Here is a 144,179-nt window from a genome sequence, read left to right on the forward strand (position 1 = left end):
TTGGATAAAGATGACTGCATCCCTCGTTTATAACCGAATTCACGGTGATACGTGGCTAAACTCGGTTTTCTCATTATTGTTTTATTGCATGAATGAGTGAAGTAAAGGGGTGGTTCCTAAAATACTTCAATTCTTCACTTCAACCCCCTTATCTCGATTTTTTTTGTTTTGTGGAGATCCATGGTGGTTCATGGACAACCCAACATTTTGATTATTATTTTGAAATTCTATTATTTTATTGGATAAACAAGGTGGTTCATGAAAAATCCAATCATATATTTTAACAATTTTAAATTTTATTTGTTAATGGAAACGTTAAAATCCATGGTGGTTCATGGGTGTTTCAATTATCCGATAAAAATTATTCAAAATTTTAACATTTTTTTTATTATTTAAGAATGTTTTAAATCTTCAATCGTCAACCTCAATCACGATCTCAACCTAAAAATAATGACCAAACTTGATCTATTTTAATATTTTACTTTCATAACAACCTCACGAATTTCCTCTCCTCATAACTTTCATATTTTGTCCTCATAGAATGTCTTCCGGTTGCTATGTTCGCTCCGCAAGAAACAAGAACTCCAAGAAGAAGATGGCCTCATACTTTTTCAAGGAGATGGCTACTATGCTCTCTGAACTCATGATCCAAATGCAAAATATTAATGTTCCCACCACAACCGCAAACCCTGTTGCTTTTTCCTACAAGCAATTCACCTATGCTAATCCTCCCCAATTTGTTGGAGATAAGGATGCTACTATCCTCCTCCAATGGTTTGAGCGCATGGAGAGCGTTTTCCTCCATTGTCAATGTCCCGAGAACAAGAAGATCACTTATGCTTCAAGGGTCTTCGAGTCGAGAGCTCTTACTTGGTGGAACAATGAAAAATACTCCCGTGGAGCCGAAGTCGCCATGGCTATGTCGTAGGATGCCCTCAAGGAAATCATGCTCACGGAGTTCTACCCAAAACACAAGATACAAAGATTGGAAGCTGAGTTTTGGATGCTTAAACAAGAAGGTGGTGATAGTGACACGACAACTGATTCCATTAGCTTAGTTTGTTAATTCCCCATTTGGTTACTCCCCTTTCCCGAGCCATTGATAAATACATAGGCGGGCTACCTCTACAAATTCAAGACTCTGTCTTAAGTAGCAACCCGCAAAGCCTTCATGATGCCATCTCTCTTGCTTCTACCTTAACCTAAAACCACGTTAAAGTCGGGACCTTGACGAGGAAGAACACCATGAAATCCGCTGAGAAAGCCGCAACCAAAACCGCAAAGGAGGTTAAGGCCGAATCTTCTTCCAAACCCAATAATCATGCTAACCACTACTCCATTAACAAGAACAAACGCAAGGGCGAACACCGAAACAATGCTTTAACCCAATTCAATACACCACCTCAAGCCCAGCAAGCCTATCCCAACAAGAAACCCTACACCGGGCCTCACTCGTTGTGTACCACTTGCCACCGTCCTCATCCCGCTTACTCTTCATACCGGTTGTGCACCAATTGCAACCGTTATGGTCATCTTACACTTGCCGCAAGGTTATGTGTGGACAAACCGCTCCACAACTGTTCGTTCCTCAAAACTCTCAACCTCGTATCGGACCATTTGCTCAACTCACTCCTTTTAGGGCTTGCTATAATTGTGGAGACCCCAATCATCTTCACAATGCTTGTCCTCGACTTGCCTATGCTCACCAAGCCCAAGTTATACCCGTTCCTTACTACACCACCCAAGCCTACCAAGTCCAAACCTACCAACCCCAAGTCCCACAACTCGTTGCCTCTCAAGTTCCCCAAATCATGGCTCCAATGCAACCGGTTCAAGTCCCCGCTTTTCAAGCTCCACCACAGAACCAAGCCGACCAAGCAACCCAAGATGCTCGTGGGCATGCTTTCACGCTCAATGTGTATCAAGCTCAAAACTCCAATGATGTGGTGAACGGTACGTTTCTCATGAATAATCATTCTGCTCGGTTTTATTTGATACGGGTGCTAATAGGAGTTTCTTTTCATTTGATTTTGAGTACATACTTGCCAAGCCTCGTGTTAAGTTATTTAAGCCTTTATCGTTAGAAGTTGCTAATGGTAGTTCGATTGTGATTGATTCCATCATCCGTAATTTCACTCTCACCCACAATAAACATAGATTTTCTATTGACCTCATACCGATGAGGATGGTAACCTTTGATGTCATAGTAGGTAAGGATTGGTTATCTTTCCACCATGCCGAAATCTTGTGCTTCGAGAAGTATATTCGAATTCCTCTCCCAAATTGTGTGGTCTTAAACGTTTATGGAGAAAGACCTTTCCCGAAACTTCACATCATGTCTTGTTTTAAAGCCCAACGTTATTTACGCAAGAAATATGTGGTTTTTCTAGCCCATGTAACCGAGAAGAAACCCAAAGAGAAGAAGAAACTTTCCGATATCCCGATCGTTCGTGATTTTCCTAACGTTTTCCCCCAATACGTTTCCTGACTTCCTCCCGCTCGACAAGTTGAGTTTCGTATCGATCTTGTACCCAGAGCTAATCCCGTTGCCAAATCACCTTACCGTCTTGCACCCCCGAAATGCAAGAACTTTCTAAACAGCTTCTAGAACTTTTGAACAAGGGCTTTATTCGTGCTAGTTCTTCTCCTTGGGGCGCACCAGTTTTATTCGTGAAGAAGAAAGACGGAGCCTTCCGTATGTGCATTGATTATCGTGAACTCAGCAAACTCACCATCAAGAACTGTTACCTTTACCTCGTATCGATGACCTTTTTGATCAACTTTAAGGAGCCGCTTGTTTCTCAAAAATTGATCTTCGTTCGGGTTATCATCAACTACGTGTTAATGAAGAAGATATACCCAAAACCGCATTCCAAACTCGATATGGGCATTATGAATTTTGTGTTATGCCGTTTGGGCTAACAAATGCACCCCGCGGTTTTCATGGATCTTATCAACTATGTTTGCAACCCTAATTGGATAAATTTGTAATTGTTTTCATTGATGATATTCTAATCTATTCCAAAACCGAAACCGAGTACAAGAAGCATTTGCATGTTATTCTCAATCTCTTGAGAAAAGAATAACTTTATGCCAAGTTCTCTAAGTGCGAATTTTGGCTAAAGGAATTTCAATTCTTGGGACATGTTGTAAAAAACAAAGGTATTCACATTGATCCCACCAAAATTGAAGACTGATTCGTTAATCAGTTTGAAGACTGATTCGTTAAGGACGAACTGATCATTCGTTCAAATTTCATTTGCGCATTCGCTTTGTTCAAATCTCATTTGCTAATCATATTCGTTTCATCATTCGTTGATCCTCATTCGTATAAACAATATTACATTCGTTCTTCACATTCGCTTCACCATTCGTTAAACACATTCGTTCTCCAATTACATTCGTTAACCTTTCAACTATCTCATTCGTAATCAGTTTGAAGACTGATTCGTTAAGGATGAACTGATCATTCATTCAAATTTCATTTGCACATTTTCTTCGTTCAAATCTCATTCACTAATCATATTCGTTTCATCATTCGTTGATCCTCATTCGTATAAACAGTATTACATTCGCTCTTCACATTCGCTTCACCATTCGTTAAACACATTCTTTCTCCAATTACATTTGTTAACCTTTCAACTATCTCATTCGTTACAGTGTACATTCGTTGATATGTATTTGTGACTTCATTCATTTGACAAGTTTAATCCTTTGACTATTCAAACTTGTGATAACATGGCTTCTCAAAATGCCACGTATTATGCGTTAGCATCTCAAAATGCGTTAATGCAACAGATGTTAACAATGGACAACGAAATTGGTACCCACAATAAATTTCCAAAACTTTTGAAATTATCTAAATTTGCTCGTTGGGAACCAAGGTTTCGTGCTCATCTGGGTTCGGTACATCCATGTAGTCTACACAACACCTCTTGTAGGAAGTGACACACTTGGTTGGACTGCGAAGGATCATGAACATTATGAAGCCCAGGAGATTAAGGATTATGAGAGTGAGACCAAAGCTTATTCTACTCTCACGATGGCATTGCCTGAGCAAATTTTCATCAATATAGCACTATAAAGACCTGTGCTTCTTTATTTGCTACTTTGAAGACTAGAAGCTTGGAAAACACACTCTAGTAAAAAGACTCTAGTCAAATTTCAGTTTCGAAATTTTACTTTGTTGAAAAACAAGACTGTGGAAGAGATGATAAGTCGGTTCTGTCATCTTGTTGTGGAAATGACTACTGTGAATCTTGAACCAAATGAGGTGGACAAGATTGATATCTTGAAGAATTCATCACCACTTTCTTATTCTACTTTCTTACTGGTGTTAAAGGAAAATGGTTATATTCGTAACGACCAACTCACTGCTGATCAATTCATCAACAAGCTTGAAGAAAGAGAATATGCTTTGAAATGCCAAACATCATTGAAGGATAATAAGAATCAAAATCCTTCTCTTTATGGTGGTTCATTACCTGCTAATAATAATTCAAGCTCTGTCCCAATCACAGCATTCTTCACACAGACAACACAAGAAGAGTCTGCTAATAGTAATAGTTCCCCTAATGTATGTTTCATGGCGTCTTGTGCTAATTCAGGGTCAAATAAAAGTTCCTCAAGCTCTTTGCCTTACGTAAATCTTAAGGAAGCAGAGCAGCAATTTGCTTTTGTTTGTGCATTCATGACATCTTACGAACAACTTGTTGGGAGTAAGATTGCTACTAGTGAATTGATTGACGAGGAATATGATCAGATCGACCCTGATGATCTTGAGTTGATGGATCTTAAGTGGAATGTGGCTATGATTGTCAGGAAAGTGAAAAGATTTATGCAACAAACGGGAAAAGATCTACCAACTCTAAACAAGAGAGTTGGGTTTGACAAACTGAAAGTCAAATGTTATAATTGTGGAGATTTTGGTCATTTCGCCAAAGAATGTGATAAGCCAAGAAAAGAATATTCGGATCCTTGTAGTGCTGAGATCTTCGGGAAAGAGTTCATCTGGAACTGATCAGAATAAGAAGAGTTCTTCAGAAGGGGATCAAAGTAAGCCGGCTAATTCACAAGCTCTTGTTGCAAATGAAGGTCAAGATTGGTCTCAACGACTATTGGTAAATCAATCCAACCTCACTTTGGTTGACCCGGTTAAACATTTTGAAGATGCAAGCGGTGATAACTTATCAGAAGAAAGTGATACGTCTGATTCTGAAACTGATTCGGAGCATTCAGCATCTGAGCAAACTGAATCATTTGCTTGTATGGCAAAGATTGAAGAGGTAAGCACCAAATCTTCATTTAATGTATCTATTAATGAATCAAATGAGACAGTAACTTCTCAAGTTGTTACTGAGTGTACTGATTGTGTTGAACTAAAAGTCAAACTTGACTCAGCATTACAACAGAACACTAATCTCACAAAAGAGCTTTTCATGGTAAATGAATGTTACAGACAAAAATCCAAATTATTGGAGCAATCGACCCTGAAAATTAAAAATTTGTCTGTTAGCAATCATGACCTAAAAGCTGAAGTTAATTGCAAAATTGTGGTGGTTGAACAACATTTCAAGGAGATTCTCAGACTCTAAACCTGCATTACCAACTTAGAAAATGAAATTTTGGAATTAAAAAATAAACTTGGAAAATTCCGTGATTCTTCATTTCTCCTAAACAAGATTATTGAAGTCAATAATAATCACAAGAAAAATGGTAAAGCAGGATTAGGTTAAGTTGAGATTCCCCCTCCTTTCAAAGGAGATTACAGCAGCATTCCTATTGTAGAGCAATCTATAATTCCAGAAATGCCTGTTGTTGATTCAGTTTAATCTGAAAATGTTGAAACAACTAAATAAACAATTCAAGAACCGATTCATATTGAGAGTAAATTAGTTTTTACTAAAAATGAATTGGATGGTTCAATTGAAGAATTAACAGAGCCAGAGGTGATTGTTAAAAATGATGATATACCTTCTGACAATCGCATTCTATGTGAACCCGAGGAGTTTGAACAAGCTGTATATGGTTCAAAGCCCTCGGGTGATTCATTGGAAAATTCTAAGGTATCTTCAAAAGTCAAGAAATTAGACAAGCCTTCAGTGTCTGATGAGGATTTGATGAAGTTTATCAATCCTCAACCTGAATCTTCAAATGGAAAGGTCTTTAAGTTAAAAGGGTTGTCTAAAGTATTTTCGGATAAGGAAGTTCCGTTGAATCTTGTAAAACCTGAAATGATTGAAAGTGTCTTTCAAGATGATACTTCAAAAGTTACTTAACTCGAACGAAAATTTTACCAATCTAAATCAAATAATGTTCAAAAGGAACCAATCGCCAATGTGTTTAAACCTATTAAGTTTGTGAAATCTTCAGGTTTGGAGGATTCAGCGAATTCCACCAATTTGGAATTTTATAAAAATAAGAAAGGGTTAATTCCAATGTTGCAAAAGTCGCTAGGCGGGGTCCCTATGCGGCCGACCCCCTCGGAGGGAGTACTCGGAGTACTCGGGGAGTACTCGGAATTGCTAAATATAAGAGAAATTAATTATTGGACGATATATATATGTCAAAAAACAAACACGGTTCACATCAAACACATCAAAATAAGCATAATTCAAGTCTAAATAAGCATAATCAAAGGATACATGTTTAAAGTTAAAGCTTAAAGTGCCAAAATGGTTCAAAATAAACATAATTCATTCAAAAAGACATACGAAACATTTAAATCTCGCCTTCTTCGAAGGCTTCCAAGGTATCTCCATGTTGTTCATTGATGTTAACCCCATCTGATTCATAATCAACCTCCTTATTCAATTCTTCTTCATCCTCGGACTCAAATTCTTCCTCTTCAAGTTCTCTTTATCTTGAACTTCTTTGGTTTTCTAAAGACACGTCATCACCCATGGTTTCACCCGTAGCTTCACCCGTTTCTTCACTAGCCGCCTCTGAATGTACTTCGAGCTTCATTTCTTCCACATCATCATCAACAATCCAATCTTGAGCCTCACTTGCGTCATTGGCTAATAATACTTCCCTACCCTCCGTCTTCCTTTTCTTGTTACTTTCCATCAAATTTGCATTAAATTGAACATAAATAAGATTATTTAATTTGGTTGTCTCTAGTCTGTTTCTTTTCTTTGTATGAACCTACAAAAATACAAAATTAAAATTAAGCATAACATGATTTAGTATATAATAAACATACTTATTTTAACAAATATTCTCAAAACTTGAAAAGTTACTAACCCCCTCAAAAGTGCTCCAGTTTCTTTCACAACCTAACGAACTAGTTGTTAAAGAAAGTATTCTCATAGCAATCTTTCTTAATTCAGGAGTTGAAGCACCATAAGTTCCCCACCAGTTTGCTACAAGTTCACTCAAACAAATTAATAAATTGATGAAAGTTCAAATTTATATGATATAAATAAAAAATAAAATATTAAAACGTACCCGGATCAAACTTGTCATCATTCACCAAGCACCCTTTAATTGCCATTTCTCGACTAAACTTTTTTTGTTTACCCTTGTAAATCGGCAACTCAACCGTCATGATATGGTTTTGCAAAGTGAGGTCATTCGGATATATTGTGTCAAAAAAATCAATAAAAGCATCAGACACATCCAGATCATCTTGGATATCCGGATTGTTATAAAGATAGTAGGGGTTTAGAAGATAGGCTGTCAAATGGAGGTTCGTATCAAGCCGACTTTCATTTTTTTTTGGATGATATCCAAAACCGGTTGATACTCCTTTTGATTATTTCCCAACGCATTCTTTATTTCTTTTTTTGCATTTTCAATCTCACCGTAGAGAAACCCCATTGAAGGCTTTCGATCCACATCAACCATTCGGAGAACTTTGACCAAAGGAGTAAAAAATTTTAAACATAAAGCTATACCGGTCCAAAATGCGGTATTCACCACCACTGTCTTATATGCAGCTTTCCCTTTTGTCGTTTTTCTAAACTTTCACTTTTCCATGCATCACTTGTAAACAGTTGTTTTAGTTGGGCTTTCTTGTCGGCCAAACTTTGTAACGTGAGGAATGCGGAAGCAAATCTCATGACTCCCGGTCTCACAATATCTCTTTTCTTTGTGAAGTGTCTCATCAAAGCCAAAGTTTTGTGATGAGCATAAATGAATTTTGTTAGTTCTTTTGTTCTAGTGATAATTTTGTTATACCTAGGCAGCCCATCAATACCTTTTAGGTAAAAATAAACGAGTTAACAATAATACAATATTATATTAAATAAAAAATAATATACTCTAATTTTTTAAACGATCTAAGGAAGCATGGTTAAAAATTATGATGCATACCTTCAAGCATGAGATTGAGGGTAGGATGTGTAGCACATGAAGTCCAAAAAATAGTTGCTCTTTTTTCTTTTAACAACTTTGCCGCTCCCATATTGTTTGATGCATTGTCGGTCAAAACTTGAACAATATTTCCGGGCCCAACTTCCTCAATGCAAGCTTCTACATACTCAAAAATGTGTTCACTTGTGTGAGATTCATCCGAAGATTCTTTAGAGGACAAAAAAGTTGTTTCTAATTTCGAATTCACCCACAAATTCATAATGCTCCTTCTCTTTCTATCGGACCATGCGTCCGTCATAATTGAGCATCCATTAGATTTCCATTCTTCTTTGTATGGTGTTAACAATTTTTTTGTTCTTTCAACTTCTTTTTTGAGGAATGTTTCCCCCATTTCATACCTAGTTGGAGGTTGGGTCCAAATTGGCCAACCGCTTCAACATCGCTTTGAAGCTATCTTTTTCAAATGCATGAAAAGGAATTGCACATTCGTTTGCCCATTTACAAATGTACTCTTTTACAACGATTAATGTGTTCTTTACGGATAACATTTGAAATATCATCATTTTTGCTTTTCCCCTTGTTCGATACATTTTCAGGAGCATTTGTAAAACCTGGATAACGATCAAAAGCACCAAAAGATCGTTTAGGCTTTAAAGGACCAATGGAATCTTCCAATTCATCATCATCAATGGTAATGCTTTCTTGATCGCTTTTAATATTCACCTCAGCTCTTAAACATCATCATGTTGTTTTCGTTTCTTCTTTTTTTTTGTTGTCGAGAATCGCATCTCTACATTTTATTTGGTCTTCTTTTGTAGAATACGGACATGGAGCAAGATTTCCTGTTATTTGTGCAATGTGATATTTTAGTCTATTGATTCCTCCGGACATTTCTTTTTTGCACAAAACACATCTCACTATATCTTTGTTATTAGGATCCATCGACTCCATATTCCCATCCAGGATCATTTGATTTTCTTTTTAGTTGCTCTTGAGTTGCGCTTGAATCAGTAGATGGGGTAGTTGATGACATAGCTAGCAAACCAACATACAAGTGTAGTTACAAAATTGAATTGTAGGAACAAAATCGCACAAAAATTAATAAATATCCAGTAACACTAACAGGAACGAAATCGAAAAAAATAAAAATAATAAATATTAAATACTTAGTGTCAGTAATTGGAACAAAATATAACTGAATCTAACTGAATGATAAATGAATCTAAGCAGCTAAATCTAGCAAAACTAAGCAGCTAAATCAACTAAGTGAAAAAAAAAACTAAAATTCAACTAAGTTAACAAATAACATTAACTGAAGTCTGAAACTGAAATTAAATATAATCACCATCGAAGTCAAAACAAAACCTAAACAGTTACTCAATTAATCCGAATGTCCGATTACTCGATTATAATTTATAACCCAAGCAGACTGTCCGATTAGGCAGCGATTATAAGCCAAAAAAGATGGTTTACGAACCTGGTAAGCAGCAATGGTGATTTAGGCTGGACCCGACTATCCGATTAGGCAGCGATGATGTTCGGATTTAAGTAGCGATGAATGATGTTGGAGTTTGGTGGCTGAATAATAAGCATCGATGGTGATTTAGGGTTTTTTGGTTTGTTACTTTGTTTAAAGGTTTTAAATTGTTTTTAATATTTTGTTAAAAAAAAGTCAAACTTGCTATTGACCGCGTAGACCTTGTAGGCCAAGTATGTCTGAGTACACCGAGGTTTGACCGAGTTTGACCTTGCCGAGTTATATTGGCCGACTTAGGAAAAGGCGACAAGGTCGGGTTCCGAGGACCTTAAATCGGCAATTCCAAGGCCTTGAAATCCGCCTTTTACAACATTGGTTAATTCATGAGGTTCCAAAGTCAGTAACTATTGAAAAACCAAAAATTGATACTCCTCAACCTTTGCACAAAATCAAGACAAGTGTTTCACCAAAAAAGTCCTTAGACACTCGTTTGTGTTTTAAGTGTGCTGAACCTGGTCATATATCGAGGAAATGCAAAGCCAAGGTTGACAATATCAAGTCATCATCGAAGCCACAAATTCAAATGACTAAAATGAATCATAATTTGAAAGAAATTCAAGTTGATGATTCATTTATAATGTATTCAAACGTCAACCCGAGAAAAGTGGTTCGGGTTAAAGTTCCAAATGAAATAAACAAATTCGTTGACCGTGCTCAACCAATTTGTAAGAATACAGACTCGGGAAAAATTTGTGATGGCTATCTAAAAAAAACCAAAAAACCGGTCACATATTCCCAAGTACCAAACAAAGGTGTTAACTTAAATTTTTCTTTGAAAATCTCAAAAGGAGAGCCCAAGACTGAGGCTTGGGCTGCCTTTTTGAACTAATCATTTTACATTTTGTGCAGAGTTCATCCAGGTCTGTATCAGATCACAAGTGGATATTGGATAGTGGATGTTCTCAGCATATCACCAGCAACCTTGATCTTCTCAATAACGTCAAAGATGTTCAGGGAGGTTATTTGGCTTTTGCTGGTAATAACGGTGGGATGATTACTAAAGAATGAGAAGTCTCAAACGAAACAGTTACGTTTGAGAAGGTTAATTATTGTGAAAAAGTGGATCATAATCTGTTGAGTGTCTCACAGATATGTGACAAGAAATATACCACAATTTTCACAGACAAGGAATGTGTCATCCTTCAACCGGGATACTCAATTTCTGAAGAAATAGTTGTCATGTGATCACCTCGATCAAATGATATTTATGTCCTCGACATGAGTATTAATGTAAACGTTTCACCCTCAGAAACTTGTTTTGTCTCTAAAGCCACAGAGAAAGACTCGATTCTATGGCATCGACGCATGGAGCACATCCACATACGCAAAATGAATTTTCTTATTTCAAATGATTTGATGGATGGTGTGACCCTTAAGAACTTCAAGTAAAATGATCATTGTGTTGCGTGCAAGAAGGGGAAACAGAAAAAGAACTCACACCCGTGCAAATCGATCAACTCGATTATCACGCCACTAGAACGACTTCATATGGATTTATTTGGTCCAGTGAATCGTGCCAGTATTGAGGGTGATTTATACTATTTGGTCATAACCGATGACTTCCCAAGATATTCATGGGTGTTATTTGTGGGTTCGAAAGATCAGACGACTATTTTAATTCAGAACCTTATTACAAAGATCGAATCACTTTACAAACTGAAAGTGAGACGAATTCGGAGTGATAATTCGGAATTTAAAAACAATTTATTGGATTTATTTTGTATTCAAAGTGGAATACATCGGGAATTCAGTGCACCATATGTTCCTCAAGAGAATGGTGTGTCTGAACGGAAGAATCGGACGTTGATAGAGACCGCTACAACAATGCTTGCAGATTCTAAGCTTCCTGTTCAATTTTGGAATGAAGCCGTGAATACTGCTTGTTACACATTGAATCATGTCAAGTTGAAGAAAACAAGCTATGAACTTCTAAATCATCATAAGCCGAACTTAAAGTATTTGGAACCATTTGGGTGTCCATGTACTATATTGAAGAGAGATGCCGGAAAGTTTGACGAAAAGGCATTTGAGGGTTACTTTTGGGTTATACTTCTCCTAAAAAGCAAATTTTCAGTATTTCTTCAGGTTGTGTAGAAGAATGGTATCACGTAGATGGTCAAAGCTACACTATACCTCCTGCTGGTACAGGTCCCTATTGGATGTTCGACTACGATGGGTTATTTAATTCGTTTACACCAACAATTGAAGAAATACCTGAAGACTTGGTTCGATCATATTTGGAAGAACAATGTCTACATATTCCAAGTTCTTCATCTATTGATGTGATAGTATCTCCTAATGTAACTGAGGCATCTAATGATGTTTCTGAATCTTCTGATGATGCTGAGTTTGTTGATTCGTCTTCAATTCAGTTGAATGAAGCTCAAGAAACAAATGAGCCAATTTTAGTTAAAGATTTATCATCAAGTGTCTCGTTAGACACAGCGGAGGAAAATATCACCAATCATGGTGATAATGTATATGTGCCTGCGAATCCTTCTTTAAGGATTCACACAAATCATCCGTAGGAATAGATAATTGGATGTGAACGATGGTGTTCATAGTAAATACCAAATGGCTAATGTATGCGACTATGTGGTTGAATGTAACTTATCTCCTACAGATGATCCGATTTTGTATGCTTATGCGGATTTGCACTCATAGGGGATTCTTAATATTGCACGATACACCTGCTTCTTATCACAGATTGAACCGACAAGTGTCACGATGGCACTCAAGGAACCATCTTGGGTTGAGGCTATGTAGGAGGAGCTGCAACAGTTTGTAAGCCTGGCTGTATGGACCCGATTAACAAACCTGATGGAGTCAAAAGAGCTATACCGAAGAAATAGGTTTTTAAGAGAAAAAAGGATGACCGTGGGGTAATCGTGAGAAATAAGGCACGATTGGTCGTATTGGGTTACAATCAACAAGAAGGCATTAACTACACCGAAGTATATGCTCCTGTGGCACGACTGGAAGCTATGCGCATCTTTCTTGCCTATGCAGCCTTCAAGAACTTTAAAGTTTATCAGATGGATGTTAAATCGGCATTCTTAAATGGAGAGATTCATGAAGAAGTGTACGTGAAATAGCCTCCCGGCTTTGAGGATCCAGACTATCCAGAGCGTGTTTACCGATTAAACAAAGCTCTTTATGGTTTACACCAAGCCCGAAAGCCTGGTACATCACGTTGGCTGACCATTTACTTGATAATGGCTTTAAGAGGGGAACTGTGGATTGTACTCTATTCTACAAGAATGTTGGTGAAGATCTGCTCCTCGTCCAAATTTACGTGGACAACATTATTTTCGGTTCGACAAACGACAGCTTATGCAAAGACTTTGAAGCGATGATGCAAACCAAATTCGAGATGAGTTAGATGGGGGGAGATGAGCTTCTTCTTGGGATTGCAAGTTCACCAGTCTGATTCCGGGATCTTTATCCATCAGACTAAATATGTGAACAATGTCTTGAGCCGATTCAAGATATCTGATGGCAAAATCCCTTCGACACCTCTTCCAGTGGGTCACAATTTATCACCGGATGAATTGGAGGATACCGTTGATCCAACCCTATATCGATCTATGATCGGATCTCTTATGTATTTAACTGCATCGCGTCCTGATATAATGTTTGCTGTTTGTTTATGTTCCAGGTACCAATCGAGTCCCCGAGTGACTCATCTAGCTACAGTTAAGCATATATTACATTAGCAGAGGGGAAATTCCGATATCGGGTTGTGGTAACCCATGGACGATAAGTTTGATCTCACGGCTTATACTGATTCGGACTACGAAGGATGCAAGATCATTTCAAGTCTACAACGGTGGGTTGTCAATTCTTAGGAAACCGACTTGTTTCCTAGCAGTGTAAAAAGCAGACAACGGTCTCAACTTCAACAGCCGAAGCGTAGTATGTGGCGGCCTCGATTTGCTGTTCATAGGTTCTCTGGCTCCAGCAGCATCTGCGGGATTACGGTTTGAAGTTTCTTACTACTCCTATTTACATTGACAATTCGGCCACTATCTCTATCACCAAAAATCCGGTTCAACATTCAAAAACTAAACATATTGAAATCCGTTATCACTTTATACGTGATTGCTTTGAAAAGAATCTTAATGATATTGAAAAGGCTAACCTTTATACCAAGGCATTTGATAAAACACGTTTTCAATACTTGCTGGGTATAAACGGTTTAAAAACTTTAACCGACGTTCAAAAGTTTGGTTGAATCATTTTATTTTCATTTTTCTTGTTTTTATTTTAATTTTTGTTGTTTTTAGGGGGGGAAAATGAAAAATTCAAAAATATTGTGGTTTCTGTTTGTACAAAGAAAATTAAAAACTCCAAAAACATTCAAATATCGAAAAATACAAAAACATTGAAAAATGCTCCTCAAAATGAATTCTCGAGCAAAAAGAAAAAATGATAGTACATTGGTCATTTGTTCCCAAGTCTAGTAAAAAGTAAGTAATAAAAGACTGTATGCTTAATTGCATTGATGTATTGGTAGGTCTTTTAACAAACAAGTAAGTTCAAGTAAGTGATATAAATCGAAGTTGTCGAATAACTTAGACTATTGGTTCTAGAAAAGGTCTTGATAAGGATGGCAGAAATGTAATAATCCGGTCATACTCAAGCCTTCTAATCAATTTGAAAAACATTTTTAAAGGAAAAGCTTCTAGTTGGTGGTTAATGCTTCAATGATTTATGGTCTTAGTGACCTTAAAACCTGTATTGATGGCATGCTTTAAGGTTCCTGACTCCATTGGGTCTTTATGCGCTTTTACATCTGGTATTCATTTCGATGAATATTAAAAATGATTGAAAAAGCGAACCCGCAGTATAACTGCTTAAGTCTCTAAACTTGATTGCAAAATGTACTTCGTGTATAAAATGAATTACACGCTTGATCAAACCATGCTGTGAGTCATACAGTGTCCCCTTGCTCGCGTCTTATAACCATTAAGAAACGGACCACAAGGGACACAATGTGTGAAAACCGACAGATGAAATCGTGCATACTCATCCATGGTGTGAGAGCATGTGACGGATCTAGATCTTGTGAATACGACGATGATCTCGTTGATTATCCATACGATTAGGCTAGTATTACTTTAGTGTGTGTACTGTGTGTTTTGAGAGAACGAATGGACAGAGTAACGAGAGGATTCAAGGAATAATCAGAACTGTTATAAATAAAATAGATTACAGGGGTATATATAGGAAGATGACCCTATTCGTTAAACTTTACTTAACGAATAGGTCATTCGTTACAAATACCTTAACGAATAAACATGCTTATTCGTTAATACATTAAATGATAGCGAATGGCCCACATTCGTTATCTCATTCGTTAAACAGGGTTAACGAATGAGCTTACATTTAGACGAATGTGTTACATTCGTTACGGGGTAACGAATGTAACTTACAATAGAGCGAATGGCCTTTTAAACCATATTTACATTATAACCCCTATACATTAAACTATTACATTAATAACCCTGATAAAGATCGAGACGTACAAAATAAATATTAACACATGGGGAAGGACCTTAGGGTATTGCTTGATAACGGGGGTATATCTTGTAGTGGGGATTACGGACTATGTTTGCTAAAATCATTCAACTTTAAATCAAATTGATTCTTAGGTTTAAGTCAAGTTGGGGTGATTTGGAGTAAATCAAATTAAGCTTGAATCAAGATTGGAACTGATAATTTCTTATATTTGTGCCTAATTGAACCAATTAAACATATCACTGAAAGTTCTGAAACACTTGTTAAAAGATTTAAGTGGACAACAATACCAATAATCGACTTAACATTAGTCATAATAAAAACCGAAAATAAAACTGTGATGGAAGGAAAACTTGATCAATATGATTCCCTACTCGAACTCACAAAAATATGTACTGCATTGATAGTTTAATTGTTTACTACTTTACATTTTCTGTATTTTGAAAGTTTCAAAAATCTAAAAAGATTTTATTTTTCTGCTTTATTTTCGATTTACCGAGCTGGCGAATAATCAAAAACAAAAGAAAAAGGTTTTTACCCCAAAAAGTTATTAAGTTATTTCGTGCTTAATGTATTCTCAACTGGTAACAGTTGGCTTTTAATATTAAAATTCGTTTAAGTTAAACTTTACCGATCCTTGGTTGATCGGGAATTTTTAATGTATTCAATTGGAACTTTAATTGGGCTAATTGATTATTTAATTCATGTTTTAAAATCCTAATTGGGTTTTAAATGTTTATTTAAATTATTAATGAGATTTTATCTCATTCGCTAAGGGTATTTGGTGATTCGTTAACATTGTTTAACGAATGTCATGACAGTCGTCATCTATAAGTAACGAATGAACTCATTCGTTATTTAAGACATTCTCTTCCACTGAGCATAACGAATAGAAGACATTCGTATAAATAATTAACGAATGAAAGTTATTCATTTAAACAGTTGGCGAACGAAAAGTTAATATATCATTCGTTAACATTTTAACGAATGAGAGTCAGATTCGTTACTTGTTTAACAAATCAGATTCTTTAATTTAGCGAATAAGGCCATTCGTTAGTTCAAATTTGAACAAATGACCTCGATTCGCGTGAAATTATTGAGGGTTCATAATTCCTAGGCAGACGAATGAATCGTCATTCGCCTAATTACTATTTCATCGTCTTCCTAAGGAAACTCTCGCAATTTTTTTCCAAAAATCCTTACCTTTGATTCAGATAGATTGATTAACATTTCTATATTCATCAGGTATTGGCGAGCACAAGGATATCAAATATGGATGTTTCAGTGGGTTTTTAGGGGTTAATTAATTGATTTGATAATCAGTTATAAACCGAACTGTTAACAAATTAAAAACCCAAATTTTGATGAAAGTTATGACAGTTAATCAATGATTAAATGTATTAACCGAGTTTCCAATTAGATTCATAGAGTTTGATTGTGAAATTGGTATGGATTCAATGCGTTTATTGACGATGTTCTTCGTCATTAACTGAACTGACTCAAAATTGATTGTATTTTTTTACTTTTTATAGTCAAATGTTAAGTTTAAAACAGATTCGTTATTCAGTTAACGAATGGTCAATCAAATTCGTTATGAGTTAACGAATGATTACCTTATTTGCCAAGATAGCGAATGGGTTATCTAATTCATAACGAATAAGTGTTTAATGTAATAAATACTTAACGAATATGATAATTCGTTATAACTAATGAATGTGACTAATTCGTTATACATAAATTTTAAACGAATGTGACATTCGTATGGTTTTGATTATAACGATTGAGGTACTCATTCGTTAATCAGTATGAAATTCTTGAATATTTTACTAATAGTTTATTCGTGTTAAACAGAATGGCTGACTAGATCATTCAAAATCCAGCTCCCGAGCAACATTCAGAGGTTAATCCTAAACAACAACCTGAGGCTCAGGCCCAAGAACAAGTTGATGAACCCGAGCAAGCTCCTGTTCTGTTATCGTGGAATAAAAGTCACAATATCTATGCCTTTTTAAACAATAATTTTGAAGATTCACCTATTTTCAGAGGGGATTAACTTCTTGATACTTTCCAGGATCTACAAGGCTATATCGACATACACTTTGGTTTACCAAAGCATTATACGTGCCTTTTGGGATACTGCAAGGTTCAATTAAGCCGAGAAACAGATAGAAGCTGCCATTCAAGAGAAACATGTGGTGATTGATATGGGGGTAATTAGATATGTTTTGGGATTTGTTGATACTGTGGATTACCGATGTGAATTCGATAAGAGTTTGATACGTGGGTTGTTCGGAAGGGTGGGATATAATGGAGATTTGGGCAAGTCTATGTATAACAAAGCGAATTTGTGTGAGCAGTACAAGTATTTGCTGCATGTACTGATACATTGTCTTGGTGGACGAAAAGGAGGTTTTGATGAATGCCGAGTCATGCTGCAATCCGCTTTTGTCGCCTTAGTGCTAAACAAACCATGTAATTTCTCTGAATTGGTTTTTTTATCACTTAAAAGAGAATCTCACAAGTCGTCACAAGTTTTTAATGTATCCGAGATTCTTGCAGCTGATGTTAATGATCTACAACCTACTTTAGTTAAATTTCCAGATGATATATTGAAGTTGGAAAATATGAATGCTGAGACCATGAGACGTTTACGATCATACAGTGGTCAAAGTATTCAGGATCGACCAAGGTTTAAGTGTTTGATTGGCCATCTTGCCAATATTAATTATGAAGTGCCACCTAATGATCGATGGGCTCATGATGATTTTGATTCTGAGCTTCAAGGTGGTGAAGGTGGTGATGATGGTGGTGATGGTGGTCAAGGGCCAAGCGTTGAATTAACTTATGCACAAAAGGCGCAAACGTAAAGGTAAAGAACCGATGGTGGATAAGGGGGAGAAACCGAAGAAGCAACGTGTCAGACGGGGTTCGGATATTGAGATACCAAGCCAACCGTTCGAAAGACCGACTCCTCCAGTATGTATTCCAGTTTCTATTCCTACTTCTCCTATTCCTCAGAGTATTCCGAGATCTCCTGTTCCTGTTGTTACTAGATCTCCAACTCAAGTTCACATGCCAATATCTCCAGTACCTCCGACCATGACTTTGATGACTACATCTTTGTCAGATCCGTACTTTGGGGATGTTTTGCAAACTGTATTGGCGCGATTGCCTATTCCTCAACCGACTACTCCTGCTACTCCAGTCACTCCTACTACGTTGCAACGACCTGAGCACTCATTTATGGCGTTTAATCGTCCTCAGGGTCCTATGCAACCTATCCATTCAAACTTTTGTGGATTGTCTCCTCAGGCTCAATGGTTTCACATGATGAATCTATTGCATCTTAAACAAACACAGATGCTAGCAGACCGGGCAGCTCATGAGCTAGCGTAGTGGAATATGTTTAGGCATATTCAGTTTATTCAGAGAGAAAATAGGGAGTTAAAACCCCTAGTTGCTGCTCAGGGGGGGGGGGGGATTAGATAAACAAGACGAGATCATCCTCCAACTTACTTGTAAAGATGATGAGTTGAAAAGGTTGAGGAATGATGAAGATGATCCGGATGAAGGGGGTGTTGGTGACCAGCAACCGGGAGGTAGTACATCGTCGGCAGGTGATCAAGCTGGTGGAACGAGTACTGGTGGTGATAGTGAGGGAAATAAGTTGCAGATTGTGCTGTACAGGGATTATACTCGAGCTAAACCGATTGATGTTATGCCGGAAAATTTGAGGAATGATGAAGATGATCCGGATGAAGGGGGTGTTGGTGACCAGCAACCGGGTGGTAGTACACCGTCGACAGGTGAGCAAGCTGGTGGAACGAGTACTGGTGGTGGTAGTGAGGGAAATAAGTTCTAGATTGTGCCGTACAGGGATTATACTCGAGCTAAACCAATTGATGTAATACCGGCAAATATGATTTTGTTTATGGGTATGAACGGGATTGTATATAGTATGGTAAATGATGATGAGATCGAAGAGGGTGAGTTTGTTGATCATTCGCTGACTAAGGAACAAATTGCCCTGCTTTTGGATCTAAATGAGGACGAGGTTGCGGAAATGGGAAAGACAGTAGAGGTGGAAATAGATTTGAAGAAAGTACAAATTCAGGTATTCCGCAAGGGAATGTGAATGAGTATGAAGAGGTAGAAGTGGAAGATGTGACTGCTGAGGAGTATCCTGATCTTTATGCTGACAACAACATTCAGGTATTCCATTCTTCACAACAGAACATTTTGATACAACAGAACAGCGTCTTCGTGAAGAAATAGAGAAGTGGAATAAAGCCGCTGAAACCAGTCACTTATCTACGAAAGAAAAGAAACGTAAACGTGCTTTGGATGGTATGTTTGGACAGGATGTGAAACGTACGAATAAGATGATCGAGACCTTCAGATATCATGAACAGGAGGAAGTCATATTAGCGAAGGTCCGAGCATCTGCATACCAGATGAAGAAGTACAAAAATGCTAAAGACGTGAGAGGTGATTTGGTAGCATGGTAGTATGACGCAGAACTTAAGGTATATATCGTTAAGTGGGAACATGGTATTTCTTATTTCAAGCACCCACACGATATTTTATCTATGCCGAGATGGGATGTGAGAACACTAGCCAACCGACCATTTGTGAATCGGGGAAAAGATAAATGGGCTGAGTGGTTCTATGATCATCTGCAAAATGAGACCAGATATGGTTTCAAATTCTTCAAGCCACAGGTGCCGGCACACAAATACATTGATGAGATCGATCCTTGCACTGGCTGGAGAAAAAAGATCTTGCAGGTCAAGCCGCCGAAGACTATGAAGAGGGCTCCAATGAAGATATTTCCTCAGATTCTGTTCACCATGTTCAACAGATGGTATTATGATAACAGGACGGGTGAAGTGGTAATTGTATTGGGTAGCGGATCAAACACGAGCATTATTCGTGTAATCGATCCGATGTGGCTCGTTAACTTATCTGAGTCTGATAACGACGCTTTATTTCAGGTTCAGATCAGATTTGCTAACGTAAGCGACTATGATCTTGCTATGAAGTTTCAGCGAGTTGTTCAAGTTTGTTATGCATTCAAGATACATAGCTGCACCGACTGGAAGACGGAGATGTTCCAGAAATAAAGTATAAAGAGCTCGAGACGAAGGGGAGTTTGTTGATACACGAATCTACGTCTCAGTCTTTATTATATGATTATTATATAAATTGATAATGTAAGGGGTATTTTGTTAAATATCCCCATTCGCTCTAATGTAAAGCTATTCGTTACCCCATAACGAATAAGCTACATTCGTTATTTTGTAAGCCACATTCGTTAACCCTAATTAACGAATGTGACAACGACTGAAGAGCATTCGTTAGTCTTTAATTTAAACGAATGAGGATGTTCATTCGTTAGTGTTTATGTAACGAATGACACATTCGTTAAGGTTAAGTTAACAAATGTGTCATCGTCTATATATACCTATAATGTTATCATTAATGTAAGCAGTTCCTTATTTTTATCCATTCTGTCTCGTTACTCTGCCCAAATACTCTCTCAACACACACAATTCATACACTAACCGTATTCAACCTAACAGTATCAATCAATCAATGAAAAACATTATGTCATCGTAGATCTAGATCCTTCTGTGCTCAAACAATCATAATGAGGCATAAACAAGTATTCGAGCAATTATTCGTATAAACACATAAATTGATGAATTGTGGATTTAGTATTTAGGTTATAAAACATGTAGTTGAATACGGATACGCATGCTGCCCCCAAAAGTATAAAATGTAAAAGGGGAGTGTGATTACTCACTTGGAAATGAAGCAAGTGATGAAAAGACGAGCCGGCCCTTAAGTGGGAAAACCGAAAGGTTCGGTTTTTAACAAGCAAGTCCGAGAAATAAATGAGTTTAGGATTGGAGATGTGTCTGAAAGTAAACCTTAAATAAAAGTAAATAAATCATACTTGAATTCAAATTTGGGATTGTAAGATGAGAAAATATAAGTATATGAAAAATCATAAAAACGAATGATTAGGAAAAACGGGGTCAACTATGTAGTTTAGATTGTTTTATTAAATATTTGTAACTCTAACTGAGTATTGTGTTCAGTTCGTTGCATGGCGCATGAATCCGAAAAGGAAACCACTAACTTTATAAGTTAAGCGAGTGTTCAGTTATAATCAATCCGACACCCAAAATTTGTTTTGGTTAGGTTTCGACTTCACCCAATGTGAAAATAAAAATAAAATTTAAATAATTCAGTTTCTAAGTGAAACCCATGTCTTAATCGAATATAACTTAGTGTAAACGTCAAAACCGGGTTTAGCTGGGTGTACGATTTAGTCAGTTCGGGGCTTGATAAAATATCAAATCCGAACTTGAATTTCTTTGATGATAGAATTTATGAGATAACTCATAAAAATCAGAACTTAAACAAGTTTCGGGGTTCTCTCAATTAAAAACGCCAAAACTCGAGTTTAAGCGAGTGTTCGATTTAGTCAGCTCAAAACTTGATATCAAACCAAGCTTGGTTCCAATATGCCAAAAGCATGTGAAATATTATATATATCAAAATTAAATAGTATCTATAATAAAATGCATGTTTTGATTGCTTAAAACATCCATTTGTGTGTTTAATCAAAAGTTTGGTTTCGGTTCGGTCTATGACTCGGTGTGAGACCGAGATTGGTTGCCATATACCAAAAACATAATCTATAATATATATAAACGAAACACTTAAAATCCTATGTGTCGCGATGTGGTCGCTCCCCCCCCCCCCCCCCCTTTACGGAAGCCATCAGATTGCTTAATTTTTAAATGGAGACATCTCATTGATTTAACCCAAATTCATAGGTATGGGTCTTACCAAAACCAGATAGCTCTTAAATGGGTTATAAAATCTCATTAAATTAAAAATTAATCTTACCAATTATTTGATATGAAAATCCTATAAAATAGGGATATACTAAAATTTAATATCTAATTTAAAAAGAAAAGATATTATTTATAATTAATAAACAATTTTATAGTAAAAAACATAAGCGGGTCATAGATCACTAAATCTAGATGGCTTTCATCATCAAACCCTATATATATTATTAGCTTTCTTACAATAAAGAAAATTAAAATCCAAAAATAAATATTAAAAAAAACGAAAAATGTAAAACAACCATTTTCTCAAACCATCAGATTGCTTTATTTGTAAATGAAGGTTTCTCACGCATTTGACCCGAATTCACGGGTAAACGTCTCAACAAACCTAGATAACTCTTAAACGAGTATATTAATTATTAACATTCTTACAATAAATAAAATTAAAATCCAAATATAAGTATATAAATATTAAAAACGAATAATGTAAAACAACCCCCGTAATACGGGGAATAAAATCTAGTAACTAGTAATAAACTAAAATAAAATGGAAACTTTAAAGAAAATAAGAGAATCGGTGGCTCGAAACAAACTAGCGCGTTTAAGCGAGTGAATTCAGTTTAGTTCGATTTGTTTGATTTGGTTGGCCCAAGACTTAGTATACGACCATGTTTGGTGCCAACACTTCCATGTTAAAATAATAAGTAGAAAACATTAAAAATTCGGATTCAAAACTGAACCAGAAAGTTATGAACAACCCCAAAATGGACCACGGTTGAAGAAGGGAAACGAGGGAACAATGTAATATAACATAAATAAACAGAAAAACATAAGTTTTAAATCACCCAAATCGGATAAAAAGCAAGTTAAGCTTCTGTTTGACTTTAAAAAGTCAAACTATCAAGAACAATGGGAAGAAGCCTTGCAAATTCGAATTTAGAGAGAGTAGAAGAGATGTTCAGCTAGAAAAGGGTGAGGGAGGGTTGTATTTATCCACCAAACATGCATTGATAAGTCTAAGAGAGTGACAAGGGTTAACCAAAAGAATCTCGTACAAAGAGATTTATTGAGTGCTTTTGAATTTAATTAGAGTTTTATAATATAAATAATATATTTTGAGATGAAATATTGTTTAGAGGCTGATAATATAGTTGTGGGTCAGTTCTTGATTAATTTAGATGGAAGAAACACAAGTCTGGGTGGTTAAACGATCAAAAACAACCAAAAAAGGAAAATATGCTGATATGCAGTTGGTAGAGCATCGCTCTCAACATCGTGGCATGCCCATCGTGCTACGTTGTTGGTGTGCTCCCCCATACTTTTGTTTTTGACAGTTTCAGCCCCTAGACTTTCCGGAATGCGATTTCGAGCAAGATTTAAGTGAGATAAGGCACGGTTTGGATATTATAAAATCAAAGCAATATGATAAGATAAAATTAACATGATTCCATTATTTTATTAATAAAAGGGATCCGATTACAAAACAAATGTTTAAAATGGGTTGGGTTTTCGGGTTTGGAAAATGACGAACGTCATAGATACAAAAAAGGTTAATTTGATTTAGGTCGGGTTGGGGCCGGTTACACGTTCAAGGGAACGTTAAGTGTACGATGTCGTGTTTGTGTTCTTACCCCACTGCATTATGCGGGCACCCTTCTAGTATCTTTAAATGCGTGAATCAGGATAAAGAGGTGGTATTGTGGTGACACATATAGTAATTTTATTATTTTCATGATTTGCTGTGGAATCACTTAATATTTTCTCCTATCAAACTTTTGCTTTCATTAAAACTACTTTCGAGCAACAAGAAAAGTGAAATACTTTGGTGTCCTATAATACATATTTAATCAATGAATGATATATTGTTGGCAACTTTTATTTACTTAAAATATATATTCAATCAATAAATTAATAACGGCCAAGTTAAAATAAAAAGGTATGTAATTCTAACTAGTTATTTTAATTTTAATTTTTTTAATTTTTAAATTTAGTTAGACACAATAGCTTAAATGGATATGGATTAAAAAAAAAATTCGGCCCAATATATTTATGACAAGATTCACACTTATTTTATATGTTTTTTTAAATACATATAAAAAAATTTGGCCCCCAAAAATTACAAGTCTCGACGGGTTATCCAGCTTATCCTACCCATGGGCCGGCCCTGAGTTCTTGTTAAATTGAGTAGATTTTTTATGCTAAGCTGAATGTTTACCTTAAAAAAATCTTTTTGAAAATAGTATATGTGTTAATTTCTGTAGTTTATCAAACATTGGATTGTTTTTATAGAAACATTTTAATGATGAATTTTATTTTACTATTAGTGTGGCAAAGAAGTTTACATAGGAAAAATAGATAGTTGTCCTACATAACTATTTAATTAGCAATTTCACATGTAGTGTCTTATATGTTTTATAAAATACGTATAAATATAAAACTAAATAAAAATTACACAATATGAAAATTTTAAAGCTACTACTCACGCCATTTTTAAATTACATCTAATTATAAATCTATTACCATTAAACTTCATTAATTAATCATTTATTAAAAAACCTTTAATTATTATATATGCATAAACTTAAATTCTTCATACTTTTCTATAAAAGTTAATATATAATGCTTACTTTATTTTTATAATAACATGTTATATTATTAAATTGCTATAAATATAATGACTTATCTATAATCAGCTGGTCATATAATTTCACCAATGAAATAAATTTAATTCAAGCTCCAAATAGTAATTCAAAACAAAACTTTATTTTATTTAAGTTAAATAAATTTTAAAAATTAAATCTTCATCATGTAAAGGTAATATAAATGATGTTATGATGTCTACACTCCATGCGATATATATATATATCTATAAATACCCTTACCCTTACCCTTACCCTTACCCTTACCCTTACCCTTACCCTTACCCTTACCCTCTCGCTCTTTTCTTCTTCAAACTCAAACTCTCTCTACACATTCACAACTCTAACTCTGGTACTCTCTCTCTCTCTCATACATACTCATATATACACACGCATTCTTCAATTTTCATTCAAAGTTCTATTATGCATTCAATGATTGATCACCATTAAAAGTTAATCCATGTGGTTTGGTAATATGTTCATCGGGGTGGTTTTCCGATCGGTGGAGATAGAGTTTCCGGTAACGCCGCCGTCAATTTCGCCGAACACAAAACCAACAAAAGCAGTTGGTGTTCGTTTTTTGTTTTGTTCTTCCGTGTTGAATCCCAGTTTTCTACCAGCCGTCAATTTTCATTCAAAGTTTTTTGTTTGGTCGTTATTGATTAGAAGTGCAACACGACTTTGCGTCCTCATTTGGCTTCTTTTGTCATGCACTTTTATATTTACATTGTGTTACTCATTGTTGTTTTTAAATAATAGTGTCTTAGTTTGGATTTGGAAATTTTGGATTGTATAATTTTATATTATTTATTTTCAAGTCTTTAAATTTAAAGTTTTTAAAAAAATCATTGCTCTAGATATTATAATATTATATAACTCCGTATATATAAGGTTTTGAAAATAGTATTAGAACAAATAGTATTACTGGTTCTGTATTTATGAAAATGGTGTGATGCCAAAACGATCGGATCGGATCAGGTTGGTATCAGGTCGTGTTGGGTTCGGGTTATAACGGTTTTGAGTGAAAATAGGTATGAGTTAGAAGGGTACAATCGATTTAGAGAAGTATAACTTTGGTTTAGATCAAATTGGTCAGACTAAAATTAACTTGGGTTTAAACGTATCATTTTAGAAATGAAAAGAATGTATTAAGATAAGTTCACCCGTTATATTTATTTTTAATGACGGCTAGTGGCGGTAGGTATTGGCCGACCACGTTTGCGCAAACTTAGCAAAGGAGGCGATCGCTACCGAAGTAGTGGTGTCAGAATCGATGGTGGTATCAGAGAATGCAAAAGTGGTGACGGTGGAAGTCCGTCGCCCTTACATGACGGGGTTGTTTTGTGGCTGCATGAGTGGCGGCGGTTGTGCGTGCCAATGGTGGCAGTGGCGTTGGTTGTTGCATCAGTGGGTCAGCGTTAGGTGGCGGAGGCGATGAACCATATACAGGTGGTGACAACAAACAATGAACATGAGTGTTGCTTGGGCATTTGAATAAGTTAACAGTATTTTAAGAGTAACGGATCCATATGCGGTTGAGTGTAATATTTTTCACTCAAGTTAACCTGTGTTTTGGTTAGCATGTCACTTAGCTATAAGTAATCGATATAGGGTGTTTTATATATGTTTGTTTCTAACTTGAAGTGGCCCATAGATTCACTTTAGGTGGCTCAACCAAACTTTGTTTAAATAATTATAACGTGATGGTGAATAGTTTGTGTTGCAAAGCCTCCACTTATTATAAAATTAGAAATAATCTGTAAGGTAAAGAATTTATATTAAGTGTAGGGAACAAGGGCTACTACCTAAAAGGATCTTGAAGACCACCGACTTCGATTTGATTGATGTTTTAATTGATTACTAAGCGTACCTTTTTCGAATTTCCTTCCTGGTCCCATGATCCGTGTCAGTCACTTTCCACGCGCCTCCTCTCACCCTCCTCTTCTTGAAAATTGTATATATGCATTTTCTATATGTTTCTCCCTTTTTACTTATATAGGATTTATAATCATATAAATAGAGTCGTTAATCAGGGCCGGTGATAGGAGAGGGCAAGGAGATCCTCAAAGAGGCCCATGGTTTTCTTAATAAAAGTTTTTTTATATATATGTATTTTTGGGTCATACAGTTTGCTTATTGATTACATAAGACGAGAAACAAAAAATTTTGAGTTTCTGGAATTTTTTCCGGCGAGGACAAGGACTGTAAGGCGGCGGCAGCATGGTTCATTGAGAAATGAAGAAGACGACCTTAAACTAAAATACAACTTTTATTTTAATGTTTTTATGATTTTTAATTTGACGGGTGGGAATTACAAAGCATCATTTTGTTACATTAATTAACAGATGACAAACTTTATTATTTATTTATTTCTCCTTTTTTAGTTGGTAAAATTTGGTAGACTTATTTTTACATTTTATTTTTTTTATCCGTAGTTCGAAATTATTTTTTAACCTTTTATATGTATTAATTTATCCTTCAAATATCAAATAAAGTATTATTATACGAAGACGGCAAGTATTCAAAAAAATAACCGACATACACCTGAGAGTCTAAAAATAAAGTTTTATTCCTTAGTTAAAATTTCTTAGTTTAACCACTGCAACACATGACGAAGAATGATAAAAGATTACCCTATTTGCTTCTTATTAGTACCAAAGTATGCAATATCGTAATCTCTGAACACCGATCACATACCTTCAATTGCTGAATTAGCAAATATTATTATAGGATTTATCCTCCCCCCCACCAAAAAAAATATATAATGTTTAGTAAATTTTTGCATTAATATGTTAGTAAACTATTGATGTTTAATTACTATACTTAAATAAAATAAAAACAAACACATAAAAACAGAAACAATAGAAAAAAAGTTAAGGCACAAATTGTTTAAGAATTTTAGTTAGATTAATTTGCTAAAAAACTTTTGTTTTTTATATTATTATCATATTCGCTTAAATTATATAAGAGTGTACGTTTATATTTTAGGGCATTTTGTTTTTCATGTACGTTCCACACCCTGAGTTCTTTTTTTTCGTATTCTCGGGAATGGCCTTGCGCTTACTGTATGCGTTTATCGACGTATTATTGGTTTTAAACAGGGCCGGCCCAAGGTAAGGACGAGCCGAACTCCCAGCCAGGACATGTTTTTTTCATGGCAATAAATTTAGATGTATTTTTTGTATAGATATAAAACCAAAGAACTAATTACTAATTACAAGGGAGAATATTTTTTGAAAAAAAGTTTTATCTTTTATATGTTAAGAATGATAGAAAATAAAACTATGGGTTTCTTAGTGCACAATCCATGTTGAAACAAATTTGTCTTTACCTCACGTGGAAGAATCTATGTAAGTACTTTTTGTACCTTTGATTAGTTATTGCTTGTTCCTTCTCCTACGACTCCTCTGGGTTCGATGGATCTGTGGGCAATAATACTGTTCACAATTCACAGTATCTATCTTGAAAGTTATAAATTTTATTCTTAGATAATATATAAGAGTTGAGTTGTATAATTCTCCAAGTATCTTAATGTTTGAATATTGTTTTATACTTTTAAATTATTGAACATAATGTTTCTTTTTTAATTTTTTGAATAGTAAACATTTTTATCATATATATGCATGTTATAATGCAAACTGTCTCACATTTTAAAAATGGATTCCACCATGTCTTTGTCATTTTGACTTGGTCGACTTGTTACTTTTATATGCTTGTAATGTAATGTCACTTTGTTAAATATATTGGAGTATTAACTTTTAACTATTTGTATGTTTCCTTTAGATTTTGAATAAACCAGCAGCAAAAAATCTCAAAAGGAAGAACAATGGCTGACTCTGAGGTACGATTACATCTCAATTTTATACGAGCTCAAACACGAATAGCACGTTATTTTGTTTAGCTCTTTCCCATTATCCCTAATAAAGATGCAGCTTGACCTTAAAACTTAATGGTTTCATTTTATAAACTCACATTCATTTTGACAAATCCACCACTTTATGAGATTTTTACATATTATTAACTGACGCGCTCACAAAATGTTTTAACAGATGGGACGCGTAGCTATAACCGTTGATAAAAGTTATAGTTTATGGTTGGTAAGTGACTTCACATTGTTAGCTATCACTTTCACATATAACTTATAGCCAAGTTTTGCATGCATGCATGATTGTATTCCATGATTAATTAAAGATTGTAATTTTGATTCTATTAAGAGAGAACACCCTTCTGCTCTTAGCTCTTTCGGTCAAATGATCAATGTGGCAAACGGGAAGCAGATAGTCGTCTTCTTAGATTATGATGGCACGCTATCACCCATCGTGAGTGATCCCGAGTGTGCCTTCATGTCTAATCAGGTACTTTAAAATTCTGATTTTTCGGTTCTTCAATATCGAAGCTATTGTTACTTTAAAATTCTGATTTTTCGGTTCTTCAATATCGAAGCTATTGATTTAAAATATCTTTTGTCTGCAGATGCGTGCAGCAGTACATAACGTCTCTAATTGCTTTCACACTGCTATAATCAGTGGCAGGAGTCGCAAGAAGGTCGATAATAACTTATATAATTGTATTGCAATACCGTCACCAGAATGTTACGCTAATTATATTGCAACAGGTTTTTGATTTTGTTCAGTTAAAAGGGGTATTCTACTCAGGGAGTCATGGGATGGATACTATGGGACCAGCCTTACGGAATAACAATTATGATGCAAATTTTCAAACAATAACCTTTGATACTGAGGTAATATGCAAAGATTTTCATTATTTTTATCTACTAAATCATTTTATATAACAAGCATATCATATCAAATTTCTCAGGGGAATGAATATATCATCTTCCAACCAGCTCAACATTTTCTGCCTGAGATTAAGGAGGTATTAAAATGCATTGTGTAAACTCGACACTTTCGCATGTTTACGAACAAGCTGATTTGATTGTAATGTAACACAGATGTTAACTGAAGTTAAGGAAAGGACAAAAAACATACCAGGTGTGAAAATTGAAGATAACATGTTTTGTCTTTCTGTTCATTATCGCCATGTTAAGGACGAGGTATACTGACTGTTCTACGTAATCTTGAACATAAGATATCTGCTTGTGTTTATAGGAATTTATTTATGATCAATGCTATAAATGATATATTCAGGATCATGAAAGACTTGAAAATCAAGTGAAGTTGATGCTTGCAAACCATCCAGATTTTCACTTTACGATTGGGAAGAAAGTGTTTGAAATCCGTCCATCTATTGAATGGAACAAAGGGGATGCTCTCAATTATTTACTGGAGGCTTTCGGTTTTCACAACACCAGCAAGGTCTTCCCGATTTACATTGGAGATGATAAGACCGACGAAGATGCATTTAAGGTACGTATTGTTTAAATGGATCGATTAACCGTTAACTATTGCAATAATATTATTTTTATAATCATAAACTAAATGCCAGTCTGTGAATTATATATACGATTCAGAAGTTGACGATGGGTTATTTCAGGTTATAAGGGAAAGAGGCCAAGGATATCCGATAATAGTGTCATCAAAACCAAGAGACACAACGGCTTTGTACTCGCTCAAGAACCCATCGGAGGTGCAATCGTTCTTGGCCTGCTTAGGCAGATGGGGTTATGACAATGGCGCCACTACCCACCATCAGTAATCAGTTGTGTGTTGGCTTCTTGTAAGTTGTAAATCTATATATATATATATATATATATAGGCTGCTATGCCAACAGAAAGATCCTCAAGTTAAAGTTAGTGATGGCACAAGCAGGTATAGTTGATCAAATCGGGTTGGTCAAAGGAACCGGAACCGGTTCAGAACCGGTTCCATTAGTCAACATCACTGTTTAAACCGGTTAGGGAACCGAACCGGTTCCCCAACCCTCGGACCCGGAACCGGTGGAACCGGTTCTGACCGGTTCCTAAACCGGTTCTTACACTGTAACCGGTTCCAACCGGTTACAGTGTAAAATATTATTTTTTTTTTCGTTTTTCGTTTCCGCTGCTTGTGTAGGTGATGATTTGTGTTCTTCTGATTTCTGAAGAGGCTCATGCTACTTTTGTTGTTCACCCACAGAGCAATGGTAAACAACATATTGAACTTAGTGCTATGAGTGTCAGCGTGTTTGAATTGATTAGTCTGTATCGTGTATCGTGTAATGGTGAACTTAAATCTGTATCGTGTTACATTTGTTGAGTTTGCTATGTATTATAGTCTTTTGGCTTACGCAAGTCAAATGCTGAATTATAATCAAGAGCGGTGTTATACGATTCGTATTTGTATAACATGTTAAATAAAAAAAACAATTAACATAAAATTCATTTTATTTACTTTAAGAAGTTCAAAAAAAAAAGGTTACATGTTTTAAAATATTCAAAAACAAACTAACAAAACATTAAACTTATAAATATAAAGTTGTGACATATTATTTCTAGAAAAGCCTTCTTGTTCGTCGTAATTATTGAGTGGCGACTTGTTCATCAGAATTACTTGTAGAAACGCCTTCTTGTTCGTCGTGCACTCGAACATCAAGTGGTGTTTCGTCTTCCAGAGTGGTTACGTGTTGAACACGATCGATTGAGTCCAAGTGATCCTTCAAGCAAATGCACATCTCCACCGACTCCGAATTCAGTCTTGTTCTTCTCACCGATATTATCCTGCCACTAAGAGAAAAAGCAGATTCCGAAGCTACCGTAGAAGCTTGGGCGGTTAGTAAATCACGGGCCATGGTGACAAGAATCGGAAACTCGGTTTCCTTTACCTTCCACCAAGCCAAAACATCAAAAGTGCCATATTCCTCTTCGGATAAACCGGTAGAGAAATCATATGCACTATACCTTCCTAGTTCGCTTGAAGAGGTGTTACCCCTTTGTTTTTTAGCCGTTACGTTGCGAACGGTGTTCATAAGGCTAATCATGGGGTCTCGTACTCTAGGAGCACTTGAACTTGATGAAGACCCCCCCGGCGTAGGCATGTGTATGTTTGACCCATATTTATTTATATAAAAGTCATACATAAATTTAAAATTTAAGTTAAAATCATTTTGTGCCTCTGTTGAAAAGTTTGGGTCAACTTCATGCATATCTAAGGCTAAAAAAATTTCGTCTATCACACATTCAACCCCCGTAACATTTAACATTGGGTTTAAAGCGGCGGCGCAAGTAAAAATCGGTGGCAATTCAAGAAAGTATTTTTTTAATTTAAACTTCATTGGTAATATGATGTTTGAAAACATTGGACTTTTATTTTCAAATTCTTTAAGATTGTTAACGATTAAAAATAACTCCGAAAGAACCAAGGGACTTGTCGGATAATACGTTCCCGATAGTTTCGTAGTTGATGTTTTAAAAACTTCAAGAAAAGTCGATAAGTCATTGATAATTTCCCATTTCTCATTTGAAAAGGGGATTGCCAAATCATTCTCGGCAAGACTAGAATGAAACATTTGTAAAGTGTCTCTTTGTTTCAAAGCACTTTGAAACATTATGCAAGTGGAATTCCATCGATGAGGTACATCCCAATTAGCTCCCAAAGCTTTTCTTCCCGTATCTTTACAAAATTTTCTATAATCCATTTGTCTTTTTTTACTTTTCTTAAAAACTTCATGTAGCATTACTCTAAAATCGTTTATAACCGATGTAACCTCATCCGAAGCAAGTCCGTCTTGCACGATTAAATTAATGATATGTGCAACACACCTTGAGTGAAAAAATACACCATTGCAAATCGGCGTATATTTTAATTTTAATTTATCAATCGCCGATGTATTATTCGACGCGTTATCAAATGCAATTGAAAATATTTTATTTTATAGTTTATAAGTTTTTATAACATAATCTAAAATTTCAAACAAATTATCTCCCGTATATGGATACTCAAAGAGTTCGAAAGCAATGGTGCGTTTCATCATTTCCCACGATGACGGGTCTACCCAATGAGCGGTGACACAAAGATAAGATTCGGATAGACCATGTGGAGCCGACCAAACATCAGTAGTTAAGTTTATTTCCGTATTTATATTTTCAAAATATGCAATTAGTACCTCTTTGGCCTTCTTCCACAATTTTAAACAATAACGTTTAAGAGTATGACGACTTACGTGAGTGTATTGTGGTTGAAGCGTATCTCGAATCATGGCGGTTAAGCGAGGGTTGTCGAAGTGGCTAAACGGCAAAGCTTCTTGAATCACAAACTTCGCCATACGATCTTGAACTCGATCAATTTGGTATGTAAATATTCCGCCTTCACTATCCATTTGCGTTTGTTGCGACTCGACGTTCTGTTTCAACGCCCTGCAATACGGTTTTTCGATGTGTTTCTTCAAATTTGAATTCGAAAGTGGGTTTAAATAAATCACACAAAACTTGCACCGAGCCTTCAATGAATGGTCACTCAATTCAACCAAATCCCAATTGCACCAAATCTCTTGATTACGATTATGAGGTACAATACGAACGAAACTTGGTCCGGCGGTGGAACCTTGACCAACCGATGATTGTGAGGCAACCATAACAACAAATATGAATATAGAAGAAGAGAAAACAAGAGATTAGAGAACTCAGAACGTTGTAATAGCGTTTTTTTGTATTTTTTTGCGTTCGGGTTTGCGTTTTGAGTGTTGTGATGAACCCATTACACCAAATACCTATTTATACTAGTAGTGGGGTGTTTGGGGAGCCAAAAAAACGGCCATTTTTGACCCCAACGGTCAAAAAACGGCCATAAAACCGTTTCCCAACGGCTAGAACCACTCCAACGGCTATAACCGGTTCCGAACCGGTTCCGGTCGAACAGGTTCCAGAACCGGTTCCGGTTCGGTTCCGGTTCCTACCCGGTCCACCTCCAAACATGTCAAACCGGTCCCGGATCGTCGGGTTGAAACGGAACCGAACCGGTTCCTACGAAAAACGGGTAGGAACCGGTTCGGTTCCACCGAACCGGTTCCAGAAACCGGTTTTGTTGTCCACCTCTACCAGCAGGACCCTCTTTTTATGGTCTTCACTTGTGTGCTGCTTCTCCTTAGTTTCTTAAGCTTATGTTATTGTCTTTTAAGAAAAATTCTTTAGTCTTAACTATACGATTATCATGGTCATGGCTTTGAATAAAGTTGTGATGTGTATTGGGTAGATATGTTCTTCTCTACAACTTTTATAACATTGTTTTATACCGGTTGTTGCCTCGTACCAATGAGAACGTCTGTCTTGAATGTTTTGGATTTCGGCTTTCTCTATCGGGTCTTTTGGGCTCTGGTTGTCATGTTCAAGATTAAAAGAAAATCAAGCTTAACATGTCTACAATTAAATGAAAGCAACAATTGAACATAATCAACTGGGTATCCATAATTGTGTCAACAATAATCGTACGGACAATTGCGATCTTGTGAATCACTCGTTTGTATAGTTCTAGCGCTAAATATCATAAAACTAATAATTAAAAACATAAAAAAAGGTAGAAAATCTATTCTAACAGAGACCAGAATTACGAGTACACAACACAGGGGTCTCTGCTCCTAAAATCTTTCTTTAGGCTAATACAAGTTCTCCTTCCTCTTGCTCTTGTAACATTTCTTGATCTTGTTCTTGTAACATTTCTTGCTCCTAAACTTTTGCTTTCATTAAAACTACTTTCGAGCAACAAGAAAAGTGAAATACTTTGGTGTCCTATAATACATATTTAATCAATGAATGATATATTGTTGGCAACTTTTATTTACTTAAAATATATATTCAATCAATAAATTAATAACGGCCAAGTTAAAATAAAAAGGTATGTAATTCTAACTAGTTATTTTAATTTTAATTTTTTTTAATTTTTAAATTTAGTTAGACACAATAGCTTAAATGGATATGGATTAAAAAAAAATTTCGGCCCAATATATTTATGATAAGATTCACACTTATTTTATATGTTTTTTTAAATACATATAAAAAAATTTGGCCCCCAAAAATTACAAGTCTCGACGGGTTATCCAGCTTATCCTACCTATGGGCCGGCCCTGAGTTCTTGTTAAATTGAGTAGATTTTTTATGCTAAGCTGAATGTTTACCTTAAAAGAATCTTTTTGAAAATAGTATATGTGTTAATTTCTGTAGTTTATCAAACATTGGATTGTTTTTATAGAAACATTTTAATGATGAATTTTATTTTACTATTAGTGTGGCAAAGAAGTTTACATAGGAAAAATAGATAGTTGTCCTACATAACTATTTAATTAGCAATTTCACATGTAGTGTCTTATATTTTTTATAAAATACGTATAAATATAAAACTAAATAAAAATTACACAATATGAAAATTTTAAAGCTACTACTCACGCCATTTTTAAATTACATCTAATTATAAATCTATTACCATTAAACTTCATTAATTAATCATTTATTAAAAAACCTTTAATTATTATATATGCATAAACTTAAATTCTTCATACTTTTCTATAAAAGTTAATATATAATGCTTACTTTATTTTTATAATAACATGTTATATTATTAAATTGCTATAAATATAATGACTTATCTATAATCAGCTGGTCATATAATTTCACCAATGAAATAAATTTAATTCAAGCTCCAAATAGTAATTCAAAACAAAACTTTATTTTATTTAAGTTAAATAAATTTTAAAAATTAAATCTTCATCATGTAAAGGTAATATAAATGATGTTATGATGTCTACACTCCATGCGATATATATATATATCTATAAATACCCTTACCCTTACCCTTACCCTTACCCTTACCCTTACCCTCTCGCTCTTTTCTTCTTCAAACTCAAACTCTCTCTACACATTCACAACTCTAACTCTGGTACTCTCTCTCTCTCTCATACATACTCATATATACACACGCATTCTTCAATTTTCATTCAAAGTTCTATTATGCATTCAATGATTGATCACCATTAAAAGTTAATCCATGTGGTTTGGTAATATGTTCATCGGGGTGGTTTTCCGATCGGTGGAGATAGAGTTTCCGGTAACGCCGCCGTCAATTTCGCCGAACACAAAACCAACAAAAGCAGTTGGTGTTCGTTTTTTGTTTTGTTCTTCCGTGTTGAATCCCAGTTTTCTACCAGCCGTCAATTTTCATTCAAAGTTTTTTGTTTGGTCGTTATTGATTAGAAGTGCAACACGACTTTGCGTCCTCATTTGGCTTCTTTTGTCATGCACTTTTATATTTACATTGTGTTACTCATTGTTGTTTTTAAATAATAGTGTCTTAGTTTGGATTTGGAAATTTTGGATTGTATAATTTTATATTATTTATTTTCAAGTCTTTAAATTTAAAGTTTTTAAAAAAATCATTGCTCTAGATATTATAATATTATATAACTCCGTATATATAAGGTTTTGAAAATAGTATTAGAACAAATAGTATTACTGGTTCTGTATTTATGAAAATGGTGTGATGCCAAAACGATCGGATCGGATCAGGTTGGTATCAGGTCGTGTTGGGTTCGGGTTATAACGGTTTTGAGTGAAAATAGGTATGAGTTAGAAGGGTACAATCGATTTAGAGAAGTATAACTTTGGTTTAGATCAAATTGGTCAGACTAAAATTAACTTGGGTTTAAACGTATCATTTTAGAAATGAAAAGAATGTATTAAGATAAGTTCACCCGTTATATTTATTTTTAATGACGGCTAGTGGCGGTAGGTATTGGCCGACCACGTTTGCGCAAACTTAGCAAAGGAGGCGATCGCTACCGAAGTAGTGGTGTCAGAATCGATGGTGGTATCAGAGAATGCAAAAGTGGTGACGGTGGAAGTCCGTCGCCCTTACATGACGGGGTTGTTTTGTGGCTGCATGAGTGGCGGCGGTTGTGCGTGCCAATGGTGGCAGTGGCGTTGGTTGTTGCATCAGTGGGTCAGCGTTAGGTGGCGGAGGCGATGAACCATATACAGGTGGTGACAACAAACAATGAACATGAGTGTTGCTTGGGCATTTGAATAAGTTAACAGTATTTTAAGAGTAACGGATCCATATGCGGTTGAGTGTAATATTTTTCACTCAAGTTAACCTGTGTTTTGGTTAGCATGTCACTTAGCTATAAGTAATCGATATAGGGTGTTTTATATATGTTTGTTTCTAACTTGAAGTGGCCCATAGATTCACTTTAGGTGGCTCAACCAAACTTTGTTTAAATAATTATAACGTGATGGTGAATAGTTTGTGTTGCAAAGCCTCCACTTATTATAAAATTAGAAATAATCTGTAAGGTAAAGAATTTATATTAAGTGTAGGGAACAAGGGCTACTACCTAAAAGGATCTTGAAGACCACCGACTTCGATTTGATTGATGTTTTAATTGATTACTAAGCGTACCTTTTTCGAATTTCCTTCCTGGTCCCATGATCCGTGTCAGTCACTTTCCACGCGCCTCCTCTCACCCTCCTCTTCTTGAAAATTGTATATATGCATTTTCTATATGTTTCTCCCTTTTTACTTATATAGGATTTATAATCATATAAATAGAGTCGTTAATCAGGGCCGGTGATAGGAGAGGGCAAGGAGATCCTCAAAGAGGCCCATGGTTTTCTTAATAAAAGTTTTTTTATATATATGTATTTTTGGGTCATACAGTTTGCTTATTGATTACATAAGACGAGAAACAAAAAATTTTGAGTTTCTGGAATTTTTTCCGGCGAGGACAAGGACTGTAAGGCGGCGGCAGCATGGTTCATTGAGAAATGAAGAAGACGACCTTAAACTAAAATACAACTTTTATTTTAATGTTTTTATGATTTTTAATTTGACGGGTGGGAATTACAAAGCATCATTTTGTTACATTAATTAACAGATGACAAACTTTATTATTTATTTATTTCTCCTTTTTTAGTTGGTAAAATTTGGTAGACTTATTTTTACATTTTATTTTTTTTATCCGTAGTTCGAAATTATTTTTTAACCTTTTATATGTATTAATTTATCCTTCAAATATCAAATAAAGTATTATTATACGAAGACGGCAAGTATTCAAAAAAATAACCGACATACACCTGAGAGTCTAAAAATAAAGTTTTATTCCTTAGTTAAAATTTCTTAGTTTAACCACTGCAACACATGACGAAGAATGATAAAAGATTACCCTATTTGCTTCTTATTAGTACCAAAGTATGCAATATCGTAATCTCTGAACACCGATCACATACCTTCAATTGCTGAATTAGCAAATATTATTATAGGATTTATCCTCCCCCCCACCAAAAAAAATATATAATGTTTAGTAAATTTTTGCATTAATATGTTAGTAAACTATTGATGTTTAATTACTATACTTAAATAAAATAAAAACAAACACATAAAAACAGAAACAATAGAAAAAAAGTTAAGGCACAAATTGTTTAAGAATTTTAGTTAGATTAATTTGCTAAAAAACTTTTGTTTTTTATATTATTATCATATTCGCTTAAATTATATAAAAGTGTACGTTTATATTTTAGGGCATTTTGTTTTTCATGTACGTTCCACACCCTGAGTTCTTTTTTTTCGTATTCTCGGGAATGGCCTTGCGCTTACTGTATGCGTTTATCGACGTATTATTGGTTTTAAACAGGGCCGGCCCAAGGTAAGGACGAGCCGAACTCCCAGACGAGCCGAACTCCCAGCCAGGACATGTTTTTTTCATGGCAATAAATTTAGATGTATTTTTTGTATAGATATAAAACCAAAGAACTAATTACTAATTACAAGGGAGAATATTTTTTGAAAAAAAGTTTTATCTTTTATATGTTAAGAATGATAGAAAATAAAACTATGGGTTTCTTAGTGCACAATCCATGTTGAAACAAATTTGTCTTTACCTCACGTGGAAGAATCTATGTAAGTACTTTTTGTACCTTTGATTAGTTATTGCTTGTTCCTTCTCCTACGACTCCTCTGGGTTCGATGGATCTGTGGGCAATAATACTGTTCACAATTCACAGTATCTATCTTGAAAGTTATAAATTTTATTCTTAGATAATATATAAGAGTTGAGTTGTATAATTCTCCAAGTATCTTAATGTTTGAATATTGTTTTATACTTTTAAATTATTGAACATAATGTTTCTTTTTTAATTTTTTGAATAGTAAACATTTTTATCATATATATGCATGTTATAATGCAAACTGTCTCACATTTTAAAAATGGATTCCACCATGTCTTTGTCATTTTGACTTGGTCGACTTGTTACTTTTATATGCTTGTAATGTAATGTCACTTTGTTAAATATATTGGAGTATTAACTTTTAACTATTTGTATGTTTCCTTTAGATTTTGAATAAACCAGCAGCAAAAAATCTCAAAAGGAAGAACAATGGCTGACTCTGAGGTACGATTACATCTCAATTTTATACGAGCTCAAACACGAATAGCACGTTATTTTGTTTAGCTCTTTCCCATTATCCCTAATAAAGATGCAGCTTGACCTTAAAACTTAATGGTTTCATTTTATAAACTCACATTCATTTTGACAAATCCACCACTTTATGAGATTTTTACATATTATTAACTGACGCGCTCACAAAATGTTTTAACAGATGGGACGCGTAGCTATAACCGTTGATAAAAGTTATAGTTTATGGTTGGTAAGTGACTTCACATTGTTAGCTATCACTTTCACATATAACTTATAGCCAAGTTTTGCATGCATGCATGATTGTATTCCATGATTAATTAAAGATTGTAATTTTGATTCTATTAAGAGAGAACACCCTTCTGCTCTTAGCTCTTTCGGTCAAATGATCAATGTGGCAAACGGGAAGCAGATAGTCGTCTTCTTAGATTATGATGGCACGCTATCACCCATCGTGAGTGATCCCGAGTGTGCCTTCATGTCTAATCAGGTACTTTAAAATTCTGATTTTTCGGTTCTTCAATATCGAAGCTATTGTTACTTTAAAATTCTGATTTTTCGGTTCTTCAATATCGAAGCTATTGATTTAAAATATCTTTTGTCTGCAGATGCGTGCAGCAGTACATAACGTCTCTAATTGCTTTCACACTGCTATAATCAGTGGCAGGAGTCGCAAGAAGGTCGATAATAACTTATATAATTGTATTGCAATACCGTCACCAGAATGTTACGCTAATTATATTGCAACAGGTTTTTGATTTTGTTCAGTTAAAAGGGGTATTCTACTCAGGGAGTCATGGGATGGATACTATGGGACCAGCCTTACGGAATAACAATTATGATGCAAATTTTCAAACAATAACCTTTGATACTGAGGTAATATGCAAAGATTTTCATTATTTTTATCTACTAAATCATTTTATATAACAAGCATATCATATCAAATTTCTCAGGGGAATGAATATATCATCTTCCAACCAGCTCAACATTTTCTGCCTGAGATTAAGGAGGTATTAAAATGCATTGTGTAAACTCGACACTTTCGCATGTTTACGAACAAGCTGATTTGATTGTAATGTAACACAGATGTTAACTGAAGTTAAGGAAAGGACAAAAAACATACCAGGTGTGAAAATTGAAGATAACATGTTTTGTCTTTCTGTTCATTATCGCCATGTTAAGGACGAGGTATACTGACTGTTCTACGTAATCTTGAACATAAGATATCTGCTTGTGTTTATAGGAATTTATTTATGATCAATGCTATAAATGATATATTCAGGATCATGAAAGACTTGAAAATCAAGTGAAGTTGATGCTTGCAAACCATCCAGATTTTCACTTTACGATTGGGAAGAAAGTGTTTGAAATCCGTCCATCTATTGAATGGAACAAAGGGGATGCTCTCAATTATTTACTGGAGGCTTTCGGTTTTCACAACACCAGCAAGGTCTTCCCGATTTACATTGGAGATGATAAGACCGACGAAGATGCATTTAAGGTACATATTGTTTAAATGGATCGATTAACCGTTAACTATTGCAATAATATTATTTTTATAATCATAAACTAAATGCCAGTCTGTGAATTATATATACGATTCAGAAGTTGACGATGGGTTATTTCAGGTTATAAGGGAAAGAGGCCAAGGATATCCGATAATAGTGTCATCAAAACCAAGAGACACAACGGCTTTGTACTCGCTCAAGAACCCATCGGAGGTGCAATCGTTCTTGGCCTGCTTAGGCAGATGGGGTTATGACAATGGCGCCACTACCCACCATCAGTAATCAGTTGTGTGTTGGCTTCTTGTAAGTTGTAAATCTATATATATATATATATATATATATATATATAGGCTGCTATGCCAACAGAAAGATCCTCAAGTTAAAGTTAGTGATGGCACCAGCAGGTATAGGTGATCAAATCGGGTTGGTCAAAGGAACCGGAACCGGTTCAGAACCGGTTCCATTAGTCAACATCACTGTTTAAACCGGTTCCATGGTCGAACCGGTTAGGGAACCGAACCGGTTCCCCAACCCTCGGACCCGGAACCGGTGGAACCGGTTCTGACCGGTTCCTAAACCGGTTCTTACACGGTTACAGTGTAAAATATTATTTTTTTTTTTCGTTTTTCGTTTCCGCTGCTTGTGTAGGTGATGATTTGTGTTCTTCTGATTTCTGAAGAGGCTCATGCTACTTTTGTTGTTCACCCACAGAGCAATGGTAAACAACATATTGAACTTAATGCTATGAGTGTCAGCGTGTTTGAATTGATTAGTCTGTATCGTGTATCGTGTAATGGTGAACTTAAATCTGTATCGTGTTACATTTGTTGAGTTTGCTATGTATTATAGTCTTTTGGCTTACGCAAGTCAAATGCTGAATTATAATCAAGAGCGGTGTTATACGATTCGTATTTGTATAACATGTTAAATAAAAAAAACAATTAACATAAAATTCATTTTATTTACTTTAAGAAGTTCAAAAAAAAAAGGTTACATGTTTTAAAATATTCAAAAACAAACTAACAAAACATTAAACTTATAAATATAAAGTTGTGACATATTATTTCTAGAAAAGCCTTCTTGTTCGTCGTAATTATTGAGTGGCGACTTGTTCATCAGAATTACTTGTAGAAACGCCTTCTTGTTCGTCGCGCACTCGAACATCAAGTGGTGTTTCGTCTTCCAGAGTGGTTACGTGTTGAACACGATCGATTGAGTCCAAGTGATCCTTCAAGCAAATGCACATCTCCACCGACTCCGAATTCAGTCTTGTTCTTCTCACCGATATTATCCTGCCACTAAGAGAAAAAGCAGATTCCGAAGCTACCGTAGAAGCTTGGGCGGTTAGTAAATCACGGGCCATGGTGACAAGAATCGGAAACTCGGTTTCCTTTACCTTCCACCAAGCCAAAACATCAAAAGTGCCATATTCCTCTTCGGATAAACCGGTAGAGAAATCATATGCACTATACCTTCCTAGTTCGCTTGAAGGGGTGTTACCCCTTTGTTTTTTAGCCGTTACGTTTCGAACGGTATTCATAAGGCTAATCATGGGGTCTCGTACTCTAGGAGCACTTGAACTTGATGAAGACCCCCCCGGCGTAGGCATGTGTATGTTTGACCCATATTTATTTATATAAAAGTCATACATAAATTTAAAATTCAAGTTAAAATCATTTTGTGCCTCTGTTGAAAAGTTTGGGTCAACTTCATGCATATCTAAGGCTGAAAAAATTTCGTCTATCACACATTCAACCCCCGTAACATTTAACATTGGGTTTAAAGCGGCGGCGCAAGTAAAAATCGGTGGCAATTCAAGAAAGTATTTTTTTAATTTAAACTTCATTGGTAATATGATGTTTGAAAACATTGGACTTTTATTTTCAAATTCTTTAAGATTGTTAACGATTAAAAATAACTCCGAAAGAACCAAGGGACTTGTCGGATAATACGTTCCCGATAGTTTCGTAGTTGATGTTTTAAAAACTTCAAGAAAAGTCGATAAGTCATTGATAATTTCCCATTTCTCATTTGAAAAGGGGATTGCCAAATCATTCTCGGCAAGACTAGAATGAAACATTTGTAAAGTGTCTCTTTGTTTCAAAGCACTTTGAAACATTATGCAAGTGGAATTCCATCGATGAGGTACATCCCAATTAGCTCCCAAAGCTTTTCTTCCCGTATCTTTACAAAATTTTCTATAATCCATTTGTCTTTTTTTACTTTTCTTAAAAACTTCATGTAGCATTACTCTAAAATCGTTTATAACCGATGTAACCTCATCCGAAGCAAGTCCGTCTTGCACGATTAAATTAATGATATGTGCAACACACCTTGAGTGAAAAAATACACCATTGCAAATCGGCGTATATTTTAATTTTAATTTATCAACCGCCGATGTATTATTCGACGCGTTATCAAATGCAATTGAAAATATTTTATTTTCTAGTTTATAAGTTTTTATAACATAATCTAAAATTTCAAACAAATTATCTCCCGTATGTGGATACTCAAAGAGTTCGAAAGCAATGGTGCGTTTCATCATTTCCCACGATGACGGGTCTACCCAATGAGCGGTGACACAAAGATAAGATTCGGGTAGACCATGTGGAGCCGACCAAACATCAGTAGTTAAGTTTATTCCCGTATTTATATTTTCAAAATATGCAATTAGTACCTCTTTGTCCTTCTTCCACAATTTTAAACAATAACGTTTAAGAGTATGACGACTTACGTGAGTGTATTGTGGTTGAAGCGTATCTCGAATCATGGCGGTTAAGCGAGGGTTGTCGAAGTGGCTAAACGGCAAAGCTTCTTGAATCACAAACTTCGCCATACGATCTTGAACTCGATCAATTTGGTATGTAAATATTCCGCCTTCACTATCCATTTGCGTTTGTTGCGACTCGACGTTCTGTTTCAACGCCCTGCAATACGGTCTTTCGATGTGTTTCTTCAAATTTGAATTCGAAAGTGGGTTTAAATAAATCCCACAAAACTTGCACCGAGCCTTCAATGAATGGTCACTCAATTCAACCAAATCCCAATTGCACCAAATCTCTTGATTACGATTATGAGGTACAATACGAACGAAACTTGGTCCGGCGGTGGAACCTTGACCAACCGATGATTGTGAGGCAGCCATAACAACAAATATGAATATAGAAGAAGAGAAAACAAGAGATTAGAGAACTCAGAACGTTGTAATAGCGTTTTTTTGTATTTTTTTGCGTTCGGGTTTGCGTTTTGAGTGTTGTGATGAACCCATTACACCAAATACCTATTTATACTAGTAGTGGGGTGTTTGGGGAGCCAAAAAACGGCCATTTTTGACCCCAACGGTCAAAAAACGGCCATAAAACCGTTTCCCAACGGCTAGAACCACTCAAACGGCTATAACCGGTTCTGAACCGGTTCCAGAACCGGTTCCGGTTCGGTTCCGGTTCCTACCCGGTCCACCTCCAAACATGTCAAACCGGTCCCGGATCGTCGGGTTGAAACGGAACCGAACCGGTTCCTACGAAAAACGGGTAGGAACCGGTTCGGTTCCGGTTCGGTTCCACCGAACCGGTTCCAGGAACCGGTTTTGTTGTCCACCTCTACCAGCAGGACCCTCTTTTTATGGTCTTCACTTGTGTGCTGCTTCTCCTTAGTTTCTTAAGCTTATGTTATTGTCTTTTAAGAAAAATTCTTTAGTCTTAACTATACGATTATCATGGTCATGGCTTTGAATAAAGTTGTGATGTATATTGGGTAGATATGTTCTTCTCTACAACTTTTATAACATTGTTTTATACCGGTTGTTGCCTCGTACCAATGAGAACGTCTGTCTTGAATGTTTTGGATTTCGGCTTTCTCTATCGGGTCTTTTGGGCTCTGGTTGTCATGTTCAAGATTAAAAGAAAATCAAGCTTAACATGTCTACAATTAAATGAAAGCAACAATTGAACATAATCAACTGGGTATCCATAATTGTGTCAACAATAATCGTACGGACAATTGCGATCTTGTGAATCACTCGTTTGTATAGTTCTAGCGCTAAATATCATAAAACTAATAATTAAAAACATAAAAAAAGGTAGAAAATCTATTCTAACAGAGACCAGAATTATGAGTACACAACACAGGGGTCTCTGCTCCTAAAATCTTTCTTTAGGCTAATACAAGTTCTCCTTCCTCTTGCTCTTGTAACATTTCTTGATCTGGTAACACCGATTTTCCTTCACAATACGGACCAAGAACTCGTTTTATTTCTTCAGCGTTTAATGTCTCGTGTTCCAGCAGCGCGTTTGCCAACACATGCAGTGATTTCTCATGCTGCAGAAATTAAAAAAAAAATTAATAATGTGGCAATTTCATACTGAAAATTTGCATATCATATTTACCTGACTGAAAAATACAATTTCAAATATACCCATTTAAAATTTTTAAGTTTCATATTTACTGTATTTTGAATGGATAAATATTATTTACCCATTTATTTAATTATATATAGTTTATAATATGACCATTCTACCCTTCACTTTCTCTTTATACAAGTTTTAAGAAAATGGTACAGACGTCATAAATTTGAAAATGAGTGTATTTGATGTTTTTAACTTTCTATCGGATAAATACGATATTATATCTAACAAATTCGAGTCACATGATTTAATAATATATATTTCAAAAACCTTCTTGAGCAGAGATTTTACACGCGCGTAAGCCTCTTTAAGAAGCTTAACCACCTGAAATACAAAGAAAAAACTATATAAACACCTCAACTACATGTAAACAAAAAGCTTTAAAAGGGTATAAACATACTTCGGCATCAATACGCGTTTGCATCTCCGAGCCGGGCCGCTCTTTCAAATAAACAGGCCCAATTGCATCACTCATACCATAAGATGACACCTTTCACGCAATAAAAACTTTTGCATGTAAGCAACCGAGCAACACAATATATAAACTAAAATATTTTAGGTGATTACCATATATTGGGCAATTTCTGTAGCCGATTGAAGATCGCTACTAGCACCGGTTGTAACATAATCGGGACCAAAAATAATCTCTTCAGCTAAGCGTCCTCCCATACAAACATCAAGGCGTGCAAGTAACTGTTTCTTGCTTACAGATGTCTCATCATTTGAAGGTAACTGTGTAACCATACCCAAAGCAGATCCACGTGGCATAATTGTTGCCTTGTGGATAGGATGTGCGCCATCTGTATTCAACGCAACTATTGCGTGACCACTCTCATGATATGCTGTCAGCTGAAATATAAACATTACTAGTTCAGTGAGTTGACTTGTTAGAAACATATAATAAAAGGAATGTATTTAAAATAAAGCATACACCTTTTTTGAATCTTCAGATAAAAACATGGTTTTACGCTCTGTACCCATGATTATTCTATCCTTTGCGAATTCCAACTGTGCTGCGGTTAACTTGTCGGAACCTTCAACAGCAGCTTTAATGGCTGCAACATTCACCAGATTCGCCAAGTCTGTTGCAAATATTAGTTAACAAACAGGGTCAACAGTTAACCTCAAATTAGTTGATACTAGAAAGTTATGTTTCTTCCCCAGTGGGATAACAGTGGGTTAATTTTGACTGTCTTTGTTAAGCTATGGGTTTATTAAGATAAGATATTGGACGGTATGATGATAATAGAAATAATTTCATATGCTCCCTTCAAAACTGAGTAATGTTATCATATATACCCAACAAAAAATCATAATATCAACGATAGGAGATGACTTTGGAGTGTAAAGAGAAGAAAAGGGTACAATAGTCATAAATATCATATTACAATATGATATTTTAAGTATTTTGAAGTGGTGTATTTAATAATAACTTTTTTGGTTGGGTATATTATGCGAGTTTTCAGGAATATATTTGAATTTTCCCCATAAAAAATTAAAAAATAACCGAATTTTTTGGATCGAAGTGATTTAGGGGAGGCTTCAGGCTTATACGAGATCTCTGACTTAAAACATTACCACAATAATTAGTTAAATACTTTCAAGGCTATGATTTATTATTTCACTATTAAAGATATTAACTTTAAAACAATTTAAATCGACATGGCACGAGTCCATCCTTTGACAAAATTTGAAAAAACTAACAGGCCAACTTTGACCGAACCAAATTCGTTTGACCGGTTATCAAAAATAACCAACCCAGCACCCAATCCATCTGTATGGCTGCCTAAGAAAATCATTTATTGTAGAATGAACCTACCTGCACCATTGAACCCGGGTGTACCTCGTGCAACAGCATGCACATCAACATCTTCAGCTAGTGGTTTGTCATGCAAATACAAATCAAGAATCTCTTGACGACCCTTTACATCTGGATTTGTAACAACAATCTACCAAAAAATTCATCATTAATTAGATTTATAAACATATGGAAGCAAATGCATTAAAAGAAATCTTTGTTCATTAGCAAGGTACTTACATGCCTATCAAATCTACCAGGCCTCGTCAAAGCCGGATCAAGTATATCAGGCAAATTTGTTGCAGCCATCAAAATTATTCCCTGAATTAAACTTACCACAAATTAAATTTATAAGGCAACAAATAATAAAACAATGGTTTCTAAAATGTACCTCATTTTGCTCAAAACCGTCCATTTCCACAAGCAGTTGATGTAAAGTTTTCTTTGTATGACCTTCCCATTGCTTTCTAGTCGAACCAACCGCGTCAATTTCATCAATAAATATTATGCATGGAGCCTAAAAATTCAAACAAATAATTTTAACAGCATTTAAATCTACAATCAAAAGAATAAACGCAGTGGGTAAAACAATAAACCTTCTTCTTTGCTGCTTGAAATAAGGATCTCACTCTTCGAGCACCAACACCAACAAACCTTAAAAAGGCCAAAATAAACCATGGTAAACGATTTTGAAATATTTGCTACTTAAAAATCATATTATTTTAGTAATTACCAATGTGGTAAATATACACTTTTGAGTGACTTTTCGACTGGTTTGACCCCGTTGACCAATTCTAGCTCTAAAACATACATATAATTAGTGTTGAAATGCTACTATAAAAGTCATACTATTTTAGTAATAACCAATGCTTTAAATATGCACTTTGGGTGACTTTTTGACCAATTTGACCCCTTTGACCAATTCTAGCTCTAAAACTTACATTTCTTCAAACTCGGAACCTGCTCTGTAGAAAAAAGGAACTCCAGCCTCCCCAGCAATAGCCTTCAAATTTACCAATCCAAATATTATGCATTTGTTAACAAAATAAACCGAATGTAAAATAATTTATTGGAACTTGAAACCTATGTTCAAAACACACTAGGAAGTAGTAGCAAATGCATACAAGCACTTGTGATAATTTCATAAATCCACCTTAAAACTTATAATAATATCAAATTTACCCAACAAAAAATCAAATTTTCAAATATACACATTCAAATTTGTGACATTTATACCCTTCCAGTAAAACCTGTACTAGGATATGAGAGTTTGGAGTGTAAGGAGGAAGAAAAGGTATTATGGTCATACTCGAATGCGTATATTTGATATTAATTTTTCGAATGGGTGAACGGATAATATGCAAGTTTTCAGGATATATATGACTTTGACCCTACATTCTTTTACGCCTTACCTTGGCAAGTAGAGTTTTTCCTGTCCCAGGTGCCCCAGTTAAAAGTATTCCCTGTAAAGTAATCACATTGCTTTATTGTTACCAATGACACATGCAAAGTAAAAAACAAAAGTAGCAAATAAAGCAAGTAACTATTATTATACTTAATTTATGTTATGATTAAAATGCAAACCTTGGGTAACTTTCCACCAAGGCGAGTAAATTTTCCTGGATTTTTGAGGTATTCCACCACTTCTTCAAGCTCTTGTTTAGCATCATCACAACCTTTAACATCCTTAAACGTCTTTATATTCTGCACATAATCATATAAATCGTTCCAAGAGATCATTATGCTTCATATAATGAGATTCTTTTCATACTATTCTTCAAGTATCATGTTTTACTTAAATAAAAATTTACCTTTTCTGGCATTATTTCTTTGTTTAAATCTTTAGAGGAATATGAAGAAGTTGAGCCGACACCTGGACTCCCCATCCCACCTAGCCCACTGATATACCTCTGAAGTGCAGCAGCTCCCATCACCCTGAAAAACGAAAAAAAAAATCATTTTGAAACTGATTGTTTAAAAAAATAACCAAAAAACTTATTATCTAAAGGTAAATTATAATTACCTATTTTCCAAATTTTTGACCTAAACTGAGAAACTTTTACTCTTGAAACAAAATGTCTTATCTTTTCCAACAATAATGTCCTTTTTGGTCATTTTATCAGTTAATCCCTTAAATAATCACATTTTTCAACCACTTGAATATCTTAGTATCAACTTATTACAACTTCCAATAGTAGAAGCACAATGGAATATCCGTCTACAGTCTGCATCCCGTCTTATCACAGTTGATTATCTCATTTTCATTACTAAATATAATATAATATAATATGATCACTTTCAAACTTCACATATATAGTTGAAATAGAGAAACTTATACCACATTAAACCAACAGCAACAGTGAACAAGATTGTTGAGATGAGCTCTTGTGCAAAATGTGATGATCGGTTTGATGCTTTTTGGTCAACCTATAGATTACAAGAAATATCGAAGTCAATTTCACAATGATTCTCAAATCACCTTTATGGAGTAGAGATAGATGCGACCCATTTACTCATGAAAGGGTCGATCCGAATTATGTTTTCACCTCTAATGGGTCATGCGGATAAACAAAATAAACAAAATTAGCTAAAAATGAAACAGGTCAAACTGGTAGAAAGTACCCAAAATGTTTAAAAAACATTAAGTATTATTACTGCAATTATATGATCTTAGTAACCTACTCATAAAATGATAAAAAAAACTGCTTGCGGGTCAACCATGTGCTGGTAAAAAATACACCAGAAAGTTACCTATTACCAAACCCGCCTACTTTTCCACCCCTAATACAGAGAATCGGGGGGGGGGGGGGGGGGGGGGGGGAGCAATAACAGTTCAAAACACGTGGTCAAAATCTTCAAGAAATACCACAATGAATGCACAAATACACATTAAAAAGGCTCTGCACAAATATTTGAAGTCAACTCTTACCATCATCACATGCAATGGCTGCCTCTCCGATATACCAGGGCTTAATAAAGATTCATCCAAGTTCCCGGATGCCCGTTCCTTCAACTCTTGCAACTGAAAGTAGAATACGAAACACATAATAAACTAGTAGTAAAAGTACAAGATTTTTATATCAGTACCATCATAATGAGTTTAGTTACCAGTGCAGAAAGACTAGAAGGCTTTCCAGATTGTTCATCAGGAAGATAGTCAGCAATCGCGTCGGTGGCAACAAGAGCCCTAATATACTCCACAACACCTTTACCATCTACTGCATATTCCCTTTGATCAAACCTCTTGATCACAGACTCAGGACTGTGCAATTGCAAAAACGAATAAATAAACAAATAAAACATAAAATCATCTAACAACTTCAAGCATTATAAACATAAAGATTAAAACTTTATTATATTGAACCAGCCAACCTGTGTTTATTAAGCTCAAGCAATAAAGCAGTCTGCTTTGGTGCATCTTGAGGCTCAGCATCTGCTTGTGCCAACAACATTTCCAAGCGTTTCTGTCGCCGCCACCAACCGAACCACTCGGACAACAATATCTTGTCAAACCCACTTCTAATTCGTGCTAAAAACCCTAATAAGAACACCACAATCGGTAGCTGACTCTTACCATTACCACCGTCGTTGTCCGGCACCAAATTAGTATCGTCATGGTTAGTGAGAACAGATGAGGTTGAATTTGTGCAGAAAGCTGGTTGAATGTGGCGGGAAATTGAAGGGGTGTAATTGAAGGTGCGAAGGTGGAATTGAAGGCGAATAGAGTGAGGGGAAATTGGGGGTTTAGAGATGAGGAAGGATAATTGAAGTGAATTCATATTCGGTCAGCAGCAGCAGCTACCTCATTAGGGTTTATTATTATTAGAAAAAGAATTGAAGAAATGGGTGGTGGTGTTATTATTATTATTATTATGTATGTAATTGTTATTGTTGGTGTGAACCACACAAAATTCAAAGAGATGAACAAGATTAGGCTTCTTATCTATCTGTAAAACAAAAACAAAAGCAAATCACTTGATGATTGAAATTGGCGCCTTGTTTTGAGTTAGGGTGTATTTCTTGTCAATGTAGGTAAAATAATTGTGGATATTTGTGTTAATTCTTATAATATATCTTTCAAAACTAATATCTTAATTAATTTTAATATATGTAATAGATCAATAAATATATGATTTTCTTTTATGCTCAATTTATATTATATTTATACATTTTATAAAAATAAATATTAACATATTATTTACTATGTATTAAAAAATACATGGTGAAATCCAAAAATCAACAATAAATCATGTTTGACAAAGATTGAAAACAATACAATTTTAAATGTTATCATTAACATATTGTACTATGTATATTATAGAAGATTGTAAAGAAAAACAAAACTCGAATATGCTTTCATTTTACAAAGTAATTTTTTAATCATTAAATTATAAATATATGCTTAAGAACGTTGTATGGGAAGCATGTCATGCAAAACTATGCTCAAATGAAGCAAAATATTCACAAAATAGAATGAGTTAACATGTTATTTTTTATGTTGTCATTATGATAAAGTCGAGACGCTCCCTGAAATTTATCAAAATCTTTTTCATGATGTAGCTCAGAAAAACATAGTTTTTGAAGAAACATCTGTTGTCACAATTTAATGCTCTACTTTCCTTCGATGGGTGGTAAATTGATAAATATATCAACAAATGTACCACTTATTCTGTATTTAGGCTGACTGGTTAGAACTACTATTGTCTGAGAAGTCTTATTCCCGAAATTGGTTAATAACCAAAATTCTTTCAACTATACACATATGACACTGAGAATGAAATTTTCAATAGAAAGAGCGTTATTGGGTACGTTTTTACACTCGCATTTTTTTTATTAAGTTCATTTAAAAAAAATCATTTTGTGATATATATAAAATTAATTTATGTACTCATAGTATAGATGCAATACATTTTTTCATATACGTTATGTAATTATTTGTTTTATTTGTAATTTTATAATTTAAATCATCCCGTGTGTGACATGGACTCTAAAACTAGTTATGTATAATTCATGTATATTGTGCCCCAGGGTAGGAGTGACCAATTCATGTGTTTTCTAACAGCTCGATTTGTATTTCAGGTCCGGGTCCCGTTGTTTTATTTGGGTGAAAATGGTTAAAGAATCACTAGAACTGGATTAGGTTTAAACTTTAAAGATGATATTTAAAACCTATTTATTTATATAGTGGCCCTTCGAACTTCCATGTGCAGGCAATCATTCGCATTCTCATTTTCCCGGTTATGTACAATCATCTTACAATATTATAAACGATAATCATCTTCCACTACCCTAAATTTGTTTTAAGACATAGTTGTATCCTTTAATATCTTGAGCTATTTTAATCCATTCCCAGTCTCCTCCACTAAAGTATAATAATATATTTATATGATAATATTTTATTTTACGAATTTCTCTTGTTTTTTGCACCTTCTAATAGTTCATATTTAGAATTTAATTGAAAACCGGTTTCGAAACCGTTAAAATACGGTCTAGTCTAGTTCGGTTATGAAGTCTTGCATAGCCCTACCCTAGTGTCTCAAGTAATCTCTTTGGAATAGCATGGAATGTCAGGCTATATGGTATGGGCACCACTCAACATCAAGGTCATGTGATCCTTACCACAACACCCACCAGTATAGATGTTAACCATGATTGTCTTACTTTGCCGCTCACTTCATTGTGTGCTTTTTTCCTCTTTAAGACTAAGACTTCCGCGGACATCCCGACGCAAATCATCTTCCTCACCATAGTGTGGCCATCTTGGTAGCCACGTCATCTCCAGTGGCCAACAATACAACGCCTCAATGGCGGACGGACTTGATAGGCAGGAGGTATAGACCCACTCAGTTTTTAATATTATTGTAGTTTACTATAAAAATAGTTTCTAAACTTAATACACCTACTATCCACATTAATCTTTTTACCATGCCCCCAAATTCCTGTGCTTTCCTTCCGACCAATTCAACTTCAACTACCAGTAATTTATTCCACTATCAGATTAACATCTTATCATCTTTTTAGTTTATTCTGAGTCGACATAATGAGTATGTTGGGAATTATTGAACCGGTTTCGGTGTTTTGGAGAGTTTGAAGTCAATTACACTTGGTCTAATAATGTAAGGCCCCGATCCCAGTAGTCTTACATTCGGTGTTGGATTTACTCATAAACTCAGTTTGATACAGCGGAAGTCTATACACATCGCAGCGGAAATTTAAAACTTTTTATATAATGACTTCCTTCTCTATATATTCTTCAATATGGATAGCCTCGTACGCGCATCGAGCTTGCCACGTCATCACAATACCTGCATGCATACTAAAAGTTAGCTATACGCTGAGTGAGTTCTAACGTTTCTTTACTTTTCATAACATACGAGTTGTAAATAGTATCACATCTTTCATACATTCATACATAGCATAACGTTTATAATCTTTATTTACTTTCTCTATGTCTATCTATCAATCATTTCATAACTATATTCTTATGCACTTGCTCATAACCGAGCCTCCTACTCTTGCTCATAACCAAGCCATCTTTCCTTGGTCATAACCGAGCCATATAAAGTTAGAGGGATTTGTCATCCTAACTTATTGTACATGCACGAGGTCCAAAGGCTCTACGCATGAACGTATACACATTCTTCTATATTTAGCATTCATACACATTGACATTCATATAACATTCTATGCAAGCATTAGTAGGGTTTGTTTCCTAACTCTCTCTGTTCTATTAACTAACATTCAAACATTCAAATATATATTAATAAATTAATATATAAACACGTTCTAACAAGATATATGTCATTAACTAAAGTTACATGTATCTATTCTTTCACATACGAGTATGCATACAGCCCCAAAAACATTTAAAGGTAAAAAGGGGGCTAGAACTCACCTGTTGTCGGTTCCGCTCGGAATTAATCGTGATTCCTTGCTTCACTGAGCTCGACTAACTGTTAATAACGTACATGTATTAATTATATATTTTTAAGCTTCTTTATTTTCCTAAGTTAACGGGGTTCTCTCTTTAACTTAACCGAGCCGAACGTATAACCTTATCAACCGATTGCATTAGTTTAAGGAAACTTAACTTTGTTTTATTAATTTATTAAATCTTAACTTTATTATTGTTAAGAAACTAATCCTTATAAGTTATGAACCGGGTTAAGGATTCTCAACGAACTCTACAAGTTAATGGTTTCTTAACGGGTGGGTCTCGGTTTAAGTTCTCGCATCATTATTAGTTAACACTTTTCCTTTTAACTAGCTTATGTATTTTTAGTTTCCTTAACCAACATACGGGTTATGGGTTCTAAACGAGTCGGGCCTCGGGTTCGGTCCATTCCACTCTAGTTCACTAGAGCTAAATCCATTCCACTCTAGTTCACTATTCCACTCTAGTTCACTAGAGCCGAATTCCAATCCACTCTAGTTCACTATTCCACTCTAGTTCACTAGAGCCGAATTCCAATCCACTCTAGTTCACTAGAGCCAAATCCATTCCACTCTAGTTCACTAGAGCCGAATTCCAATCCACTCTAGTTCACTAGAGTCGATCCCTTTTATGTTCCAGACGAGTTGCATGTTTCCAGTTGAGCCAAACTTTCTGCTCGAGTATCTAACTATATTTAAGTCGACTGAACTTTTGAATCGAGTCTCTAGTTTCACTCGACTCACCTTTGCCGAATCCAATTTATATACGTATATATGATGTCCAATCATTTAAATCTAGATCCAACTTTCTTACTTGGTTCAATTAGAGTTCATTTATGTCGGTTTGGGTTCGGTTCGGTTCGTTTCACTTCCAACTTTTAAGATTTACTTACTTTATCTTTAGATCTTGAACAAAAATAGAAACAAGATGAAATGAAAAGGATAAAATTTTGATCTAAATACATACCTTAAAGATGAGACACTACAAATAAAAAGCCATTTAATGGCATACAAAAAGTGTCACAAGAAACCAAAGAAGTGCCACTAAAGAACCTTGTTGGAATGAGTGACACACAAAAAAAGTGTCACTAGAAGCACTACCACTAAAGCCTTTTAGTGGCACTTTTGTTGTCTGCCACTACAAACTTTTGGGCTTTAATGCCACTTTGTCTCGTATGCCATTAAAAACATTTTGGACTTTTAGTGGCATTTATTCGTATGCCATTAAAAACATTTTGGACTTTCAGTGGCACTTTTTTCCGTATGCCATTAAAAACATTTTGGACTTTCAGTGGCACTTTTTTCCGTATGCCATTAAAAACATTTTGGACTTTTAGTGACACTTTTTTCGTATGTCATTAAAAACATTTTGGGCTTTCAGTGGAATGTTTATCTGAACGCCATTAAAAACGCTTTGAACTTTTAGTGGCATTTTTTCCATATGCCATCAAAATCATTTGGACTTTTACTGGCATTTTTTTCGGATGCCATTAAAAACATTTTGGACTGTCAGTGGCATTTTTTTCATATGCCATTAAAAATATTTGGACTTTCAGTGGCATTTTTGTTCGTATGCCATTAAAAAAATTTTGAAATTTTAGTGGTATTTTTTTCGTGTGCCATTAAAAACATTTTGGACTTTCGATGGCATTTTTTGTATGCCATTACAAACTTTTGGGTATTAGTGACACTTTTTTGTCCGCCACTAAACCTTGAACTCTTAGTGACACTATTTTGGTCTACCACAACAAATATTTGGTATCTTAATGGCACCTTTTAACAACATAAAATAAAAATAAAACCATCAAATATAGAAATCATAATATCTTTACCACAATTAAAAGTTCAATCACATTCTAAGTACATATTAAATGTCTAATAGCTCTCAAGTTAAATCAAAATATCAATCATATAAAAAGTAAAGTAACAAATACTTGAATAAAAACTAAAAACTTCACCACTTGTTAGCCCCTTTCACCATCTTCAATCTTCATACAAGGTACCTAATAAAAAAAATAAAAACTTTTCAATATGTAAATATATGGACACTAAATTGTGTAGCCGACTTAATTATTAATCTAAAATCGATAATAACCTATTAAAATCAACCATATCAACGCTTGCGAGCTAGTCAAGATTGGCTTGTGAAAAAGCTAAGCTAGCCCGAGCCCGAGCCTAAAAATAAGCTTGTTCTATAAACGAGCCCAAGCTTCATTGTTGAGCTCGAGCCGACTCTCGAGCCAAGTATTTATATATATATATATATATATATATATATATATATATATATATATATATATATATGGGTGTGTATGTGTATTAGTACTCTAAATGGTTACTATGTGAAAATCCCTAACCTGTTCCTTTCATTACAATTGGAAAGTAACCGATTTCTCCAACATCGGTTATTAACCGGTTAGGTTCGGTTAACTGGTTAGGATTTGCACCTCGAGTTACAAACAAATCGTATAAAACAAATTACCATTGTTATTTCGTGAAGATGATACTTGGTTAACCGAAGAAATTGTTCCCGGTACCTAAAACATATAAATGAGAAAATGTTAATACATAGATATGTAACCATAAAAAGAATAAACAATAGTTTATGAATGTGAGTACCTTTACGTTCATATCGCTAAGAACCGAAGACAAGTTTGCATTGGGAATGTGTTCTTGAATGATGTTCAACATAACATTGACAACATTCATTAGTTGATCAATTGTTTGTGAATTTGTTGAAGAATCACCTTTACTTTTTGCGGTCGGCATCCTTCCAACTAATCAAACGTATCCCCTTTTCTCCGGGCCTTTAACTTTTGAGTAGTCATCATTTGAAAAATCACCAAGATCTCCGGTTATGCTTGTAGAGTCACTTGCAATAGCTTTTAATGATGCCTAAACACAAAATAATAATGGTAAGTAATTTTGAAAAGACCGAAGCACAAATAATGTTAATAAACTGATGGTTTTCCCAAGTTAATAATTTAATGCATCAAAGAACTATAAGATTTCTAGACTCTAGTAAATAAGCTTTCAAAGTTCGAGAAAGCAAGCATATACTTCATTCTAGGTGATCTTATAAAGTAAGAGTAAAATAGACTATGAAAATCATTTATTTCCGAATGGATACATTATCACAACTTCAGCGGCTTCCCTATCAACAATTGTTCCATTTTTACGAGTGTGAGTTTTTATATATAGTTCTCCTCGTGTTGAGTGTACTCTATTATTCTTTATAGCCTGTAATTTATGTTTGATGTTTAGCAAGGGACAAGAAATAAAAAAGAAGATAATAATTTAATTCAAAATAGCTAAAATAATACCTCTTCATGAGAAATTCTAGCAAACGACTTTGTCCCGGTAACATGAGCCTCCTTTATCTTTGACCGGCTCGATCTTTTAGCTTCACATGTACTCTATGGTAAATAGTAAATTAATACATGAAAGTGAATGATTAGTATGAAAATAGACAATTGTACAAAAGATTTCAATTAAATATGTGAATATACTATAAGTTTTAGAAGATGATTTGTATGAAGATTTACATATATATATTGTATAAGACATCAAAGTTATAGATCATTCTTACTTGAAATTCCGGAGTGAACCAACGAGTAACAAGTTTTTTAAATTGAGTTGGATCTAGTCTATTGTCATTCTTAGTTTGTTGTGCCATAATTTCATCAACAGACCGGCTTGAATCATATGCGCGTGTCTTCAAAGAAAGTTTCCACGTTCTCCATTTTTTCTCCATGCTATAAAAGATCCATTTCTTAATCTCTTTTGTTTCTTTCGGATGAATAACAAATTTGGACTACAAATAAAAACTATATATATTAGCATATACCTCTTACTTAACGAGTTACTACATATAAATCTTGATAAAAAACTATACCTTAACGAGTGAACACATATCTTCTTTCTTTTGCTTGGGAACCTTTCTCCAATCAGAATATTCTATCGATACATGATCGGACATCCTCACAAGTGTCCCAAGGTACTGAACAAGTTCGTTACCTTCATCCCCCACGGGTTGTCCAAACTGGTTAAAGGTGACAACTATTCTTTGACCACTAATCATTTTCCATGTTTCAGCCTTTTGGGTATAACCTCTAACATTTTTGAGAGCACCTAAACAAGTTTTAATTATTAAAAAAATGATACAACTTACTGTTTTTAAGTTATATGTACTGTTAGTAGAGATTAATGTTGTTCGTTACGTTAATTTTTAAGTAAGGTGATAGACATAAAAAAATAATAAAAAATAAAAAATTCAAAAAATAGTTAAAAACGCTAAACCGTTAGCAAATCCAGCTGGTTTAATTTAGCTGTTCGACAAATTTTTTTTGTCAAAACCCGTAGAATTGAACCTATTGTTCTAAAATCGTGATTAGTCATCGATTGAACTCTAATCGACATGCTACTGACTCTATTCACCCGATCGGTAGTTAGTCAAACTGGGTCCAAATCAGTCGATTTTTTGTCAAAATTTTTAAGTGTTTGAAAATTACATATAAAACTCCAATCAAATTAATTCGTATTAATCACTAGTTGGTAACCGACCAACGCATACAGAACTTTACAAACGGTGAATACTTTATACTTATACTAGTTGGTTGAATGTGACCCAAAACCCAACCCGTTTTAACCCGATCAATTCTACCTGAAACTCGAACAACTCACTTATAAACGGATTGGTCTTTGGGTTAATTTCTATTACGCCCCAACTCGACCCAAACAACCCGAACCCCAAAGAGTACCCCTAAACCAACTTTTTGCTTAGAATTACATGAAATGGAGGTTTAAAGGTGCATGTATGATTGTACTCCTAAACAAAACCGTAACCGCTTTTAGGTTAATTTGGTTTGTTTTTCGCGGTTTTCAGTTCGGTTATTGCTCACCTCTAATTATGCAATTGCCCCTTTTTAATGCTTTTTAAAACCAAGGTGTGTTTTATGGTTTAACAAAATGAAGTGTGTTTTATAGCAAAGAGGTTCAAAGAAACAGGAACAGGGAAGACTGTGATACAATATAAAAACCTGAAACACATAGTAATTCACAAGATCAAATAGCACGAGCATCATTAGGTTAACCGATACCTTGTTCATTTGTAGACCGACATTCTTCAGAATCTGATTGATCACCTTGCATTTCATTGGGATGATCGACCTGCTTATTATCTACAACATTTTCTTCAATAGTCTCTTCCAAGTTGCTAGAAATTATATGTAGCCTCTTGCGTTTACCCATACTATCCATTCAAAAAAGCATATTAATTATTAAACAACATATTGACCATATCTACATTTAACAAATTGATTCATTACAGCTCAATAATAAACAAATATCTATAAACGATAACCTAACAGCTCAGTCACAAACAAATCTCTCTAAACGATACCCTAACAGCTCAGTCGTAAACAAATCTCTATAAACGATAACCTAATAGCTCAGTCGTAAACATATCTCTATAAACGATAACCTAACAGCTCAGTCATAAAACAAATCTATATAAACGATAACCTAACAGCTCAAACATACACAAATCTCTATAAACGATAACCTAACAGCTTAGTCGTAAACAAATCTCTATAAACGATAACCTAACAGCTCAGTCGTAAACAAATCTCTATAAACGATAACCTAACAGCTCAGTCGTAAACATATCTCTATAAACGATAACCTAACAGCTCAGTCGTAAACAAATCTATATAAACGATAACCTAACAGCTCAAACATACACAAATCTCTATAAACAATAACCTAACAGCTCAAACATACACAAATCTCTATAAACGATAACCTAACAGCTCAAATCATAAACAAATCTCTGTTATCACAAATCGAACATTCAGATCCGCGACTTGAAACAACAAATCAAGATAATAAACGAAATCGAACATTCAGAACCGTTTAGAAAGTGAATCTGAATAGCAATTACCTAATGAGATAAGTGAATCTGAGGTTTAGAAACGAAATAGCAATTCCATAAGGTGTTGCCTGGTGATCTTTGCTGTCATCTCAGCTCTCTGTGTCTCTGGACATGAAGTTTGTATTAATATGAAGAGAGAAAACGGTTAACGAAATAGATATTTTTAATTAGGAGTTTAAGTTTGTAAGAGGAAATGAAGTGTAATGTATGTGTTAATTTCTGGATATTTCTAACGGACTAACATTAGATATTAATTATTAACTTAGTTTAGATTATAGTCTACCATAATATTATTGTAGTTGCTTAATTGATATAAGTTACATAACACCGTTAGCCAAATCAAACCCTTGTTTATGAGATAATAAAAATAACATAACATCCATGTCGCTGTTTTCAGATATAAAAAAAATTGACATAAATATCAAATTTTGATGTAATATGATTTGTAGCTTTATTTGATGATGTTTGTAATTCGTGGTGCTAGTTAGGGATGAGCAAAAATCGGTATGTTGCCGATTGGTACCGGTACCGGTACCGAAATTGGTACCGATTTGGTACCGTCGGTACCGAATCAGTACCAAGGTTTCGAGTTTTTGGAACCGGTACCTGTACCGAACCGAACATTTCGGTGCCAGCACCAAAAATTTACGATTTTCGGTACCGGTACCGTACCGATACCGAGCTCATCCATTTTATTTTGTCAACCGCTCTATTTTATGAAGGAAAACATGTGGAGAGATCAGAAAGTTGGTTCAACTCCTTGTTTGGATCTTCCTTTAACAATAAATAAAAACTATTTAATCGACATATATTTCAAATTACTCAAAATAAATTATGAAGGTCAAGTTAAAAAGTAAATCATTAACACTGTAATACTCTCTGATTCCCGGTATCCATGACTGTATTGTGTTGAGCACATTCAAGATCCAGATGTCAATATGAGTTTGAAAATGAAATTAAATGGGCCGAGCAGTGGTGAATCAAGGGACTTGACTGCTAATGCACATAGTCTTAACATCTGGACCCGAAGAAAGCCGCTTGACAATACCCCGGGCTTGTTTAACTGGTAAATCAGTCAACGGGCTGACAACTTCTTTCAACTTTTCAACTATTTCATTCACAACTTTATGAAGATTTTCATAATATGTTAACGGGCCAAAAATCTGTATATAAACAAGAAGTACCAATAACTCTTGTTAACGGGCCAAAAATCCCGTAAAGGCTGCTGCAGCTACTGCGGGCCTACATTGCTACCCCATCAGCTGCTGCAGCTATATTGAAGCAGCAGATAAAGTCTGCCATTAATTCCAGTTAGCACTGCTAGCCAAGAAACAAATGCTGTTACAGTTTCCAGCTCAGCAAACAAGATACATCAGAAAACACATCGATCAACAACATAAACCGGTCTAAAGACTTATCGATCAAGATCCATTTTAAAAGAAACAATCTACCACAATCAAAATGTGCACACACGAAAACATATCGATAATGTGAACTTAAATATGCTCAAAAGAAAACTCCAGGTCAAAAGTCCAAACTCTCAGTTTTGGATTAAAAAATAAAAACTTATGTTCATCTACAAACGATCACGCTTTTCCAGGCCCGCCTTTGCTCAAACTGTTCCTAAATGCATCATCACCTGCAGACATAAGTATGATAATATGAAAATAATAATAATAATAAAAATTAAGTATCCCAAAGAATACTTACAAATTTATAATATTAATGAGTAATCAAAAAAGAAAGGAATCATCATTGTTTTCTTCATCATCTACTTCACGTTCTATATCAGATGTGATGTCCTTGCCATCTTCACCATCATCCCCAACCAGATGCAAGTTAGGGACATCAAATGTGCAATCATTTGAATAAGGACCAACTTGATTATCAACAATTCCTATGTCAAATGCATCTCTTACTTTTACATATCTGACGACCTCCGAATCTTTATTCATAGGATCGGTGACATAGAACACCTTATCAGTTATTATATTTACTTTAAATCCCGTGTGGTTGGTTTTTTCATTTGACACGTTTGTGATAAAAACGAAACCCAATATATGGGAAAAGATAAATATCAAGAAATTATGAATACAATATTAAAACTAAATGCCACTAAAAATGTGCCATAAGCAAAGATGGCATACGCAAAGTGCCATTAAAAACTTAAATTAGTGGCACAAGAGCTAAATGCCATTAAAAACGCATGACACTAGATTTTTAGTGACATACACAAAGTGACACTAAAACCATAAATTAGTGACATTAAAACTAAATGCCACTAAAAATGTGTCATAAGCAAAGATGGCATACATAAAGTGTCATTAAAAACCTAAATTAGTGGCACAAGAGCTAAATGCCATTAAAAACGCATGACACTAGATTTTCAGTGGCATACACAAAGTGACACTAAAACCATAAATTAGTGGCATTAAAACTAAATGCCACTAAAAAGGTGTCATAAGCAAAGATGGTATACACAAAGTGCCATTAAAAACCTAAATTAGTGACACAAGAGCTAAATGCCATTAAAAACGCATGACACTAGATTTTCAGTGGCATACACAAAGTGACACTAAAACCATAAATTAGTGGCATTAAAACTAAATGCCACTAAAAAGGTGTCATAAGCAAAGATGGTATACACAAAGTGCCATTAAAAACCTAAATTAGTTGCACAAGAGCTAAATGCCATTAAAAACGCATGACACTAGATTTTCAGTGGCATACACAAAGTGACACTAAAACCATAAATTAGTGGCATTAAAACTAAATGCCACTAAAAAGGTGTTATAAGCAAAGATGGCATACACAAAGTGCCATTAAAAACCTAAATTAGTGGCACAAGAGCTAAATGCCATTAAAAACGCACGACACTAGATTTTCAGTGGCATACGTAAAGTGCCACTAAAATCATAAATTAGTGGCATTAAAACTAAATGCTACTAAAAATGTGTTATAAGCAAAGATGGCATACGCAAAATGCCATTAAAAACCTAAATTAGTGGCACAAGAGCTAAATGCCATTAAAAACGCATGACACTAGATTTTCAGTGGCATGCACAAAGTGACACTAAAACCATAAATTAGTGGCATTAAAACTAAATGCCACTAAAAATGTGTTATAAGCAAAGATGGCATACACAAAGTGCCATTAAGAAACCTAAATTAGTGGCACAAGAGCAAAATGCCATTAAAAACGTATGCACTAAATGGCATTTTATTTGTAGTGAGACAAGGCTAGATCTTGGTTACTTGGAATCCTAACTTGAGCTCCTTCTCAGATGAGCAGGATATCAACTTTTAACCCTAGATCTTGGATTGAATGGAAAGATTAAATGTTTGAGTGCTCATGGGGTTTATGTTGTGAGTGTGTGTGTCTGATGATTGAAAGGATGATGGTGAGATATTTAGGGTTTTAGGGGATGTTTAAATAGGCTAGGCCCAAGGTTTAGGCCTGTGATCCTTTTCAAGCCCATAGTCCCTTCATTACTTATCCTATCATCTTACTACTTAGTCAAATTAAATCACTTTAACTAACGACACGCGATAAAATAGGCTCTTATTATTTTATTTAAATAAATTTCAAAACGAGGATGTTACAAATAATAAGATAATAGTTTAAACAAGTTTGGTTTATCTACTAATGTTTATTAGATAAAGATAGTGTATTTGAAGTCGATTAAAACTAGGAGTTAGCTAGTTATTATAAATACTCTCCTATGTAATCAGTTTTTTTATGTAGATTTTCCGATTAATAATATTTGCAAGTTGGCAATACATTCTGTGTTTTTTGCTGTGTTTTTGATTACCGAGTCACCACTTGAATTAGGGGTGTGTTTTTTAACCGTACCCGAATAACAAACCCGAATCGAAGCGACCCGAGACCCAAATAACCCAACCCGAATTCACCCGAACCGATTAAACTCCTAACCCGAACCCGAAATAAAATATTCGGGTCGGTATTTGGGTTGAAATACCCTGATTCGGGTTGACCCGAATAACCCAAAGTATAATAAATCGATGCATGTATCCCTAATTTTATAGGATATTTTAGCCCAAATAACCCAACCCGAATTCACCCGAACCGATTAAACTCCTAACCCGAACCCGAAATAAAATATTCGGGTCGGTATTTGGGTTGAAATACCTTGATTCGGGTTGACCCGAATAACCCGAAGTATAATAAATCGATGCATGTATCCCTAATTTTATAGGATAGTTTAGCGATAAAGTAGCACAGTGACCTTATGTATTGTTCGGTTGTTCTAAAGACTCCAATTAATATTGGATCTATCACATCCCAATGTATTAGTGACCATAAAGCATGCGGAGAATGTATCTTCAATTCAACAACCTAAACAGTGTAGTATTTAAACCAATATTAATTGAGCATGTTTCTTCAATCTACACAAGTATTAATCCACATGCTACAACACTCCTTCATCCAGTCTAATGCATTCTTGTATGATAAATTTCATGTTTTGCTAAATAATATATGCTATCGTTGAACATGGTTGTATCTTATGGTTTTATAACGGCTTGGAATATGGTTTTTTAATTTATAATATTGTTAAAGGTGGAATTTTTTTTTAATTTGTTAAACCCGAAACCCAACCCGAATTTACCCGACCCGTATAACCCGAAACCCAAACAAACCAAACTTATTTGGGTCAGTTCTTGGGTCAATTTTTTTTTAGCTCAAACCCAAACAACCCGACCCAAACAACCTGAAACCCGAATAAATAACATGAAGAACACCCCTAACTTGAATTGATATCAGAGCTTAGTTCTGATCAAGACCTGCTGCTGTGGAGATTCAACAAAGGAGACGTTCTAAGTTGGGTTAAGAGAATAGCTGCAATGTGACTAGGGTTTATAGTCACGTTCTAGATTCAGAGCCACCAACACCAAAGTCTTTTTATTTGAAGTACAGTCGACCAAGAAGAAGGTTAGACATGGTTTAATCGAGTTCTAGTTCGGCATCGGGAGCGGCTAAGGACAGTGGGACACCGGCCCTTCATTGCCCGATGTTAAACTCGATTAATTACACCGTGTGGGCTCTGAAGATGAGGGCGATTTTTAATGTACATGGGGTTTGGGATGCGATTGATCCAGGATCTCAAGATGCCAAACAGAATAGTTTGGCTGTTGCTCTCTTATTTCAAGCAATTCCCAAAGATCAGATTATGTAAGTCGGGAACATGGCTACCGCCAAGGAGATGAGGGCGGCACCTAAAACTCGTCACATGGGTACTGATCGAGTAAGAGAGGCTAGATTACAAACGCTAACTCAAAAACCTGACAACATGAGAATGAAGGAGACAGAAACTATTGACGACTATTCCAACAGGTTGTCCGGTGTTGCTTCAAGATCCACATCACTCGGTGAGGTTGTGGATGAGAAAAAGCTCATCAAGAAGTTTCTTACTAGCCTTCCCCGAAGGTATATTCACATTGTTGCTTCAATTGAACAAATAGTTAATTTGAAGGAAGTTGGATATGATGATGTGGTCAGTCGATTGAAGTCTTACGAGGAACAAATCGGTAACGAAGAACTACATGCGGAAGGGAGGCTAATGTTTGGCAGGTCCGACCTCATATAATAACAGAAAATGTGATAATGTTCGGGGTCGAGGACGAGGTAGTTATGGGAACCGGGGTCGTGGACGTGGTAGGTCTGGTAGTCAAGATCGAGAGCAGGTTAATAACGAGGCTGGTTCAAGCTCAGGAATAGCCAAGCCTAAGAAATATCGGTCCAAGGTGCAATGTTATAGATGTGACCAGCTCGGACACTTCGCGTCAATGTGTCCGGACCGAAAACCACCAAAACAATAGGAGGCGAACGTAGCTGAAACCGAAAAAGCCGATGGGGTCGTTTATTGCACGAAATGGTCCACTTGAACGAGGAGCGTTTAAGGCCGGATCGATATGAAAACGACACCAAGATGGAAGACGTTTGGTATTTGGATAATGGGGCTAGTAATCATATGACGGGAAATCGTGGGTTTTTCTTGGAGTTGAACGAACGGATAACCGGTAAAGTTAGGTTTGGTGACGGGTCGTGCGTTGAGATTAAGGGTAATGGTCGATACTTTTCTAAGAAAAATCAGGTGAACAAAGGTTAATGACTGAAATATATTACATACCGGAACTAAAAAGTAATATAATCAGTCTTGGACAAGCAATCGATTCGGGGTGCGATGTTTAGATGAAGAATGAGTTCCTAATGATGCACGATACCGAGGGTCGGTTATGTGATACCCGGTCTTTCTAAGTCTAATTAAGCACTAATGTAATCCGGGTTCACTTTGTAATGTAATATTATGAATAATAATAACATCAATATTTTAGTCCAAGAATTCGAAATTATGTGTGTTATATTATGTTCAAAAAGTTCCTTTTTGGCGTATAGCGAATACTGGGCAAAAGAGATACGGACAATAACCCGGGTTAGGCTAACAATCCAAATAAATTCCCAAAGGTCGGGAGTGACTTAAAATAATATAAGTAAAGATAAAATATTAATGTTAGGACATAAACATAATTCTAGAAGGTTCGATTCACAAAGACGGAATAATAAGCGAACAAAAGCCTGTACCGAACACCGTAAGGACCCGAAACCAATCAACTCTAAAAATTTACATCTTTATATGGTTTCGAAGCTAATTTTATGAGGAATTCGAACATGTAATCGGTTTTGCATATAAATAAGCCTAACTAGTTAAAAGTTATTAAATATAACAAAGTAAGGTTATTATACAAACTTTTATAACTTAATTAATAAAATAAAATGTAATACCAACCCCCCCAGCCGTCCACATGACCACCACCTAAGACCTAGCTTTGAGATGTTGGAAGCGTGGGAGTTTTCCAAGTAACCCACACTCATGAAATTATGCCAAGTGTTACATTACTTCCCCTATTTATCATACTATCACTTCCCCATACCACCACTTCCCAACACAAACCACCACCCCACTCTTTCCCCCTCCCTCTCCCTCTCTCGGCCGAACCCACACACACACACACACACTTCTTTCTTTCTCTCTTACACTACACCATCTCCATCACACCTAAAAACCCTAAGTTGAATCCAAGAAGATGGAGTAGGAGCAAAGTAGGAAGGATTGAAGCATAAACAACCATTTAGAGCCACTAAGATCACCTTCTTTCATCTCTATTCTAAGCCCTAAGGTTAAAATCCGAACCCTAACCTTGTTCTTCAAGATTTGGATGCAAAACATTGTTCTTACACCTTGAAAGGGTTCACACAAGCTACTAAACCGTAAACCTATATGAAAATGGAAGATTGAAACCCTAGGGTATGTGTGTGTATGAAACCGTGAGTGTTTGTGTGTGTATGTGGAACCTGAAACCCACATGCACATGCAAACACACATGCATATCAATCCATTTTCATCTTGGTTAAACTCGGTTTAGTGATTTTAAAGCATAAAGGACTTGAAAATGGAACTAAAAATGGAATAGGGTTGAGATATAGAGAGAGAGAGCCATGAGGTAGAGAGAGAGAGTATGTATGAATGCATGTATGTTTATGAATGTGTATATGTATTGCATGCATGTATGCATCATGGTGATTAGTATTGCTTGCATGCATAACGAACTACAACACAAACATGGATCTTAAAAATAGATTAATGGAACCCATACACTAATAAAAGAGTCACTTAGAACCATATGAAAATCAAATGTAAAAACCTAATATGTTCATGTTATATAACATTCTAGTTTGCAAACATACAATACGGAAATTATACATGTAATGCATATTAAAGAGTTTTTGAAAAGTAAAAATAATAAGTATATGAAATCTAAATTTTTCAAAAATAATAAATGTTCTAAATCATTGGACAATGATATAATAAGTAGAGGTTTAAATGCATGACAAAAAGAATGTTAAGGAAAAATTTAATGCATGTTTATAATTAATGAAAATAAAAAAATAAGTAATATTTATAAATCTGAAAATTTGTAAGATATTTATATGTTATAAAATTTTGATTTAGTATAAAATATGATTAGCATGCTTTATTTGGTTCAAAACGAGTATCAGTTGCTGAACTAGTCGAAAAATCGTCTTTACCCGACAAGGATTTTATGAGCTGAAACAAAATAGCTCCTAAAACCCAGTATCTTATATATATTACACATCATATCAAGTGTAATAAGGCCAAGATGGTAAGGCTTGGCAATAAGCGATTCACGTCGCGAAAGACGACGCGAAAAACACTCGTTTTGTTAATAATTGAACAAAACTGACAAAAATACATTTTTACAAGCTAACTTGTAATATATATATACTCTAACTATGAAGATTAAGGTTTTGCTTAAAAATATTAACCGAATTAACGTTTAATGAAAAACCGGCTAAATCGGTAAAACATCTTTTAAAACATAAAAATTATAAGTGTTAAAAGGACTTAATTAAATAAGTAGAATAAAAGGGTAATTCCATCACATTCAAACTTAAAATATTATATTAATCTATATTACATTGTAAAGCAGATAGCAGATAGGCGGCCTTTCGTCACCCAGCTTTCTCTCACATTCAAACTCCGGAACATTAATTATAATTCACCCTTGATCATTCAATTCTCTGGCGTCTGTTACAATCATTCAAGCCATCAAGCGACTTCAATTAGCCAGTTACGCCGATCATTCAATGCTTCTCTTCCTTTGTGTCTCTGATCGGTATTTTTATTGACTCATAGACCTGCTTATTTAATGGATGAGAAATTGGGAAGACCCGGAGCTCAAACCTTCATCGAACATTCTGGTAATCTCCTCTTCAACCTCATATTATTCAATTATGTTCAAATTCGTTACTAACTTAATCAATTTGATGTTGTTCTTTGTTCTCAGTTGAGGCCATCAATGACCCATATTCGAAAGACATAGCCCCTACCAAACAAGCTCTGACAAAACCCTAATTTTAATTATCACTTTTTGTACATGAATATATTAGTACATAGAAATTATATATTGATATGTTCATCATTTACCCTGTATGTATGTGTTTATGCCATAGATTTTTAGGTTTTTTATTACTATTGTTCATGTTCATGTTCATGTTATTATAACAAGTGACTGATTACTTGATGAGAAAATGAAGGTAAATATTGGAAAGAGATGATGAAGATTTGTACAACACATTATTGTTGGGTAATTAAACTCAAAATTTCATTCTGAACCATTGCAAAAAATTTCTCTGACCCACCCCCTTTTTCTTTCCCTTTCATTTTCGGAACAAAGCAATTCAAATAATTTTCCCCTAAATGGTTCCCTTTCCACCATCACCGATCTCTCTCTCCCTCTCTGTATCTCTCTTTCTCTGATCAACGAGGAAGAAATCAGTAAGGAAAGGTCAAAATTGATTGCATTGGTCAAAATTTTCTTCTTCATCTTGCTCGATTTGAAGGTATCTGAAGGGGACGATTTGACCTAGGCGTTAAAGATGAAGAGTGGTGTTTCTGCAAATGTAAACAATTTTATGGCTTCCATTAAGGTTTGTGGTTCTTTTTGACCTAGGTCTGTGCTTGTGTTTGACCAGTGGCGGCGAATGTTAGGCAAAATGATCTCGATGAACAAAGTGGTTAAGGTAAGGTGGTATGAAATGATGGTTTAGTTATTAAAATTTGGGTCTTGTACTCTGTTCATTTGCTGTCATTTTGCTGTCATTTTTTATAGATGGATTTTCACATTGGAATAATTTTGTCAAGGCCACTACATTCAAGTCGCTTGCTTCATACAATCCCGATTGGTGCTACAACCGAGCTGGTAAGCTTTGTTTTAGTATTTCAAATTTTGTACATTTCATTACGTTAATATTTGTATATATATTTTTATTATGCTAAGATTCCATGGCAAGGAAGATTTGTTTGAGTGGAGGGCTTGATGTTGGTGCTTTTCAAAGAATCTAGGTTGGACACAAGAGGAATGGTTTGTATTATTTAAGGTTCTGTTAAAGAACGGGGCATATGGTTGCTATTTTCAAAGACACTTGCCTAAACAGGCCTATGGTAAATTGCTGCTGTGGTTCTGTGGTAAATTAGATTAACAAGGATGTGCTAGCAGAAACGGTATTGTGCTTTCAGATGTTGCCGGTGTCTCTTGAATAGGTGAAGCGTGGGCCCTCTACTTTTTTTCTTTCAAAATTGGTTGCCATTTTGCTGTGTCTCAACTGTTACGCACCAACTGAAACTATACAAAATGGTTTTGAACTTGTTGTTAATGATTAATGTGTGTTCTTTTGTATTGGTAGTGTGTAGTGTGGATGGTTGCTTGCTGCTACTAGGTGCAGTTTACATTAAGGTAACACATCAAGCTTTCATTCATAACTGAATACAATATCTCATAATTGAACCCAATTTTTTGTCAATACTTTCTTTTCTTACCCAACCCTAAGGGCTTCATAGTAATTTCAAATTGCTTTTAAATTCTGCAAGCTTGACTTTAAAAGTCAAATATTTTATTTTCCAGGTTTAGTTATTATATAACTAAAGGAACAGCTCTTTCACACTGCTTCTAAGTTATGCAGGTTTTACTTTAAAAGTCAAATATCATTGAGAATTTATAGTTTATATGTTTTGCTTTATTATTTATGTAACTGAATTTAATTAGAAATAATTAACAACGCTTGCTTGACTAAGTGCAGTCTATGGTGGCCTTATCTAAATATTAGTGTTTATAAATAATAAAATTTGCATCTTATTAATTATGTATAATTATATTATCATTTTTTGTATATGTATCAGTATGTGTAATAAAATAAGTACTTTTTATAAAAAATAAATGACTTGGCTTGAACTTTTCATGAGCGAGATCTAGATCAACATTTCAGCTCGTTAAGATAAATGAACCGGGTCATCAGTTTGTAAACGACTTATGCCAGCCCGTTAAGATAAAAATAAGCGAGCTCTAGATTTTATTGTTTAATGCATAATAAACCACTTGCACTGATATTTCTATTTTTTCATTACCATATAGTCTAAATTTCTTTTGAAACTAACCTGTTTGTTGACTTTTAAGATTAAATGATTTACAACTTGAAGCTCTTTTATGGAAATATACAGGTGTTCTGCTAAAACTATTTTACATCGGGCAAAACTAACACATACGCTGAGGGTGATGTTAATGATCTCCATAATCAAATTCATTAAATGAAGGTATTATTCTTCTTTTCTACCTAAAAAGATAACTGCTTTCAGGTTCATTTTCTAATAAGTAATAAACGCATGTCAACTGGATTTGATTCCAGGAAGAGCTAATATGAGCAATAAAAAACTGTTTTTTCTTTCTTAAACAAGATATTCTATAAAAAAGTGTTTGCTTAACTAAACGAACAATACTTTTTTCATGTTCGATTATTTATTAATTAAACGAACATAAACGAACTTCTTGCATTTGTTTAGGCTAATTTAGATTATTATGTTTAGTTTTTGTAATCACAAGTAACGCATTACAATTGTTTGATGGTCAAACTAAATTAACTCGGTTTGTTTTAACTAACATAAAAAATGGGCCGTTTTAACCGAACCTGTTTTGGCCCATTACTCGACCTGGGCATCTTGTTCGGTTTTTACTGTTTTCTAATTGCAGCCTAAGACAATTAAGATTAACCAACTGGACCAGTCAGCAGAATTAATTGAAATAACTAAAAGTTTGGTTACGGTTACCGTTTTGTACCCTTGGTTGACACTCAAAATTTTTTTACAAAACCAAGACAGATTTTAAGGATGTTTGGATGTGCGTTAAAACCAAACGCACAATAAACAGTTTTGTAAGTGTTTGGGTGGCAGACATATGTAAGTTACGTATACTCTCGCACGTTAAACAGTTGGGACATATAGTTTATTCTTTCTAATAATAGGATTCTAAAAAACTCGAACAGGGTCAGATCAACATGGGAGCTCCTTGTCATTTAGAACGCCTCGCAAATACGACCAGGTAATCTTGATTATCTTTTATTATTAATGTTATCATCTTAAGTACCCGATCTTTAGTACCCCAAATTATTGATCTTAATTGTGGCTTTTTAAAACTGTAGCTTCTGAGGATTGAAGAAGAATTGAGATCAGTTGTAGTATATGCGGGATCTAATTTCCATGAACCCGTTGAATCTTAGTTTGTACCATGAGGCATATGCTTTTTGTGTGTTTTGAAACTTATAATAGTTTGGGTTTTTGTGATGTCAAAAGTTGTTGATTTGTGGTACTTTGTATATATTAAATACTATTATGGTGAAATAATGTAGCACGTCGAAGTATTTACATTTTTCTTTATCTCGGACAAGCCTCAAAAAAATGATTTACGTACACATTTAACTTGTAAATATTGAATTTCATGGGTTGAATGATATTTTGAATATTAAACTCTTATTGTATTTAGGTAAGTGAGGAGAAGCAATGGAGTGGGATATAGTAAAACCGTTTTTCCTGTTAAAAAGAGTTTATACCGTTATTGTAAAGAACCGAATTGATGTCACCGAAAACCCTTCACGTCCCCGCCGCATCGCACGGGTTTCCTACTATCCAACTCTAATCACAATAGCTATGTTTCTTATTCAACTATATAAATCGTTTGTTCACTTACACCGGTCATGCCTTCACCACATTGCCCTAAACAGTTATTGACTGAATTCTCTTTGCATCACCAACGCACCGCAAACCGACCTCATACAGAACACATTCCCATTGCTTCCCCGCCGCAACGCGCGATTCTATTAATATTTAATAAACAATTTTAAGGAAAATTAATGCTAAGTATATTTAAGTGCATATGAAAATATAGAGACATATGTACACATATATTTTCATATATATATATACACACACATATATATATATATATACGTGCTTGCATATATGTGAACTTGTGATGTGTGCTTGAGTAAATGAACTAAAAATTGTAAAACTTATTGAACTTTTAAAAGAGCTAGTGTGAACACTTAATTTGAGGAACAACTTAAGAACTTTATGGGAAATAAATTATTAAAAACATGTACTAAATGAATAGGACACGAGAAGGGGACAAAACCGACAAATTAACAGTCGAGGTGAGTTTCTCATAAATCCCCACTGTTTTAACACATTTAAATGATTTTATAAATGTTTTTGGGGAAAACACGTTTGTGTCAAAACGCGTTTTATCTTGACAACTGTAGTATTGGAATGACTTTAAATTTGACCAAATTGGTCAGGCTGTCGTGGGTAAAAATCGGGAACAATTCCACAGCCTTATAATCATTAACTGTTAAATAGGCATAGAAATATTGATTGATCTATCGGGGTGACGCCCTATCATCACCGGTTGCGCCGGTGGGGTAAGTGATAAATATTTTGATTATTGTACGCTTTGATTATAGATTTAAGAGAGTCATATATTTGTTATATTCCTAGCTAGTCTATAACTATCACACTTGTTAAATAAAATGTTGAATTTTATGCACTTTCGCTTATATAGCGAAAGGGGGGCCAAATGGTCCCTCGTGGTAAAGCGAGGACCAGTGTAAAAACTTGAAAAATTTTCGTGTGTGAAGTGAAAGTGGACCTAGGCCAATTAAAGGCAAGGCAATAAATTGAGAATCTTGGTCACGTGTGGACCAAGTGGCATAAGCCGACAAATAATAATTCGTAAGGTTTTATTAAATTGAGAACTCACCAACCATTGTGTTGACGTATATCTTAAATGTGTTTTCAGGTAAAGGAAAACAGGGAGCTTCGTGAAGGAGATTTGGGGAAAATAGGGATGAATCTACATCCCGATAGTTGGACATAAAAATGTTAAATAATATGTACTCTGATAACTTACACTCGTGTTTTAAATTAATAAATGTCCAACTTGTACATTTATGGAGGTGTGTGTTTAAATATTGTGTGGCTAATCGGCGTCTGTCACCGCCCGAAACATAGTAATTAAGTATTCTGCTGCTAAACTAAACTAAATTAAGCTAAGTTAAGTTTTCGGGGTGTGACAGGTTATTGATGAAAGTATCAAGAACGAGTAACCGACTTTACAAGATAAAGTTGAAGGTTGGAAGCCCTGTGTGCTTAATGACGGTGATTGAGAAAGACACGTGGAGGTGGCATGCAAGTCTCGGTCATATCAGTTTTAACAAACTAAATTCCATGGTGAAAAAGTAAATGGTACACGGGTTGCCAAATATCCAACATGGGGAGAACTTATGTGAGTAGTGTTTGGTGGGAAAACAAACGAGAAACGCATTCCAGAACGTAACCTTGTATCGGGCTACTCGAGTTCTAGAACTAATACATGGTGATTTATGCGGACCAATAACACCGACAACACTCGGAGGTAACAAATTTATTTTTGTTTTAATTGATGATTTTCAAGGTATATGTGGATAATCTTTTTGAAGGAAAAGAGTGATGCTTTCGACATGTTTAAGAAATTTAAGGCGCTTGTCGAAAAAGAAACCGAGAAGATAATCAAAACACTCCGAACCGATAGGGGAGGAGAATTCACTTCACACGAATTTGGAGATTTTTGTGAAGCTAATGGGGTCATTCGACCTCTCACCGCGCCATATACACCTCAACAGAATGGTATGGTGGAGCATCGAAATCAGACTCTTATGGAGATGACTCGGAGCATAATGAAAGCATTACAAGTCCTAATTATTTGTGGGGGGAAGCTGCCCGTCACGCAACATACCTTATCAACCGGGTACCAACCCAAGCTTTAATCAATCAAACGTCGTATGAGAAGTTAAAGGGAAGAAAACCGAGTGTGAAGCATATAAAAGTATTTGGGTGTATGGCATATGCTAAAGTTGAAGCTACGCATTTAAAGAAGTTAGACGATAGCTCAATATCACTAGTTCATCTCGTAACCGAACCGGGCTCAAAGGAAAATCGTTTATACAACCCAAGAACCAGAAAAATTCATGTAAGTCGGGACATGATTTTTAACGAAGGAACTAGCTGGAACTGGAATGAACCGGTTGAAAGAAAACAGAGTGAATCGGGTATGTTCACATATGTGTGGGGAAATTTGGTGCATTCTGGACTTGGATTGATATATCCTACTAGGAATGAGCCTAATATTGACAGTAGCCAGTCAGGTTCATCGAGGGGCTCAGAATCTGCTGAAAATGGTAGCACAAGTTAGACAATAAGCTGTGATTTGAGCCCATAAAGTGCAGCAACTGAAATAGCCCATTTTGGGCAGCCTACAGTCCAAACTGAGCAGTCAACTGGCCAGTCAACAGACCTAGTAACAGCCTTAAACCAGGTCCGAACTCAAACCGGAATTCACATATCTAAGCGAGTTCACATTTTACCCCAAAAACTTGATGATTATGTACTACACGTTGATCTCGACTATGATGAACTTTGGCTTACGACTGATGAGGAGCAAAATTGTTATGACGAAGCAAGAAAAAAAAGCTAGTGGATGAAGGCTATGCGAGCTGAAATTGACTCCATCATGAAGAACGAAACTTGGAGGTTTGTAGAGCCACCGAATGGTGTTAAAGTTATAGCGGTAAAGTGGGTATTCAAGGTTAAAAGGAATTCAGATGGTGTTAAGCACAAGGCCCGTTTGGTGGCGAAAGGTTATGTTCAGCAGCATGGGATTGATTTCGATGAGGTATTTGCACCCGTAGCCCGTATCGAGACCGTTCGCTTATTGATTGCTTTATCGGCTGCCAACGAATGGGAAATTCACCACATAGACGTGAAAAACGCGTTTTTACACAGCGAGTTAAAAGAAGACGTGTACGTGCCTCAACCAGAAGGCTTTGAAAAATGGGGCGATGAATACAAGGTTTATAAGTTTTTTAAAGCCTTGTACGGGTTGAGACAACCACCGAGAGCTTGGAATACCAAGTTGGATCAGATATTAAAAGGATATGAAGTTCGTTCGTTGCTCAAAAGAACATTCGGTGTACCGCAAGACATGCGGAAAAATTTACTAATTGTTGTTGTTTACGTTGATGAGTTATTTGTAACACGCACAAGCTTGAGAATTATTAACGAGTTCAAGAAAGGAATGGCGTCTAAGTTCGAGATGTCAGACCTCAGAAAATTAACGTATTACCTTGGAATCGAGGTTCACAAGAGCAAGGTGGAATTAAAATTAAGCAGGAGGCTTATGCGAGGAAGATTTTGGCTCAATCCGGGATGGAACCGGGTAACTCGACTCTTGTTCCTATGGAGTCCGGGTTGCAGTTTTCGAAAGCTAAAGATGAAGCCGAGATCGACCCAACCGAATACCGAAAAGTTGTCAGCTGTCTTAGATATTTACTTCACACCCGACCCGATCTTGCATACTCGGTCGGGGTGGTAAGTCGGTACATGTAAAGTCAATGAGAGTCTCACGGGTCAGCTATAAAACAGTTTCGGAGGTATGTAAAAGGAACTGTTGGGTTCGGGATTAATTATGAACGAGGAGGAACGAAGAGGTTTGTTGGTTTTTGTGATAGTAATCTCAATATTGACCCGGATGACGGTTGAAGCACGCCGGGACATATATTTTATTTTGGAAACAAGCCGGTTTCATGGTGTTCGCAAAAGCAAGGAATCGTGGCTCTCTCGTCTTGTGAGGCCGAGTATATGGCTGCTACAGAAGCAGCATGTTAGGCGGTATGGTTTCACGAGTTACTAAGTGTGTTGTTGGGTGAACCGCCTCAAAGAGTAAATCTTTACATTGACAATACCTCGGCTATTGCACTCGTAAAGAATCTCGTGTTCCACAAAAGAACTAAGCATATAAAGTCTTGTTATCATTTTATTCGAGAATGTTTTGAAGCCGAAGAAGTAGATGTTTTTCACATCAGCGGAAGCGAGCAACGAGCTGATATACTAACGAAGGCACTAGCAAAGATCAAGTTCAAGGAAATGCGAGATTTACTTGGAATTGAAGAACTCCCGAATACGGTTCAGAAATTCAGGGGGTGAATGTCGGGAATTATCGAACCGGTTTCGATGAGTCGGGCCAAACCGGGAGTTCAGTATTTGGAGAGTTTGAAGTCAATTACACTTGGTCTAATAATAAGATAATAGTTTAAACGAGTTTGGTTTATCTACTAATGTTTGTTAGATAAAGATAGTGTATTTGAAGTAGAGTAAAACTAGGAGTTAGCTAGTTATTATAAATACTCTCCTATGTAATCAGTTTTTTTATGTAGATTTTCTGATTAATAATATTTGCAAGTTGGCAATACGTTCTGTGTTTTCTGTTGTGTTTCTGATTACCGATTCACCACTTGAGAGTAAAAGTCTATATTTTAACAACTTAACTTATTTTATTATTATTATATTTAAAATTTTATGACTTACGGATCGTAAGTGATATATCTTCATATATATATAGGAAAAGTTAACGTACAAATGAAATTAACGTGCTAAACGTGAGAACCAAGTAGAGTAATTATATATACAAGTAGAGTAATTATGTAATTACATCATAGAGTAATTACGTAATTACTCTATGATGTAATTACATAATTACTCAACTTGTATATATAATTACTCTATTTGATTCTCACGTTTAGCACGTTAATTTCATTTGTATTTGACCCAAATCATATATATATATATATAAACACTTATTATTATTATTATTATTATTATTACTTGAAAATCATAACAAGTTTTATTTATTATTTTTAATTTTAATGTATTTATGTAATACCACTTAACGTTTTAAAATTTAGATAAAATAACTTCATACTAACTAATAGTTGATATTATATAATCCGAATGAAAATTATTTAAAACTTCACATAAATAAAGCTTTAACAAAAAAAAGAAAAAAAAAAGATGATAAAGTTCGTTAACTTGAACATTATTGTGGACCTTGCTTGAGTTATGGACTCATTGTGCAAACAAGGAAACATGTTTCATTTCCTTCCGCGTAACGATTATCAGAGTTAATATATTAGTTTGCATTGCAACCGTAACGGTTAAGAGATGTTTTTCAATAGTAAAGGTCGTAAAAACAAATGTGCACAATTGAATAAAGAAACAAATTTTCGTATATTGTTTTCTTTACTGATCTTTTTGCTCCCCACTAAATTAAATTTCTGGATCCGCCACTACAATGCCCATATCATACAATCAAAGAGGGAAGGGAAGAGAGACGGTGAGCCGCCCGTGAAGCCTTGTTCTATGCAAATGTTGTTAAAACATGTCTACAATCCACTACATTCCACTAAGACGCACGTTGAAAATCGTCAAAAACCTTCATTTACTGGGTAGAATTTGAATAGTGTAAACACATTCAGTTTACACATTCAGGTTAAAGTATTTCATGGGTACATGAAATCAATACTCGAATAAGACAGTTTTTCTTCAAAGAATGAGAAGTTCTTTTCTACTTAAAACAAATTGTGAAACTATGGGGCAACACAAACCTGGTGATGCAATTTATATTGTTGGGGGATACACAACAAAACATTACAACTTTCATGAAATAATATAATGGTTTGACAATTATAACTATCGACGTTTAACAATTATACAATGGGAATTGTCAGCGGAAACCATTTATGCATGGTTGGTCCAGACGCTCAGTAGTCACTAATGACCCGTTTCCACTAATTATCAGTTTAATTGACCACCATTTTTCATGCAACCCTCCAATATATAATTCTGAAGCAACTTTTAGCGGCTTTTCTCCGAGGTAAGTAGAAATGTTTTTCACCAATGGTGTTACTGTTTGCTCTGCACATCCTAACTCGTATCAATTTATATTCTGAAGCAGCTTAATGACACTAAAATCACAATGTATTTGCAAGTCTAACCACTAATGGATTTGCAAGTCTTATTTATATGCTTTGGAGATAAAAGCAAACAAACACCATTTTTTAAAGTGATCTGCGTGAAGTAAAAGAAAGCCAACAAACACTATTTTGGGTGAGTGGACAGTGTCTATCACGATATGTTGTTAGATTATTGACCTGTCATGCTAAACGGTCATTTGGTGACCTAAGGAAACGGTTGTTTACCTTCCGTCGCATATTCCTTAGGCACAAACAATCGTTTACCCATGTATAAACGGTTGTTTGCAGGTTTTGACGGGTCTGGGAGCATGAAAACAAGAACCCTCTACAAAAATCTCCACGATTTATGCGCTATAATGTATTAGCGAGCTGTGATAACTGATAGATCCCTGCTTATTTTCTTAAATGCCTACCAAATGTTACCATCAGAAAACGCTACAGCATATAAATGATGATAGATATACTGTACCAGGTCAGTCACCAATAAATTTGAAATTCACACATCAAAAGAAAAGAGCAAAACGAAAATAATAATGTCGCCAACGGACCTTTGCAGCCCGCTTTCACTACTAAATAACAAACCAATCTCGACAACACTAAAACAAAAACCATAAAACGTCCAAACGGATAATCAGGACTATATATGGTAACGAGGTGGTGGCGGCCCGCCTTGCGGGTATCCATTTTGACCATTATAGTGAGGGGCCGGACCAGAACCCATTTCAGATTGCATACCTTGCGGCTGATGTGGCGGCATGTACGGATGACCATGCATTGGCATAGATTGAGGCCCTGGTGGCGGTGGCGGACCTTGAACCCACCCTGCTGAAGACTGGGGGTGGGGAGCTGCTGCTGCTGCTGCATACCCCTCTGGACCAGGGATGTATTGGGTGGCGGCTGATGGCGGCTGCTGCCCCAAGATTGATGGTTGTGGGTTCATGACTGGGGCGGCTGGCATTGTGTAATCTCTACTCCGGTCATTGTTCACCTGAAAACCATAATTTTTATTAGAAGTTAGTAATAATATTGTTCTTAAAGTGTAAACATTAAAAAAATACCTTGATACTTAAATCAGTGTGACGAGAAAATGAGACGTGAAGCTTGCAAAAACCTCCATCATAAATGCAGTGCCCTTCTAACGCTTCCTTTGCAACCACCGCCGTCTGAACGTCTGCAGATAAAAAAAAGTTTTTATATTTCATAAATTATAAAAAGTATATAAACTTAATGTGTTTTTAAGAAAAGATTGACTCACCAGGGTATTGAATTAAAGCTTGCACTCCTCCATTTTTGTCAAACATAGCAATTTTTAAAACAGGTCCAAAAGCAGAAAAGACCTGAACCAGACAAATAAATTATAACGAAATATAAATATTAAATATGTATATATATTAATAGAATTTGTGACATACCATTTGTAGCACATCCAAAGTGACTGCATACTGCATGTTCTCAATAGAAGCAAGAAGAACGTTACTCTCAGATTCTATTTTCTTCCCATCTAAACCCAGGCTAAACTGCAAATGTATCAAACTAAAAATATTAATACGAAATGAAAAGTTATATAATAATTTCACGAGAGCATATTTAAAAGCATACCTGGCCAGTAGCATCTATTGCTGAAGATGCAACAGGAAGCATAGGGTTGGTATAGTCCCTGAACCAACAGAAAGCTTATTAAAATACGCAAAAAGAAAAAAAAATTAAAAGATTTGACAAAAAAAGTCATAATTAGTTTACCTGCTACGATGAGACTGGAACTTTACACTTAAATCCGTATGTGCAGAATATGTTATCTTAAGAGAACACGGTCCCAGCTCTGGAATTAAATACCTGCAAATCAATATTATATATCAAGTCAAATATTCTAGATCTGATTTATCAGACAATATGCGTATCAAAGAAAGCAGTAGTGTTATGCAAATCTATAATTACATTTAATACCTGGGAATACTTCTTCCATCAAGAGCATCTTTAGCAGAGGTAGCAGTTTCTGAATCAGTGAACTGAACAAGAGCCTGAAAAAACATATTTGTTTAATAAATCTATTTTCTAATGTGGTTAAACTTAAGAAATCAAATATAACTTCATACAAAATTTACACACACCTGGAACCCAGCTGTCTTCTCAAAAGTTGTGATTTTATGCACAAACCCAAATGCAGAGAACACCTATATAACAGACTTTTAGTATCCATGGAGAAAAGGACTGTTTATAATACAATTGTTCAGCATATGTAGCAGAATAATTCATCTATTTGCTTTTTCAATACAGTATGCAATATCAAATGACAGCTTACTTTCTAGGTATGATGACAAACAAATAATAAAATCAAATATAGCTAAACAGTCTTTGTATACATAATAAAGATCCACAAGATATCAAACATAGGACTAACTGCAGCTTACAAAGATACATTCTGAATAACAATACAAATAAAAAAAAACACTTTTAAGTTTACAAAGCAAGAAATATGCAAAACAAAAAGAAAAGGGTATGCTTTAACTCAGCAGCTGAGTGCAGCTATGAATTATAAAGCATAGGGATGCATTAAGGTGGTAAGTTTCATGTATACAAAATGATATGAATGCTCCTCATCATAAAAGCACATTAATGTAAATTAATATTCAAAGTTCAAATACACCGCATTATCCATGTCAAAGTACACAACAAAATCTGCCTCATTCCAAACCAAGCTTTTAGCAGTTTTCATGGCCACAATTAAATAACATTCGTAGATATGAAACAACTCAACAAGCAAAAAAAAACAATAAAAATATCATCACTTATAGTAATATATCAGTGTTATGGTTGAACCCATTGCTGAATTATAGACAATCATAATTTTTTCAGGGGTTCATCCTCTTGTTTATATATGAACTTGTACAGCAAATCATTTTACACACATAAATACAGTTACTCTTTTTATCTCTGTATGATATCACAGCGAAAAAGATACTCTATCCCCTATCCTTGCTGAGTATCAAATCTGGCAAGCACCCTTCTGCTGCCATCATGTTCTTTTTTCCAGCAGCCACTCTCTCTCTCTTCTCAAAAGAAATCTGTTTTCTTAGATCTACTCTTCATCACAACTAACCTAGCATTAGAAAGCTTTGGAGTTAAAAAAATATAAACTAGATTCAAGCAACCTAAACACCTACAAAGCCGCCATGCACCACCATCAACAACAGTGGCTTCCTATATATAATCCATCCAAACCCTATGATTTTCACATCTACCAATCGCTGTCTGTGCTGTCACAAAAGAATTGAAACCCAAACTTTCAGATTTCAAAGTTTTCCAAAGTTACATCTACTTCTCTGTGTCCATTAGTCTATTACTCATCTTCTACAAAATTTGTTGAGTATAATTAGTATCATGGAATCAAGTACTAGTGCAGTTGTGCTTCAGTATTGCAACCTTTTTATCGCGGGTGCCTACTTTATCATCAATGAAAATTGACAAAGTGCGCCAACTATCTTTTATGGTCAACATGAGTCAGGATATGGTTCAAACTGCAATTTAGCGTAGCAGTTCATTGATCCTCCATTGAAACAACCTTTTTGACCTTCTGAGACTTGTTATAAGGTTTGGGTTGAGGCATCTAATGTTATATCAACTAAAACCAAAGATTGTAAGCAGTTGTGAGAAATATTCAAAATTTGAAATAAAACAAAACGTCTGGAGACATATCACCACTCTTACCTTATGTCCCTAAAAGTCCTTTTTGACTTATTGTATGTCAATCATATCACCAAAACTCAAATCTCAGTTTGTAACCTTTACAAGGGTTCATCCTACTATCTATATAAACACACACATTGACAAACTTTTACACGCACAAAAATATTTATCATCATATCCACCAACTCAAAATCCCGATTAGAAAACAAGCATAGCAGTTATGAATATCTTCTTAATTCAGTTCAATATCAACTCAAAAACCTTAAATTTTGGACAAAATACCTCTCACGCTATCTGTGAGAACTGTTATATATACATTAGTCATATGATGCATAAAAGTGATTAATTACTAGTTTAAATCAAATCCATTTTAACTTAAACTTAAATCAAAACTAGCATTAGCATACTATTATTAACAACCGCATTACACATTTAACATATCATGAAAAACCATGCCACATACAGATCCCTCAAGCAGAAACAATCAAAAGAAAGAAAGAAAGAAAAAAAGAAGGAAAACACAGAATAAACAAATCCTAAACTCTAAAAGTTTTAGGGATAGGAAGAGATGAAGAGGAGGAAAGAGCCAGTGTTAAGGAAGGAAGGGGAAAGGAGAAAAGAGACAAACACACATGCGCTCTTTCTCCCCAAGCAATAAGCTGCCATTGAAGATAATTCCTTGAAATGGGCCTGCTGATCCATTTACATTTGAGGTCAAACCATTAAGCTTAACAAACAAGCATGTGCTACAACCTACCAACCAATAACATTTGGCAAAATCTATCTATTTATAAACTCTTACCTTATCAGAAATCACGCAGAACATGAACAGAAATCACTTACCAGGTGTAACACGTCAATGCTGACAAGGCGGGCATCGGTGCCCTCAATGGTTACCAAAAGAACATTTCCAGCAACATCTGCAGATGTTTTGTTGTTCACGATTTCTTGCCTGTTTGAGTATTGTAGGTACACGGTTTTCCCTCGTACCTGCGCTGGTTCTGACGAGGAAGCATAATACGATATCATTGCAATCGCTTGATTTTGTTCAGCCTATAGCACAAAAGCAAATCAGAAATAAATCAACACGTATTATGTAACAATAATGAATGATTAAGACTCACGAATTCAATAAAGGCTTGGTTTCTGTTGGCTCCAACATTACACTTAGTGTTGACGACTTTACCAAAGGGCTTCCCGAGCTCAATTAACTCCTCCTCAGTGCACTCCCAAGGCAAGTTCCTCAAATGAAGAACCTTGGACGGAGTCTGTGTGTACCGAAACTGAGGCTGACTGGATACCGACGCCATTCAGACTACAAAACTCAATTCTAAAAGGAAAAAAAACACAAAAATATTAATCAATATAATCCGGTCCAATTCGATTCAACACATAGTTGTGAGGATAATAATTAAAACCTGAATGACAGTTTAAACACACAAGTTTCCAATGGTACTCTTGAATCAATGAAATTATTAACAAAAATGAATGTCAATAGGCATCGTAAATCTAGAAATCAATTGAATCGCTAATCAAAATACATAAATATATGTGACGAAAGCGCTGAGTAGCGTAAGACATCGAAATCAAATAAATAGATGCACGAAGAAGAGAGGAAATACATATAGAGAGAGAGAGTGAGATCTATATATAAATTACTAAGGGAGATATAATAATAATTAATAATAATAATAAGTAGGATTGAAGCAGGATGTTATGATACCTGATGTTGTAAATTAATTAGGGTTTGAGATTGGGGGAAATAATCGGGTGGGTTAATTTGGATGGAGTCGGCAGATAGATAGATAGATAGATAGATGGGTAGGGCAACAATACAATACAATACAACTGTTTATTATGAATGAAACAGCCTTCAACTTCCAAGCTTCACCATTTGATATTTTGATTAGATTAATATCATCATTTCATTTTATTTTAATTAAATATAAATATTATTACTTTTTGTTTGGTTAGTATATATATATATATATGTTTTGGTATGTAGTAAAAGTTGATTAAGAGGTACCCTTAAATTGGTGTAAATTTACTTTCATGTAATTGCTTCTCTTTGTTTGATTTTCTGTTGCTCTCTAGCTTGTGACAGGGTGTGATAAAGTGGTTGGTTTATAAAAGTTTATAGTTCGAAAAAAAATATATATAAAAATCCTACACATAACAACAAAGGAACAAGAGTTAGGCAGATCGCTATGGGCGGCTCTGGAGAGGGGGGGGGGGGGCGCTTAATGGGGTTGTTTTGGGGAGTAACTGTAACACCCCAGCTTTAAGCGGAATACGTCCGGGTGCAACGTAAAGATCACTCATAAATTAAACAAGCCGAAAATGAAGACATGGCAACATAGACAAAAAGATACATCCTACATGTTGAAAAAAAGGTCACCATTTGAATTCTTTTTGTTTTATTTATTTATTATATAAAAAGAATTAATACATATAAAAAAACTCTGAATTTATGATTTCATAATTTTAATTAATTAAAATTGTGAAAGATGGATTCGATGGAAAGATAACTATTTCCATGTTTGAAAGATTGATCGGTGTAACATTTGTGAATTTTCGTGCATGAAATCGTTAGTCTTTTGTACTCATTTTAATAAAGTTTGCACATTAATTCATCATCTATATTATTATGGAATAATATATTATTTATTTCTAGTTAGTAACATTATTATTTGATGTGCAATTACATACATGATTCTATATTCATTTTATCGTTCACATACTTAATCGTTAATGTGACACGTTGAACTGGGATTCCCTAGATTAATATTTTATAACATGTAACTTTAATATTTTGCCATTATTAATTTAATTCAAATCGAAAGGAACCTTCTAGAATGTTCTATCTTAATCGTACTCTCTAAGTTTAGCCTTATCTATTTATTTTAAATTTTAAAATTTTGTTCCAAGAAACCTTCATTAAAAACCTAGTTAATTCCTATCTCTAATTCATGTAATTTTTTTTATACATCTCTATAAATAGAACTCTCTAGCACCTTAAGAATTCACTCCAAAACTGCAAATTCAATAGCACCAAGGCTGCAAACAGGGCCAGCTCTGAGAAAACAAAAAAACTTTTGAGCCAAAGGCGAAATTTTTTTTGGGCCTTAAGTAAAAACAGTATTTTATTAGGCTTAAACAGTTTAATTTTTATATAGGCTTACTTAGTTATATTTTGGGTTGTGTAAAAAACTTTTGTATAAAAAAAGAAATAAACATGTCTTAAGTGAGGCTAGAACCCACAACCTCTTGGTTGTGAGTAATATCCATTTGCCACTAAACCAAGATAGTGGCTATGTGATTGTGTTTAAACATTAAATATGCATATTGATTTTAATAAAAATACATATATTTTTTTCAAAAGTGTTTCCTTGGATTCGGTTATGTAGAAAAACCTTTGATTGTCAACACTTAGATCTCGGCCATAATATATTTGAATGACGAATTTCAAAAGTCTAAGTCGGTTCCATACGTGTCTAGTATTTCTGTAATTTTGGTGTAAACTTTTATAAAATTTAAAAATGTTTTTGCTATTTTTCTTTAACAATGGATCTTGCTGGAAATCCTGCTAGAGATATTTGGTTTTAATCACCCATGTTTATGAATCAGGACCCAATTTTTGGATATGTTATAGATATACGAATTAGAAAAATTGTCCAAACGGACTTGCCCTAATTCGTTAAAGTATCAATTTTTAGAGATTTTCTGATAAACTGACTCCGAATCAGACCCCTCGGTAGTCTACTAATTTTCTATTTTTTAATAAATAGTTAAATCTTATAAAAATAAAGAAGGTAACCAACTCATAGGATTACAACATATAAAATTTCCGTGGCCTAACTCAAAGGCTTACTATTTTTAAAAATTCGTGCATTGAATAGCAAGCAACCTATTCTTTTTTTCTAAAAAACGTAAGTCTACAACCCTAAATCATAAAGTTATCATTTGAAACCCTAAAATCCAATTGTCCTTCCCATTAAACACAAAAACCATAGATATTTAACCAAGGGTTCTGTCACTAAGGCTATGGCCTAAGGAAAAACCAAGTGGCATGTCCGGGCTTGAATGGAGATTCTATTCCAATGAAAATAAACTAAAATCCCAATAACAACTTTCTTTAGTATTAGGACTTTAAACCAAAGTGTTGATGGGGTGGAAAACATGCAAACTTCTTGCCATATTTTTATAATACTTGTGAGTTCATAGCCCATTTTTAGGTTTTATACTTTGGGATGGAAAACATGCATAATCAATTTGTTTACGTGTTATTTGATTCATGATTTTTTCATTATATTCATTATATGTGATTATTACAAGTGTAAACATTTTTGCATATACCACCATTAACTTGCAAAATTCATGATAGTATGATGATACATCTATTGGATCGATCTGCCTACTCAAGCCTCGGGTTGAGGTCTGCGTGTTCAGAATCCAGCGATCATTAAACATTCAACATATTAGTCTAACCATGGGATTAGACGACTCGCTAAACGTGTCAAGAGGTGTGGACGTAATCACAAAATTATACAAGTAAACTAACACATACGAAACACCTTTCAAAAAAAAAACATTTTCTATTATTTTATTAAACATATGTTCTAACCAACTATTTTTAGTTGACATTCTCGCATGTTTTCAAGGTATTGGAGGACCTAGTTTAAACAATGAACAAAACAATACTTATTTCATGTCATGTTTTATTTGTTTTTTTTATTTAAACAATATGTTCTTGTTACCTTTCCAATTTATTATTGAATTACGAAACTTGAGTCAGTTATGAGCTTCTGTTCTCGACATATTCCGCTGTCAGTTAGGGTTCGACAATTGGGATGGGATAATGTAAATATGATGTAACGTGTACGTTGAGAGTAGGGGTGTGCACGATGCGGTTTTGGGAAAAGATGGAACCGGAAACCAAAGTTTCATTTTTTTTGTCCTTTTCAAAACCGCTTTCGTTTCGGTTTTATCGGTTTTGGGTTCAAATTGGTTGCTAATTGGGCTAGTAATTTTCGGGCCAAAGGAATCTGACCTACGATATTTTGAAATTAGACCTAATAATTTTTAAATAAATTAATAATTAATAGAATATTATACATTTTGAGATAGAATATTAAGAGGTAATAAAATATTCTTACAATTAAAATGATTTAATCTCATCCAAATTGATAAAACATAACTGATTAACGTTAAAAATAAAATAAATATCAAAGTTTAGAAAACTTAAACGATTCAACGGAAAAGTAATTCAACAAATTGGTTTTTTCGTTTCAGTTTGGTTTTTCACAAAACACAAAACCGAAAGTAAGCTGATATTTCGGTTTTTTTTTTATTTATCAAAAATCAAAACCAAACTGTCGGTTTTTAATTATGTTTGGTTTATTTGATTTTTTTCGGTTTCAAATCGGTTTTTTTTATTTTGTGTGCATCCTTGCTAGAGAAGAGGAGTGAAAAATGGTTTAAAGTGGGATCGCCACTCACCCCACCCTTATACGTGTGTGTGTTTTGTTTTTTTTTTGAAATAAAGGCACACAACAATTAAAATTAGCGTTATTTGAAATATTTTCGATTGTTTGCAATTGCCATGATGTTTCTTCAACTTGGTCCTTAGTTTTTGTCTTATTATCTTTTCAACAAGTTGTCCATCAAATCAAAGGCATTACAATTTACAATCACTTTCTTTGTTAAACCGGACCGGCCTTTCGACTAGGAACCGGAGCCGGTGGTTTGGATTTTCTTTATTTATTTATGTATTTTTATGACTTGACATATAACTTTAAAGCGTAGGCTAAAATTCATAAGATACGTTTAATCCGTAATGTAAATTTGAAATTATAGGCTAAATTTGAAAGCTTAAGCTATAATGTAAGCTAAAATTTAAAAGGGTAGCTTATATTTAATCTGTAGACTAAGTTCAGCGTGCTATTTGGTACTCTAAATTTAGTCTACAAGTGTCATTTCCTAATTCGTCAAAAGGTGTGTCCCACAATACTTTTTATGTCTTTTGGTGTCAAAAAGCGTAGGCTAAGGCTTGACCATCTTAGTCAACTTGACTGGCGTGACACTTTCTGATTGATCTAATATTGAATGACTATGAATCTATGGATCAATTTATAATGAGTATTTTGAAAAAATTTTCTTGGTGCAATCTTTTTGGTAATTTTCCCATGTTTTATGTTTAAGATATACTAAATACACTTAAAATTTATTTAATCTGTTTTATTTAGAAAATATGTGTTTAAATTTTATATAGCGTTTTTGTTTAGTGTAATACTTAAATATTTTAAAAAACTAGTTATGAGATCATCCAGCCTTTAAGTTCGATTCGATTAGTGCAGCTGGTCCGATCAATTAGCCAGTAAGATTAAGCCAGTTAAAAATATTGCTTATGGATCAAAGTAAAGTTACCCATCTGATCAAACTTCAAGAGGTGTACGGAGTTAGTGCACTTGTTTTGAGGAATCTTTAATTTAGGTACATGCAATTTATGCTTATTATTTATTTACTTTTCTTACTAATCATGCATATCTAAATCTTGAAACATCAGTGAGGTTAGTTAAACACCCAAAGAGTTTGAGAGGAGGAAGAATTGAGTTCAAATTCCACAAATAACAAGGTTAAAAGAAATTCATTATTTAAAAAAAGAAATTTATTTCAAACCACTTTTAAAAAAAATCTAAATCTTAAATCTCTTATATATGTTTTAGAAAGAAATATCAGAAGCTAACACATATACTTAGGGGCTATTTGAAGTATGCTGGTAATTTTCAATCAGAAGGCTACATCAGAATCGACCAAAATTGATTTTGTTTGGTTACATTTTTTTAATGGTTAAGTTTTAGAGATATTTTATCGATTCACCACTAGAGAACCAACAGCCTCTTAATCTGTCAGCATGCTTTTGTAAAGTAAATATCACAACCTACCACTTTTAAAACAAGGGATCGCGTGCTCCACAATCACTGTCGTATTTCTAAAAAATTCATATCTTTTTTTGATCTACACACAGAATAATTAATAAAGCAAAAAACGTACATATGACCAATCAGTGGTTCATGTTTCCTCATGTAGACATGCCCAACGAGTTGTATTCTGGTTCCACCAACTTCTGGGTTGTAATCACGATAAATATATATCACAATATATCACTTTAAATAAACTTAACGTTAACTCACATTATTAACATTTAACTCTCATTCCCAAGTGCTTATTAGGAAATGATATTTTCGTAATCAATTCTTGTTTTAAAAACTACGAGAAACACATTTACGTCTTGCATTGATAGTTTAATGAGTTAGTGCGATAAATGGTTATGTGATAGTCGTATGTACTATCACACTTAAAATAAAAGGTACACATGCATTATGCGGTTTCCACAGTTCTCAACGAGTTATTTGTTACAAAATGAACGCCCTTGGTGCTTCTCAGCCACAAATCAATAATTAAATGAAACACTTAGATCGGTTTACCGAGGGAGGATTAACCACAACTGATGCATTTTCAGTGTGTTTTAAGTTCGAACGACAAAGTGGTGATCGAGGTATGCTTGACCCTAAATCTACTTTTGTCACGTGTTTTCGCATTAGAGATAGCTACAAATTTGTTTGGTTGGTTTTCTGTATTATGAAATATGTATTGTGAACTGGTAACATGATTAATATGAGAGGGATAAATCGTGTAAATAATTGAAAGGACAAAAGAGTGTGATTTGGTCCGTAAGACACCCATGTAATAAACAATTTCTATATTTAATCAAACTAAGGGATAAACAAAACTCTAACAACCCGACCAAACTGAGTAAATTAAATCAATTCCGAATCAAACAATATGAATATTTAATTGTTGATCTAATCAATAATAGGTATGCACAAATTAAATCTTTAAATAAGTAAAAAATCATTGAATAAACTACTATTAACCACCACCACCCCCGCATTGTTGCGGGTGCGCAAACCATGAAAAGTAATGTTGAAATGTTTATCAAACTGAGTGTTGAAGGGGGCATTGGAGCTTTGCGGTAGGACTCTTAAAACGAACGAAAAGCAGACGAAAAAACGTTCAACCACGCATGCCTGTTGTGGCATGTTAATAGACAAAAATTAGACCGAAATGTAAAGCATAAGAAGGAATAACTAAGTCAACTTTGAATCAACTTATTGCAATAGGCCGTTAATAAAAACGTTAAACCATACACATGCGTTCCAACGGGTTAATTCGGAAAATCTAGACCGAAACGTTAAACGAAAAATTTTTAAAAGATGAAATTGTTGAGAACCAAAATTGTAAGTGAAAAAATGTTACTTAACTTATTATTTAATATTTATTATTAATAAATATTTATTATCTAATATGCACAACACATTTGATGCATGTTGTACAATTCATTATGAAATATGATCAACACATAATACATGTGATTCGCATTGTACAACTAATTATGCACAATAAACTTGATGATTGTAAGTATATAAATGAGTTATAAATTAAAATAATTTGGTATTTTAAATGAGAAAATTATGAATTCTTGTGTGAGAGTAGCATATATTGGTGAAAAGTGTGTAATGGAGCATTCCATTACATAAAGATGATGATGTCTTTAGTTTTGAACGTCCTTTTGATTGTATACTTTGTCATCACTGATTAGGATCACCATTTGTTTTTATTATTTATAGTTCTATTTCTATTTTAAATCTCTAAATATCCTGACCCATTGAATGTGCGGCGAATACCGGAGCACAATGTACCTTCAAGGTTAAAGTTTAAAAGGAATAAAAACAAACATACACGTTGACTTTTTGTTTAATTAACTTGTGTGTTCTTTCATTTTAAATCATTTCAAACAATTAAATGTAGTTATAATACATGAAATTTTACATATTTTTTTTTGAATGGCAGAGATATTATTAAAAAATGCCCTAAAGTATGTGAAACTATATATGATGATGAAAAATAAAAGAAATCAAGAATCAAATTATAATAACTTTTATGACGAATTTGTCTAATTTCCATGACAAAATATATACAATATATGTTTCTTACGCTTTTAATTACAAACATGTTCTTGCAGTTTTAAATATCAAGTGTAAACCAACCATCAAATTATTATATTATGAACATTGAAAAAACGCATGAGAAGGTGACTAAACATGAGAAAGCTTGTCTTGACAACCAACATGTATTGGTTTCTTTTGCTTTTTTGATATTTTTGATTTCCTCGCTCTTGAAGCAGTGAAGTTACTTAGCGGAGTTCAAAGGGTCATGCACGGTAACGCTATGACTCCAAGATCAGCGAATTTAGTTTTTAGAAGATTGAGTTTTGCAATTCAAAAGAGGTAGTGACGCAGCTTGTTATTCGCCTGCCTTCTGTTTCGATGTAATCACTACCTTTAATATATATGAATAATATAATATATATCAATATGAATATAATTATAATTATAAATAACCAATATACAATCAAGAATAACTCATTTTTTGTTACTATAAACATATTATGTTTTTCATCTTCGGCTATAGAATGTTTAGTCAACTCACACGTTATAAATTACTTTTCCAAATTTATTTTCTGTAAATATTTGTTATATTTCAATAATAAGATTGGCTTTTAGCATCGTATAAGTTACTATATGTAATTTGAATCTTAAATTTTCTAAAAAAATTAAGCATTTTATATTGACTAAAGTGTGATATATATATATATATAGATATATATGATGTGATCTAGAGAGAACTCCTCTTAAAGAGAGAACTAATAAAAACTATTTTTAACTTTTTTAAAAAAAATATTTTGCAATTTTTTTTTCTTTCCTCCTTCTAATAAGATAATATTGTTCCTTAAAAAAAAACCCGTCAATGTAGTGCATATGTGCACTAATGTGTATTGCATATATACAATAGTGTTTTATTGCGTATAATACAACACAATTGCATGATACAAACACAATTACATTATACAATACACACTATTGAATATATGCAAATACAAACACAAATAATTGTACTCAAAACAAACTATCGCATATACGTAATACAACACTAATGCATATATGCACTATATTGTTTTTTTGGTATTTTTGTATATAATATAACACTATTGCACTAATACAATACAAAAAATTGCATATATGTTATTCAACATTATTGCACATATCAAAATACACACTAGTGCACATATGCAATAAAAAAAGTTGATGTGTTGCATATGTGCATTACAACGAGTTTTTTTTTTATTATTTTTTTTATAATTTTCGAGTGAATGGTAACAAAATATAAGAATAATGGCAAAAACGGAAATCAAAATTTTTTTTTTAATTAAATTAAAAATATTTCTTTATTAGTTCTCTAGTTCTCTTTTTAAGGAGTTCTCTCTTGATCCTCTTCCTATATATATATATATATATATATATAGGGTAAGGATCCTAAGAGAACCCTTGACAAATTGAGAACATCGAGAACCATTTTGGACCACTAAAAAATATCTAAAAAAACATTTAAAAAATTATAAAACAAAAAAAAACGAAAATTTTAAAAAAGTAAGAAAAAACTAAAATTCTTATATTTCATTATGTTTTTATTAAAAAAAAACTGAATTTTTTTTTCTTTTTAATTCATATGGTAACACATATGTATACTTTCATTTAATCTCTAGTTACGTAATGTACACATATGTACATTATCATTTACCTTAAATTATACATATGTGTATAGGAAAAAAACATGTGTGTACATATATGTATATATTTTATATATATATATATATATATATATATATAATTTAGCTAAACCGAAATTTTTTTTACCTTTTTTTTAAACTGGGATGATAAATAAGAACTTTGGTTTTTTTTTTATTTTATATATATTTTTTTATTTTTGGGTTTTTTGTGGTCCAAAATGGTTTTTATAATTCTCAATTCCCAAAAAGTTCTCACATGATTCTGATTATATATATATATAGGGTTGGGATCTAGAGAGAACTCATCTTAAAGAGAGAACTAGAGAACTAATAAAAATTAATTTTAACTTTTTTTTAAAAAATATTTTGCGATTTTTTTTCTTTCCTCCTTCTAATAAGATGATATTGTTCCTAAAAAAAAACCGTCGATGTAATGCATATGTATACTAATGTGTATTACATATATAAAATAGTGTTTTATTGCATATAATACAACACAATAGTGTTTTATTGCATGTAATACAACACAATTGCATTATACAATACACACTATTAAATATATGTAAATACAACACTACTAATTGTACTCAAAACACACTATCGCATATACGTAATACAACACTAATGCACATATGCACTATATTGATTTTTTTGTATTTTTGGATATAATATAATACTATTGCACTAATACAATACAAAAAATTATATATATGCTATTCAACACTATGCACACATCAAAATACACACTAGTGCACATATGCAATAAAAAAAGTCGATGTATTGCATATGTGCACTACAACGAGTTTTTTATTAATTTTTTTTTATTTTTTTTATTTTTTTCGAGTGAATGGTATCAAAATATAAGAATAATGGCAAAAACGAAAATTTAAAAATATTTTTTTTAATTAAATTAAAAATATTTTTTTATTAGTTCTCTAGTTTTCTCTTTAAGAAGGAGTTCTCTCTTGATCCTCTCCCTATATATATATATATATGTTTAAGTTCAGAAGGGAAATGAGATTACTGCGAGAAATGAATATGAGCCATTAGTTTTATTTTAGGTTTTAAATGTTTATAAATAAATGAAAAAAATATAAATGCATTCAGGAGGGAAATGAGATTACTGCGAGTAATGCGAGAAATGAATATGAGCCACTAGTTTTATTTTAGGTTTTAAATGTTTATAAATAAATGAAAAAAATATAAATGCATTCTCTCTCTTCAATTAATATAACTAATATAGCCATAATAAATCGCTCTTTAATTAATATACCTAACTAATTTAACTATAATAATTAAAAAGATAAAAACACTAATTTATTTTTATATATAATTTATTTACCCATCTTCATTTATCCAACAAACAATTTATTCATATAATACTATTTTTTTAATTAAAAAAATAATTTATTTCCACTCAATTTATTAGCATATATCAACAAGTAATTTTTAACAATAAATATTAAACATAATATTTCTTTTTCGATTGATATACTTAAAAAAAATTATTGTGATAAATAATAATAAAAAAAAAAATACGATACAAATGTGTCCCTTAAAAATAAACAATAAATATACAACCTACACAAAATTATATAACTTACACTTGTTTTAAGCATTAAAAACGTACAACATACAAAAAAGTATACAACTTACATATGCAATTTGACATCAACAATTATATAAACTAGACAAAGATACACATATCTTATACGTGTGTAGGTTATATGTTTTCTTATGCTTAGAACAAGTGTATGTTATATGTTTTATTGGCATTTAATGTTAACATATGTAAGACAGTTTTTTGTATTATTCATCAGAATGTACCTATGTGTTAATGAAAATTGATATATTGAGTTGGAAGAAATTGATTTTGGATAGAAAAAAAATTTAATGTATGAATAAATTGTATTTGTGTAGGATAAAATTTTCGAGTGTAAGTTATATGTTTTTCGTGTGTAGGCTATATGTTTTCGTGTGAGTGTGTAGTTTATTGATGCTGAATTTTGTGTGTCGGTTATATGTTTTTCATATGTAGGTTATATGTTTTCTTATTTTTAGAACAAGTATAGGCTATATGTTTTTGTGTAGGTTGTGTACTTTTTTGTTGATATTTAATGCAAACACGTGTAAGATAGTTTTTGGTACTATTCATCACAATGTAACTACGTGATGATGGATATTAATATATTGAGTTGGAAGAATTTGGTTTTGAATAGAAAGAAATTTTAATGTATGAATAAATTGTACTTGTGTAAGATAAAAATTCAAGAGAGAAAAATTAAGTTATAAAAATAAATATATTCTTAATATTTTTCAATTATAATAATTTGATTAGTTATATTAATTGAATAGATAACTATTGTATTTATTTGTTATATTAATTGAATAGAGAGCATGCCATAATAGTTTCCTCATTTATCTTTAAGGATTTAAAACCTAAAATTTTTTATTTCCGTGTATTACGGGGGTTGTTTTATATTTTTCATTTTTTAATATTTATTTTTTGGATTTTAATTTTATTTATTGTAAAAAAAAAGTTAATAATATACTTAGGGTTTGATGATTTAAAGGTTTCACAAACAAATAATATGTTATAACCCGTTTAAAACTATATGGGTTTGATGACCCACGACCTGCTTATTTTTTTTTACTATAAAATTGTTTCTTAATTATAAATAATATCATTTTTTAAAAAATCGGACATTAATTTTTAGTATATTCCTATTTTATAGGATTTTCATATCAAATATTTGGTAAGATTAATTTTTAATTTAATGAGGTGTTATAACCCGTTTAAGAGCTATCTGGGTTTGGTGAGACCCATACTCGTAAATTCGGGTCAAATGCATGAGAAGCTTTCATTTACAAATAAAGTAATCTGATGGCTTGAAAGAATTTAGGGAGTAACCATAGAGCTTTTAAAGGTTTCGTTTATATTACACACACACACATACTAGTTTTTATCTCCTGTATTACGGGGGTTGTTTTATATTAATCCTTTCTAATATGTATATGTATATATATTGGATTTTTGTAATACCCCTATCCCGGTGCGCTACATTGGGTGTTGGATTTACTCATAAATACAGTTCTAAACATCAGAGTGAATTAAAACTTTTTGCGGAATATCAAAATATCAACCATTCATAACAAAACATTAAATCTTGTCTTAACAAACTTTAAACTTGATATAAACATACCATAAAACATAATAACATTTCTTCTAAAGATGCCAGCCTCTTCAGTTCAATGCCATGTGTCTCCCCTAAGCCAGCTGAGTCATCCTATTTATCCGCATACAGTCAGCTATACACTGAGTGAGTTTTAGTTAATCAGGAAACATATATTACATTTACATACTTACTTATACGTATCCGGAGATACATATTACATACATAGCCTACTTATATTTCATTTATACATACATTTGTACATTCATACTTTCATACATTCATGCTTGCATTCTTTCATACTTTCTTAATTACAGTCTTTCATACTTTCATACTTTCTTGTTTTAGCTTCCTATATATACATACATAATTATTTCTATGTTTTAAAGAGTCTTTCGTCCCATAACCTCACAGATATTATTAGGGTCTTCCACCATCCTTTCATAAATATTATTAGGGGCTGCCACTTTCATTTCACCGATATTATTTGGGTCTGCCACCCTCCTTTCACAGATATTATTAGGGTCTGCCACTCTCATTTCACAAATATTATTAGGTTCTGCCACCCTCCTTACACATATATTATAGGGGTCTGCTGCCCTCATAATCATATAGCTATACAACCATACATACTTTACCTATATTTTGTTATACATATATAGGTATTCATATACATCCACGTACATACTTTTAACTCTTTCTATACCATTCAAATACCATTCATAAACAATCATATGGCATACACTTACCACTTAAGGTAAGTGTATTAACTAAACACATAGAAATATGCACACAGCCCCGAAAAACAAAATAGAGAAAGGGGCTAGAAACTCACTTGAATTCAGTTTCTCTCAGAGTTAATGGTGATACTACTCTTCAGCTGAGTGCGACTAACTGTTTAACAAGTTATAAGCATCACTTAACTACTCCTAATTAAATCATATTCTAGGTTAGTGAAGTCCTTAACGAACGGGGGTCCGGAGGCAGTGCCCCCTGGCAGCGGGGTCTAGGGGCGGTAGTCCCTAGCATGGTCCAAGGAGCAGAGCCCCTAGCTGGGGTCGAACTGAGTTTCATTCTAATTGGGCCGAGTTTCATTCTAACTGAGTCGAGTTTTATTCTAACCGAGTCGAGTTTCATTCTAATGGAGTCAAGTTTCATTCTAATCAAGTCGAGTTTCATTCTAATCGAATCGAGTTTAAATTCGATTTGATTTGTTTCAATTTGATTCGATTCGTCTCAATTGGATTTGCTTCATCTCAGTTCGATTCGATTCTTCTTCCAAACTAATCGAGTTTCTCAAGAACTCGATTCAAATATGGTTTTTTGTGTCTTTCCATTCTAATCACTTTCTTACATCCCGTTATGCCCGTTTTACTGATAAAACGAGTTCTGGGCCGTAACAACTTCATTTTTCTCGCTTAAACACGGTCCGAACGTCACTTGTTTATCCTGTTTTGTTCTAAACAACTTGTTTACTACAAAGTTTATGTTTTTCATACATTGTGAGGTCCGATTGCCTTAGTATCAGATCTTACAACAAACCAACATAAAAAACCTAACCTTTATATTAAAAACATACCTTTCTTGGATCCGGTTTGGTTCGGATCTGAGTTGATACATGATCTAAACGGGTTTCTTATTGTTTGACGATGCTTGAACATGAAATCTCTCTCTCTCTCTCTCTCAACCCAAATCTGAATCGGGGTTGTAGGTGTGTTTGTGTATGTTTTTAAGTGTGTGGGGAGGCAAGGATGATGGAAATGAGAGTGTTATGGTTTTAAGAAGGTTTAATAGTGTTTAAATACACTTAAGCCCATGGACCTAAGTCCCATCACCATCCCTTAATCCTTCTTTTAATTTTCCAATCCCACACACTAATATTATTATTCAACATAGCTAAATATTAACACATAGTTAAATAAACAAAATTCTTGTATTTATTATTATTATCGAAAGTAGGATGTTAGAATTTTAATTTTATTTATTGTAATGTAGTTTAAAATATACTTATGGTTTGATGATGAAAGTGTTTCACAAATATATGAGATGTTATAACTTGATGTAAAAGCTATTTGGGTTTGGTGAGACCCATGACCTGTTTATTATATTTTTTACTATAAAATTGTTTCTTAATTATAAATAATATTTTTTTGTAAAAAAATGGGATACTAATTTTCAGTATATCCCTATTTTATAGGATTTCCATATCAAATATTTGGTGAGATTAATATTTAATTTAATGAGATGCTATAACCCATTTAAGGGCTATTTGGGGTTGGTGTGACCAATACCCGTGAATTCGGGTCAAATGCATGAGAAGTTTCCATTTACGAATAAAGCAATTTGGTGGTTTGAGAGAATGTAGGGAGGATTCGTTAGATATATATATATATATATATATATATATATATATATCTACTCTAATAAAAGACTATCAGTTTTGCCACTTGTCAATCTCATAGCAATCCTCACATTTTTTTAAACCAATTTTAATATATGGTCCTTATCTTTTAAGTCATTTCAATACATGAATTCAATATTTTTATTAAATGTAAATCCTAACCGATTCATTTATTAACATTAATGGTGAAATAAAAAAAATAAGAAAATACAAAAGTTGAAGTTGTAGGTCTGTTAGAATAAAAATTTAAAGTTACGGGTAATTGCAAATAAAGAAAATAAAGGTGCATCATTGTTGAAGAATTTGGATTTGTATGGTAAAGTACAAATTGTTTTTAAACTGGGATTTGAGCAACAGTGCATAATTTTATATAAGGTTGGTTTCAAATTTGGATTTAATAATTTTCTTATATGCATTTGAACTCAAGAAAATGTATATTTCTTAATTTTCTCTAAAAATTTTGTATAAATATTGCAAACATGGAAAATACCTATTATATATATCTTGGTTCTTAGCATTAAATCATTGAAGTTGAATATTATAATTATAATCTATAGTATAATGATTTACTATATGAATTATCTTCCATTTTGTAAGGTACATACTCAAGAAAGAAGATAAAAGATGAATGTGGCGTGTTTTATATGAGGAAGTAAATGTGTAAACTAGTAGTAAATTTACTTAACTACTTTATGTTAAAGATGTATGAAGAATATGAGTAAGTCATGATGTGGGCATCAGGGGGGTTGTAGTACCTTATACCTGTCCACATCTTGAATACTCCTGAGTAGTATGAAAGTGCTTATAAGATAGACAGATGCTCCATTTATGGAAATGATAGTGTGCTATGGAAAGAAAAGCACGAGCATGAACACAAAAAAGGACTAAAAGCCTATGCTGTGTTCAGGGCGCGCATTGTGTTGGTAATGTGGTCTAGTTCTGAATACTATGGTAAGACGGTCCAGTTATGGATACAAAGGATCATGTGTCTAGCTACAAATACTAGTAGAGTAGATAATTTGTTATATATATATATATATATATATATATATATATTTGAATGCTAGTTGATAGAACAAAAGAAGATAGGGAGAAAGCCCTACTAATACTTATGTAGAATAATAATATGAATGTAAATGTGTACGAAGGTTACGCATAGAAGAATGGGACATGTTCATGTGTAGAGCCTTTGGGCCTCATGCATGCACAATAAGTTAGGATGGCAAATCTCTCTAACTTCGCGTAGGATGCAGACGAGGTGTGGTGTGAACATTAGAGAGGACTATATATGTTGGCAGGTATGAGTGGTTTTACTTAAGTACTAGTGAGGGCAAGCCTCTACGTACTTTCGTGTGTAAGTTGTGTGACGTAAGTGCTAGTGAGGGCAAGCCTCTACGTACTTTCGTGTGTAAGTTGTGCAACCTAAGTGCTAGTGAGGGCAAGCCTCTACATACTTTTGTTTGTAAGTTATGTGACGTAAGTGCTAGTGAGGGCAAGCCTCTACGTACTTTCGTGTGTAAGTTGTGCGACCAAGTGCTAGTGAGGGCAAGCCCCTACGTACTTTCGTGTGTAAGTTGTGTGACGCTAGTGCTAGTGAGGGCAAGCCTTTATGTGCTTTTGTGTGTAAGTTGTGCTGCGTAAGTGCTAGCGAGGGCAAGCCTCTACGTGCTTTCGTGTATAAGTTGTGTGACGTAAGTGCTAGTGAGTGCAGCCTCTACGTGCTTCCATTTATAAGTAGAATGACGTTGTGCTAGTGATGGCAAGCCTCTACGTGCTTCCGTTTGTAAGTGGTATGACGTACGTGCTAGTTAGGGCAAGCCTCCACGTGCTTTCGTGTATAAGTAGTGTGATGTGAGTGCTAGAGAGGGCAAGCCTCTACGTGCTTTTGTGTGTTAGGGCGTAAGTATAAGAAAGGGCAAGCCTTTATGTTATGATTGAGTAGTATGCTTGAAAGAGGCGTTCTAATTATAAATCATATTTTATGAAAAGAAAGAAATGTTAGAACTCACTCACCGTATAACTGAATTTTAGTATGCATGCAAGTATTATTGATGACATGGCAAGCTTGGGGTGCGTGCGAGGCTATCCATATTGAAGTTCTAGCTAGAGATAGAAGTTGTTATGTAAAAGTTTTAATTTCCGTTGCAAATCGTATATGCTTCTGCTGTAACAAACCGAGTTTATGAGTAAATCCAACGCCAAAGTAGGGCACCAGGATTGGGGCCCTACACTAGAACTCTAGTATATCTGGAGTTTTATGCTTTCAATGGTGCCCGGAGGTTTGATTTTAGAGACTATTTTGCTAAGCTTTTGAAATTGCTTAAGCTTAGCCCAACACCCTCTAAGACTGATCCATGTGGCCTTTGAAATGCTAAACGGGATATATCAGTGTAATCGTGTTGATAAACGCGTACCCAAGATCCCAAAATTTTATTTAAAGTTGGAGAATCATATCCAACTAAGGTATGCATTAGTGTAAGCGTGTTGATAAACGCTACCCGAGATACGAAAGTGTTATTCAAAGTTGGGGATTCATATCGTCATCTAAGTAATGATAATGTTAGATTGATCATTGGAAACAGATTGTTGATCTTATCGTTGGTGAAACCATGTAGATAAACACATACCCGCATGAAATTCCAAAGACTATTTTTGTTTAGAAATTATTGTTGTACTAAATCCTTTGTAACATTGAACTAATTGTTAGTGTTAGAAATATTGTTTATATATGTTGAATTATTATGCTGTATATGACGAAATAATAAAATAAACACATTAAACATTGTTTGTGTTTGACTTTAGTCAACTGGTCTCATAAGGATCATATCTAATATTGTTTGTTCATTTATATTGTGACAATCATTAACAACTATCTAAAAGCACGTATAAATATTATAAACAAATTGACATAATTATAATTGATAATAATATTAATAAAGATAGAATATTTACAAGTAAGAAAATGTAGAGAGTCGACAAATAATATTTGTCCAAATCTTATAACAGTTCAAGTAGAGTGATGGAAAGATTTGTATATACTCCTAAGACAGGTTTCATAAGAGGAGCACTTGGCATTAAATCCTGATCTTGATTAATCATTTAAATTCTTCCTTGGTTATTCGACAACCCTGGCCATGACACTTGTGACAAAATTAAAATCATGATGAATCTGGGATATATAAGTATCCCTCGTTCATGTTCAATGTTGTCTCACATATCTCATAGCAGATGCTTAGAGTAGTTGTATGGTTGTTTCACAATAGCATGAACTATTTGTTGCACTTTGTGTGAAAAACACAAACAAAGTTGTGTGCAGAAAAATTGCTAATCTTCAGAGAGGTGCTTTTTGTTCACCTTGTTATGGAGAAATGTTTCAGTATACCCCTTCTCTCAAAAAGCCAGACACACGTCATCTTGATAGTAGAAATCTCTGGCATAAGCTTCATTTATTCGTAGAGCAGAACAGATTTCTTCTTGACCGACAATGATTTTTGACCCATTTATCACACCATGAATTTCTCGTTCTTATGGCCATTCACTGTATAGGTTTTAATTATAGCAGAATCCCGAAACTGTTATATACATCTTCGATATACATCGGCTTGATCATTTAGGGCGTAGGCGATGGGACTCAGTCTCAGCAATTTAATCATATCTTGGAAGTCTTTGAATTCTCTCGTGGCTTTCATTCTCATCTGCAAATTGTGAGTAAACGAAAAATTGTGTCGAGAGCCGTCGTAAGCCATCGTCTTGAAACCGGGGTGGGGGGGGGGGTTAAGGTTCTAGTATGTGAGAAAAGAAGACTAGAAGTGTGTGAAGTTGGACTAAGAACTTATTGTAGACGAATTAACGTTTTAGTTTCACAAAACACGGGAAAAAAATAATCAAAAGTATTGAATTAACAACGGTTATATTCAAAAGCCCGTTGTATAATGTAACAAATACATTGGGTAACCATTCTATATTCATAAAAAATTATTAGTATAAAACATGTATGTAGATACATACATAATAGATAATACATTCATACATACATATACCATATTCACATACATACATGCATACATACATACGTACATTCACATACACAAATACATACATACATACATTATACACATATGCATTTTTTAATTTATTTATATAAGATGTGATATAATAAATGAGTTAGATGGGTCATCTGCCAACTCCCCTGTTTATAGATATAATTAAAAATTAATTGAGGTAGTTAAAACATTGCTAAATCTTAGTTACAAATAAAACACATTTGCACAGTTTACCACACTTGACTTGAAATTAAGTTATACATGTGTACCTCATAAATTATGGAAAATATCCTACTACCTCCTATTCCAAAACCACCATATCCTTTACTTAGACAAGCTAAATATGTTGGGATTGGTGATCTCGAAAAAGTTAAACTAAAGACAACCACACTGGAGTAGGCGATGCAGGGGGTGGTACGTACTACAACGATGGAATTGATGGTCTCGGAATACATAATGCGATCCTTGTGTTCTGAGACCACTATTTATTGATCTCAAGTTGCTTGGTGTGGTTTGAATGGCATTTGGTCTGTAGGATCAGGAGGACAAGCCATGTGATTCACAATGATAAATTTTTTGTAGTTTGATATTGCCACCTTTGTAATGTTAAAATAATATTTGTATTATTTTTATTGAATAAATATTGGGTTGATTTTTTGTGATACAATTTGTGTAATATTGTGTAAAGTGTTTGGTATATTTTTTGATAAGTTATCTTATAAATTGAAAATTATTTGATAAACAAATATTTTTATACATAAATGAAAAATTAAAATAAAAACATAAAAATATTATTGAAACCAATTTTACAACGGTTATTATAAAAGTTAAGTTATTTAATATAAACAGTTTACGCCAGTTTTAACAACATAGTTGTATAATGTCAATTTCACAAAATTTTTATATTAAAATAAAAAAATTTGAACTAATATACAAAGGTTATTATGAAAATTTTTTTATTTAATCTAAATAATTTAGACCGGTTTTGAAAACACCGTTGTATAATGTCTATTTATTATGCCGGTCATTATAACAAAATTACACCGATTTATCATAAATGAACATCTTGACAATTAAATTAATTCTTTTGCATATGTGCGTTAATTTGAATGATCACGCTCAATCAAGTGCATGGCTCGATAAAATCGCATTAAATTTTGGTAGAATATGAAACGAAGATTAGCTGTTCTTAATGATCACATTCAGTCGATAAATATTTGCATAATTTTCTACAAAGCTAATCTCTACAAAAATATACACTCTGTTTTGGCTAATTTAGATCTTATGTATTGGAAACATTCAAATGGTGATTTTTTTTTATCAAATTCACCAACAGGAGAAAGAGAATATGCAAGAACCCTAGGCAGGTAACGGCGAAGTGCCAGGAAAGTGTGTTGAGGCAGATGCACAGTTACGGGGTGCCTCATGATAGCACATATAGAGCCTCTGATAAACTTATGAGACTAATCTGCAACCGGTTCCCCGATGTCGTCAGTAACGTCAGTGATTGTGATGGTGATGATGATGAGGATTCGGCCACGATTAAAATGCGGGAAGAATAAGGATACAAGAAAGGTGACTGCGACTAAATCTAATGACTCATTCAAATTCTACCGTCCCGACAATATTGCTTTCTTCAATAAGACTGATTTGAAGCAAATCAACATGCTTGAATTGGTCAACTCTACAAATGATGTTGGGGGAGTCGAGTTGGTGAGTTTTGTTAGTGTAAGGTCAATAATATGTGACTTGCGATATCAATATGACAAAACCCATTAAATATATTATGGTAAAGCAAATAAAGTGGGCAAGAAATCCTGAAACGAGACAAGAGCTTCGATGCACACGTCACGCTTAACTTCAACGGGGAGGAGATCTTCTAAAATTTGTGTTTTAGCTATAAATAGGAACTTATGTCACAATTTTAGTGTGTGTTTTGTATGGTGTAAATCAACTACCAAAGGGGAGCTCACCTTGGGTGGGGTTGGTTCGTTTACTATATATTTCATCTTTCAAAACTTGCAACGGAGTCGTTTACTTGTTATCTTTATTTATTTTGTTTGATCATTTGATTTACCACACCCGTCTCGAACGTTATCAAGAACAAAATCTGTTCGTTGTCGGATCCGGTTTCTAGACCTACAATTGGTATAAGAGCTTTCGGCTCTACTAGTTGTAGTTCTTGGGTCACAAACTTGAGTCTTGATCTTGTTTTAAGTGTTTAAGACGTGTGGTTTGTGTGAAAAAGTGGGTTACGGGTTCACGACAAGAAACTCACGGTTTCTTTGTTGTTGGTTGTGGTAAGTTTGTGTTTTGGTGTGTTATTGTGTTATTTGAACTTTTGGGTGTACTAGCAAGTTTTCGGTTGGTGAAAAGGTGTTTTGGAGACTACTGAAGTGTTTGGATTGAACCCTTTCTTTCGATTGAGTTTGAGTCAAGTCGACATCTTAGTTGACTCAATTGCTTTTTAGTTAAGTTGAATCGAACCCTTTTAAATCGTATCCCATTCCATTCCACTCGACTCGATTATCTTTGAATCGAGTCGAGTCCACACCATTTGAGTCGAGCAAATCGAATCCCATCCCTCCCGTTTGACTCGTTTTCCTTTGTATTGAATCGACCTACAGTCGATTCATTTGATTTGAATATAAATTATCCATTCGATTCAAGCTGTTTGGAGTCGAACCAAGTACATCGACTTGATCTGTTTGAGTCGATTCCACAACAGTCGACTCAATTTGAACTGTCTATTCGACTCGATTTATTTTCGCCTCTTTACCTAGTGGTTAGACTCGATTAAAATGTAATCAAGTCGAACCATTTAGCCATTTGACTCGATTGGTCTTTACTTCACTTAATAAGATTAAGCTAAACCTTTTTAAGTTAGTTGGCCTCAAGTATTTTAACCTTCCACCCCATGGCAAGTGACTCTGAGTTGTTGAAAAGTTGTCTTTTGCTAAAAAATGAAGCAGGAATGTCTACTAAACCTCCCAAGTTGATGACTTTCGAAAGCAACTTTGATGATTTTAAATAGAGATTTAAAAAACATCAAGTTAACGGATATTACTCTTTGGAGATCGTTTGAAGAAGGCCCTCATATAACTTCAGTAATGATTGTGAATGGACCCAAACTGAAACTTGTTGACTCGTACAATGATGACAATAGGTAATTCTTGTGGATCAAAGGGCCTTTGGAATTTTTACTGTATGTTTGTCAAATGAGGTGACTCAAACACTTAGGGAACATACTACTGCAAAGGGCATGTGGGATGCTCTTGTTGAGAAGATTCAAGGAAACCTTGAAATGCGGAACAGCCGTAAAGCCATGTTGAAATGAGAGTTTAACATGTTTAACAAGGTGCAAGGGGAGACAGTTGGTGATCTTATTAAGAGATTTGAAAAACTATTAGCCAACAAGAGAAGTGCGGGTGTGGTTATTGATGTGTCTGAAGCTAACCACAAGTAAATGAATTCACTACCATACCAATGTGATTACAATCCAACGAACAACGAATCTCAACTCCATCACAATTCAAGACTTGATCTCTACCATCAAGTCATTTGAGTTAGATGATAAGTTAAGAATGAACAACCATGTGAGTTCATTGAATCAAGCCGGTATTGCAACCAGATTGGGAATCAGCTATGAGTTTCTAAGCCAAGCACATCCAACTGTTTTCCTAGTCAGTGGAATCAAGGCTTATCCAACTCCACCTGTTCAAAACACTGCTTTCATCTCTTCCGCGAACGTATCTACATCGTCAAGTTCAAGCTCCATTCAAGACGTGGTAAACAAAGCTATGAAACAGGCACTGAAAGCTCATGGAATCAATACCTCTGCCAAAAGCTCTTCTTTCTCTAGCTCATCCTACTCCACCCCTCTCATAAATGACTCAAATATTGCACTTGTTCATGCCTTTCTATCGAGTCATGAAGAGCTACTGCAAGGAAAGCTTTTGCCTTCGTTGTTTTAGCAAGGTGACATTCTAGACATCAACAAAAGGGACTTGAAGAAGATGGATATCAAGTATCAAATGGCAATGGTAGTACATTAGGAAACAAACTTCATGAAGAGGTATGGTAAAGATAGCTTCAAGGATGCCGATGTGAAGAGGATTGGGTTTGATAAAGACAAGCTTAGGTGCTACAACTGCAATGAACCTGGGCACTTCGCAAGAGATTGTACAAACCCGCCTAAGCCCGCCAATGATATCCGAGTCACTTAGGTATTTGATGGTGAAAGAAGTAAGTTTCATGGGAAGAAGCATATGGGATAGAATCCTGGTCATGGGGTTCCAAGGATTGGTGGTAATCCTCACAAGGGAAATTCAAGCTCAAGTTCAAGAGACCTTGTCTCCCAATCTGAAGCTTCTACTAAGCCTGACTAGCAAGATCAATTCACGGAGCTGGCGAACCCATTGACCTTTTCTAGAATGGCATTCACCAGTGGAAATCATGAAGCTTCAAGCTCTTCATCAGCAAGCCTTGCCACACCACCCAAGCATGAGGTACATAACAATCTTTGCACATAAGCATGCATCAATAAGGTTGAGTTCTATAGATATAACTATGATGCCGTTGTTAAAGAGAACTCAAAGTTGAAAAGCCTGAATGAACAATACGTTAAAGCTGATAACACCACTAAAATCAAAACTCACAATAATGATGCTGCTAATTTGAAACTCAAAATATTTCAATCGGATAGAGCAGTTGAATTTTATAAAAATCAAGTTGTTGAACTAAAAGCTAAAGTCGAATGGTTAGAATCTGATTTTCTGATAAGAAATTAACTGCTGACAAACTTGAATTAACCGTCGAGAAGTTTGAATTAGCATCTGTTAAGTTAAATTCATTTTGGAGCACAAAGGGGTGCTAAACAAAAGTCGGGCTTAGGCTATGATTATTCATCGGTTCCTCCGCCGTTGAATGGTAACTACACTAGCCTACCTCACCTTAGTTATAATACCTCTCCTGAGGAAGAGATGGCATATGGAATTGGTTGTGTACCAAAACCCGTGACATTTGTTTTTCCTGCTTCTAAAGCTAGTGCTCCAACTCATGTATCTAATGATTCTAATGGTGATTCATCTTATGTAGCAGGTGATCTAAAGGAAAGTGGGTGTGTGAAGGAAAACATGAGTTTTGAAACGAAACATGTTTTAGATCCATTTTTTGAGTCATATGTGAATTTAAAACGATCAAGTGTCAAATATGTTTGTAATAATGGGTGTAAATCGATGAAGGATACTCTTGCTTCACCATCAAATGCTGTATTTTGTGAAAACAAAGACGTTATAATTCTGAGAGTGCTTTAAATGAATGCGATAATTTTGTTTATGATTCAAATTGTGAAACTGTCTTTGACGAAATTGCTACTAAAAAGGTTGCTTAGATGAACATGCCTAGTTGTTCATCAGTCAGTTATAAGATTGAGGATAAGAAAAAAAATGAAAGAATATGTTTTGAAAATGAAAAAGCAAGTACATCTTGTAAATATACTCCACCTAAGAAAACTTCATTTTCTCGAAGCACAAATTATTATAAAAATTCTCAATCATATAACTAATTTGATAATAACTATTATGCTCCTCAACTACCAAGATATGTTAACACCTTTTATACAAATGGTTTTGATGATCGTGGTCATAGGTCAGACAGTTATTATAAAATGTTCCCTTTGATGCATCACCTTTCCCACCGCATCACATTTATTATAGTTTAGACGATGCCTACAGAACTCAACAAAGAAAGTGCTGTTATTCTTCTGGAAATCCGTCCCATCTCGCAAGATACTGCAATAACTAGCACCGACAGCAAAACAAAATGAATAGTCAGTTCAGTCAGTCCCGTTCTAAGTTTGTTACAGATACAAGAGTAAAGACTAACCGAACTAAAAGTTCGCCGGTGAGACTGATGTTAAATCATGTAATACTTAGAAAATAAGAAAACGCTTTTGGATAACCAAAAGCGAAAGGAAAAGATTGAAAAAGGGTTCTGAAGTTGAAAAACCAAAGACCCACCAAAAACATCAAGAGGGAAAATCCTAAGGTTGAAAAATCTGAGGATTTCGTTTAACACCAAAACGAAGACGATTTCAAAAATCTTCTCAAAACCAAAAACGTGCGTCTGCATGTTTTTCACGGGATTGCTCTTCAGATTCTAACTCACCAAATAATTTTATTTTAAAACTAACAAGATAAAATTTGTTTACTTTTTGGTCAATCTCTCAAGACGACTAAGTCTCGGGACCCTACTTTTAACTAGCTGTTCATTTATGTAGAATTAGCCAAGAAGACTGTCAATAGTATCTGGTACTTAGATAGTGGCTGCACCTGACATATGATTGGGGATGAGTCTCTTATGTTTGATGTTAAACCGTTCGATGGTGGACACGTTTCCTTCGCTGGAGACGTGGGAGGGAAAATAACAAAACACGGGAAGGTTTCCAACGGCACTTTGACCTTCTACGATGTGAATCTCGTGGAGCAATTGAACCACAACCTGCTCAGTGTCTCCCAGATATGCAATACGCAATACGTAACTCTCTTCACTGGATATGAGTGTCTTATTTTGAAACCCGGTTTTAACGTCTTGGAAGAATGGATCTTGATGCGTACTCTGAGGCACAATGATGTATATATTTTGGAAATGAGAAGTTCTTATTCTCTACAAACTACTTCATGTTTGTTGTCCAAAGCCTCGGAGAACGACTCATTTTTATGGCATCGATGTTTGGGTCATGTTACCTTTAAGAACTTAAACAAGTTGTTAAAGGCGACATGTGAGGGTCTACCTGTTAAATCTTTTTCTTGTGTTGAAAAAGTATGTCATGCTCTAAATGCCAAACAACACAAACTCCCTCAAAGACCTAAGACCATCAATACCATAAGTTCCATTCTTCAGCTGCTGCATATGGACCTCTTTGGTCCCATTCAACCAATGGCAGTAGGCCGAAAAGCCTATTGTCTGGTATTATTGACGACTTTTCTCGTTTTAGTTGGACTTTCTTGCTAGGTCACAAAGATGAGACCGCTTTGCTAAGGTTCATGATTCTAGTGGAGAACTAAACAAATAAAAGGGTTAAGTGCATCAGAAGTGATAACGGGACAGAATTCTGCAACAGAGTTGTGGATGATTTTTGCCACAACAAGGGGATACTTCGTCAGTTCAGCACTCCATACGCTCCACAACAGAATGGAGTAGCTGAAAGACGTAACCGAACACCCATCGAGGCTGCAAGGACAATGCTCTTGTATTCTAAACTTCCATTGATCTTTTTTTTTTGGGGGAGGGGGAAGTCGTCAATGCAGCTTGCTTCACCCAAAACCGTGTGTTGCTAAACAAGAGATTGAACAAGACTCCACATGAAGTCTACTATGGGTCAAAGCCACAAGTCAACTGCTTTAAAACGTTCGGATGTCCATGCACTTTGCTCCAAACAAATGGCAACTCAACTTCTAAATTTGCAGAGAAGGCAGACGAGTGCTACTTTATGGGTATGCTGCTCATAAGAGTGCTTATCGGATTTACAACAAGAGAACCAAAGTGATAGTGGAATCCTACATTATTGACTGGCAAGAGATGAACCTAACAGATGCATGCACGGGACCGAATTGGATGTTTGACTATGAAGGATTGCTTCACCAGTTTCGTGGAGTATATGCCCCACTTGTTGTCATTCAAGTTGCAAGTGCACCAGTCCATAACGTAGACACTCAGTCAATTTTAATACATTACGTATTAAACATCTTGGAAGATATTGGTCTGCCTGCTAGTCCTCTAAACATGAATGTACTACCTGTAGCACCTCAACCGGCTGTAGGCAATGCAATGCCTCCACCAGAAGATACCACTGATTTGATTAACGTTGAAGATACCTTTGATTCTGATTCAGATTCATTCATGTTGGCTAACAATGTTGATAATGGGCAGACTGAGCCTATGGTGAATCTTCAGGTAGAACCTAGTGTGGTTTATTCTATTCCCACACCTCCCTCTTCAAAAGACATTCAGGTTGCCACCAAAGAGACCGCTGCAAACAACGATCATGCTGTTACTTCTGATAACACTGACACCACACCGGTTCCAGCAATCGTTGTTCCTGTCTTAGAGAGTCTATGGGATGGACCCATTGATCAAGAACATGTGGTTGACCAACCAAAATCCATTCAACCACCCCCCCTGATGTTCTTATCAATGCTCCTGCCTTTTTCTATCCCATAGACAGTTTATCTGTGGAGATTTAAGCTACTCCGATTGAGCTCGTAGATCCGATTCCTCAACTGGCGATTCATTGGTCACACCCGAACAAGAACATCATTGGATCTCCTTCTGCTGGCATCCAAACTCATAACACATCCGGTACAATTAACAAATGTTTTTTTGCTTGTTTTATTTCACAGGTTGAACCCGAGGACTACAAGATGGCTCCGTGGGAGAATTCCTGGGTTGAAGCAATGCAAGAAAAGTTGTTACAATTCAAGAAGTTGAGTGTTTGGAGGCTAGTCAAGAAACCTGTAAACAAGAAGCTGATCGAAACGAAGTGGCTGTTTAGAAATAAGAAGGATGACAAGGGGTGATTATAAGAAACAAAGCCAGATTGGTTGTGCAAGGATGTTTGCAGCGTGAAGATAATGATTATGATGAGTTTTATGCTCATGTGGCTAGGCTTGAGGCAATTTGTCTCTTCTTGGCCTATGCCTCATACATGAACTTCGTGTATCAAATGGATGTGAAGACCGCTTTCTTGTATGGTGACGTGTGTGAATATATATATAAATTTGAATAAAATTTTCACACAAATCGGGGTTTTAAAAAGGTTTTTCACCTACAACCGAACCACACACGAAAGGAAAGTGCACCTATTGTTTGTAGCAAAGTGTCGGCAAGAACCAAGTGTCAATCCATAAACACGGTTAATTTTTGATACTAAATCTTTATAAATGATGAACCAAACAAGCAAGTCAAGTAAATTTTCAAGTTACTAAACTAACATACAATAATAACTAGGCAAGTAAAAATACAAAGAACAATAAATCCAAACAAAGTTACCTAGACCATGCATCCACTTAAACTAGTGATATAGTAACAATGATAATGACAAAATATCATGAATTGAGATAAACATAAGTATTAAATTCCAATCAAGGCAACCTAATACTATCATAAAAACGTCATGATGAGTATTCATTCAGTTTGGTAACCATAGATTAGTAACTTTGTCAAAAATTACTAATCTCATAATTAAATGAAAGTTAGCATGAAAAAAACACCCTAACCAACTAAAATCATGTAAATTAGACAAGCTCAAGAGACCAAATTCAACACATGAATATTTCAAGTAGCAAAATATAAACTAAGGATTATGGCCTTATCTCTAGTAAACATCTAATAAATTCAAGAATCATGTTTTCACCATACAATTTTCCAATATCAAATAATAGGTTTCATACTTGTTAAAATCTCATAACCAAGTTAATTTCCACCAGTCATTCCAAACTTAATGATATAAACTGAGCATGCATACACAAACAAAGTTCATAAATAAATACTCAACACATAGTTTTCCAACATATTATGGTCAAGCATCTATCAAATTAACAAGACTATGAAATATAACAAGCATTCTAACGATCAAACTCTACTCAAGGACTTATCATAAACTTGAAGAACACCAAACTTGCCAAAATGATGCATAGATAATTATCACCTAAGTAAAAGTTTCAACATGATCTAAGTAACAAGAGTATTTAGCCCATAAGGCTTGATACAACAACAATCAAAATCAAAATAAGCTTACCATTCATTTTCTAGAACAATTAAAATGCATACTAAGATGAACAAAGATTGGGCAATTGAATGGATGATTAAAGGATGACAGAAGCCTTGAATTCTCACTAGAACACACAAAATAATTTCCCAAAGTTGGAGAGAATTCCCCTAAGGCTCCACACACAAAATGAAGGTAATTGAAGTCTTTTATAGCTGTCTGGACATCTGGCATGATCGTGCCAAAATCTGCACGGTCGTGCACAGATGTAGTAAGTCAATGCCTTGCTTTCTCCTTACCAAAATTGTAGGTTTCTCTGTTCTAGCATTGTCATGCGGCACGGGCTTGCACGGGGTTGCATTATCGTGTGGCACTGGCTTGCACTGTCGTGCATGGTCATCTTTTCTTGGCACTAGCTCTGGCACTGGCATGCACGGTCTTCATTTTCTCGGATGGCACGGTCATGCCAAATGTTGCACGGTCGTGCAGGGTCTAAAATGCCTCGCACTGTCTTGCATTGCCTTGATTCTCAGTTGGCATGGTTATGCCAAAATCCTCATGATCGTGCAAGGTTGGCAGATTTGTGGGTTTTGTCCTAGAAACACCATCTTTTCGTCATTTCTTTGTTGGGCATGCACCCGAACCTGCAAATTCACAAATAAGTCAAGTAAGTATCAAATACAATGAATTTGCATGGAGTTTAACCAAAATATAAGGATAATTCGATGCAATAAGATGTATACTTTGTGTTACATCAAACATCCCCACACTTGAACGTTGCTTGTCCTCAAGCAAATGAAACAAACTCCAAAATAGCAGCAATAACCTACAAGCAATAATCATTCAAATTTTTAAAAGATTTACAAGCAAGCACTATATATATTTCCAAACAAGCCTAATAAAAATAAAGACATAGTTTAAAGGACATTACAAACACTCGGCTATCTTTAGTGATCATAAATGCAATAGTGCATGTTGAGAACACTCGACGCCAAGAAGGTGACTAGGCAAAGCATAGGTTTTTTTAAGGGAAAAATTCAACTGACACATACATGGCATCAAACACAAGTACTTGAGGTTGTAACTTGGCTTAGGGTTAGGGCATGGAAGTTTTGGGAAGAGTGGCTAAACGGCTAGAAAATCCGGAATTAAGCTAGCTTCAAAACAAAAACTAACTAACTAAACCAAATGGTTTAAACAAGCCAAGAGTTAACAAACCAAAAATTGCTATTTGAAATCAAGTTTCACCTATATGTGATGAAGCAAACTTATTATTCTCTTCTTATCTTGTAAGTTTTTTTTTATTATTTATTTTTTATTTTTACACCAATGAAATTCAACTATATATCCTAAAATTGCACTTGGGGAGATAGCATTGTGCTTCTAAAATTCCCAAGTGATAAAATACATACAAAAATGAAATGAAAAATAAACTAACTTAGCCGAACCGGATTTCTAACAAAAAATGGGTGAAAATTAAAAGACTTTATGGCCAAGTGGTGATAAAAATAGGGCAAAAAAGAAAAAAAAAACACGGGACAAGGCTAAACATGGGCCACTAGGGGAATAATGTGGGTAAGGGAAATATAAGTTAAAAGTGGCTAGACATGGGGTTTATCCTAAATTCCTCAATGGTTATACCACGTATATGCATATGGTTTTCAAATGCATTCCAATAAACAAGTTCTACCTTACAATAATCACTCGGCTCACTCAATTGCCCGCAAAAACATGAGCAAAAACAACTAACGAGGCCAACTCACAGAAACGGGCGGAGTGGGTAACTTTAGCAAGACAAGAATGTGAATCTTTTGTTTGTCATGTTTAAAGGTATGTCTTTTTTAAGATTTCGGCTTGAGTGTCTTAAGGATTTGTGCTTTAGGACAATACAATTAAAGTTGAATTAAAAATTGCTTAATGGTTATTGTTAACTACAAATTTCTTGGGAGTTTTGCAAAAAAATTTAAAACAAATTGGACAAAAAGTGTTCACATAAGATTCCCTCCCCACACTTAAATTGTACAACGCCCTCGTTGTACAACAAAAAACTAAAAGTAAAGTGCAAAAGAGAAAACAGAAAACTCCATTGAAATCCCAAAAGCTGCCAGTACTGTGCCTCCAAAGACTCGGTAGTGTCAATGAGTGAAGACCTGGCAACGCCATATGTGCAATCAAAGCAAAAACACCTTGTAAGGAAAACAAAGCAAAACAAGGCAAACCGAAACAAGACAGCTCAACAAACACAACAAAATCCAACACATGATAGATTACATCCATACGTAACCATCCAAATACAACCATGTCCAACAATAAGAGTATACAAACATAAAAACAAAGTTCTAATACAAACACAATTGAAAACAAGACTAATCATCCAGATTGTCAAAAGCAGAGCTGGAGCCACCCAAGTCCTGATTCGCGAACAGGTCACTGCAGCACGGTTGAGCATGGAGAACGGGTCGCGGTTACGAACGGTTGTTATAACTTTTAATATAAATAAATCTCTTGTACATTTTATTTATTATTTTATTAGATTTGTTCGGTTTCTTGTAAAGATTTGTATACCACTAACATGGTTTTATATTTTAGGTTTCGGGTTTTAATTATGGTGAAAAGACGGGGAAAAATGAGCAAAAACAAGCCGAACCGGAGAACCAAACCATCTGGAAACGAATTGGACTAGACCAGGAAAAGAACCGGACCGGCCCCCTCCATTTGTCGGAGCGTCGCGCGGTGGGGAGTATTTTAATAATTTTTAACTAATTTAACAAAAAATAAACACTAAGTAATATTCTAAACTCTCTAAAACTCGACTAAACTACTAACCGGCAAGTGAACCGATCGACTCTAGTACAGCTAAGTAAGTCCGGATATCGAACCCACGAGACTCTTTAAATTACATTTATTGGCTAATTAGACTCGACTACAAAACATGACTTATTAATTATATTTGTTTGGGGGGTTTTGTTTAAAATACTAATCTAATACTATAATTAAAAACTAATTAAGAAAACAAGCAATTTAAACGAAAACAAAAGTTTGTTACTTAAAATAAGATGATGATAAGAAAATTACCTAGGCTAGAATCCCCTAAATTTCACTAATGAATTAACCCGAGAAAATATTTAGTTATGGACTGGGATCATAAAATAGACACTTAAAAGAAAACCCAAACAGGACCCCTGACCCTTTTCAAGAGACACCTATGGATTTTTAACAAGTTTTAATGCACACCAGTATTGAAAATCAAGTTCCCTTACGGTCCTAATTAATTATAATTTAGTTCCTTTATACAAAATCCTACCTTACAGCGCGGAAATCAAAGGCAATTTACTATATTTAATTGATTTGATAAACAATAATAAATAATCAACCCTAGACGGACTCCTTACGAAGAACTAAATCTAGCAAGATTAAATAGTAAAGACTTATCAATAACCTAGCACTTTATATATTTTAGATTAGCAGCACACTTAGGTTTATTTAACATTATTCGTATGACCTTATCATGACAAACACGAAGTAATTGACCTAATAGCAATTCTATCACATGATAAACAATAATCAAGGAAATCTATGGAATAAAACTCATCAAATAATCCTAAGCATTCATATGCATCAATTAAATATAAATAAATCTTTAACTAAACTATAAAAACCATAACGATAAACAATCCCAAAGTCAAATCAAAACATCAAAGTAAGTTTATCATAAGCCTAGATAGTTCATGAAATTTAGCCTAACATCTTAGTTTTAAACAAAACAAGCAAATAAGAATTTGTGGTGGTAAATAAACGAAAACGAAAGAAATAAAGGATAAAACCGGTGTTCTTCGTCTTCAACTGATACGCGCACCACCGGATGATTCTTTTACTCCAAAGCTGCCAAAAGCTGATCGCGGAAGCCTCGGAACTCCCCAAATTCGGCTGGAACTTTCAGGTATGCTTAAGGGTGAGTTAGGGGTCTTTAAATAGGAAACAGGTTGCCTAAAATACGAAAGTCTGTTGGAAAATTATGGAAGGGATCCTATTGCGCCGCGAGGCGGGCTTGGGCCTCCCCACTGCGCGGCGCTCCGTCAAATGGAATGGGGTGGGGGTGGGGGGGGGGGGGGCGCTTAGCCGGTCCGGTTCTTTTCCTGGTCTGGTCTGGTTCATTTCCAGATGGTTCGTTTCTCCGGTTCGGCTTGTTTTTGCTTATTTTTCGCCCTCTTTTCACCATAATTAAAACCCGAAACCTAAAATATAAAACCATGTTAGTAGTATACAAATATTTACAAGAAACCAAACAAAACTAATAAAATAATAAATAAAATTTACACAGGATTTATGTATATTAAACGTTATATCAACGGTAAACGGCTCAGGTTGAACAAGTGCATCCTGACTGCTAAAAGGATTGGAAGGGGTGCCAGGCTGTGAGTACTCAGCCCCAAAGAGCTGTTCCTGGTCACCTGCAAACTGGCTCGAGGACGAAGAACCATAGAATCATGAGGGGGCTGCAGGAAGGGTTTAGCCATGATGAGCTACGTATGCCAGCTCGGTAGCATAAACCCACTCAAGCCATCGCCGGGTGTAGTCAGCGGTGTAATTAATCAGGCCCCGTTGCCTAGGCCTGCTTTGTCTGGAAATCATACTGAGCAGTACAAAACCCTTCCTAAGTAATTATAAACTGTTTAAACTGCTGCCAAAGCTCCTCATAAGCGATCGGTACACTGCTGTTGGGCTGTGGGGGCTTTTGGTCTGGCATGTCCTCATCCTCGGTGGTGGTAGCGGGTCCCAAATTTGGCCCCCCTTGTCGACCAACCTCGTCCTACCCTAAACGTTCGCACAATACCCATCGACCGTAGCTATTTTAGGGCGATTGAAATCCCTCACCCTCCAGAGTCAGATCATTCGCTGCTGGTAAATCCATCACCCCCCAGCTGGTAGGCGAGCTCAGTAATGAATGGCTCAGCGCAAATTGAACTGCCAGAAGTGGACCTGCCTTCACGGTTAAAACATTCGGCGACACTGTACCCCAAATTTTAGTCGTGTCCCTCAATGATGCAATATAAATGAAAAAGGTTGCGGGACATGACGTTGCTTACATTGTCGCCACGTCCTCCAAGGCAGTTGAAGACGACATGGTGCAAAAGGTGGTGAAGGGGGTCAAGCAGTAGGATGCCCTTTGAAGACCGACCATCGTGTGGCTCGCCAGTAACACGAATCAAATACGCATGCTTATCTGTGGAGATCGGAAAATCCTGCAACCCATCAAATAACTCGGTTTCCAACTCTTCGTCCGTATATAACCCAAGTTTTTTGGCGAGGGTGGCAAGGGACCAGGTGTGCCACTTACCCATAATTAGAAATGGACCCCCCCCCCCTCATTTTTGTCATATACATCGGGAATCGAGGGGTGCATGAAAAAAGAGGAAAGGAACTCCAAAGTGAGCTCGAGATAAACGAGCCGCTGAATGTCGAAAAACCTCTTCCATGGTGGCGTAACCGGCCTAGAGAAGATCGACTTTTGGTGCTGTTCCCGTTGAACCGGAGGAACGGATGGTTGATGTAATGCTCAATATATATAAATCCCTTGTATATTTTATATAATATTTTATTAGTTTTTATTTGGTTTTTATTAGAATTTGTACATTACTAATATATTTGTATAATGTAGGTCTCAGGACTTTTTTGTGGTTGAAAAGGGTGAAAAATAAGCTAAAATAAGGCAAATCGGAGAACTGGAGGATCAGGAAACGAACCGGAATGTTCTACGAATTTAGGGTTTTTGGGCATAAAATATCTATATAAAGACCCCTAAACTTAACCTTAAACATACCCTGTGAACCAGAGTCGAATTTGGAGTTTCCCTAAGCTTAAGATTGCATATTTGGCGGGTTTGAACGCAAGGAATCAGCCGGTGAAGTATGAATCAATCAAGAATGAAGACCACAGGTTTTATCAACTTAATCTTTCATTTCTTTTGTTTTTTACCATGATTTCCTTTATTATTGTTTTTCTTGATTTTATGATGCTAGGCTAAACATTATAGACTGCCTAAGCATGTGACGAACCTTTGTTAACGTTTGATTTTGACTTGGGATTTATTTATCATTATAGTTCTATGAACTAGTAAAAGGTTTAATTATATTGAGTTGATGAATATTGATACTTAGGGTTGTTTGTTGAGTTTTATTATTCCATAATTGCCTTGATTAATGTTTGTCATATGATAGGATTAGGTCATCTACTTTGTGTTTTTGACTATTTTATGATTGATTCGTGATAAGATCATAGGAATAATATTATTTAATCAAATAAACCTAAGTGTGTTGCTAACCTAAAGAGCTGTAAGATGCTAGGTTATTGGTAGGTCTTTGTTGATCAGGATTGCTAGATTTAGTTCTTTGTAAGGAGTTTGTCTAGGTTTTATTGATTAACTTTGTATATCGAGTCAATTGAATATATTAATCTGCCTTTGATTTCCGCGTTGTAAGGTAGGATTTCATATACAGGAACTAGTTCATAATTAATTAGGTGACCGTAAGGAAACTTGATTTATAAAACTGGTGTGCGGTAAAACTTACTAGAAACCCATAGGTGTCTTCTTGAGAAGGGTCAGTGGTCCTGTTCATGTTTTCTTTTAAGCATCTATTTTACGATCCTAGTTCCATAAATAAATATTTTCCTGGTTAATTAACAAATGAAACTTAGGGGATTTTAACCTAGATAGTTTTCCTTTTATCATCTGATTAAAATAAACAAACATGTCTTTCGTTTAAATTACTTGTTTTTCTTAATTAGTTTATATTAAAAATCTCCCTTAAAATATAACTAAATAGTCGAGTCAGTATTAGTTGAGTCTAATTAGCTAGTTTACGTAATTTAAAAAGTCTCGTGGGTTCGATATTCGGAGTTACTTAGTTTTACTAGAGTCGATCAGTTCACTTGCCGGTTGATAGTTTTAGTTAAGTTAAGAGTGTAGAATTTATTACTTAGTGTCTAGAATTTCACCAAAGCGGGAGAACAACATCTTCAAGAATTTCACCACCGACCTGGCATCATTTGTGGGCAAGGCTTACGCCTCGGCCCATTTTGAAGCGTAATCAACGGCTGCTAGGATGTAACGTTGGCTGAAAGAAGTTGGGAAAATATACGATTGATTGAATGGTAACACAAGTAAGCAAGTAGCACGTATGTTTGATTAAATCACTCACAATAACACGTATGCATTTGTTTGAATATATATAGTAAGAAATACGAATACGTACGCATATGTCTCCAAAACATTTAGAAAACTGAGTAAATAGGGGAATGATAAACTCACCTTAGATTAATGAATAACGAATATAAATATGAATAAGCGAGCTAACGAATAAGCGAGTCGTCCACTACATGTCAAAGGATATAAACAATTCAGAATCTAAGATTTTAGGATATGAAAATATAAATAAAAACGAACTCGTTGCCGCTGGAATCAATCCAAACGGACGTTTAGAACTCAAGTTATGTTAAATTTAAGAATCCGAACAGCGAGTCGGAAGCCGGGTTTTGGTCAATAGCCATAAATTCATGTTACGAGAATAAAAGTCTTCTGAACCGAACGTTGAATTGTGACATTCATGACAAAACGAGGTACACTATATTCTTTACGTAACAAGTAAACGATAAATCGGTTAATTCGTAGTGCTTAAACGAGTAACCGACTGATACTAACTATGACCCGTATACATACTGAGGGGTCATATACGAGTCTTATATATGTTATAGAGGCTAACATATTGATATTTAGGCCTCGGTACGTTTAAAACTCTTTAAACAAAAAAGGTTTCGTTTATCGATACGCTATAAGCTTAAACGCAATCGTTAATATCAAAACAAGCATTGTAGCATCCGTTAAGCCGAAAAAGATTTATAAAACACTTATATGACATGTTCTAAGCAATCCGTGAAAATATTTTGGAATTTTACAACGAGTCAGTACGTTTTTCTTATTTTACAAAAATAAGCTGAAAAACACTCGTTTTTACGCTATTTCTTACACCCGAATTAATTTTCTTGTGCAAAACCGGACCCGAACTAAATTTAAAATGGGCTTTTCATGTTTGGGCTTGTGTGTATAGTTTAATGGGCCAAAACAGCCCATTAAGGGCCTCCCAAGAGTCCGATCGGCAGCCCCCCTTTTTTTTAAACATCACACCTTTTAATACAAAGCTTACATCCTAAGTTTGTTTCATTCAATACAACATACAACACATTTTCAAGTCCAGCAGCTCTAAACCCCTGTGCTCTCAACTTCCTTTCAAACCCTAAGGTGAGATCAAATTCCATAAAGTTTTAACAAAGTTTGATGTATATGATTAATATATAAACATGTTTTAATTAGTTTTAAACATGTTTAACCATCCAAAAACCCTAAAAATCAAGTAAAATTATGTTTTGATGTTAAACATGTTTACAAACCAGGAACATATACTTTTTTGGTCAAAAACGCGGATTAGAACATGAATACAACGTTTTTACGGTTAGAAAGTTCGGTTTGAACCCAAAACCGAAACCCTAATTATCAAGGCTGTTACATGGATGATTTATGCTTGGTTTGATGTTATATGATATGTAGATATACTGAGTTTGCAACCCGAGACCCGGAAAGTCGTTTAAGCTAGCAAAATTCATCGAAAACCGACAAGGTAAACCCGTAACACTCGTTTAGGGGCTGTTTAGTAATAGGTTGTGACGTGCTTGTTGTTAGCTTGTGAAAACTTTCAGGGACACTAGGGATCATATAAATGAGTCCCTGTTCAAATTTGGTAATTTTTCGATAAACGGAGAATATTTGGTGAATTTATTCCCGTTTATGAGCGTTTATTTGGGAAAAATAGCTAAACATATTGAAAAATTATGAAACTTGGTTTTGGAGTTTAATATGTGATGGTAAGATCACTGGTAAAGTTTGGGAATCATTGGAAATGTCTAAGTATGGTTTGTGCGATCATGGCTTAACCGAATTTTAACAGCCGAAAAACGCACAAAAAGGCATTTTGTCAAAAGAGTTAGGTTCTGGAAATTTTGCAGGGGCTATGTAATGACATTGAGGCTATTGGTAAAAATTATCGGATTTTTCGGAGGTCGTTTGATATAAACGGGCCATTTATTACACGATTATAACCTATTAAATGAATTTTTATAAATAAATAAATAATCATAAAATTTCTGAAAACATTTTTATAAAATTCTCCATGTCTTAATGTATTTTTACAAAAATTTACATAATTTATATATAATTACATATTTAGTTATGATTTATCAAAGATTTAAATTATAATTGTTTTAACGAAACCGGCAGTTTTGTATTTAACGGACTGACTGGTATGTCAAAATGTCAAAAGTGGTCAAATATCATATTTTTGAATGATATTGATAAAAACGAACTTTTTACGAGAATTCCGGACAAATCGGGTGGATTGTGCGCGTTTTGTATAATCAAACCCGTGTGAAAACGGAAACGAGCCCTGCAATCAAACCAGATACCGAAACTTTAAAATTCTTTCATAAATCAACTTATTTTATCAATCAATATATTTACTTAAGTTTTATGTGATCTTACCTAATCCCGAAACGTATAAACGATCAACTGAGCTAGGCTCGGAAAACGGTGAAACTGAGCCAAATCCAGTTTTAAACATTTCATAGTATACAACGTCACAATCTAAGACTATGGTCATGTTCTGGGCCTAACAGCTATACCCAGATTATCTATACAGCCCGACTTAGCTTAAACACTGTACTAGTAATAACAATACGATACCGTTTATAGGAATCAGGCTATAAACGAGACATCTGACTATTTGATACGTGATTTCTGTGCGAACTACGATAAGGTGAGTTTCACGACCCCCACTTTCTAAACTGTTTTACGAACTTTTGGGGTGAAAAGCATGTTTACATATACTGATATACTTGAAAACGTGTGATGATGTGGATTATCTAAGTACTAACACTTGACAAGTCCCCACAAACACAAGTGATTAACTTCGTGCCGGTGGCGTGTGGATAGTACTATCGGTTTGACAAACCCAACTGTGACAGAGCCGGTGGGGTAAGCCGGAACATATGTAAAACCAGTTGCACATTGTCATTATATATTTACATACTGCTATGTGGTGTTAGACATAGTACATACATGGGGCAAATTGGCTGTTAAATGCCAACAGGAGTGCATGGGCAGGAGAGGCCATGTAGTATAGCTCGTTTCGGTTTCACTTGTGGCTTAGTATAATACATCATACACAGACATATATACATACACACTGTAAACTTTACGAACTTGTGAACTGATTTCATTGATACTCGTGAAACTTGAAACTCACCAACTAGACGTAGTTGACCCGTTTTAACATGCTTTTCAGGTAAAGCAAAAGTGGAATGATTTGCTTACATGCTTGGTGTTAGAAAGAAAGTTGAATAGCTGTGAATAGACGCTGTTATATTACTGGATAAGAAGCTCGTAAACCGGTTATGTGTTTTTCACCTAGTTTGTAAACATAGTACCTACCCATGTAATATAATGTAAATTAGTTTATGAATTTCTTTATAAACAATGTTGTTGATACCAGTGTTATCTGTTACATTCCCGTATTACGCTTCCGCAACTACCTAGTCGGGGTGTGACAGAAGTTGGTATCAGAGCCATTGGTTATAAAGAATTAGGATGTCCCTTAGGATACCCTAAGATAACCGTAGGCTCGATTAACTCTGGGAATAAAATAATATTAAATAATATACACGAATGATTCTCGTGATGAATGCGAATGGACAAGTGGGTTATTATGGTCCGGAACGTAATAACAGACTTGTTTGTACGAGGAAATTCGAGAAGAAGTCGATAAACAATCGAATAGGTAAAAACAGCAACATATGTGTATAAAATATAATAATAGATAAATATCTGTGTATATAAACGATTATTTGTGCTTATGTGTATAAATACTTACATGTATCTTACTATGATTAGTATAGAAGGATATTATTCTTATCACTAACCATTGTGCAGGAATATGTCAAGAACTACTGATCGTTTACCTAATACCCAACCAACAGAGCCTGAGGAGGAGGAAGAGGATCCGGAAGTAGAAACTGAGGAGGAGCCAGAGGAAATAGGAGAAGGCGCAGATGCGGTAATTCCACGTGAGGTACCCGCGGATCAACCCGACTTATCGGGTTACCGTTGTGACACCTATCCCCCTAGGGAATCCCCTAGGAATGTTGCAGGACAGGGAGCTACTAGTGCTTATCATTCACCTGTTAGAGCACCCAGATCCCCTACTCCACCTGTACAGCATGCACCAGTACCCCCACCTACTATTAGAAACCGTCAGACCGCTCGCATTTCAGTGCGTCCACCTGAGCACACTTCTCTCCCACCTCGATCTACGTACCATAGGGGAGAAACATCGCGTGTTCAGGTAACCGAGATACCTATTCCTACTTGGGGTTTACCCGCCCCGGTACCCGAGCCACCTCGTTATTCTGATTCAGCATGGTTTGGTTTAGCGACTGATCAGCTTTTAGACCACTCACATTCTATAAATAACCTAAACCTGCATAGACATGATATGCAAGATCACATGCGGTACATGCAGCAAGAAATCAGAATTGTGCAGAGATCCAGTGCTCACAGCCACGGGCGTCAGGATCGAGCGATGATACTGCTGGGGGTATGCTTAACGGTTAATGCGGCCCTAGTGGCTGCTGTTGTTTGGTTGTGGTTTCATGTTGCAAAGAATGGATAGGACCTAGTAGTCTGGTCTTATGTATATAGTCTTTTGATATCCTAAGCAGCATTTTGTTACAGCATGTTGGGCTGACTTGGGAGTTGTTTGTGGTTTAGTACTATTTCAAGCACTGGCCCTTATCGGGTTAAGTCTACATGTCACTTGGTGACAAATTTTGATACGCATATACAAGCGCTGGCCTATACCAGGTTAAGCCTATGCGCTAATTTTGGATGCATATGTACAGTAAAGATTATAATTAATACAAATGTGTTTTCTTTGGCATAGTTATGTGTTGTGAAAGTGTAATATCGTAAAGTTGTGTTGATCATAGTGAAACGATATTGATTATTATATAATTGATTATTCTATAGAATGGCCCCGAGGAAAACAAACCCTTTGTCTGAGGCGGAAGTGGCCGCAATGATTGCTCGTCAACTACAAGCAGTGATACCAACAATTGTAGCCCAAGTCAGTGCAGGCATACGTGCTAACAATACTGTTAATCAACCTACGAGCACCACCACGGCCACTGTTAATACACCTCCGCCGGACACTAATGTAGCCCCGGGTGTTACTATCCCGGTGAATACTGATAATGTCATAAATAATAATAACACTCTCCCAACTATGAATGTCACTGGGAACCCAGAACCTGTTGTGCACCCTGATAATATCCCGAACCCTGTACCGGTTGTTAACACAACTAACAATAATAATAACCGAGAACCCCCGCGTCAGGAGTACTCATACAAACAATTTACATCATGTAAATCGATTGAGTTTAAGGGTATTGAAGGACCTGGCGGATTGGTCGAATGGATAGAAAAGACCGAATTAGTAATTAATATCAGTAAGTGTCCACCGAACCGCGTGGTCAAATTTGTTACCAGTATGTTTCTAGACCAAGCGCTGATGTGGTGGAACACGGTAGTCCAAATAAGGGGACAAGATGCCATTAATCGTATGTCATGGACTGAATTAAAAACCCTCATGTTAGAACAATTTAGCCCAAGAGATGAGATCCTGAAATTAGAACACGAACTTTGGAATTTGGAAATGAGAGGCACTGATCATCGAAGTTACACAAATCGTTTCATTGAATTGACTCGTTTGGTACCATGGTCAATTATTCCGGAATTCAAGCGCATTGAGCGTTATATTTGGGGACTGACCCCAGCTGTGAGAAGTATAGTCTATTCCGCAGCCCACCCAACTTTAGAGAGTGCCGTGTTACAAGCCAGCGTCGTTACTTTTGACCTTACAAGAAATGGTATATTAAGAGTTCCAGGAGAATCATCCAGTTTGAAACGAACTAGTTATACCCCTAGAACACAAGTGAAATCTCAGAATAAACGAATATGCCCTACAACTCAGGACTATGCTATGACCAGTTTCGACATGAAACATGATACATACAAGGGGTCATTTCCGAAGTGTGGAAGAACGGGACACTATGCCCCCAACTGTAGAACCCCCACCAACACTGTTAACCGTCTTCCGCAATCAACTCAACTCCCTCGACCTCAACCAACCCGCCCACAACTCAACCAACAAACCCCACCTACCACGAACCTCCGTGCCTGCTATGAATGTGGCAGTACGGAACACTTTCGGAGATACTGCCCTAATTTGAACCCGAGTACAGTGAGAAGGCAGAACCAAGCACAAGCATCAACCTCCAACACAGCTAAGGGACGCGCGTTTGTATTAGGACCGGGTGAAGCGCGTCAAGATCCGAATGTGGTGACAGGTACATTCTTAGTTTCGGGTCAGTATGCTTCAGTTTTGTTTGATACGGGCGCCGATAGAAGTTTCGTATCTGTTAATTTCTTACCTTTAGAAAATATGCCGGTTAGTGAACTAACAAAACCATATACTATAGAACTCGCTAACGGTAAGTCTATACTTGTTAACCGAATAGTCCGAGACTGTTCCCTTATCCTAAACGACCACCCATTCCTTATTGATTTACTTCCAGTAGAATTGGGAAGTTTCGATGTTATAGTCGGTATGGACTGGCTATCTAAGTATAAAGCTGAAATTGTCTGTAAGGATAAGACCGTTAGAATACCTCTTTCGAATGATGAAGCTATGATTGTTCAAGGTGAGAAATCTGGTACAGTACTGCCCCTCATATCTCAACTTAAGGCATTGAGATATTTGCGCCAAGGCTGTACATTATACTTGGCGAGCGTAACAGTTAAGGAACCCGAGGAAAAACGAATGGAAGACATCCCAGTGGTACACGAGTATTCAGATGTATTCCCCGATGAGTTGCCTGGTTTACCACCGACCCGACAAGTTGAATTCCGTATTGACTTGATACCAGGAGCAGCACCCATTGCTAAGGCACCTTATAGACTTGCGCCTTCTGAAATGCAAGAACTGTCCAACCAGTTACAAGAATTACTGGACAGGGTTTTATTCGCCCTAGTTACTCACCGTGGGGAGCACCAGTGTTGTGTGTAAAGAAGAAGGATGGGAGTTTTCGAATGTGTATTGATTACCGGGAATTGAATAAAGTGACTATAAAGAATAGATACCCCTTACCTCGAATTGATGACTTGTTTGATCAGCTCCAAGGTGCGAAGTATTTTTCAAAAATTGATCTTAGATCTGGTTATCATCAAGTAAGAATTCAGGAAGAAGACGTACCAAAAACAGCTTTCCGAACTCGATATGGTCACTATGAATTTTTGGTTATGCCGTTTGGGTTGACAAATGCACCCGCAGTGTTTATGGACCTCATGAACCGAATTTGCAAACCTTACCTTGACAAGTTCGTGATAGTGTTTATCGATGACATTTTGATATATTCGAGAAGTAAGGAGGAACACGAACAACATTTGCGGGAAATCTTAAAATTATTGAGGCAAGAGAAGTTATACGCAAAGTTGTCCAAATGTGAGTTTTGGCTACAAGAAGTACAGTTTTTGGGACACATTGTGAACCATCAAGGAATCCAAGTAGACCCAAGTAAAATTGAGGCCATTAAGAATTGGCAAGTGCCTAAGTCACCAAGAGAAATTCGTCAATTCTTAGGACTAGCCGGGTATTATAGAAGATTCATTGAAAACTTTTCAAGTATTGCACAACCTCTAACCCTCCTAACTCAAAAAGATCGAGCATATGAATGGGGAGAAGAGCAAGAAATGGCCTTCCAAACGTTAAAACAGAAGTTATGTGAGGCTCCAATATTAAGCCTTCCAGATGGAACTGATGAATTGGTGGTATATTGTGACGCATCTCGTAAAGGTTTAGGATGCGTACTGATGCAAAGAAAGAAAGTAATAGCATATGCTTCCCGACAATTAAAAGTACATGAAAAGAATTATACGACCCATGATTTGGAATTGGGAGCAGTTATCTTTGCATTGAAGATTTGGAGACATTACTTGTATGGCACTAAATGTACCATCTATACTGATCACAAAAGCTTACAACACATATTCGATCAGAAAGAGCTAAACATGAGACAAAGGAGATGGGTAGAACTGTTAAATGATTATGATTGTGAGATTAAATACCACCCGGGTAAGGCTAACGTAGTAGCTGATGCTTTAAGCCGAAAAGACAGAATCAGACCATTAAGGGTACGAGCACTCGGAATGATTGTTCAAAGTAGCCTAACCGAACAAGTTCGCATTGCACAAGATGAGGCCTTGAAGACAGATCAGCTAGAAAAAGAAGAACTACATGGAAATGAAAGGAATTTTGAGAAGAAAACCGATGAAGTATATTATTACAAAAACCGGCTCTGGATTCCAACACTTCATAAACTTCGAAAGCTGATACTTGATGAAGCACACAAATCCAAATATTCTATTCATCCAGGTACTGATAAGATGTATAAGGATGTCAAAGAATTTTACTGGTGGCCTGGTATGAAAAAGGATATAGCCGTGTATGTAAGTAAATGTGCAACATGTGCAAGAGTAAAGGCGGAATATCAAAAACCTTCGGGAATATTACAACAACCCTAAATCCCACAATGGAAATGGGAACAAATTACCATGGACTTTGTGACAGACACAACGCAATTTGGGTAATTGTGGACCGATTAACCAAATCCGCACACTTTATTCCCATCCGTAACAACTACACTACCGAAAAAACTTGCTCAAATTTACATCGATGAAATAGTATCTCGACACGGAGTACCTCTTTCGATTATTTCCGATCGAGACAGTCACATTACTTCACATTTCTGGCAAGCAGTACAAGAAGCCTTAGGAACCCGAATCGACCTAAGTACGGCTTACCATCCCCAGACTGATGGTCAATCCGAACGAACCATCCAAACCTTAGAAGATTTACTTCGTGCTTGTGTACTGGACTTCAAAGGGAATTGGGATCAACACCTCCCGCTCATTGAATTCTCTTACAATAACAGTTATCACAGTAGTATACAAGCAGCACCTTATGAAGCTCTATACGGGCGAAAATGTAGATCACCATTATGTTGGACAGAAGTGGGTGATACTCAAATTTCAAGATCCGATTTAATTCAGGAAACCACTGATAAGATTCACCAAGTTAAACAAAAATTGAAAGCTGCCCGTGACCGACAAAAGAGTTATGCCGATGTTCGCAGAAAACCGTTATCTTTTGAAATAGGTGATAAGGTATTTTTAAAAGTATCGCCATGGAAGGGTGTTATAAGATTTGGAAAGACTGGTAAACTAGCCCCGAGATACATCGGACCTTTTGAGATTATTGCAAAAATTGGTCCCGTAGCTTACCGATTAAAACTACCCTTAGAACTGAGCACTATTCACGACGTGTTTCATGTATCGAATCTGAAAAAGTGTTTGACTGATGAAACGACAATAGTACCACTGGAAGATGTTCAGATCAACGAAAAGCTCAACTTCGTAGAGGAACCGGTAGAAATTGTAGACGGGAAAACCAAACAGTTACGACACAACAAAATTTCATTGGTAAAAGTTCGGTGGAATTCAAAACAAGGACCCGAATATACTTGGGAACGAAAGGACGAATTCCGAAAGAAATACCCACACCTGTTCCCTAGAAAACCGATGACACATTAAATTTCGGGGACGAAATTTCTTAACGGGGGGAGAATGTGACATTCATGACAAAACGAGGTACACTATATTCTTTACGTAACAAGTAAACGATAAATCGGTTAATTCGTAGTGCTTAAACGAGTAACCGACTGATACTAACTATGACCCGTATACATACTGAGGGGTCATATACGAGTCTTATATATGTTATAGAGGCTAACATATTGATATTTAGGCCTCGGTACGTTTAAAACTCTTTAAACGAAAAAGGTTTCGTTTATCGATACGCTATAAGCTTAAACGCAATCGTTAATATCAAAACAAGCATTGTAGCATCCGTTAAGCCGAAAAAGATTTATAAAACACTTATATGACATGTTCTAAGCAATCCGTGAAAATATTTTGGAATTTTACAACGAGTCAGTACGTTTTTCTTATTTTACAAAAATAAGCTGAAAAACACTCGTTTTTACGCTATTTCTTACACCCGAATTAATTTTCTTGTGCAAAACCGGACCCGAACTAAATTTAAAATGGGCTTTTCATGTTTGGGCTTGTGTGTATAGTTTAATGGGCCAAAACAGCCCATTAAGGGCCTCCCAAGAGTCCGATCGGCAGCCCCCCTTTTTTTTAAACATCACACCTTTTAATACAAAGCTTACATCCTAAGTTTGTTTCATTCAATACAACATACAACACATTTTCAAGTCCAGCAGCTCTAAACCCCTGTGCTCTCAACTTCCTTTCAAACCCTAAGGTGAGATCAAATTCCATAAAGTTTTAACAAAGTTTGATGTATATGATTAATATATAAACATGTTTTAATTAGTTTTAAACATGTTTAACCATCCAAAAACCCTAAAAATCAAGTAAAATTATGTTTTGATGTTAAGCATGTTTACAAACCAGGAACATATACTTTTTTGGTCAAAAACGCGGATTAGAACATGAATACAACGTTTTTACGGTTAGAAAGTTCGGTTTGAACCCAAAACCGAAACCCTAATTATCAAGGCTGTTACATGGATGATTTATGCTTGGTTTGATGTTATATGATATGTAGATATACTGAGTTTGCAACCCGAGACCCGGAAAGTCGTTTAAGCTAGCAAAATTCATCGAAAACCGACAAGGTAAACCCGTAACACTCGTTTAGTGGCTGTTTAGTAATAGGTTGTGACGTGCTTGTTGTTAGCTTGTGAAAACTTTCAGGGACACTAGGGATCATATAAATGAGTCCCTGTTCAAATTTGGTAATTTTTCGATAAACGGAGAATATTTGGTGAATTTATTCCCGTTTATGAGCGTTTATTTGGGAAAAATAGCTAAACATATTGAAAAATTATGAAACTTGGTTTTGGAGTTTAATATATGATGGTAAGATCACTGGTAAAGTTTGGGAATCATTGGAAATGTCTAAGTATGGTTTGTGCGATCATGGCTTAACCGAATTTTAACAGCCGAAAAACGCACAAAAAGGCATTTTGTCAAAAGAGTTAGGTTCTGGAAATTTTGCAGGGGCTATGTAATGACATTGAGGCTATTGGTAAAAATTATCGGATTTTTCGGAGGTCGTTTGATATAAACGGGCCATTTATTACACGATTATAACCTATTAAATGAATTTTTATAAATAAATAAATAATCATAAAATTTCTGAAAACATTTTTATAAAATTCTCCATGTCTTAATGTATTTTTACAAAAATTTACATAATTTATATATAATTACATATTTAGTTATGATTTATCAAAGATTTAAATTATAATTGTTTTAACGAAACCAGCAGTTTTGTATTTAACGGACTGACTGGTATGTCAAAATGTCAAAAGTGGTCAAATATCATATTTTTGAATGATATTGATAAAAACGAACTTTTTACGAGAATTCCGGACAAATCGGGTGGATTGTGCGCGTTTTGTATAATCAAACCCGTGTGAAAACGGAAACGAGCCCTGCAATCAAACCAGATACCGAAACTTTAAAATTCTTTCATAAATCAACTTATTTTATCAATCAATATATTTACTTAAGTTTTATGTGATCTTACCTAATCCCGAAACGTATAAACGATCAACTGAGCTAGGCTCGGAAAACGGTGAAACTGAGCCAAATCCAGTTTTAAACATTTCATAGTATACAACGTCACAATCTAAGACTATGGTCATGTTCTGGGCCTAACAGCTATACCCAGATTATCTATACAGCCCGACTTAGCTTAAACACTGTACTAGTAATAACAATACGATACCGTTTATAGGAATCAGGCTATAAACGAGACATCTGACTATTTGATACGTGATTTCTGTGCGAACTACGATAAGGTGAGTTTCACGACCCCCACTTTCTAAACTGTTTTACGAACTTTTGGGGTGAAAAGCATGTTTACATATACTGATATACTTGAAAACGTGTGATGATGTGGATTATCTAAGTACTAACACTTGACAAGTCCCCACAAACACAAGTGATTAACTTCGTGCCGGTGGCGTGTGGATAGTACTATCGGTTTGACAAACCCAACTGTGACAGAGCCGGTGGGGTAAGCCGGAACATATGTAAAACCAGTTGCACATTGTCATTATATATTTACATACTGCTATGTGGTGTTAGACATAGTACATACATGGGGCAAATTGGCTGTTAAATGCCAACAGGAGTGCATGGGCAGGAGAGGCCATGTAGTATAGCTCGTTTCGGTTTCACTTGTGGCTTAGTATAATACATCATACACAGACATATATACATACACACTGTAAACTTTACGAACTTGTGAACTGATTTCATTGATACTCGTGAAACTTGAAACTCACCAACTAGACGTAGTTGACCCGTTTTAACATGCTTTTCAGGTAAAGCAAAAGTGGAATGATTTGCTTACATGCTTGGTGTTAGAAAGAAAGTTGAATAGCTGTGAATAGACGCTGTTATATTACTGGATAAGAAGCTCGTAAACCGGTTATGTGTTTTTCACCTAGTTTGTAAACATAGTACCTACCCATGTAATATAATGTAAATTAGTTTATGAATTTCTTTATAAACAATGTTGTTGATACCAGTGTTATCTGTTACATTCCCGTATTACGCTTCCGCAACTACCTAGTCGGGGTGTGACAGAAGTTGGTATCAGAGCCATTGGTTATAAAGAATTAGGATGTCCCTTAGGATACCCTAAGATAACCGTAGGCTCGATTAACTCTGGGAATAAAATAATATTAAATAATATACACGAATGATTCTCGTGATGAATGCGAATGGACAAGTGGGTTATTATGGTCCGGAACGTAATAACAGACTTGTTTGTACGAGGAAATTCGAGAAGAAGTCGATAAACAATCGAATAGGTAAAAACAGCAACATATGTGTATAAAATATAATAATAGATAAATATCTGTGTATATAAACGATTATTTGTGCTTATGTGTATAAATACTTACATGTATCTTACTATGATTAGTATAGAAGGATATTATTCTTATCACTAACCATTGTGCAGGAATATGTCAAGAACTACTGATCGTTTACCTAATACCCAACCAACAGAGCCTGAGGAGGAGGAAGAGGATCCGGAAGTAGAAACTGAGGAGGAGCCAGAGGAAATAGGAGAAGGCGCAGATGCGGTAATTCCACGTGAGGTACCCGCGGATCAACCCGACTTATCGGGTTACCGTTGTGACACCTATCCCCCTAGGGAATCCCCTAGGAATGTTGCAGGACAGGGAGCTACTAGTGCTTATCATTCACCTGTTAGAGCACCCAGATCCCCTACTCCACCTGTACAGCATGCACCAGTACCCCCACCTACTATTAGAAACCGTCAGACCGCTCGCATTTCAGTGCGTCCACCTGAGCACACTTCTCTCCCACCTCGATCTACGTACCATAGGGGAGAAACATCGCGTGTTCAGGTAACCGAGATACCTATTCCTACTTGGGGTTTACCCGCCCCGGTACCCGAGCCACCTCGTTATTCTGATTCAGCATGGTTTGGTTTAGCGACTGATCAGCTTTTAGACCACTCACATTCTATAAATAACCTAAACCTGCATAGACATGATATGCAAGATCACATGCGGTACATGCAGCAAGAAATCAGAATTGTGCAGAGATCCAGTGCTCACAGCCACGGGCGTCAGGATCGAGCGATGATACTGCTGGGGGTATGCTTAACGGTTAATGCGGCCCTAGTGGCTGCTGTTGTTTGGTTGTGGTTTCATGTTGCAAAGAATGGATAGGACCTAGTAGTCTGGTCTTATGTATATAGTCTTTTGATATCCTAAGCAGCATTTTGTTACAGCATGTTGGGCTGACTTGGGAGTTGTTTGTGGTTTAGTACTATTTCAAGCACTGGCCCTTATCGGGTTAAGTCTACATGTCACTTGGTGACAAATTTTGATACGCATATACAAGCGCTGGCCTATACCAGGTTAAGCCTATGCGCTAATTTTGGATGCATATGTACAGTAAAGATTATAATTAATACAAATGTGTTTTCTTTGGCATAGTTATGTGTTGTGAAAGTGTAATATCGTAAAGTTGTGTTGATCATAGTGAAACGATATTGATTATTATATAATTGATTATTCTATAGAATGGCCCCGAGGAAAACAAACCCTTTGTCTGAGGCGGAAGTGGCCGCAATGATTGCTCGTCAACTACAAGCAGTGATACCAACAATTGTAGCCCAAGTCAGTGCAGGCATACGTGCTAACAATACTGTTAATCAACCTACGAGCACCACCACGGCCACTGTTAATACACCTCCGCCGGACACTAATGTAGCCCCGGGTGTTACTATCCCGGTGAATACTGATAATGTCATAAATAATAATAACACTCTCCCAACTATGAATGTCACTGGGAACCCAGAACCTGTTGTGCACCCTGATAATATCCCGAACCCTGTACCGGTTGTTAACACAACTAACAATAATAATAACCGAGAACCCCCGCGTCAGGAGTACTCATACAAACAATTTACATCATGTAAATCGATTGAGTTTAAGGGTATTGAAGGACCTGGCGGACTGGTCGAATGGATAGAAAAGACCGAATTAGTAATTAATATCAGTAAGTGTCCACCGAACCGCGTGGTCAAATTTGTTACCAGTATGTTTCTAGACCAAGCGCTGATGTGGTGGAACACGGTAGTCCAAATAAGGGGACAAGATGCCATTAATCGTATGTCATGGACTGAATTAAAAACCCTCATGTTAGAACAATTTAGCCCAAGAGATGAGATCCTGAAATTAGAACACGAACTTTGGAATTTGGAAATGAGAGGCACTGATCATCGAAGTTACACAAATCGTTTCATTGAATTGACTCGTTTGGTACCATGGTCAATTATTCCGGAATTCAAGCGCATTGAGCGTTATATTTGGGGACTGACCCCAGCTGTGAGAAGTATAGTCTATTCCGCAGCCCACCCAACTTTAGAGAGTGCCGTGTTACAAGCCAGCGTCGTTACTTTTGACCTTACAAGAAATGGTATATTAAGAGTTCCAGGAGAATCATCCAGTTTGAAACGAACTAGTTATACCCCTAGAACACAAGTGAAATCTCAGAATAAACGAATATGCCCTACAACTCAGGACTATGCTATGACCAGTTTCGACATGAAACATGATACATACAAGGGGTCATTTCCGAAGTGTGGAAGAACGGGACACTATGCCCCCAACTGTAGAACCCCCACCAACACTGTTAACCGTCTTCCGCAATCAACTCAACTCCCTCGACCTCAACCAACCCGCCCACAACTCAACCAACAAACCCCACCTACCACGAACCTCCGTGCCTGCTATGAATGTGGCAGTACGGAACACTTTCGGAGATACTGCCCTAATTTGAACCCGAGTACAGTGAGAAGGCAGAACCAAGCACAAGCATCAACCTCCAACACAGCTAAGGGACGCGCGTTTGTATTAGGACCGGGTGAAGCGCGTCAAGATCCGAATGTGGTGACAGGTACATTCTTAGTTTCGGGTCAGTATGCTTCAGTTTTGTTTGATACGGGCGCCGATAGAAGTTTCGTATCTGTTAATTTCTTACCTTTAGAAAATATGCCGGTTAGTGAACTAACAAAACCATATACTATAGAACTCGCTAACGGTAAGTCTATACTTGTTAACCGAATAGTCCGAGACTGTTCCCTTATCCTAAACGACCACCCATTCCTTATTGATTTACTTCCAGTAGAATTGGGAAGTTTCGATGTTATAGTCGGTATGGACTGGCTATCTAAGTATAAAGCTGAAATTGTCTGTAAGGATAAGACCGTTAGAATACCTCTTTCGAATGATGAAGCTATGATTGTTCAAGGTGAGAAATCTGGTACAGTACTGCCCCTCATATCTCAACTTAAGGCATTGAGATATTTGCGCCAAGGCTGTACATTATACTTGGCGAGCGTAACAGTTAAGGAACCCGAGGAAAAACGAATGGAAGACATCCCAGTGGTACACGAGTATTCAGATGTATTCCCCGATGAGTTGCCTGGTTTACCACCGACCCGACAAGTTGAATTCCGTATTGACTTGATACCAGGAGCAGCACCCATTGCTAAGGCACCTTATAGACTTGCGCCTTCTGAAATGCAAGAACTGTCCAACCAGTTACAAGAATTACTGGACAGGGTTTTATTCGCCCTAGTTACTCACCGTGGGGAGCACCAGTGTTGTTTGTAAAGAAGAAGGATGGGAGTTTTCGAATGTGTATTGATTACCGGGAATTGAATAAAGTGACTATAAAGAATAGATACCCCTTACCTCGAATTGATGACTTGTTTGATCAGCTCCAAGGTGCGAAGTATTTTTCAAAAATTGATCTTAGATCTGGTTATCATCAAGTAAGAATTCAGGAAGAAGACGTACCAAAAACAGCTTTCCGAACTCGATATGGTCACTATGAATTTTTGGTTATGCCGTTTGGGTTGACAAATGCACCCGCAGTGTTTATGGACCTCATGAACCGAATTTGCAAACCTTACCTTGACAAGTTCGTGATAGTGTTTATCGATGACATTTTGATATATTCGAGAAGTAAGGAGGAACACGAACAACATTTGCGGGAAATCTTAAAATTATTGAGGCAAGAGAAGTTATACGCAAAGTTGTCCAAATGTGAGTTTTGGCTACAAGAAGTACAGTTTTTGGGACACATTGTGAACCATCAAGGAATCCAAGTAGACCCAAGTAAAATTGAGGCCATTAAGAATTGGCAAGTGCCTAAGTCACCAAGAGAAATTCGTCAATTCTTAGGACTAGCCGGGTATTATAGAAGATTCATTGAAAACTTTTCAAGTATTGCACAACCTCTAACCCTCCTAACTCAAAAAGATCGAGCATATGAATGGGGAGAAGAGCAAGAAATGGCCTTCCAAACGTTAAAACAGAAGTTATGTGAGGCTCCAATATTAAGCCTTCCAGATGGAACTGATGAATTGGTGGTATATTGTGACGCATCTCGTAAAGGTTTAGGATGCGTACTGATGCAAAGAAAGAAAGTAATAGCATATGCTTCCCGACAATTAAAAGTACATGAAAAGAATTATACGACCCATGATTTGGAATTGGGAGCAGTTATCTTTGCATTGAAGATTTGGAGACATTACTTGTATGGCACTAAATGTACCATCTATACTGATCACAAAAGCTTACAACACATATTCGATCAGAAAGAGCTAAACATGAGACAAAGGAGATGGGTAGAACTGTTAAATGATTATGATTGTGAGATTAAATACCACCCGGGTAAGGCTAACGTAGTAGCTGATGCTTTAAGCCGAAAAGACAGAATCAGACCATTAAGGGTACGAGCACTCGGAATGATTGTTCAAAGTAGCCTAACCGAACAAGTTCGCATTGCACAAGATGAGGCCTTGAAGACAGATCAGCTAGAAAAAGAAGAACTACATGGAAATGAAAGGAATTTTGAGAAGAAAACCGATGAAGTATATTATTACAAAAACCGGCTCTGGATTCCAACACTTCATAAACTTCGAAAGCTGATACTTGATGAAGCACACAAATCCAAATATTCTATTCATCCAGGTACTGATAAGATGTATAAGGATGTCAAAGAATTTTACTGGTGGCCTGGTATGAAAAAGGATATAGCCGTGTATGTAAGTAAATGTGCAACATGTGCAAGAGTAAAGGCGGAATATCAAAAACCTTCGGGAATATTACAACAACCCTAAATCCCACAATGGAAATGGGAACAAATTACCATGGACTTTGTGACAGACACAACGCAATTTGGGTAATTGTGGACCGATTAACCAAATCCGCACACTTTATTCCCATCCGTAACAACTACACTACCGAAAAAACTTGCTCAAATTTACATCGATGAAATAGTATCTCGACACGGAGTACCTCTTTCGATTATTTCCGATCGAGACAGTCACATTACTTCACATTTCTGGCAAGCAGTACAAGAAGCCTTAGGAACCCGAATCGACCTAAGTACGGCTTACCATCCCCAGACTGATGGTCAATCCGAACGAACCATCCAAACCTTAGAAGATTTACTTCGTGCTTGTGTACTGGACTTCAAAGGGAATTGGGATCAACACCTCCCGCTCATTGAATTCTCTTACAATAACAGTTATCACAGTAGTATACAAGCAGCACCTTATGAAGCTCTATACGGGCGAAAATGTAGATCACCATTATGTTGGACAGAAGTGGGTGATACTCAAATTTCAAGATCCGATTTAATTCAGGAAACCACTGATAAGATTCACCAAGTTAAACAAAAATTGAAAGCTGCCCGTGACCGACAAAAGAGTTATGCCGATGTTCGCAGAAAACCGTTATCTTTTGAAATAGGTGATAAGGTATTTTTAAAAGTATCGCCATGGAAGGGTGTTATAAGATTTGGAAAGACTGGTAAACTAGCCCCGAGATACATCGGACCTTTTGAGATTATTGCAAAAATTGGTCCCGTAGCTTACCGATTAAAACTACCCTTAGAACTGAGCACTATTCACGACGTGTTTCATGTATCGAATCTGAAAAAGTGTTTGACTGATGAAACGACAATAGTACCACTGGAAGATGTTCAGATCAACGAAAAGCTCAACTTCGTAGAGGAACCGGTAGAAATTGTAGACGGGAAAACCAAACAGTTACGACACAACAAAATTTCATTGGTAAAAGTTCGGTGGAATTCAAAACAAGGACCCGAATATACTTGGGAACGAAAGGACGAATTCCGAAAGAAATACCCACACCTGTTCCCTAGAAAACCGATGACACATTAAATTTAGGGGACGAAATTTCTTAACGGGGGGGAGAATGTGACATTCATGACAAAACGAGGTACACTATATTCTTTACGTAACAAGTAAACGATAAATCGGTTAATTCGTAGTGCTTAAACGAGTAACCGACTGATACTAACTATGACCCGTATACATACTGAGGGGTCATATACGAGTCTTATATATGTTATAGAGGCTAACATATTGATATTTAGGCCTCGGTACGTTTAAAACTCTTTAAACGAAAAAGGTTTCGTTTATCGATACGCTATAAGCTTAAACGCAATCGTTAATATCAAAACAAGCATTGTAGCATCCGTTAAGCCGAAAAAGATTTATAAAACACTTATATGACATGTTCTAAGCAATCCGTGAAAATATTTTGGAATTTTACAACGAGTCAGTACGTTTTTCTTATTTTACAAAAATAAGCTGAAAAACACTCGTTTTTACGCTATTTCTTACACCCGAATTAATTTTCTTGTGCAAAACCGGACCCGAACTAAATTTAAAATGGGCTTTTCATGTTTGGGCTTGTGTGTATAGTTTAATGGGCCAAAACAGCCCATTAAGGGCCTCCCAAGAGTCCGATCGGCAGCCCCCCTTTTTTTTAAACATCACACCTTTTAATACAAAGCTTACATCCTAAGTTTGTTTCATTCAATACAACATACAACACATTTTCAAGTCCAGCAGCTCTAAACCCCTGTGCTCTCAACTTCCTTTCAAACCCTAAGGTGAGATCAAATTCCATAAAGTTTTAACAAAGTTTGATGTATATGATTAATATATAAACATGTTTTAATTAGTTTTAAACATGTTTAACCATCCAAAAACCCTAAAAATCAAGTAAAATTATGTTTTGATGTTAAACATGTTTACAAACCAGGAACATATACTTTTTTGGTCAAAAACGCGGATTAGAACATGAATACAACGTTTTTACGGTTAGAAAGTTCGGTTTGAACCCAAAACCGAAACCCTAATTATCAAGGCTGTTACATGGATGATTTATGCGTGGTTTGATGTTATATGATATGTAGATATACTGAGTTTGCAACCCGAGACCCGGAAAGTCGTTTAAGCTAGCAAAATTCATCGAAAACCGACAAGGTAAACCCGTAACACTCGTTTAGGAGCTGTTTAGTATTAGGTTGTGACGTGCTTGTTGTTAGCTTGTGAAAACTTGCAGGGACACTAGGGATCATATAAATGAGTCCCTGTTCAAATTTGGTAATTTTTCGATAAACGGAGAATATTTGGTGAATTTATTCCCGTTTATGAGCGTTTATTTGGGAAAAATAGCTAAACATATTGAAAAATTATGAAACTTGGTTTTGGAGTTTAATATGTGATGGTAAGATCACTGGTAAAGTTTGGGAATCATTGGAAATGTCTAAGTATGGTTTGTGCGATCATGGCTTAACCGAATTTTAACAGCCGAAAAACGCACAAAAAGGCATTTTGTCAAAAGAGTTAGGTTCTGGAAATTTTGCAGGGGCTATGTAATTACATTGAGGCTATTGGTAAAAATTATCGGATTTTTCGGAGGTCGTTTGATATAAACGGGCCATTTATTACACGATTATAACCTATTAAATGAATTTTTATAAATAAATAAATAATCATAAAATTTCTGAAAACATTTTTATAAAATTCTCCATGTCTTAATGTATTTTTACAAAAATTTACATAATTTATATATAATTACATATTTAGTTATGATTTATCAAAGATTTAAATTATAATTGTTTTAACGAAACCGGCAGTTTTGTATTTAACGGACTGACTGGTATGTCAAAATGTCAAAAGTGGTCAAATATCATATTTTTGAATGATATTGATAAAAACGAACTTTTTACGAGAATTCCGGACAAATCGGGTGGATTGTGCGCGTTTTGTATAATCAAACCCGTGTGAAAACGGAAACGAGCCCTGCAATCAAACCAGATACCGAAACTTTAAAATTCTTTCATAAATCAACTTATTTTATCAATCAATATATTTACTTAAGTTTTATGTGATCTTACCTAATCCCGAAACGTATAAACGATCAACTGAGCTAGGCTCGGAAAACGGTGAAACTGAGCCAAATCCAGTTTTAAACATTTCATAGTATACAACGTCACAATCTAAGACTATGGTCATGTTCTGGGCCTAACAGCTATACCCAGATTATCTATACAACCCGACTTAGCTTAAACACTGTACTAGTAATAACAATACGATACCGTTTATAGGAATCAGGCTATAAACGAGACATCTGACTATTTGATACGTGATTTCTGTGCGAACTACGATAAGGTGAGTTTCACGACCCCCACTTTCTAAACTGTTTTACGAACTTTTGGGGTGAAAAGCATGTTTACATATACTGATATACTTGAAAACGTGTGATGATGTGGATTATCTAAGTACTAACACTTGACAAGTCCCCACAAACACAAGTGATTAACTTCGTGCCGGTGGCGTGTGGATAGTACTATCGGTTTGACAAACCCAACTGTGACAGAGCCGGTGGGGTAAGCCGGAACATATGTAAAACCAGTTGCACATTGTCATTATATATTTACATACTGCTATGTGGTGTTAGACATAGTACATACATGGGGCAAATTGGCTGTTAAATGCCAACAGGAGTGCATGGGCAGGAGAGGCCATGTAGTATAGCTCGTTTCGGTTTCACTTGTGGCTTAGTATAATACATCATACACAGACATATATACATACACACTGTAAACTTTACGAACTTGTGAACTGATTTCATTGATACTCGTGAAACTTGAAACTCACCAACTAGACGTAGTTGACCCGTTTTAACATGCTTTTCAGGTAAAGCAAAAGTGGAATGATTTGCTTACATGCTTGGTGTTAGAAAGAAAGTTGAATAGCTGTGAATAGACGCTGTTATATTACTGGATAAGAAGCTCGTAAACCGGTTATGTGTTTTTCACCTAGTTCGTAAACATAGTACCTACCCATGTAATATAATGTAAATTAGTTTATGAATTTCTTTATAAACAATGTTGTTGATACCAGTGTTATCTGTTACATTCCCGTATTACGCTTCCGCAACTACCTAGTCGGGGTGTGACATGAATCCAACCAGAAGTATGAGAAAACAGATGGTCAAACTTATTGACTATTTTACCCTTTAACGAGTTTTAAACGATTTGACCAGTCAACACCCTTCTACCACCGAAATCGATTGAAGATTATTGACTAGGGAATGTATATGAATGATTCCTATGTTTACAACTTACCCGGAAAGTGAAAGAATCAAGAGATATGATGAGTCAAAGGTCCATACACATGCAAAGTCAAACGAACAAGCATTGTATCTTCAACGAATAAGCAAAAACCGAAGGGTTTGGTGATTGTTAGATGTAGGTGATAGCTAGGAGGTCATTCTAGGGTTAGGGTACAGGTTTGTGGCTGAGAATTATGATGTGTTTATATAGAGATTACAAAAACGAACCATATTTGGAAGATTTACTCGCTTAAGTAACAAAATACGATTTTAATGAGAATATCGATGTAATAAATCAAAGATTTCATGATTTATCAGTAATATAAGAATATGGACTTGTATTTTAGTTATAATCCTTTTCTTGGACCTTAATTTATCCGATTTATGCCAAAAATAAGCGATTTGGATGCTAAAAATAAATTAGGAAACAAAATAAGCTATTTAATGATAAAATATAATACAATAACTAACAAAATTTGTCTTGGATACCAACAAAACGAAATTGAACCAGCTATAACATTTCTTGGAGTTTAAGTTTTGTTAATTTAATCAAAAATAGGAAAGAATTGACAAAACTAGTCCATGTAGTTCCCGAAAATGCGATTTTTAGCCGTTTTAAGCGATTTTAAAGGTTTCTAAGGGCTATTTGGCATAATTGAAGGTTATGAAATTATAAAATAAGTTAAACCAAGTTAAATACCAATAAATACAAGTTTTAAATAGTTCAGAAGATCCAAATTACGTTCCCGAATCGATTTAAACTTAAAAGAATACAAATACGAAAAATCCGAGATGCTACAGGGGTGTCTAGTCTTTCCACAATGAAAAAAGGGTTTAGCCCCAATCCTGCACTCCCCCTATGAGGTTTCCCGCACTTCTTGCATTTATCCACCATCACACTTCCTCTATGATCTGAAGCCTCAGTCTTCACTCTCTTTCCTACCGGATTAAAGTTGCTTCCCCCGAACCATTTACCTTCGAATTCGAGTTCTAAGTCTTCTTAGTCTCAGAAGACACTATCTTCTCCCTCTGATCATACAAAGTAGCAGCTAGGGTAACCACCGAATGGAAATAGCTCATGTCGGTGGTCACTACACTCCTACGAATATCCATCGGAAGACCCTTCACATACTTTTTAATCCTCTTAGTTTCAGGAGTAACCAAGTCAGGACACAATCAAGCCATTTGATTAAACTTTGTGGTATTCTCCCGATGTGACATATTACCCGCCTCCAAGGTCAAGAAATCCTGTTCAATCTTATCCAACTCATGCGGAGGACAAAACTGATCGAGAATCAACTGCTTTAACTCCTCCCAAGTCATCCTCCTAATAGAATGATCACCCATAGCCTGAGCCAGATTATCCCACCAACACAGCGCCTCTGAACAAAACGAGGCGGTAGCATAAGTAACCATATTCTCCCCTTTACACTTATTGATCCTCAATACTGTTTCCATTTCTCTCACCCACCGATGTGCTGCTGATGCATCCTTGGTACCATCAAAAGTAGGATGGTCACACTTCTTGAAGTCTCCATACGAACAACCTCTAGTAGACACACTAACAGCCCGAACCTCCTCCTTATCCTCACTCAGCACAATCACCTTATCCTCAATCTGAGTTTTCTTACCCTTTTCTCCTCTATCCGAGCTCTTACCAACCATCGATTCCTCCATAGCCCTAACAGCCTCAGCAACGATCTCGGGAATGGCACTGTGAAGGACCTGGTAAACTTTATCTGCGATAGCCGCGCGCATAGCAGGATCTAAGGTGGGATTATCCTACTCTTCCTGGATTGGGGTCTCTTCCTGCTGTGGAGTTGGGTTCTCTCTCTCAACCTCGGCACGTGGCTTACGACCACAACCATGAACACTAGGACGCCCTCTCTTAGCTGTACGAGTATCAACCCATGACTTATCCCTACAAAGACAACTTTAACACGGTCAAGTACAATTAGTATTTAGAACATGTAAGGTAAGAGTAAACTGCTAATGTCGTTGATCAAGTGTAATTAGTCGTTTACTTTACCCGCCCGTCCTAAGCACCCCCTGCCCTTAACCATATTAGTATTCTTACACTCAAGAAATTATTCACATAATGAAATTTTAAAACGCATAACAATTACTAGTCAATTAAAATTACCTCTTGGCGTGCTGCTACTCGCGGTTGGCATTCCTAGTCTTTTATTTTACAGTTCGAGTCCAAGCATTCGGGAATGCTCGGATCCCTAGAACCACGGCTCTGATACCAACTTGTACGACCCTGAATCCTGGGAATCCCACAGTTGGTAATCATGTCAAAACTTTACAAAAATTTAAAACCCAAAGCAATTCCTTTTATTTTAAAAACCAGTTCAGAGTACATAATCAGCGGAAGTCATTAGTATCAAAAAAAAATTCCCAAAAACCGAGAAATATGCACGAAACCAAGTTTGAATGCATTTAGTGATAATTGAAAAGAAACAAATTTCATTATAATTTCGCCGACTAGATATGCCTTCAACCGTCCAAATAGCCTCGAGCACGTCCAAGCGGTAAACATTCTCCTCCTAACC

General features: G+C 35.3%; 6 protein-coding genes across 8 annotated transcripts; 3 read left to right on the plus strand and 3 right to left on the minus strand.

Annotated features, from left to right (window-relative positions):
• Positions 1 to 7,916: 7,916 nt before the first annotated feature.
• Positions 7,917 to 8,906, minus strand: LOC143632191 (uncharacterized). The gene is made up of 3 exons (XM_077100763.1): positions 8,827 to 8,906; positions 8,317 to 8,747; positions 7,917 to 8,200 (listed from the first exon to the last, which is right to left on the minus strand). Exons 1-3 carry the CDS (start codon positions 8,904 to 8,906, stop codon positions 7,917 to 7,919), a joined length of 795 nt encoding a protein of 264 aa, XP_076956878.1.
• Positions 8,907 to 29,113: 20,207 nt separating this feature from the next.
• On the plus strand, positions 29,114 to 30,533 carry LOC143632177 (putative trehalose-phosphate phosphatase 2). Its single transcript, XM_077100751.1, has 7 exons — positions 29,114 to 29,233; positions 29,352 to 29,423; positions 29,494 to 29,619; positions 29,697 to 29,753; positions 29,830 to 29,931; positions 30,026 to 30,244; positions 30,372 to 30,533. The coding sequence occupies exons 1-7, from the start codon at positions 29,129 to 29,131 to the stop codon at positions 30,531 to 30,533; spliced, it is 843 nt and encodes a 280-aa protein (XP_076956866.1). The 5' UTR covers positions 29,114 to 29,128.
• A 9,048-nt stretch (positions 30,534 to 39,581) lies between these two features.
• On the plus strand, positions 39,582 to 41,001 carry LOC143632178 (putative trehalose-phosphate phosphatase 2). Its single transcript, XM_077100752.1, has 7 exons — positions 39,582 to 39,701; positions 39,820 to 39,891; positions 39,962 to 40,087; positions 40,165 to 40,221; positions 40,298 to 40,399; positions 40,494 to 40,712; positions 40,840 to 41,001. Exons 1-7 carry the CDS (start codon positions 39,597 to 39,599, stop codon positions 40,999 to 41,001), a joined length of 843 nt encoding a protein of 280 aa, XP_076956867.1. The 5' UTR covers positions 39,582 to 39,596.
• Positions 41,002 to 44,697: 3,696 nt separating this feature from the next.
• On the minus strand, positions 44,698 to 50,699 carry LOC143632199 (ATP-dependent zinc metalloprotease FTSH 11, chloroplastic/mitochondrial-like). Its single transcript, XM_077100770.1, has 17 exons — positions 50,293 to 50,699; positions 50,029 to 50,182; positions 49,850 to 49,942; positions 49,259 to 49,347; positions 48,732 to 48,855; positions 48,505 to 48,624; positions 48,333 to 48,383; positions 47,862 to 47,923; positions 47,517 to 47,574; positions 47,312 to 47,437; positions 47,161 to 47,241; positions 46,942 to 47,071; positions 46,056 to 46,204; positions 45,690 to 45,971; positions 45,523 to 45,612; positions 45,393 to 45,446; positions 44,698 to 45,036 (listed from the first exon to the last, which is right to left on the minus strand). Exons 1-17 carry the CDS (start codon positions 50,697 to 50,699, stop codon positions 44,872 to 44,874), a joined length of 2,235 nt encoding a protein of 744 aa, XP_076956885.1. The 3' UTR covers positions 44,698 to 44,871.
• A 14,977-nt stretch (positions 50,700 to 65,676) lies between these two features.
• Positions 65,677 to 74,513, plus strand: LOC143632192 (uncharacterized). Its single transcript, XM_077100764.1, has 5 exons — positions 65,677 to 65,908; positions 69,497 to 69,586; positions 70,071 to 70,120; positions 71,679 to 71,755; positions 74,162 to 74,513. The coding sequence occupies exons 1-5, from the start codon at positions 65,677 to 65,679 to the stop codon at positions 74,511 to 74,513; spliced, it is 801 nt and encodes a 266-aa protein (XP_076956879.1).
• A 4,504-nt stretch (positions 74,514 to 79,017) lies between these two features.
• On the minus strand, positions 79,018 to 83,578 carry LOC143632200 (polypyrimidine tract-binding protein homolog 2-like). Of its 3 annotated transcripts, none has more exons than XM_077100773.1 (11): positions 83,363 to 83,547; positions 83,082 to 83,291; positions 82,871 to 82,928; positions 80,663 to 80,725; positions 80,499 to 80,572; positions 80,295 to 80,387; positions 80,154 to 80,211; positions 79,967 to 80,071; positions 79,810 to 79,891; positions 79,613 to 79,725; positions 79,018 to 79,542 (listed from the first exon to the last, which is right to left on the minus strand). In XM_077100773.1, the coding sequence occupies exons 2-11, from the start codon at positions 83,114 to 83,116 to the stop codon at positions 79,192 to 79,194; spliced, it is 1,032 nt and encodes a 343-aa protein (XP_076956888.1). In that variant the 5' UTR covers positions 83,117 to 83,291; positions 83,363 to 83,547; the 3' UTR covers positions 79,018 to 79,191. The 3 variants fall into 3 exon arrangements, with proteins under 3 accessions (XP_076956888.1, XP_076956887.1, XP_076956886.1); XM_077100772.1 differs by having other exon boundaries at positions 82,871 to 82,931; XM_077100771.1 differs by lacking the exon at positions 82,871 to 82,928 and having other exon boundaries at positions 83,363 to 83,578.
• Between the last annotated feature and the right edge of the window lie 60,601 nt (positions 83,579 to 144,179).

Source organism: Bidens hawaiensis, unplaced genomic scaffold (assembly GCF_021521415.1).
Source record: "Bidens hawaiensis isolate Kalapana, Puna unplaced genomic scaffold, B.hawaiensis_p1.1 tig00006368_1, whole genome shotgun sequence".
Taxonomy (NCBI): domain Eukaryota; kingdom Viridiplantae; phylum Streptophyta; class Magnoliopsida; order Asterales; family Asteraceae; genus Bidens; species Bidens hawaiensis.

Excerpts from the sequence above, each read along its gene's own strand:
- LOC143632192 (XM_077100764.1), top strand. The coding sequence starts at position 65,677 with ATGGTCCACTTGAACGAGGAGCGTTTAAGGCCGGATCGATATGAAAAC. Across the intron at positions 65,909-69,496 it reads GAAAAATCAGGTGAACAAAG|ATGGATTTTCACATTGGAAT; the intron begins GTTAATGACTGA and ends CATTTTTTATAG. Across the intron at positions 70,121-71,678 it reads TAGGTGCAGTTTACATTAAG|GATTCTAAAAAACTCGAACA; the intron begins GTAACACATCAA and ends TTCTAATAATAG.
- LOC143632191 (XM_077100763.1), bottom strand. The coding sequence starts at position 8,906 with ATGTATCGAACAAGGGGAAAAGCAAAAATGATGATATTTCAAATGTTA. Across the intron at positions 8,748-8,826 it reads ACATTAATCGTTGTAAAAGA|CGGTTGGCCAATTTGGACCC; the intron begins GTACATTTGTAA and ends GCGATGTTGAAG. Across the intron at positions 8,201-8,316 it reads CCTCAATCTCATGCTTGAAG|GTATTGATGGGCTGCCTAGG; the intron begins GTATGCATCATA and ends TTTACCTAAAAG.
- LOC143632177 (XM_077100751.1), top strand. The coding sequence starts at position 29,129 with ATGATCAATGTGGCAAACGGGAAGCAGATAGTCGTCTTCTTAGATTAT. Across the intron at positions 29,234-29,351 it reads GTGCCTTCATGTCTAATCAG|ATGCGTGCAGCAGTACATAA; the intron begins GTACTTTAAAAT and ends TTTTGTCTGCAG. Across the intron at positions 30,245-30,371 it reads CCGACGAAGATGCATTTAAG|GTTATAAGGGAAAGAGGCCA; the intron begins GTACGTATTGTT and ends GGGTTATTTCAG.
- LOC143632178 (XM_077100752.1), top strand. The coding sequence starts at position 39,597 with ATGATCAATGTGGCAAACGGGAAGCAGATAGTCGTCTTCTTAGATTAT. Across the intron at positions 40,088-40,164 it reads CAATAACCTTTGATACTGAG|GGGAATGAATATATCATCTT; the intron begins GTAATATGCAAA and ends CAAATTTCTCAG. Across the intron at positions 40,400-40,493 it reads ATCGCCATGTTAAGGACGAG|GATCATGAAAGACTTGAAAA; the intron begins GTATACTGACTG and ends TGATATATTCAG.
- LOC143632200 (XM_077100771.1), bottom strand. The coding sequence starts at position 83,548 with ATGGCGTCGGTATCCAGTCAGCCTCAGTTTCGGTACACACAGACTCCG. Across the intron at positions 80,573-80,662 it reads AGAAGACAGCTGGGTTCCAG|GCTCTTGTTCAGTTCACTGA; the intron begins GTGTGTGTAAAT and ends ATGTTTTTTCAG. Across the intron at positions 79,892-79,966 it reads CTTTGGATGTGCTACAAATG|GTCTTTTCTGCTTTTGGACC; the intron begins GTATGTCACAAA and ends TGTCTGGTTCAG.
- LOC143632199 (XM_077100770.1), bottom strand. The coding sequence starts at position 50,699 with ATGAATTCACTTCAATTATCCTTCCTCATCTCTAAACCCCCAATTTCC. Across the intron at positions 47,924-48,332 it reads GAAAAACTCTACTTGCCAAG|GCTATTGCTGGGGAGGCTGG; the intron begins GTAAGGCGTAAA and ends GTAAATTTGAAG. Across the intron at positions 47,242-47,311 it reads ACGGTTTTGAGCAAAATGAG|GGAATAATTTTGATGGCTGC; the intron begins GTACATTTTAGA and ends AGTTTAATTCAG.